We start from the raw sequence: 136028 nt of genomic DNA, 5'->3' as shown, positions 1-136028 counted from the left end.
TCTGCAAACCTACCACTTGGTTATCTATGAACGTGTACAAAACTCCACAGATGTGAACACAACAGTCTCAAGACCCACTCTCCTGGAGCGATGTTAATACATCAGAACCTAAGCTTTCATGAAAAAAGTACGTTTCTAGCCCTCATGGTTGCATGGAAAGTTTGAGATGGTGACTCAAGTGTTACCACAGTGATGTCTGCCTCTGTATGCACACTGCCTGAAACAATAGCTCTGAGACATGTGAACTGCTCCTGCCTCTCAGTGGGGTGTGAACTCTAAGGCCACCCTGAAAGGGGAACTGTGTGTGGCAGGCCCAGCCCACCAAACATTCACCGAAGAAGATACGCCCTGGCTCTTCAGGTAAGTACTTAATGACCCCCTGTTGCCACTCTTGTCCTTTGCAGGATGAAAGAAGCAGATGCCTGTTGGCTTGCAGGGAGAAGGAGCCCCATGCCAAGGCCTCTGCCTCTCTGGAAAGCGAGGGGATCCTTCTGCCACTACCCCTGCTGCTCTTGAAAGGAATGGTGACTCAGCCCCTTCTCCAGGGGGAAGAGTCTCCTCCCAGCTGTTGCCACAGCCTATCCAGGGAGTAGGAAAACCCTAGGCTGCCCATAGAGAAGTGGTATCAGGCCACCTACCAGTCCAGCAGGTAGCTTATGTAGTTGGTCTCTACGATTCCAAGTGGGGGAACGCTACAGCAGCTCCATATGATGGTGCCTCTAGGGCCCTGGATTGCCTTAATCTAGAGACTGGGAGAGAGGTCAGGATCCAGAATGGAAAATGTATTACCTGTAAAGGTGAATAAAGTAGGATTGTTTCTTTTCTGGACTAACCATTTGCTTAGCCTTCGCCACCTAAGACAAGTTCTTCAGGTGTCTGTGAAGTGATCTCTTCAGATTAAAAAGCATTACTACCTAAAATATGACATGTAATCTACCTATAAGAATGGAATGTTTCCTTACAGCTTTGGGAGTACTCATGTGGATTGGAGCACGGCCAATAAACCCCTGGACAAGTCTGAACTGCCTCCAATATTCTAAGAAGAGTGAGACAGCACAACCAAGCTTGGGCTAGGGGTCGGGGTCATTCCCAGAAAAGAAAGTATCAGGTAATAAATTTAGCTGTCCAGAAAGGTTTTATCAATCAGTCTTGCACAGACAAAGCTGAGTAATGAACTAATGTTGCCAGCCATTTTCAGCTGAAAAGAGATCTAGATCAAAGAAAATACATTCCTCCAAAGACCTCATCGAATCCAAACTATATAGAATTCAAGTAGGAGTAATTTGAAGCTGGAAGCACCATTGTTCACTATAATAGCACGGTATCACACATCCTCACTATAATAATGTACAGTGTTTTGTATGCTAGCCGGGCGACCTAAGCCAATTGACATTTTCATACTGTAAACTTTTTACTTTTCCCCAAAAAGATAATTTTTCTTTTCCAATGGTCCACAAATCAGGAAAGCATCCCATTTCAGCAAAGCATTTCTTCCCTGAACAGAGATGGACTTCTGTATAAGCTTTCCTGGATCAGAGGCATATACATTTTTGAAATGGTATTTTGACACGTTTCCATGAAGTACCAGTAATTATACAATTGACAGTATGCCAAACATTGAACTTGAAAACATCCAGAACATACTCTGAGAAAGCACTGAATGTTATTCTCAGAAGCAATCTTACCAGGAACTATCATGACCTCCTTGGCAATGAAAGCTAGTAATAACAGTGCGGTAAATAAAAAGACAACAAATTTACAATCTCTCTCTTGACTGGAAACATATTGTCCATTTGAGAATACTGTATAAAAGATAATAAATGAACCAGTAATTACTCCACCTCCAAGAGGTCATTGTGGCCTGAGTCTTCCCGGAAAATAATGACAAGATGGAGTATTTAAGGTTAACACAATTGATTATTAGCTGCCAAGAAATGCCTGATGAGGCATTGGGGTTTTATTTATTTATTTAATGGGTAAAATGACTTGGACAAGTTCTCCTGTCAGTTACACCAGTATAACTATTTGGGTGTTGCAGCAGAATCACTTAGAGCAGTGCTACTCAAAGTGGTGGTCCGCAGACTGGTGCCGGTCCGCGAGCCATCGGCTGCTAGTCTGCGCACACATTGGGAAAAAAAATTGCCAGTCCCCCACATTAGATAGCTTGAGAAGCACTGACTTAGAGGAGAGTTTGGCCCAGAGCAGGAATCTGGGATTGAATGTATACACATATGGAACACTGTATTTACCAACCAAAATACAATATGGTTGAATGCATTTACATACTGTAACATAGTTTACATTCAGCATATTCTTACACTTACAATCGATTTGTAGAACCAAAGACTGACTCCTCTCAAAAATCATTTTCTTTTGAAAATGAGATGCACTCCAATCTGCCTAAGTATTTCGTCCATTGCCCTCACCCAGTAATATATTTATCCCATATGCAGAGTTCCTCCTTTCCGCTATATTGTGCAAGATGTTTTAGCTGGAGTCATTATTGTTTAAAGTAAAAACAAATGTTCATGTGTAAAATGATGTTTGTACAACTATACTCACATAGGCCAATGTAAAAAAAAAAAATAAAATTCTGGTATTTGGGGGAATGAATGCTCATTCAAAAGTCTTCAGTTATCATAGTAGTGAACATACTATAATACCCAAGAGGTAAGTTAGATTACCTAGAATTTCACTAGGTTGCTCTCTTCTATGGCTGCAGAAATGTGTTTTTAAAATCACATTTCTGCATGGCTGAAATTAGATTGCAGCAAAACCAATTTAGAATATGGTTCTGCCAACCTTCTGTGGACTCGACCCAGACTGTTGTTAGACCAGTTTTGCTGCAACTGCTGTTGAACCACATTTAAAGACAATGTCACAGGATCCTTTATTCATCACAGGGGCACCTCCCTCTGGCCATGTGTAGGGATTAGCTCTGGCACCCCGACATCCTCTTCTCACAGTTCCTCAGCCTGTCATCTCACTCTCTCACTCTATGGCCCCCCGCTTGCTCTTCAGGATCCAAGTCTTCCAGCCAAGTCATAATAGGCCTCCCCTTCCGGGGGATTATCACAGTCTTCCTCGCCATCCCAGGCAGTCCTTAAATCCTCTGCCCTGGCTGAGCCACTCCCTCAGTAACTAGAGCAAACAAATCCAGACAGTCTTCAAGTTCACTGCCCAGATTGTGCCACTCATTCAGTGTCTGGTAGGGGAACCCAGGGGCACCCTCTACTCTGAGTTCCAGTCCAAGGCCCTATCACCAGCAGCTAAGGTCTGTACTACCACAAACCTTCCTAGCACTCCCATGGACTACTTCCTACCTTGTCTATCCCAGGCTCACATTCCCCACTCTTCTAGCTAAACTTTTCCTCATGGTCTAAATCCTTTTCTTTCCTTCATCCCAAGAAGAGTGACTGCAGCCCTCTTTCTACTACTAGTTCCTTGGCTTTATAGAAGCCCTGCCTGTTCCTGCCCAGGTGAGCTTCCCTTGATTAGGGCTTTCCTCTCAGTCTACTACATTAATTGACCCATCTGGCCTACATTAACCCCATTCAGGGCAAGTGTGGAGAGCACACCGCATCACAGATGGTTGAATAGCCAGCAAAGGTGGGAGCCTTAAGAACTACAGACCAATGCCCCTTTTTATTTTGTTTCTTTTCCTTAAGGCTGAACACAGGTCGATAGGGATTTCCCATCTTCCATAGTTTTGGAAGATGTGATGGCTCTGGCGTGATATCTTTGCTCATATGAAAGCTCAACATTGTCTGTAGAAAAAGTCCAAACTAAAGGTTGCAATTTATCAACTATACTTGTTTTTTATTGCTATAGAAGAGTCCTGCAACTCCAACTTACTACTACCACAACACTGGAGCATTCTAATTGTGCCTTCATAGTAGACAAGTCATTTCTGAAATGTTGTAACCTTGATATTGATTGTCTTATGCTTTGTACTAACCTGAATATAGATATGCTCAGAGGAGCAGCAATATGCATTTTGATGGAGTGATTACTCCACACTCACCCTGCAGGGTTTAATACAGATAGGCCAATTAACCCATTAGGCAACTAATTAAGGAGACTCGGCTGGGCAGGAATGGGCACAGCCTATAAAGTCCAGGAACTGAAAGGAGAAGGGGCTGCTGGGAAAAGGAGAAGGAAGGACTGAGTGGAGACTGCAGTCACTCCTTAGGAAGAGGGAGGCGGCTTTAGGGAACTGGTAGGACCAGGAAGAACAGGGGAACCAGTGGTAGGAAGCAGCCGAGGGATAGAGCAGTGAGGTCAGAGAAAGAAGGCCCAGACTGCTGAGCTGAGGGTCCCTGGACTGGAACCTGGAGAGGTTCCCTTACCAGCCCCTGGGCAAATGGTACCGAGGACTGTTGAGGAGCTAAACTTCTCCTGCAAGGAGGAACATGCACAGTGACATGGGCTGAGACACAAAAAGGACACTGTGGTGCCTAAGGCTGCAAGCAGGGCCACAGGTGGATAGCAGTGACAGAGTGATGGTATGCAAATTGCAGACAGGTCATCAGCCTCAAGTAATCCTTGGAGTACCAGGAGGAGGAGCCAGTTGAGTGGCGCACCCCGTGACAGGCATATTGCAATGTACTACAATGGCCCACACTGATCCATTCTCCCCTGCACTAGAAGGATACCCTTTATACTGGACATATAGCCCTTGAACTAAACTTTCTACCGCACCAGGTTTCCTAGATCAGAACAAGATTTAGATCTTAATCTTGAATGGCCCATCCACAAAATCAAACTGCTCTGCCTCTTGCACTTACGAGTAAAAGTAAAGGAAACAGAGTTCTGAGGAAAATAATCAAAAGTGTTCTCAATCCTGAAAGTTCCTCTGACAGGGTAGACCACGGTTAAATATGTTTCAAATGCACTGGGAGCAAAGCTGGTTTATTACATGGCTTGACTTCCCTCCATACAAGGTTGGACAATCATGTTCTAAGTTGGTTTTGTAGAAATCTCATTTCAACCACACTAAAACATACTTTTCAAACAGGCAGTTTGAAGGACCAGGTCCTAAATTAGTCATTCATCCCTTCTGATGCTAGTTCCAGGAGGTGACTTTACAATGCAACACACCTGCTATTGCTGAAGCTTTGGCTCATCTGGAACATAATTTGATTTCTTATATGCTAAAAGCAGCTTTATTTTGGAAGTGTATGTTGAAAGGCATGAAGAGGGAAAATTTTCTGAGTATGTTGAAAGGCATGAAGAGGGAAAACTTTGAGGTACAAGAGGATTTTGCTACAATTGAAAAATTTCAGAGAATTGGATCTGTGTTTTGTAGATGAGCCCCATATAAATAAGGGGAAGACTATTAAAAATATCTTAAAATCACACTAGCAAAATCTTAAAAGTCACACTAAAAATATATACTTCTACAGACAAAGTTTCCCACTGTTAAAATTTCTTCATGGACCCACTTAAGGGCCAGTTCTGCTCTGTCCATGGAACTCTGACAAACATTTATGGTGTTCTGTGTCTGGTGCCCTTACTGGGTAGTAGCTGAACATTTTAAAAGTCCTAGTGTATGATGTATTCATAGTTTGCGGTTTCAGATTCTCTTGAAAAAAGAAAAGTTTCTAACGTCTTTCCACAGTTCTCCAGGTATGTCCTCATTCACAAAGGCTTTTTTCCATCTTCAGTGTCGCTATTTTTCAGTACACATGAGGAATTACATACCACAGTAGCTTAGAAAGCTATATAATCTTTTATCGCTGTCCCTAGGGTCTTTGTCCCAGATATACTTCATTCTTTTGCAAGTGAGAGCACTATTCATTGGAAGTACTAAGATTGTGCTATCTCAGTGGAGAAGTTCAATCAAGCTTACCATTTATGAATCATAGGGCCACACTGCACTCAGCACAAAGCCCTATAAGGTAGCCGAAGGGAAAACATCCCTGGTATTCCCAAGGGCTGACCAATGTAAATCAGAACTACCTCAAGATTCCGATAGCTATGCCAACAACTAATGGCCCTAATAGGCCATTACGTTACTCAAAGAACATAGGAACACTGCTGTATTCCACCCATGCCATCACCTCCTGGGCACACATGTCCACTCTGCCAAAGAAATTGAGAGAGAGTAGAGTAGAGCTGGTTATGTCACCACCCAGGGATTCCCCAACACCACATAAATCCTCGTTTTCAGGATTAAGGCAATTGCATGCCCCCTTTGTGGAGCATTGGGGGGATAGGACCTAGCCCATCTTTCATTTGAGACACACGTGGTTCAACCAAGAAGGCAGTTGATACAGTTTATTACATGTTTGGAATTGTGAGGGGCTCTCAAGACTCTGGAACACAATTAGGGTTTCTTACAGTGGCCCCTTTCCAATTAATAAATCTGCCTCCTTATTTTCTCAAAATACGTTTACTATGGAAAACAAGACCTCACTGACTTCCTAGACTGGTGTTTCTCAACCAGTAGGTCAAGATCTCCTAGGGGGGTTCTAAAAGGTGATCAGAGAGGTCGCAAGATATTGAACATTTTAATACAATCTCAAGCAAAGAAAATCTCACTTCTCCACTGCCCGCACACCTTTATTCTTAAAGACCAAGTATTCTCTGTCAACCACTCGAAACACTCATATATAGGCTTATTGTTATCGTTGCTATAGTCTTGACTTCTACTTTTATAGTAAATGTAAGAGGATCGTGAACATTTTTTACTTCAAATAAGGGGTCACCAACCAGAAGCAGTTGACAGACATTGTTCTAGACCATAAGGTCGGAGTTTGTAACAGCTAGCTCCATTCCCACTTGGTTATTTTCTTTTTTGTTAACCATCATGTGAAGAAGAAGATAAAATGTTTCACCTCCATAAAACAACCAACACGGGAGATAGTTCTCAAAAACCAAGACTGAACTGCCAGTTTCCAAGAAATTCTCCCTGAAGTCTTGCAGGACTGGGAAGGAGTTATGGCTTTAAACCTTGCAAGACATCCATTAAGGGAACTGGCTGTATCATGCAACTCTCTCACAAGACACATGTCTATGCCCTACTGCCACCAGGATGGTTAATGCTGGATATCTGCATGCAAATTTCTACACAGCTATTTTACTGGCTCCCTAGGGGAACATAATATATGGAAGAACTTGTTCCACAGCTTAGCTTCCTCTAGTATATGATCAGATTTGTTACTACTAAAGCAGATGTTACTTTAGTTCCTTTTTTCCAAATTTTAGCCTGTTGCAGGATCAGCTCTTATGCCCAGAGTTGTGGTTATTGTGCAACTCTATCTCACATGCTGGTGTTCTACTACAACTGTTTTAAAGCATAACTCAGGCCTTTCCCGATACTACTCCTGATTCATGGTTTCTAATAATCTGTGTCAAAGAAAGGATGTGAAATAACTAGTGAGTCAAGACTTGCAGCTGCATCTTCTCTGAACCCTTTGGAAGAAACAACCATGGAGAATTCCAGCACCACCTCCTCCATTATCTTTGGGATAATTCCAAGTTCCTCAGTCTCATTGCCTGTGACAAACAGATAAAAACTAAAGCTGGTCAGGAATTTTTGGACAAAACCTTTTCAGCAAAAAATGCCTGTCATGGGGTGGCCCAGCAACCAAAGGGTTAATCCAGGCACTGTCGGCCACAGCTGATTGGCAGCTTCACAGCAGGAGGACAAAAGGCCTCGGAAGCAGAGGGGTGAGGTGGCTACTAGAGGCGTGAGCATGCTTGAGGAAGGAACTCCTGTTGCCAGACCTCTAGGGAGCCGCCCAGGGACAACACCCCAGAAACAGACCAACAAGCTGGAGAGCCTGCAGAGGCCTGGGGGAAGGAGGTCACTGTCAGAGTCAGCAAACCCTGGTCCTTCTTGTCTAGTTTGAGGGCCCTGAGCTGGAATCCAGTGGAGTGGGCGGGCCTGGGTTCCCTTACCAACTCCCTGCCGCATAGGCGCTGACTCCATGGGTGTTCTGGGGCTAAAGCACCCATCTCAGCACCCACCGGCAGCCCCACTGATCAGCTCCTTCCCATCTCCCCCAGCGCCTCCCGCCCGCCCGCCATGATCAGCTGCTTAATGGTGTGCAGGAGGTGATAGGGGAAGAAGCAGGGGCAGGAAGAGGCGCAGAAAGGGTGTGGTGCACTGGGGGGGGGTGGAACAGAGTGGAAAGAGGTGGGGTGGGGGGATGTCAGGGAACAGGTGGAGTGCGGGCAGAGCTTGGGGCAAAGCAGGGGTTGAGCACCCCCAGGTAAATTAGAAAATTGGCACCTCTGCTACTCGATACAATATTTGTGTACAAAGCATATATAAATTGAATGCACTTGAAGATTTTATGGAGAAAATGTCAAACACTTAACCTCACCTGAACCTATCATATAGCAACAACAATAGCTTATGGAGAAAATTAACAAAGGATAAAATCAATATGCAGTGACAGTTAGCCACAAGTCGAAGGCACACATTCAGGAAATGCAACAGCCATTCACCCAGCGAATAATTTTATTTCCCAGTCCTTACACATCTTCACAGCCAGACTTCAATTCTCCAAATCAAATTCAAATTCCAAACTAAAACTCTCTTTTCACACTGCCATCCTGCAGACACCAAATCTGACACGGTTCGTCATCACACTGTATATTTGCCACCTCCAACACACTCTCTTCTTAAGGACATAGGCATATTGTTTTCATTCATACAAGGTGCCAGATGAACAGCACGGGACAAAGAGATATTTTATCTATAGCTCAGGCAACAGTTTAGCAAATTTCCCAGCAATCTGTCTCACCTGACTTGGACTGGATGGACCACCTCTGGGGTAAGATTTTAGTTCAGTTTCCATGTTCTGCTCTTCTGACACTACCAACAGAAAGGGTGCCAACCCTAATTATGCATACAACTGTCCTCTGAGAATTGAATTGAAATCATCAACTCGGTTCATAGAGGTCACCATAGAGTCATCACATGATGATAACTGTTAGTGACTAGTGGCCGGAGCTGGATTTCAATGAGTGACCTCGACTTAAAAGCTTGTTATCCCATTACCAATACTCGTAGCCATCCAGACCCCAGCTAAAGCACCTAATATTTCTATAATACTGTTGTGTATTAACCAGAGTCTTAAAACATCACTTTCAGTTGAGATGCACAAGTAGGGGTTGTTTCCATCTATAAATCAAATTGCCTTTAATAGATATATTTTTAAAAAGTATTGGAGAAAGTCCTTATAGTGCTAACCTCTCGGTTGATATGCAGTTCAAGTCTTTTTTGAATTTCCAATTCCATTAACATAAATCTTAATTTAATTAATTATCTGGGCCCCCTCTTTTTAAGTCTCTAGTTCATCAGTGGCTCCTCTGTCTCAATGTTAGCAGAAGAATTTGCTCTAACTTGTAATGTGTGTGTGACAGATTCCCAATTCCATGCGGCATTTTCTGTTTTCTGCTATATTCTATGTGTAAGCAAGTCATGTTACATTTACAGTATCTCAAGTCAATTTGTATTTCAAATTCTTTTTTCTTTGTTTTATTTTTTTAAAAGGTCACTCTGTAGCTTAACCATATCAGATCTCTGTTCAATTAAGAGCCTTACACAAGGCAGAACTACAGGTGAAAACCCGTTCCTACAAGCTCAGTCACTAACAAAATCAATGCTAGATTCAAGATGAGCAACTTACACTGAAAACTCTTTCGGAAATGTCTTCTGCATAGCAGAAATCAGGCCTTGAAACGGGCTCAAGAAGTCATCTTAGGAAAAACATTACAGTGATATCTTTAGGAGAACACATAATTAGCCTAATAGCCTTATGTACTACTCAGGAAAAATTAGAGTTCAATTTTTTTATGCCATACACTTGAGAAACTTGGAAGCAGTCAGCACTGATCATCCAGCTATTTGAATTTGTGTACTTGGGGGGGAAGAGTGGTGTTAATTCTTTGGTGCTATGAACCAGGAATAACTCATCAGCTGTGTTAATGAAATGTATTGTGAGAACTCACAATCAACCAAACTGCAGCATCAAATAGTTCTAATAATTTAGCACTCGTCAAGTTTTGGAATACTACCTACATCCAAATACATCTATTTGTTCAGGCTGTATTTGTACAAATTAAAACTGTTATGCACCAAAGATACAAAGAAAACAAACAAATGGAGACCGTTTCCCAATCTTACCCTTGGAAATTTGCCAGTGATCTAATGCATCTGATGAAGTGAGCTGTAACTCACGAAAGCTTATGCTCAAATAAATTTGTTAGTCTCTAAGGTGCCACAAGTACTCCTTTTCTTTTTGCGAATACAGACTAACACGGCTGCTACTCTGAAACCTGATCTAAACTTGTTTGTGTGGTTAGCAAGAAAACATTGAACAAGAGCATTTGATGCTTCTTCTTTTTTTTATTGGGAAAAGAACACTAGGTGAGTGTCAAAATGCTCAGAAAACAAAGCCAACTATTACAGAGATGTCAACTCAGTCCAGCTTCAGAAATCTAAAATATTCCTTTCTCTATAAACTCTTTCATTTTCTTTTCACCTATTTGTATTAAGTTCCCAGTGATCTATGAAGTTTTTTTTCTTTATGGGACTTGCTCATCAAAGGCATATGACATTCTCGACATACAGCCAGTAGAGGGGAAACGGAATGTCTCTAGCTCCATAAAGGGAGGTTGTGGGTATGTAGTGGAGGGGAAGATGGCTGTGTGTTAAATTCTTCTCCACCATATAACCATCTCTTTCCCCTCTCACCTGCTATGGAGGCACTCTGCTGAATATGGTCAAGAGGGAGCATGGTCAGGAATAAAGGAATGAGTCAGGGAATAACTGCTATATGTATTAGCATGTTCCAAGAATGGTAGAACTGATTACACAATTTGACCTAAGTGGTTGCCAGCTTGTTTGCATTAAGGGGAGAAATTTATGAAAGGAGTCAGGTTTTTCTTTGGTGCAACTCTGTGTTTACAAACAATGTACACAAAGTCCTGTTTTCCTGAACACAGAAAGAAACAGGAGGTAGGTCCTTGTTCGGAAATCCAAGCCTTGTTTTCCACCCAGTCCTGTGCACTAAAGAGTTGTGTCTCTGCTCCCTCTCATGGTCATAATACCAGTGCTTCTTGGGCCTTCTCCTGGCTTCCTGGTCACTTTCTGCTTGCTTGCTGCTTATGGCACACACACAGACCCACACAGCAACCAATTAGTGCCAGGCATTTACAATCAGTCCCCAGGGAAACCTTTCTTATTCTTTGAGTTAATTCTTGCTCAGGCTTTCCCATGTAGTCTAATGCCTTGGGTGATGGTTTCTATTGTTTCAGCTATCTTAGTCCATAAAGGAGCTTAATTGCTTCTTCCATTTAGCCTGAATGAAAAGAGGCAGGCACAATCAGTGTCTCTAAGGTGCCACAAGAAAAGAATTGATCAGGAATTAATGGACCAAAATTGGTCTGTCAAAAATTAGGCCTAACTGGTGGAAAAAATAATGAGGGGATGGGCTATTCTACCCACCACCAACAACATTTTGGGGTCCTTAGAGAGACTTTGGGTTGGGGACTGAACTCCTGGAGGAGTCCCTGGAAAAAAAACAATAGGCCTCTACTTTGCCCCAAAAACTTTGTCCAATATTGTTGAAACTTGGTCAGTGGGATGTCTAGACCAGCACACTTATGAGGATGCCTGAACATCACTGTTAGACCAGCAAGAACCCTAGTCCAATATATGTGAGAGGCTTCTCTGTCTTCCCTTCCCTCGTGTGTCCCTTTCCATCACCCACTGTTTTCCTCCTGTCCAGCTCTCTTTCTTGTCTTTTCTCCTTATACTGAGACCAACTGCACAACAGGTCACCAACGTAGTGGGATGAGATGGCTATCCATCTCAACCCAGTCTGAGAACAACCAGTGAAGGAGAGGGACCTAACCAGACCAGCCTGATAGTGTCCCAGCCTAGGAAGTGAGCCAGGGTCCAGAACAGCAGCTCTCATGGCCAATCTGCCATCCCACCCCAACCATCCATGATGCACCAGCTGCCCAAGAGCAATGGCAAAATCCATCTTTCCACCATCTTTATTATCATATCTCTTCTCCCTTTTTGCCTCCCTGGTTTGTCAAAAGCTGTGCTGGGGTTTCAAAGGAAAAAAGTAGTAGAATGCAGGGCAGTGAGAGGCTCAGCAAAGGACATGGAGCAAGATCTAGACTCTAGGCCTGCAGCTTCCCTAGGCAGCAACTACTGCCATCTAATAAGGCCTGGTAGCAGAAACACTTGGCAGGTCGTGAGCCTTAAGGACCCCACACATTGCAGGATGTGCCACCCCCCATATGGCCCAAATGATAGGCCATTCCTGATTGGCTCAGACACTATTTAAGCCCATGGAGGCTACAGAAAGCTTGTCTGTGCACCTAGGTGGAACCTCAGCTAGCTGCTGCTACAGATCCTGCTTCCTTGCATTGCTTCTGATGCCTAGTTCCTGACCTTGGTTCTACTTCCTGGTTCGAATACCTACTTTCTGATGCAGTTTGTCTTCTGCTTCCGATCCTTGGTTCCTGACCTTGGCTTTATCTCCTGGTTCCAATGGCTGTTTTCTGACTTGGCTTTGTCCCCTGCTTCTAATTTCTGGCTTCTGACTCTGGTCCTTGTTCGTAACTAGATTGACCCATGATTCCAATTCCTGACATCTGGTTCCAGCCACTAGGCTGGCCACCTACAACCCAGCCTGACACAGAGTCCATCCCATCCCTACCTCCCTATCTGTGCCCAGCTTCTGCGCCCCTGGGGTGGTTCCACTGTCCAGGTGGCGTCACTACCCAGCTCCTGACATTGCCCAGCTCTGCCCCAGGCTCCCAGCAGCTCCAGCCCTCACCTCCCTCTGTTTGGTCCTAGCTGCAGCATCCCCAGCTCCTTCCACACTGACCCCCACTGAGCACTCCTAGTTCAGGGAATGCTCTGCAGCCAGGGAGGGGAAAGGAGCTGCCTGGCCTGGGACAAGCGGAAGTACCCAAAAAGCCATCCAAGCTCCAAAAAACAGTGTTGGAATGGTATTCTGGAGTGTTCCCCCGTGAGTCAAGCGACGGTCAAAAGCAGGAAAAGTAATGCCGTTCACAGTGGTCAACTCAAAATTTAACAAAACTATCCCTTTCTTCCCAGCTAAGAAGGACTATTTGACAGAATAAGAGACTCTAGAATCATAGAATCATAGAATCATAGAATATCAGGGTTGGAAGGGACCCCAGAAGGTCATCTAGTCCAACCCCCTGCTCAAAGCAGGACCAAGTCCCAGTTAAATCATCCTAGCCAGGGCTTTGTCAAGCCTGACCTTAAAAACCTCTAAGGAAGGAGATTCTACCACCTCCCTAGGTAACGCATTCCAGTGTTTCACCACCCTCTTAGTGAAAAAGTTTTTCCTAATATCCAATCTAAACCTCCCCCATTGCAACTTGAGACCATTACTCCTCGTTCTGTCATCTGCTACCATTGAGAACAGTCTAGAGCCATCCTCTTTGAAACCCCCTTTCAGGTAGTTGAAAGCAGCTATCAAATCCCCCCTCATTCTTCTCTTCTGCAGACTAAACAATCCCAGCTCCCTCAGCCTCTCCTCGTAAGTCATGTGCTCTAGACCCCTAATCATTTTTGTTGCCCTTCGCTGTACTCTTTCCAATTTATCCACATCCTTCTTGTAGTGTGGGGCCCAAAACTGGACACAGTACTCCAGATGAGGCCTCACCAGTGTCGAATAGAGGGGAACGATCACGTCCCTCTAACTGATATCCTCCCTCTGAAAAAGGGATGTTGATAAGTTTTGATGGCATTGCATCACCATTCAAAAGCATTTTGAAACTGAAATTGTTTTGTTTTTTATTCTTTTATCCTTGTGTATCTTAATCAATACATTTTCAAACTTTGGCATGAATTTTCTAGTGCATTTGCCATGGGATTAAGCAGGCCAAGGCCTCTGTATTTAAAACCCTGAATCATGTTGAACTGTGTAATGCTGCACAGTGACAAGGTCGTGATAACCTCTTTGACTCTCTGGTCCCACTTATTCCATCAAAATAACACCACAACTCTTATTGGCAGGAGCTCTTCCCTGTATGTAGCAAGGGTCACCAATATATATGTTTATGAGGCTATGGAATGTACAAGAGCAATAGGACACATAGTAGTAAGTTGCACTTGAGTTTACAGAAGATAAACCGTTTAGGGAACAGCTCATGTGACTGGTTTAAACAGTAAAAAAAAATATGCTATAAATTATGCACTATACTTTTCTGTATATTAGTTCCTGTTTCCGGAAATACAGCTTGTGGAAAGAATTGGCATAGCACCAAACTGTACACATGACTTCCCATGCTGCAGACTAATATATAGGCCTGTCTACACTTAAAAATTAGATCACCCTAGCTATGGCACTCAGGTTTGTCAAAAATTTTGTGCCGAGCACTGTAGTTAGGTCAACCTAACCATTGGTGATAACGTGGCTAGGTTGACGGAAGGATTATTCCATTGACCTAACTATCGCCTCTCAAAGAGGTGAATTAACTATGTGGCTGGAAAATCACCTTCCATCAATGTGCATCTATACTATGGGACTATAGCTGCAGCACCATAGCTGCTGTAATCTAGATATACTGGTAACATATTAGTGCTTGTTCAGTTAGATGCTGATTTCACTACTGGCCATATATGTGTATATATATAATGTGAGTGTGTGATACAAAATTATCTATTTATATTACATTAGCACCTGGAAACCCAATTGAGATCAAGACATCATTGAGGCAGGCTCTGTATAAGTATATAATAAGAACATAAGAATGGCCATACTGGGTCAGATCAAAGGTCCATCCAGCCCAGTGGCCAATGCCAGGCGCCCCAGGGGGAGTGAACCTAACAGGTAATGATCAAGTGATCTCTCTCCTGCCATCCATCTCAACCCTCTGACAAACAGAGGCTAGGGACACCATTCCTTACCCATCCTGGCTAATAGCCATTAATGCTATAAGAGATGCTATAATAAAAGACACTCCCTGTTCCAAAAGACTGACAATCAATAGACAAGACAGATAAGAGGTGGGAAAAGAAACCGAGGTGATGTGACTTGTTCAAAGTCACACAGCAGATCAGTGGCAGAGCCAGGACTAGACGTGACTCCTAGTTCTGTAGCCCACATTACTGATTAGCCTTATATAATTAAAAATGTACTGCCTGCTTGTAACTTGGACTGAAAACAGTGGTGTTCCTGTGTGGTAATCCTTTAATGCTGGTCACATTGTGTGGTTATTGAAATAAGTTAGCTGTTCCATTGAGATACCTGTTCTGCTTATTGCCATTACATTTCTTTATTACATCCGTGAAGTGGCTTATTTGGCCTTTTACTTCCTAACACAAATAGTAAATTGATAGATAACATCCTACACTGGGAAGGATTTGTCATTTTTCCCTTTTATTGTAATTTGTACTAGTGTCACTCTCCCCTCTTGCCGGTGATCATATTGGTACTTTCCACTTAACATCTTTATTAGCACTTCTTTGTGATTATCCTACCTGCAGTGTGGCAGCAATGATTGCTAACCAGTGTCTCAGTTGGCTAGGACTAAAAATATTGGATGATGATGTTCCCAGTGATTTCTGGATGTGTTCTAACTGGAGACGAGATTGCCAAAAATTGATACAGAAAAAAAATTGAAAGAGGAAAGAAGATACATAAATGCACTATTTGGCAAAAGGTATGTTTGGTTTTATAACAAGAGTTCTTTGAGTGATTGTTCCTGTCGATTCCAATCAGGTGTGCATGAGCTGCGTACACAGTCATAGGAAAGTTTTCCCTTAACAGCTCCCGTCGGGTCGGCTGTGGAGCCCCCTGGAGTGGTGCCTTTATGGTGCTCCATATATAACTCTGCCGACCCGACCCCCCCATTCAGTTCCTTCTTACTGTCGGTGACAGATGTTGGAACTGCGTTCACTTGCCTTGCAAGTGCTTCCCTTAGTTTTCTTCTTTAGCTTGTAGTTTTCTAGTCTAGATTTCAGTTAGTAGTTAGTTTAGTTTAGCGTATATAGTAGTTTGGGTTAGGATGCGGGTCCCATATCCCTTATCTCCCCTCAGCTCCAGGGCATGCTTCAGGGCCAAGGGTTTAAACCTTGTGGGACCTGTGGTAAGCCCATGCCAATGGGCAATCCCAAGACGTGTGCCTGAAGTGTCTGGGGGAAGAGCACCAAACAGACAGGTGCAAAATCTGCAGGTTTTTCCCCCCTAGGACGAGGAAGAGAGGGATTTCTGTCTGAAACAACTTGTGATGGAGTCCGCTCTCTGTCCACAGCCTGCCACGGAGCGCAGGGTGAGCAACATGGTGCCGAGGAAAGACTCTGATTCAAGAGACCCTCGGCACCAGCACTCCCTGGCACCGCAAGTGGTGCAGTCGATCGGGCACCGCTTTCACTCACTGGTGCTGCACAAGCAGCACAAGAAAACAGACAGCGGTCATTCCGTGGTGCCAAAGGCAGTGCCAAGCGCAACAGCCATGCATCCCACGAAGGAACACTCAGTGCCCAAAGACCAGGTGTCGGTGTCGTTGACTTCGGTTCCCCGGAGGGGACCATTGAGTCCGGTGCCCAGTGACCCCCCGAACAGACAGTGCCAGGTGGAGGAGTGGCAGTCCCCCTCCATCCCGGATACTTTCAAAGCCGCCAGGGACTTGATAGCAATGACAGCCCCTCAACCTCTGGCTATCAGGGACAAGCTCCCAGTACCGCTGTGCCCAGCGCCATCTAGGGGCAAGCCAGCCATGATGTGGCGATCACCTTCCCTGGCACAGCACCATTCACCTCGGCACTGCTCGGGTTTTCCAGTCCCAAGACACCAGACCCCAGCTCAGGACCCCAGTCCCCGGCACCAGCCTCGTGGCACTGGTCCCCGTCAGCAGCTTCGCAGCACTGGTCTCTGGCACCGGTGGAATGGCACCGGTCCCCATTATCAGCCTCTCGGCACCAGTCCCCCGTGTGGGAGCATCAGCACCGGTCCCCAGCTCAATACCGCTCTGCACCGCCATGGTCATCACGATCTAGATCAGTGTCGTCTGACTCAGACCGGGACGCATTTTATTCATGCCAAAGCAGGCGCAGGTCACATCAGTGCAGAGTTGAGACACTGGCAGCATGGCCTCCACATTGGCAGCCAAGGCCTCAATGGCCCTTTTGGACTCCCTGGGCTTATCACCAGGCCCAGGGCTCATTCTCTGGAGCACACGGCCAGTAGCCTCTGAGACCCGAGCACCACGGCCACATAAAGATCGTCCAGCGCCTCGGGGATCAGAATCAACGCCAGCACAGGGCCCGCAGCCTGTCCAGGACACCATCGACACAATCACAACTACAGCCCTGACAGTCATCCAGACTACTGCTGCTGCAACAACGGTCAGCGCAGAGCCCACAGGCACTGACCAGGAGGACACTACAGAGCTGGATGATCAGGAGGACCCGGTACCGCCTCTAGCCTCCTCATCCTCATCCCCAGACAAAGCGGTTACAGAGACTTCGGCCTCGGGATCTCCCCCAATAGACCACCGTGCACACCAGGACCTCTTGCACAGAATCACCCGCAACATAGGATTGCAGGCGGAGGAGGTTATCAAACCAGAGGACCCCCTGGTCGATATCCTGACGCTGGAGTGTCCCTCCAGGGTAGCCCCTGATAAAAACTATACAGAGCAATATCAAAACCCTGTGGCAGATCCTGGCATCGATCCTGCCTACGGCGAGGGGCATGGAGCATAAGTACTTTGTCCCATCCAAGGGATATGAGTATTTGTTCTCACACCCACAGCCCTGCTCCCTAGTAGTGACCATGGTCAAAGGAGTCTAAAAGATGAGACCTTTTTGGCAGAAAGGTCTACTCAACGGGGGGCCTGCAGCTGAGGATAGCTAACCAACAAGCTGTCCCCAGCAGATACAACTTCAACTTGTGGGCCTCCATGTTGAAGTTCAAGGAGCTAATTCCACCAGACTCCCGGGCTGAATCACGGCCATTGTTGACGAAGGGAAGGCGGTGGCATGAACCTCTCTTCAAGCCTGCCTTGATGCAGTAGACTGTGCTGCCTGCACTCTCTCATCGGTTTAGGGACAAGTGACCCCTATACAGCCATATGCAAGAGTGATCCCTGTATAGCCATATGCAAGTATGGGACTTGAATGGGGATAGGCAAAGAGAATCTGGTGATGGGCAGGTCTTCCAGTGCTTCTCCACAACTGAATGGGGGACTAAGGACACAGACTGCTCTAGTTCTTAGAGTGGTGTAGCTTACATAGCACAATCCCATGGCTGTTCTGTAGCCTGAAGATGGAATTCCTGTCAGCTTTCCCCTGCAGACCTTGCCAGCATCTGACCCAGATAATGATCTCTGAGCAGGGGAATGTGGAATTGACCTTTAGCTGTCAGCCTCAAGAGTCTAGGTATAAAATGGATATTAGTGTTTCTTTGGGCCTAACTATGCCTACTAGGCCCTGCCTGACATGGGGCAGGGAGTATAGCTGTACCACCTGCCTCTGATTACCAGCCAATCAAAAAGTATATTCACTGAGAACGTATTGTAGTATTTGCTCATTTCTTCTTAAAACAAATGAGGAATGGAACTCATGGAGTGCAATAGCTTCTCTGGGGCTTTGTTCTCTTTTCTTTGAGCCATGTTCTGAGGTAGCATAAGTAGTAGTTTAAATTATATTTTGGTGAATTAGTGTGAGTGTCAGGGACTTCCTTACTCATTCTTACACCTGCCTGTTACTTGCTTTCCCTGCTCCCTTGGGAAGTCTGATCTGAGTTTTATTTATACTAAAGCTCCTTTACAGTGCTCTGTCAGTACAGGGGGGGGCTTAGTATAAATGAAAATCAAACCTTTAGTGTTTAAGATACACACAAATGTACCCTGACTTACACCACCACTCATTTTACCTCTGGATGTGGTCTTTTATCTCTGCTACCCACACAGTCTTTGCTTGCACCTTGTTATGCATCATACACGTTGCTATGGTGAACAAGGGTGACACCCTACCCAGGGCCATCCCTAGCTATTTTGGTGCCCTACACATCCCCAGGGTTACTGTCCTGGGTAAATGACTCCACTCCCTGCCTTGCTTTGTAGCTAACAATTTTCTAGAGAGTGATTCTATATCCCTTACTCAAGAAAACTCCTTCTGGCTTCAAATGAGTGCAGGACTAAGAGCATGATTCAAAGACTACTGAAGTCACTGAGAGTCTTTCCACTGACTTCAAAGGGCTTTAGAATAGGCCCTAAATGTGTGTGTCTAATTTTCCTTCTTTCATTTTCGAGCTATTTTTCCTTGTTTTACTTCCCTCCTTAAGCTACTCTGAATAATTACTCCCTTATCAGTATTAATTCAAGATGTTACTTTAAAATAATAATAATGAATTCTGTGCCTCAGGTCTATCTCTAGCATTGTTATCTGCTATCAAAAAGATGCTTGTCTGTCTTTATATAGGTTTCAGAGTAGCAGCCGTGTTAGTCTGTATTCTCAAAAAGAAAAGGAGTACTTGTGGCACCTTAGAGACTAATAGTCTCTAAGGTGCCACAAGTACTCCTTTTCTTTTTGAGAATACAGACTAACACGGCTGCTACTCTGAAACCTGTGATTATGCAAGGCACTGAATTTAGCCGTATAGAGTGGAGTAAATTTGTTAGTCTCTAAGGTGCCACAAGTACTCCTTTTCTTTTTGTCTTTATATAATTTAGTTTGTATCTAGTAGTTCTATTGATGGTATTAAATAATCACGAGAAGTGACATCAGTTAGGTTGAATTTAGACTATTATTTATACACACATTTAGCAAAGCACTTACATACATGCTTAACTTCAAGTATGTGACTTAAGTATGTGATTAAATATGTGATTAAGTGCTTTGAAGAACTGGGCAATAGTAGTCATACTTTGTTAGGCACTTTACAGACATCTAAGAAAACAAATTCCTGCCCCAATGTGTTTAAAGTAGAAGGCCCTGACTCTACAATCCATCCATACAAGCAGACTTCTGCAACAGTGCAGCGCTCCACTGACTTCCCTGAAAGAGTCTGCCCATATGGATCAAACTGTAAAATCAAGGCATAAGTAGAGGGGAAAAATAAGGGATTGGGTATGGGATGCAAAGCAACTGAGTGAAGGCTTGGCCTGGGGCTAGTAGGGTCCATGACTTTTGTAGGGTGTTTTGTTTTAATCTCTTCTTTTGCCTCCCTGCCACACCTCTCCTTTTGCCTCTCAAGGAACCTTTTGCTGTCAAAGGGAGCAAAAAAGAAAAACCTTTCCTGTTTCTACATGTTAGATATGCCTGTGGTAACAATTCTGTGAGCCGTTTGCACTGATGAGCAGGGTTACAAGAAACAAAGAGGAAATACTATAAGCAGAACCCACAAACTCTGACATTTCTGACGTAGAAAATTGGAGAGAACAACACCTTGTTCATCAAATAATATTGATTTTTTTTCTTTTTAGGACAAACTCCAATTTGGGCCTCACCCAAATCGCCTGCATAGTTCTATTATCTATATAAAAGATGCTAAGATATAGATTTTATGCACCCTGATACTTCCAGAAATAAGTTTGCCTGTCAAACCATTTGAGGCTTTAAGTCCAACTAGAAAATGTGGCAAGTGTTCAGGAGCAATGTCAAGTGGACTATACACAGAGGGTACTTTCCTGCACAGAGTGAAATTCACTCCTCCAAGTCAGAAAAAAAAAACAAGTTACATGCCAGGAACTAAAAGTGTGTGAAAGAATGGCAGGCAGCCTGAGGAACAGCAACACAGTCCTTCCACACCGACTGCTCCAGAGTGTGGGTTGGAATAGCAGCTGCTTTCCCCCCCATGAAGATTGGAAGCCCTGAAATATTATCACAGTTCCCATGGGCTGTCCCTTGGCTCACTCCCCCCCACCCCCCGAATCTTCATGTTGGCCTATCCCAGGGGTCTCAAACTCAAATGACCACAAAGGCCACATGAGGACTAATACTTTGGCCCCAGGGCTGCACCACTGACCACCTCCCACGCCTCCTGCTGCCCTGGCCCCGCCCCCACTCCACCCCTTCTGTGAGGCCCCGCCCTTGCCCCACCTCTTCCCACCCCTTCCCTGCCCCCATTCCAACCCCTTCCCTGAAATCCCCACCCCAACTCTGCCCCCTCCCTGCCCCCAGGAGGCGCAGGAGGGGTGCAGGGTGCAGCAGGGGGCTCAGGGCAGGGGGTTGGGGTGCATCAGGGGGATGTGGTGCAGGAGGGGTGTGTCGGGGGCTTAGGGCAGGGTGTCAGGGTGCAGGAGGGGTTTGGGGTGCAGCAGGGGACTCAGGGCAGGGGGTTTGGCTGCCTGCCCAGCCCCCACGCCGCTCCAGGAAGCAGCCGGGACCTAGGGTGGCGGTGCACAGCGGTCAGTGTTTTGCCCTGGCCGCTCCTCCAGGTACCTCCCCCAAAGCTCCCATTGGCCGGGAACAGGGCACCGCAGCCACGTGTTTGAGACCCCTGGCCTATCCTGTCTGTCCAGGCCTCCCTTATCTAGAGAGGGTGCAGAAGCCTAATTAGCAGCCATTCTTCCCACAGTCCCTTTTTCTTAGGCTATGTCTACACTACGCAGATTTTAGCAACTTTGCTGAGTTGCTACAGCCATGCTGCTAAAAGTTGTTCAGTGTAGCCACTGTTTGTCGGCTCTCCTGCTGACAAAACACTTCCACCCCCAACGAGTGGCATTTGCATGGTCAGCAGAAGAGCGCTTCTGCAGACAATGTGCTGTTCACACTGCTGCTTGTCACAGCAAAACTTTTGTCTTTCGGGATGTGTGCAGGGTGGTTAACACCTCTGAAAGACAAAGGTTTTGTCGTTCAATTGCCAGTGTAGACATAGCCTTAAATTTGCTATGGGACTTAAGTGTTCCAGAGAGCCCTGTGCCAGCTTTCTAAATGCCAGTGAATTTAACCAGGATGATTAGAACTGCTGACTTTAACGAAATGGCTGATGAAGAGATCTGGGAAAGCAGACTTTTCTGCTACCACAAGAATTTAACTACAAAGATCAGACTAGTGTTACTGCTGTTTTTCTTGCTCATATGCCTTAGGTTCAGCATAGAATTGCTTTAATGTGAATGTACTAACTTGGTTGCTAAGAAAACCCATATCTCTGATCTAATCTCTCTAAGGAAGAGGTTAAATCAGTACTCAAATGCTTATACGGATGCTCCAATTTTTCTTTCCAGCAGCATTGCAAAATAAAGGTGATTTCCTCCCTCCTTTCTCCCCCCCCCAAGTTAAAATGCAGAAGAAGAGTGTTAGATTGTCTCATTGCCAAATTCAAACTTAGCAAGTTACAACCAGCCAAAATTCCTTTGGAGTTTCAATTGGATAGCATACGCTTAAAATGCCTGGTCCGAACAGTTGTGTAGAATTGCTATACAAACTTAAAGAGCTGGTGCTTTTCAATCTTGTGGTGGTGGTGGTGGTGGTGGTTCAGACATTCATACTGTACCCGAGTGTGTGTTGTGGGATTTTCTTAGCTAGTATAGGTAAAGGATTTTGAGATGCTATAGAAGTGCAAAGCATACTATTGGTTTCTAATGTTAAATCACTAGAATCTATAGCAAATAGTCTCAGTCATAATGTGCAATTTGTCTTTCTAATTCATGTCTACACTAGGAAAAAACTTGGTGTTTTTAAAACATTTTAACTAGCACAATGTTGAACATGAATTTGTCCTTTGTGTAGACTGGGACAGCTGTGTTTAAAAAAAACAACAACATGATTTCTGGTCATGGTTAACATGCTTTTTGCTAATGCAGAAATGGCCCTGAGAGGTAGTATAATAGGAACGGGGGTTCTTCTATGCACCAAGTTGCTCCAGGAGGTATTGTGAGTGGCTCTACACCATCTCCAACACATGCCTGTGCCTTAAGAGCACATTCTGGCTCATAAGTGAGCCATAAGAGATGGGTAAGGCAGTAGTTTCTGAACAATAGCATCAAGTCAGAGACACCCACTGGCTCATCAATACGTGGAACCATCAAAGAAAACTGTTATGAAACATTATTCCAGTGGTATCTTACTCTGTTACTGCTAGAAATAGACATCAGCATTCTTTGGAAATGTGCTGAATGTGAGGGAAAGAAACATTGGTACACATTTGCTGGAAATAACAACCTTATTTATTTTGGGGGTAAGTATGGGGAAGACATACTGGAAATATTTTTTTAAATACAACAAGAGACACTCACAGAGGGACCCACAGGGGCATAGCAATTAAAAGAAATTATAGTTTGGTAAACTACACCTACTTATAGCTGCCAGATGGCTAGTCACGATTAGTAGTGAACACAAGCCCCTAGTTTTGTGCTCTGGCTTAGCAAAATAAAAAATGTCCTTAAAATTGAAAATTTAATAGACTCTAAGAGGCCTAGAGCCAATAATTTCTCAATAATTTGGCTTTATACCCTTGATTTAAAAAGAAAAATAAATACTGTTGATTTACAAAATTAGCAAACTCAAATTTTTTATTTAAATGTATTTTGCCTTAGTTTAAAATGTCTGTTCTTCCTTGCTTCTTTTACTCCTCAAGACCTTCATTATCTAAGGAGGGCAGGATAGGATATATTCTGTTACTAATAATAACACTTATAGCTTTCACTGCACAAGCTAAAATAATGAAATTATCAGATCTCATGCTCCATGGCATAATCTGATCACTGTTGTGATCAGGAGGATTTCCCCTATCAGCATTAGGTGATAGAATATTAATACTTTGCATTTGTATCATACTTTCATCTGTAGATCTCAAAGACTTTACAAAGGCAGATATGCATTAATATCCACTTGTTATTTTATTTGTATTACAGTAGCACCAGTGCAAGTGCCCATTGTACTAGGCACTGTACAAACTTCTTATAAAAGATCACCCTGCCTAATCTTAACCCAGGAGAGCACCAGTAGCTCCTTCTCTCCCTGTCTGTTGTGTGGAGTTTTCTATGTTATATTAAAAACCCTATGTCACATATGTTCATGTGTGTCAGGCTGTGTTGTCCACGCTTTGCAATTTAATGATAGGTTGTTATACTAAGGAGTAGTGATAACACCTTTATTTATCTAAGTAGGCTAAGCAGGAGTTACTCCAAGAAGGCATAGGGTCATCTAATAAAAATAACAGATTTCATTAATAACTGGATAAACAAAGTTGTTTTTCACACAAGAGTGAGTTGGGCCCATGTGTGCAGTTACTTTATTACTGTAAATGGAAGCTGACTGAGGCCCCAGGTATTTTAAAAGAAGAAACAGAATGGGCTTCAATCTAAGAAACGTTTAGGAAAATATTCCAGAAAATATACTAGAGTTTTAAAATAAAGTGAACAGTGATTTTTTTTCTATAGAAATGATCTAAAAGTCCTGCTTCATCCAAAGATTGTTAAAACTGCTAAAACAGAAATCACAAAGCTAACTATTGCGAACTATACAGTAATCTGGTTGTTTGAGCCTTGTTTCTTTTTTAAACATGACAAATGTGGCCCCTTGTCAGAAAGTTGCCTTGCTATTATCAACCTATTCTTTTTTTAGCACCAGCGTAGGAAGTGGATCTACTGCAAGTGTTTCCTTTCCATTCAAGCCGCAGGTAAACAAATGAGGTAGGTAGTGGCATCCTGTCGTTGGACCCCTACACTCTTGTTTTGCTTTACATTCCTTTCACAAAGGAATTGGCACTGGCTTATCATCATTGCTGTTCAAAACTCATACTTTTTAATAGCTGCAAAACCTTATTATATTCAATAGATTTTTGGATTTTCAAGGAACCAAAACCAAAAGTCTGTTGTTAAAGTGAAATTTCTTCATCCTACTTTTGTCAGACTGCAACTACACGTAGCCCTATATTAAGATGGGGTCACAATTTCACCATTAGTTTTCCATTAAAGTCAATGGCAAACCAGGATTTACTCTAATTCTCCTTTTAAACACTAGGCCTTTCTGAGCTAAATTGTCGTAAGGCTTCTATTTGTACATAGTCAACTCTGTGTGTACGATTACTTGGGCAAACAATTTTTTTGCACACAAATGATCCATCTACATGCAGAAAATCCTACTTGTATGCAGAAATCAAACTCAAAGTTGTTTTGTGTATATTATTTCTAACATTTGTGTGTACAATTCATAATGTGCAAAAATGGCTCAGGGAAATGATGTGTGTGTGTAAACTGGACGCTGGGTTGTCCCTTTGAAAAATGGGCATGCAGTATCAAAGAGTATCAAATATCATGTTTCATAGCTAAGCTGATCACTGCTGGGGTCAGGAAAGATTTCCCCTACTAGCATTAGACCCTACCTGGCAGAGATCATTTCTCATTTATTACCTTAACACTAATAGCATCAAGAACCACAAGATGCTATAGCAGTTTTGAAAGAACTGTATGTTTGAATGTAGATATTTTAAAAAGTATTTAAATGGCCCAAGACAGTTCGACAATGACCCCTGTAAATCTGCAGATATCTGTAAAGCTACAACAGAGACACAGAAAGATAAGTATTCACACCATATAAAGATGCAGTACTTTATAACACACCAAAGGGCAGCCTGTCTTAATGACACAGCTGCATTCTTGTTTAGATATCTTCATGATGCTAAATTTCATTCTGTCAGTTACTTTGATTAAAACAAATGTTTAAAGTAGCCCATTATGGCAGTGTGATATTCTCTGTTGGCTGAGTTTATAAGCCCTCGTCTCTTCCAGGAAATGCTTATATAGATTCATCAATGCATTTTCCAGCATAGAAAAAACAATCATGTTCAAAATGGTGTGTACATAGAGTACTTACTACATGGAAAAACACTTGCATGTTAAGAAATTAGAGTATGAGACAGATACCAGAAAAGCTTCAGTATAAGGTACACAGTCATTTAACTGACTTTTTGTGCGGAGTTGGAAGTTGCAGCTACAATTGTATCGGATGTCATTTTGATCTCTAACATTCACAGAGTATTTTTATGCTGGTCACATGTCATTATGTGTTAAGGGCCCAATCCTGCCAGGTGCTGAGTGACTGTACAGGATTGTACATTGTTAAACAATTGCCACTTTCAGGCCAGAGATGGTGGAAATCGATGGAGTGCAAAATCATAGAATCAGGCTTAATCTTGCTGTTTTCATGTAAGCAAACCTCCCGTTGTGTAAGGCAGCATTCTCGAAGCAGGGAGAACACTTGACTGGTACAGGAGAGGCATGGGGCACAGGAGAGAACGTGTCAGCATGAGAGGTAAAGAAGTTTCAAGAACCCAGATATCTGTTCCCCCCTCATCTCGTACAAACACTGGAAATGTGATGAAACATCTGCAGATAATAAGGGAAGTGGCTTATCGAAAGCCACTTACCTTTCCCCCTGCTCCTATTCAGGCCCCTAAGATATCTGGCTGCAGTGACACTTATGTACAGGCCTGCAGGCTGAGTCAGCAGCTCACCCATTGACGCACTGCTCCTTAGCATTCAGTTCAGCTTTGGATGGAAACAACTGACACCCAGAGAGTAGAAGAAAAGTCATCAAAAAATGTAAAAGAGCAGAAAGCAAAGAAGAAATATACAAAGAGGGGGAAAAAGACTAAAAATGAGAAATGAGGAAAAAAGGAGAGGTGGCAGCAACTATGTAAGGACATGGAGAGGACATGTGAGGGTAGCCATCTGCCAATCCATCCCAAAGGATAGTGAGGGCTCCAACATAAACAGGTTGGGAACCACTGGGGTATAGACTGTGGGATGAGGGCTATAGAGTAGTTTCTGAACCATTTGGAGAACTTTCTGGGAGAAAAGTATGGTTGGCTAGATTTTCAAAATAAGACAATCTTTCATTTATACAGGGCTGTTGTTCAAAATTAGAGGTGTGCAACTCTGTGCCTAATGTGTGACTCTAGTTACTACTGCTGTATGTGCTAAGTGGGTAATTCCATGAACATATGAGGAGATGCATAATTGACTATTTAGGAGCTCAACTACTCATTTTGCATGCACAATCACAGTAATTGTGTGCACAGATTGTGTGCATAATTGTGCATACCAAATTTTGAAAAGGACCAATGCCAGTATAAAGACATTATCTAATTGTAGATCTAAAAACATTGGTTCAATCTATTCCATTAACAGCAGCTCATAGATAGGATGACCCATGTAGTGATGGACCAATTTTCAGAGATGAGCATTGGTTATTAGTGAAGTAAACAGAACTGTGAGCATCCGACACCTCTGGAGACTGGAAGTAGATTAACATTTTCCAACCACAGTAGTTAAAAGAAGCCATCCAGTATATAATAATTGTGATGGGTTCAGTCACAGAGACTCCCTTGGGACTGTCATCTGATGTGCTGAAATTATCTCTGAGCCTGTTTTCCCTGGCAACTTGGGACTTCAGTACCCTGTCTTGTTGAGCCAGACACACAAGCCTGCTGCAACACAGACCAAGGTCTAGTCAATGCCCCCAAAGCTGCAAACTTTAACTAAAAACTTCTCAGCAGGTCTCCTATCTCCAGCACCCAGACACTCAGCTCCCAATGGGATCCAAATGCCAAATAAATCCATTTTACTCTGTATAAATCTTATACAGGGTAAACTCATAAATTGTCCACCCTCTATAACAACATTGATAGAGAGATATGCACAGTTGTTTGCTCCCCCAGGTATTAATCTTACTCTGGGTTAATAAACAAAAGTGATTTTGTTATAGTAGTATAGAAGTATAAAAAGTAGTATTTAAGTGGTTTCAAGTAATAACAGACAGAACAAAGTAAGTTACCAAGCAAAGTAAAACAAAATACGCGAGTCTAAGCCTAATACATTAAGAAAATGTTTACAGGTAAATCTCAGCCTCAGAGATGTTCCAATAAGCTTCTTTCACAGACTAGACTCCTTCCTAAGGCCTTCCTCCTTCCTCCTTCCTAGGCCCAATCCTTTCCCCTGGTACAGTCCTTGTTAGTTCCAGCAGGCATCTTAGGTGAAAAGCAGGGGCTTTCTCATGACTGGGACCCCCTTTGTTCTCTTCCACCCCCTTTTATAGCTTTGGCACAGGTGGGAATCTTTTGTCTCTCTGGATCCCCACCCCTCCTTCTAAATGGAAAAGCACCAGGTTTAAGATGGATTCCACCATGCTGGCTTACACAAACACAGGAAGGCTTGCAAGTCAACAGAGCCATTTACAAGCAATTGTCCTAGTCAATGGGAGACATCAGGATTCTAAACCACCATCAATGGCCCACACTGCATAATTTCTATAGGACCTCAGAGTTATACTTTTTATTTCTAGCTTCAGATACAAGAATGATACATTCATACAAATAGGATGAACACACTCAGTAGATTGTAAGCTTTGTAATGATACCTTACAAGAGACTTTTTGCACAAGGCATATTCCAGTTACATCATATTTACATGCATAAGCATATTTCCATAAAACATTATGGAGTGCAACGTCACAGTAATTTTATATTTTGAAACACATGCGATATGCAGCATCACCACGCAGTAAACAGGAACTTTATAAGAAATTTTCAGTAAATGCAACATGTTAATCATAAGGTCTAAACTGCTAAATATTTTATGCTTCAATCTTAGTGTATGCAATGCATCAAGCAATTAGGGAGTGACAGTAAATCTTTACATATGTCTATTACTGAAACATTTATTCATCTTGCTGAGGACAGCACATAAAAGAACAGTTTAGAGGAAAACTCATGTTTCTTGTGTACGGACTGGCACTGGTGAATGAATTCCCTTCTAAATTAGTTTAAAAGTCAAATACAGTTGTATAATATAATTATGATTCAAGCAGTATGTTATGTGATCCATTTAGGTCAAATTCTGGCTGTCAGTTACACATTGGTATATGCCAGAAAATGTAAAAACCAAAGGATGGCACAGGGCAGAATTTTCTATCCTGAGTCTCACTGCCTTTCAAAGAGCTAGAAAGGCTACTCCACAGGCTCTTTCTCTTCAAAAACATGGCTAGGACTGCTCCATGTGTTTCAGGACATATCCATCCAGGGAGAAAAAGGCAGCCTGTCTAGCTCTAGCATCACAATACTTGGGGCTACTTTCCCAGAACAGCCTTCATAAGCAGCTAAATTGGAGACTGCAGGGATAACCTGGGACCTTCTGGCCCATTCCCCCTGCCCTCACCCACTAGCCCAAGAAGAAACAACCCAGGCATTAGGCCCAGCAAGCATCCTTCTATCTTCCCTTGTCACCCCATCCACATGAAGAACAACAGTAACAGCCAGGAGGATCTCACAGGGGATGGATTATTGAAATCTCTGAATGCTGAGGGAGTCTTACAGTTAAGGAAAGATGAGGGTCTTCCAGCCCCCTTCCAGAGGACATCCAGAGGACCCTGCCTGATGTATGAGACTCACCAGCTTCTCTCTCCCATCTCCATGAGGGGAGGTGTAGCCAGGGGGAGCTTTCGCGGACCCTTGAAACCAAGATTCATTCAACTCTGAAACTTAGACCCTGGAATTTTTTTCACATCTGTCACACTGCTATTGTTTGGTGTCCATCATCCTCCCCATCTATTACTGAAACAGCCTTTCAGAGGCTTAAACTCACTCTCCCTGTACACGATGCTTCTCCCCACTCTCTTCCTCCTCTCTGTCTTCATCCACCTCAGTTTCTCTCTCACCTCTTTCTCCCCTGCCTCAATCATGAGTGCAAACAAAAACAAAAGTCTCCAATACAAATAAAAAAATATATACATATGAAAAAAAGAAGCGGGGCACTAATATGGAGTGTTCGTCTGTGATCACCTGGGATGGGGTGTTCACCCCACACAAGCTGTGAGCAGGTTAATGTGGGCCAGAAGGGGCCAATTAACCTTACATGGTGCAGCTGGAGGGGAGCCAAAGCTTGACTAATTGCAAATGGGGAGGAGCTGGGATAGGATTATAAAACCAGGAAGTGAGAGCAGGAGGAGGTCAAGTAATGATGAAAATCAAAGTGCAGTTTTCTGCCAGATTAAAAGACAAGTCTCTCAACAGCAACATATACTCTTATGTAGGTGGGGGTAAATATGAAAATACTATACTGAATGAATGGTTTAGTATGCAGGAACTTGAAAAAGCTATTGATAGCAAAAAGAAGACATCCCCAGGTAAAGATAATATATGCAACATAGCCTTTAAATATCTCTCTGAAAACAGTTTGAGGGTTCTTTTGGAATTATATAATACTATATGGGGAAAAGGTAGTGATACTGGAAGTGTCAGACTATGCAGACCCGGAAAAGGACCCACACAAGTGGATGCTTATAGATCTATTGCTCTTTTGTCCTGTCTGGATACAATTATGGGGAAAACGGTGAATGAAAGATTGATTGCCTATTTGGAAAACAATGGCGGTATAGACAAGGTGAAGAGTGATTTTAAGAGAGGAAGATGAACCATTGATCATTGTTAAAATAGACACTGAACTACAAAAAAGTATGATGCACCAAGGTTTCATGATAGCTGTCTTACTAGATATTGAAAAGGCATATGGAATGCTATGGAGGGAAGGCTTGTTTTACAAAGTAGGTGCATTAGGGATAAGGGGAGGAATGTATGCATTTCAGGACTCTGGCCAAAGGTAGGGGGGACTAGTGGCAGGAGCTTGGTAGACAGGAGCAACTGCCAGAGTTCAGTCAGTATCAGGGTCAATAGTCAGGCCAAAGGACAGAGCCAGAGACAGGTCAGGGATCAGAGTGAGATTCAATACCAGATGTCAGGGTCCATGTGAGTGGTCTGGGATTCAAGCAGGGGTCATGGTCAAATCAGATCTGAGGTGAATACCTGGAGTTCAGGGAGAGAGAATGCCAGATGGTCATGGTGACTAGCTAGCAATCCACACTGTTCCCTGGATACTTCCCAGAAAGCCCGTTGGGTTTATATAGGGTGGGGAGCCAATCAGGGGCCATGATGCTGCAGTCTGTCAAACCCCTTGAATCAGGACTACCTGTGGACTTTGCCCCCAGTGGGTCATGTGTAAAAGAGCACAAGCTGCTACTGTGTGGCAGCGTGAATGTGTTTGTTTCGTGGCAACACTGCAGGCCCAGGCTGAGAGCTGCTGAGCCTTACAGTGAGTGGATTAGATACTTTTTGAGTAACAGGACCGTGCACATCAGAATTGGGAAAATTATGTTGGCTGCATATAATATTAACACTTCCCTGTGGTGAACCATTTTTATCAGCCTGGCCTTATTTCATTAATATTATGATAAGTGATCTCCCAAAATGAGTATGTGCTGGAGTAGATGTCACTCAATTCACACATGATTATGTTCTGTGGGTTAGAAGCAGGAATACTAAAATGGCTGAAAACATAACTAATCAAGTATTATGAGAGAGGTCTGATTGGGGAAATGCATGGGGTTTCAAGTTTTCCATTGCCAGAACCAAAGAACTGATCTTGACAAAAAGGGAAGCTATAAAGGAATGCAAACTGTATCTGTAGGGAGAACAAATAGATATAGTTAAAGATTTAAATTCCTAGGGGTAATATTTGATAAATGACTTTGGAAAGATCATATAGACTATGTTAAAGATAAACGTACAGGAAGAATTAATCTGCTTAGAAGTCTTGGTGGGACTAATTAAGGGGTAGATAAGCAAACCTTGCTGAAGGTACACAGAGCCTTAATCAGAACAGATTATGTTTGCCAAGCTTTTGGGTCGTCATCAAAATCAGAACTTAAAAAGTTGTATTTAATACAAACCCAGGCACTATGAATTGCATGCAGTGCATTTATTACAACACCTGTATGTGCACTGATTACAACACGTGCCCCCCGAACCTGCAGATTCCACACCAGCCCCCAGGGCAGGGGCTTTGCACCCTCTTCGCTGAGGGGATGGAGCAGCCCAGTGCTAAGAGGATGCTAAGCCCCTGCCCCTGGAGACTGCTGTGGAGCCTGCAGGTTCGGGGCGTGAACAGGCTGGAAATTGCTTACCCCCACAACTCCAGAGCTTAACTGAGGGGCAGAAAGGCTTCCCTGTGCCAGCGTTGTGCAGAGCTTTGGCACATGCAGGGCTTGGCTCCTGGCCAGCGCCCCCAGCCAGAGCGTCTTGGGCTTTCCAGGGGTGACGGTCCAGCAGAGGCAGTGGGGGCAGGAAGGAGCCTGCCAGCCAGGCTGTTGATGAGCTGAGCATGCTGACCAAGGGCTGGTTCTCTACACAGCACTAGGAGTGGGACTCGCCCTGCTGGGTGGAGAGGGGGGATATGGACGAGCAGTGGGGCTGGGAGGAGATGAAGGGGCAAAGCAGGGAAGCAGGGACAGCAAGAGGGGAAGCACATAAAGGACTCCACCACCAGCCTTGCGCATGCAACCCCATCGTCAGCCATTGGACCACCCCCACTCACATCTGGTGGGCAGGCAGCTGGTGAGCAGGGATCTGGCCAGCTGCAGGACCCACCACTACTGATGAGAGGGAGACAGAAAATACGGGACAATTTGCCTGTTTTTAAGAAGAAGTTGGGACACCTGCAGGAGGGCTTAAATACGGGCCTGTCCCTTTAAAAATGGGACATCTGGTCACCCTACCCTCTATCCACTTCACTCATCTCAGCCTCTTGCCAGACTCCCTAGTCCAGGGCAGGATCCCAAGTCTTAGCCCCCCCACACACACACTCCCCAAAACCAGACTTCTGCCTTGTCCCTGACAACTCTCTTTCCCTCTAGAGAGTGACTGCAGACTCCTTCCCTGCAGCCTCTTCCTCTTTTGTTCCCTTCCTTTTTTTTTAAAGTGGTAAAGCAGACTTAACTAAACGGTCTATAGCCACCACCAAATGTAATTCTTTACTACTTAGCAGTTTATAGTGTCACTCGGCCCTGTGTCCTTCAGGTAATGTAACAATGCCTTTCTAGCACTACCTATTCCCTGATACTTTTACTAAATAACGTGATGTAACTTGTTCCCTTAAGATGTTTCAATTTCTCAGAAAACTTCTCTCTTTATGAAAGCCCTTAAAACCCGTGGAAAGTGACCCATTGTTTCTTTCACCTTCCAGAGTGCACATAGCTGTAGCTCATGAAAGCTTATGCTCAAATAAATTTGTAAGTCTCTAAGGTGCCACAAGTCCTCCTTTTCTTTTTGTGAATACAGACTAACACGGCTGCTACTCTGAAAATAGTCCATCTTTGTGACTATTTATTTGAAAAAGATTTTTGTTTAAGCTGCAATGGCTAGTTAGTACTCTAAACAAAAGCAATTCATTTTTACTATCCAGGTCCTGAAGTATATCATTATCCTCCATTCTAGGGCCCAATTCAAAAAACTCTTCTTCCTCTTTTTTTCCCTAAATCCAAATTTTTTGCCATTCCTCTTTTAAATTTTTCTGCAGTAGACTTTTGAATTCCTCTGAACTCAAGGGTATTTCTATGTCAATCTTTCCATTTCTTAGAGTGTTTTTTGCTGCTTTGTCTTCCATTTCATTCCCTGTTACCCTGATATGCATTGGGATTCAAGTTAATGCTGCAAGAATCCCCATCTGTACTAACTCTCATATTAGAAATATAATTTTATTGATTAAATCACTTCTACATGCTGAGACACCCTTTTTTAAAATTTCCATATGGCCTGAGATTGAATCCAACAAAAGGACCACTGCTGGACACACATCCCAAATTTAATTTAGTGCTAGTGTAGTTATTACTAGTTTGGCTATCACGATAATTACAAAATCGGATATTTTTTAGATGGACTAATTCCAAATTTTGGTATACAATATGTTGTCCCTACTCTTCCTGGTTTTTCTTTTTTGGACCCAACTGTATTATTTGACAAAACCTACTCCATTTTTCATCTATATCTTGGTACACTGCAGTTTTAATACCTACGGTCTCTTTTTATCCTTAAGTTTATAAAATAAATCTAAATCCACATTTAGACATTTGATTTTCCATCCATAACTAATTTTCCCATGACTAAAAGTTTTGACATTGTTCAGTTTTTCCTTGTCTTTTAATTTCTGCCTCTATACTTCAACTCAAATAGTATGTTGAGTTCTAACATCACGTTTTATAGTTTACCTATCAAATTCCCATCAATCCTCATACTTGCTTGGTGCTTTCAGTATTACAATTCCCATTAACTTTGGCCCCAAAAGTTAGGTCCAGTAGTTTCATTCGTAGTGTATCTGTAATGGACATCATCATCACTCCCATAACCGCACTGGGGCACCATCACTGATGAGCAATCAACCTATCGTGTCCACCCCTGACAATTATGTGTCAGTGTTTGAGTCTCCACAAAGTCCATTCCTGTCCACTCTTTTATGTTGTCAATCCATCTCTTTTTCTGTCTACCTCTTCTTCTCTTCCCTCATAATAGGACAGATGATCTTGTTACATGACCGTACCATTTCAGCTTGTCCTTCTTCATGGTCGTCAGGAGGTCTACATATGACCCAGCGCATTGGGTGATGATGTTGCGGACCTCTTCATTAGTGATGTGGTCAAAGTAGGAGATATCCAGGATTTTACAGAAGTATTTCATCTCTACTACCTGTATTTTCCGTTCAAGTTCTGCCATAAGGGTCCATGTCTCACACACATAGAGAAAAATGGAGCTGACTAATGCATGCAGCAGTTTCAGTTTGGATTCCATGCATGTGACCCTGCATGCCCCCACCATGTTGCATCAGGAAGACATGGTGCCAGGTACCAGGAGAGGTAGGGCCATCCCTGGGGGCCAGCCAGGCATGGAGGGTGGAGAGTGCGCCAGGGAGGGAGGGTTGGGTCAGTTGGTCACCCCCTCTGTGTGAGAGATGTACCGGAGTGTGTGTGTCACCCTTCCCTATGTGGACCATAAAGCCTTAAAGTTGAAAAGGTACATAAAAAAAATCCAACTACGCAGTATTTCTTTTTAACAGGGGCACAGTCAAATTTGAACATTTGTACGATTGATTGCCGTTCAACTTGCTTGAATACGAGTAATTTTACCAGGTGTCCTGTATTCAGCATAGGGAAATATGGTGACCCTACTACAGGGAGCAAAAGAAGATCTGGTGATAAACCCAGAGGGGTAGGAAAGAGTCCAGGGAAACAGCAACTGAGACTGAGCAAACCTGGATTGCTAGTCATAGGACCCTCGGACTGGAACTGGGAGTTGCGGGCAAGCCTGATTTCCCTACTAACCATGCAGAAGTTGGAATGGAAGACCATCTGAGGAAGCATCTGGACAGCTTGTCCAGTGAGACTTTGATACCCCAGAAGGTGGGGGACTGTATAGTGACCTGGCCAGAGGGCCTAATCATGAAGAGGGAGCACTTCGAGTCATGAAGAGAGAGAGGGGCCACAATGCAAGCAACCAATGGCAAAGAGCGACATATGGGGCAAAAGCAAATTCCCAGACCTCGCCACAAGGAAGTGCACCTGCTGTGAGTGGAGCCCTTTACATCACCCTAGCCACCTGATTTGTATGTTGTATTCCTGTCTCGTCCCCTCACCCACCCTTTGTCTTTCATCTTTTTAGACTACAAACTCTGGGACAGGGACTGTGTTCCTATATGTTTGTACAGCAGTTAATACAATGGGACCCTGATCCTGACTGAGATAGGCATGCTACAAAAAGACCACCACCACTAGGGATAAGGTTCCCTCAATATACCCAATACAAAACTGAGTCCTTGGGAGATTTTCATTTGATCACACTTATTCATCCAAGAATGAAACTTATCTGCGAGAGTCTTAAACCAACAGTGACAATTTCAGAAGTGGGTTAGTAGGCAGAAAATTGAAACCTCCTTGCACAGTATGATACTAGCATGTCTGAGTCATATCTGTCTACTTTACTGTCAACGTTTTCCCTACCGCTGGCACTGCAGAGCCAATTCAGCCGTGAAAGGGTGGGTTGGATTTTATTCTGCCTTATGCATAATCAACACCAATGTTTGTTTGCTAAATTCTGATTGCAGAATGCTTATTACTGCAAATTATGTAAGAGGGAGAAAGAATTTAGCTTGATTCTCAGATTTCAAATTGAGCTTGCAAAACTGGCTGAAAAAACCTGTTTGGACAAATAAACTGAGTAAACAGGATCTAAAATAAAATGTTAAATATGGAACCCTATAATGTTGTTCTTATTAAGTCACTTTTCTAACTATAACTACACTTTTTAAAAAATGCTACTATTTAGGATTTGATCTGGTCCACCATATGAAAATATCTATATATAAAATATATTAGCATATGAAGGAAATAAAGAGGAGACATAAAAAGGCAAAAAGCAATAGGAGAAGCGGACACAAGAGCCACTAAGGATGAAAAAAAGGAACATAGAGAACCACAGAAGTTGTCTAAATGAACACTTAGTTCATGATAAGCTAGGATATGAATCTGCCCCATGCTAACTTGCCATGCACTTAGCTGAGGTTTCTTTGTGGAGGCTGTTGCCATGCACTAAAAGTTCCCATGTGCCTTTTGAAAAGCAGGGTAGATCAAAGTGCATTAGGGAATTTTTAGTGTGTGTTGGCAGGGTCCTATGGACACTTTAGTGTACAGTAAGCTAATGAGGGGGTACAGTTACACTCCAGCTTGCCAGGAGCTAAGTGTTCATTTAGACAAGCCCACTGAATAAGGGAAAAGCAGCGGTGGAGCAGAGGTTAGGAATATAGACATCAGAGATGGAAAAGACAGATCTCCAAATGTAGTGAGGCTTTTGGAGCAAAGATCATGTCTACATATAGCTTTGTATAGCTCCTGGCACATTAAGGCACCAATCCTGTCTGGAGCTGGTGTACTGTAACAGGATCGGGCCAGATGGCTATAGGAGAGTAATCCTATTGGGATCCGGGAAGTGGGTGGGTGAAACCCATGCACTGATAAAGGATCCCCCCCAGCCTAAAAAGGGGATCCACAGGACCTAGATACCAAAAAAATCCAGGAGACAATTAATGAAATAACAGGGACAGGAGTGTGGTCAAAGGGGCTAACGAAAGGAACCGGACAGGGACACCAAGCAGAGAACCCTGGACAGCGCCCACTGCTCCTCAAAGGCGTCAAGGGAATCAGAGGACACCGCCCAGAGGAACTCTGCCCGGATACGTGAACAGACCGAGGATCAGAAATAGGCCCCACAGTCACAGGAGACTCCATCGGCCAACCTCCTCACTCTGGTTTTATAGATGGCCATTTTAGCTAGGGTCAGGAGGAGGCTGACCAGGAGATCCCGTGACTTTGTGGGGCCACGGATAGGGAGTGCATAAATAAGAAGGTGAGGGAAAAGTGCAAACAAAAACTTAAGAAAATATTAGTGAGGAGCCGGAATAGGGGCTGCAGCCTGGCACATTGCAGGTATGTATGTGCCAGGGTTTCCCTCATGCCGCAAAAGGGGCAGGTTCTGGGATTGAGGTGAACCGCGCCAAGAACACGCTCGTGCTCATGGCTCTGTGAAGGAGCCGCCAACTGACATCCCTGGCGGGCCTTGGGACTAAGGTGGAATATAGGCTGGCCCACCGGGGCTCCTCACCCTACAAAGGTGGCAGGAGGTCCCATCGTTTTGTATCGGGGCAGGACACGAGGGTGAGGGCATGAAGGGTGTGGAACACGAGCGTGTATAGATGTTTTCTTGGCGTGGTTTGAAAGCAGACAGGCTGCGTCCCCTGCAGTCGGCTTACAGTGGGGGGGGGGTCGGTTAGGTCCATGGGGCAGGGGTCCAATTAAAAGGTCCGGCGGGCCTGAGGTAGAGGGTGGGCGGGGTGTGCCCTCGTGCAGGACCCGGTTGAGATAAACCTGAGCAGCGGGCGGCAAAGCGGCCTTCACCTCCTGAAGTATGCACCGGGGAGTACAAGGTCTGGAGAGCCCCATGCGCTGAGCGAGCATCAGGGGATCCAGCCAGTCTCCCCGGTCATAGTCCAGGAGATCTCCGACTCTTGTGACTTCTGCCAGGACCAACCTCTGGCGCATTGAGTGGGACTCTGCCACCTGCACACGGAGCTGGGGGTTGTGTAGCAGGGGCTCCGTGAGGAGATCTGCCCCCTCGGTGGCCGCCACACACCTGGTCGTTGAAAATAGTTCCCAGGTCCAGAGGAGGTCCTGTTAGAAGACCGGCAGCCCGGAGAGGTCTTGCAGAAGACCTCTCGGATGGAGATAAAGGAGCTCTCGGTCGTATCGGAGCTCCCGGAGACGGCGCAGGAAGGCATGCGCCAGTAGGCTCCACACCGGGCTACCTGCACCATAAAGGAGCCTCTGCAGGGCCTGGAGGCGGAAGACATGAACCTGAGTAAGCAGACATTTCAGGCCCTGCCCTCCCTCCTCCAGGGGTAGATGGAGAACCCCTACAGGGACCCAGTGCAATCCTGACCAAAAGAACTCCAGAATCGATGTCCAGAGGTTGGCCAGGAAACCCGGGGCCGGGACCAGGGTGTTGAGCCAGTACCAGAGCATGGACAGGACTAGTTGATTAAGCAACAGCGCTCTCCCTCGAAGGGAGAGGCACCGGAGTAGTTCTGTCCATTTCCAGAGCCGCTCTATCACCCCACCCTCTAAATTCTGCCAGTTCTCCGGCAGAGAGGGATGCGTGGCAGAAAGGTAAACGCCAAGATAGAGCAGCGGACCCGCACTCCACCGGATGGCCTGAAGCGCGGGTGGGAGGGGGCTCGCCTGCCACCAGTCCCCTACCACCAAGCCAGAGCTCTTGACCCAGTTGACCCATGCGGAGGAGGCTGCCAAATAGATGGCCTGGCAAGCCTCCACCCGCGCCAAGTGGCCCGGGTCCTGGACCACAAGGAGCACGTCATCAGCATACGCCGACAGGGCCAGCCGCAGCTCTGGCTCCCGCAGCACGAACCCTGTCAACCTCCTTCGAAGGAGACAGAGGAAGGGCTCGATCACCAGAGCGTACAGCTTGCCCTGCCGTACTCCTCAGTTTGGTCAGGGTCCAGTTGAGCCTGACCAGACACTCTGCAGAGGCGTACAGCGCCCAGAGAACACCCACAAACTGGGGTCCAAAGCCAAACGCCTGCAGAGTGCTCAGGAGATACCCGTGATCCACCCTGTCGAATGCCTTCTCCTGATCTAAGGACAGGAGGGTGAACGACAGACCATCCCTACACCCGAGTTCCAAAAGATCCCGGACCAGATATAGGTTGTCGAAGATGCTGTGGCCCGGGACGGTGTAGGTCTGGTCTAGGTGGACCACGTCCACCAGCACGGACTCTAGCCGCAGCAAGATTGCTTTTGCCATGACTTTGTAGTCCGTGCCGAGGAGCGAGACGGGACGCCAATTCCGTAAATCGTGGAGGTCCCCCTTCTTCGGCAATAAAGCGAGCACAGCTCGTCTGCACGAAAGAGGGAGGACCCCGCTCTGCAAAGACTCGGCCCAGACGGTGACTATGTCTGGGCTGAGGACGTCCCAGAACACGCGGTAGAACTCCACGGTCAGCCCGTCCATGCCCGGAGATCATAGAAACATAGAATCATAGAATATCAGGGTTGGAAGGGACCCCAGAAGGTCATCTAGTCCAACCCCCTGCTCAAAGCAGGACCAAGTCCCAGTTAAATCATCCCAGCCAGGGCTTTGTCAAGCCTGACCTTAAAAACCTCTAAGGAAGGAGATTCTACCACCTCCCTAGGTAACGCATTCCAGTGTTTCACCACCCTCTTAGTGAAAAAGTTTTTCCTAATATCCAATCTAAACCTCCCCCATTGCAACTTGAGACCATTACTCCTCGTTCTGTCATCTGCTACCATTGAGAACAGTCTAGAGCCATCCTCTTTGAAACCCCCTTTCAGGTAGTTGAAAGCAGCTATCAAATCCCCCCTCATTCTTCTCTTCTGCAGACTAAACAATCCCAGCTCCCTCAGCCTCTCCTCATAAGTCATGTGCTCTAGACCCCTAATCATTTTCGTTGCCCTTCGTTGTACTCTTTCCAATTTATCCACATCCTTCCTGTAGTGTGGGGCCCAAAACTGGACACAGTACTCCAGATGAGGCCTCACCAGTGTCGAATAGAGGGGAACGATCACGTCCCTCGATCTGCTCGCTATGCCCCTACTTATACATCCCAAAATGCCATTGGCCTTCTTGGCAACAAGGGCACACTGCTGACTCATATCCAGCTTCTCGTCCACTGTCACCCCTAGGTCCTTTTCCGCAGAACTGCTGCCGAGCCATTCGGTCCCTAGTCTGTAGCGGTGCATTGGATTCTTCCATCCTAAGTGCAGGACCCTGCACTTATCCTTATTGAACCTCATTAGATTTCTTTTGGCCCAATCCTCCAATTTGTCTAGGTCCTTCTGTATCCTATCCCTCCCCTCCAGCGTATCTACCACTCCTCCCAGTTTAGTATCATCCGCAAATTTGCTGAGAGTGCAATCCACACCATCCTCCAGATCATTTATGAAGATATTGAACAAAACGGGCCCCAGGACCGACCCCTGGGGCACTCCACTTGACACCGGCTGCCAACTAGACATGGAGCCATTGATCACTACCCGTTGAGCCCGACAATCTAGCCAGCTTTCTACCCACCTTATAGTGCATTCATCCAGCCCATACTTCCTTAACTTGCTGACAAGAATGCTGTGGGAGACCGTGTCAAAAGCTTTGCTAAAGTCAAGAAACAATACATCCACTGCTTTCCCTTCATCCACAGAACCAGTAATCTCATCATAAAAGGCGATTAGATTAGTCAGGCATGACCTTCCCTTGATGAATCCATGCTGACTGTTCCTGATCACTTTCCTCTCCTCTAAGTGCTTCAGGATTGATTCTTTGAGGACCTGCTCCATGATTTTTCCAGGGACTGAGGTGAGGCTGACCGGCCTGTAGTTCCCAGGATCCTCCTTCTTCCCTTTTTTAAAGATGGGCACTACATTAGCCTTTTTCCAGTCATCCGGGACTTCCCCCGTTCGCCACGAGTTTTCAAATGGCCAAGGGCTCTGCAATCACAGCCGCCAATTCCCTCAGCACTCTCGGATGCAATTCGTCCGGCCCCATGGACTTGTGCACGTCCAGCTTTTCTAAATAGTCCCTAACCACCTCTATCTCTACAGAGGGCTGGCCATCTCTTCCCCATTTTGTGTTGCCCAGCACAGAAGTCTGGGAGCTGACCTTGTTAGTGAAAACAGAGGCAAAAAAAGCATTGAGTACATTAGCTTTTTCCACATCCTCTGTCACTAGCTTGCCTCCCTCATTCAGTAAGGGGCCCACACTTTCCTTGGCTTTCTTCTTGTTGCCAACATACCTGAAGAAACCCTTCTTGTTACTCTTGACATCTCTTGCTAGCTGCAGCTCCAGGTGCGATTTGGCCCTCCTGATATCTTTCCTACATGCCCGAGCAATATTTTTATACTCTTCCCTGGTCATATGTCCAACCTTCCACTTCTTGTAAGCTTCTTTTTTATGTTTAAGATCCGCTAGGATTTCACCATTAAGCCAAGCTGGTCGCCTGCCATATTTACTATTCTTCCGACTCATCGGGATGGTTTGTCCCTGTAACCTCAACAGGGATTCCTTGAAATACAGCCAGCTCTCCTGGACTCCCTTCCCTTTCATGTTAGTCCCCCAGGGGATCCTGGCCATCTGTTCCCTGAGGGAGTCAAAGTCTGCTTTCCTGAAGTCCAGGGTCCGTATCCTGCTGCTTACCTTTCTTCCCTGCGTCAGGATCCTGAACTCAACCAACTCATGGTCACTGCCTCCCAGATTCCCATCCACTTTTGCTTCCCCCACTAATTCTACCCGGTTTGTGAGCAGCAGGTCAAGAAAAGCGCTCCCCCTAGTTGGCTCCCCTAGCACTTGCACCAGGAAATTGTCCCCTACGCTTTCCAAAAACTTCCTGGATTGTCTATGCACCGCTGTATTGCTCTCCCAGCAGATATCAGGAAAATTAAAGTCACCCATGAGAATCAGGGCATGCGATCTAGTAGCTTCCGTGAGTTGCCGGAAGAAAGCCTCATCCACCTCATCCCCCTGGTCCGGTGGTCTATAGCAGACTCCCACCATGACATCACTCTTGTTGCACACACTTCTAAACTTAATCCAGAGACACTCAGGTTTTTCCACAGTTTCGTACCGGAGCTCTGAACAGTCATACTGCTCCCTTACATACAGTGCTACTCCCCCACCTTTTCTGCCCTGCCTGTCCTTCCTGAACAGTTTATAACCATCCATGACTGTACTCCAGTCATGTGAGTTATCCCACCAAGTCTCTGTTATTCCAATCACGTCATAATTCCTTGACATCACCAGGACCTCCAGTTCTCCCTGCTTGTTTCCAAGGCTTTGTGCATTTGTATATAAGCACTTGAGATAACCTGTTGATCGCCCCTCATTCCCAGTATGAGGCAGGAGCCCTCCCCTCACAGACATTCCTGCCTGTGCTTCCTCCCGGTATCCCGCTTTCCCACTTACCTCAGGGCTTTGGTCTCCTTCCCCCGGTGAACCTAGTTTAAAGCCCTCCTCACTAGGTTAGCCAGCCTGCTGGCAAAGATGTTCTTCCCTCTCTTCGTAAGATGGAGCCCGTCTCTGCCCAGCACTCCTCCTTCATGGAACACCATCCCATGGTCAAAGAATCCAAAGCCTTCTCTCCGACACCACCTGCGTAGCCATTCGTTGACCTCCACGATTCGACGGTCCCTACCCAGGCCTTTTCCTTCCACGGGGAGGATGGACGAGAACACCACTTGCGCCTCCAACTCCTTTATCCTTCCTCCCAGAGCCACGTAGTCCGCAGTGATCCGCTCAAGGTCATTCTTGGCAGTATCATTGGTGCCCACGTGGAGAAGCAGGAAGGGGTAGCGATCCGAGGGCTTGATGAGTCTCGGCAGTCTCTCCGTCACATCACGAATCTTAGCCCCGGCAAGCAGCAGACTTCTCGGTTTTCCCGGTCAGGGCGGCAGATAGATGACTCAGTCCCCCGGAGGAGAGAGTCCCCGACCACCACCACCCGCCTTCTCCTCTTGGGAGTGGTGGTCGTGGAACCCCCAACCTCAGGACATCGCATCTCATGCCTCCCAACCAGCGGGGTCTCCTTCTGTTTTCTCCTCCCAGACATATCATCTGGTCCACTCTCCGCATTGGTACCTGTGGAGAGAACATGAAAGCGGTTAGTTACCTGTGTCTGTGTTACTGGAACCCGGACATTCCGCTTACCTCTTCTGGAGGTCACATGTTGCCAAGCTTCTTCACTGGCCTCTTGGCTCCTCTGTGCAACCTGCTCTATATCTTTAGAGCTTTGTGCCCCTAGAAGGCTATCCTGAGTTTGGTCCAGAAAATCCTCAGTCTCTCGTATACAACGCAGGGTCGTTACCTGTTGCTCCAGACCTTCAATCTTCTCTTCCAATATGGAGACCAGCTTGCACTTTGTACAGACAAAGTCGCTTCTGTCCTGTGGAAGAAAGACAAACATGGCACATCCAGTGCAGGTCACAATAGCTGAACCCCCCCCTTCCATATCACCTACCTACTATGAGCTTCCTCAGAGACGTTGGCAAGATGTAAGCCTCACTGGGCTCACTCCAGGCGAACTCCCAGGCAAACTCCTGCTGTGAGCTGCTCTGCTGTCCCCGCTGCTCAGCTGGTTCGCTGCCGCTCCTCAGCTGGTTCGCGAGGCTCTGGCGAATTTATTTATTGGTGGGCATGCGACGAAGGGCTTCTGAGAACTTGGCCAGACTGAGAGGCAGCTCTAGCCGGTCTCGATCGCCCACGCTGACCGTAGGGAGCTCCTCCCAGAGCACTCTGCAAGTGTTAGGATTGGTCAGATCCGCGGAGAAAAGGCTTACGTAGAAGGCTCTCACCCTCCCGCACATCTCCACTGGATCCGTGAGGGGGGTGCCGTCTTCTGCCAGAAGGCAGGTGACATGTTTCTTGGCCCCCCTCTTTTTTCCAGGGCATAGAAGAAGTAGGAGCCACAATCCATCTCCCGAAGGAGACGGATGTGGGATCGAACAAAGGCACCCCGGGCCCGATGGTCCTCGAGGGCCCGGAGCTCCTCCCGCTTCTCCCAGCACGCTCCGCAGAGGGGCGGATCCTTGGGGCTGGCAGCCAGACGCCTCTCCAGCTCTAAGACCTCCCGTTCCAACTGCTCTATCGCCACATCCCTCCATCGGCTGGTGCCCCGGGTGTAGTCACGGCAGAAGAGCCGGGCGTGCGCCTTCCCTAGGCCCACCACCACCACGCCAAAGGAAAGGCACGCCACTGCCCTTGCCAGGCCAGCCAGAACTTCTGGAAGGATGCCACGAAGCCCGCATCCTCCAGCAAGCTGTTGTTGAAATGCCAATAGGCCGGCCCCGGCCTCTGTGCACAGAGGGAGGCCATCACGGTGGCTAAATGATGGTCAGAAAATGGGGCCAGCCGGATGCTGGAGGAGTGGGATCATGAAAGATGGAAGTGTGATAAATAAATGCGGTCCAACTGGGAGTGGCTCGACCGATGGGCCTCCACCCGGACAAAGGTGAACGTGGAAGTGTCATCCGGGTGGTGGTCGCGCCAGACGTCCACCAGGGAGTGGTGTTCGACTATCTCCTGGAGGATGGCAGCGGCGGCCGGGCTCTGCTTAGTCCCCGAGCGGTCCTGCTCCTCGAGGGTGATGTTAAAGTCCCCTCCCAGGACTAGGCACTCCTGAGGATCCAAGGTGCCAAGGAAGGAGGACACCTGCTGATAGAATTGCAGCCGCTCCGGGCTCGCTGCCGGGACATAGATGTTAACGAGGTTGACTACCAAGCCTCTCCATGTGGACCCGGAGGTGCAGCAGGCGGCCCGCCACAGCCTCAGCAACCCCCAGCGCCTCAGGCCGTAGTTCAGGGGAGAACAAGGTCGCCACTCCAGCCGTACGAACTGTGAGATGGCTAAAGTAGACCCTGTCGCCGCAATCCAGCCGCCAGCTGTCTTCAGTGGTCAGATCCATATGGGTCTCCTGCAGGAAAACCACAGAGTACCCCCCTCCTGAAGGAAGGAGAGCACCTGAGACCTGCAGAGACCCATCCTACAGCCGCGGGTGTTCAATGTTGCAATGGTAAGAGGTGCCATGAGGAGGGCTGGGGGGATCCTCACCGGCAGGGACGCTCGCAGCTCCTGACGGGCCATGCAGCCATCCGTGACCTACCCCGTAGGTGAGTAAGGAGTCACGAAAGAGGCAGACCCGCTGGTAGGCCACGGTGCCCTGCTTCCTGGTCCTTTTACCTTCCCCCATGAGGGCCCTTGCAGCCCGGAGGATTTGATGAAAGTCCCCCCATCACTGGAGAGCAAGCTTTACTTTGTTGCGAGAGCCACGGACATCTTCTAAAAACCTCCCACAACTCCTCTTGCAGCGCATGGGGACGGGGGTTACGGTCTCCTGGTTACTCCCCGACAGGGCCCTTGGTACAGCCCCGTGGCCCACCAAGACGGGCAGACAGGGTGCGGACCCCTGACGGAGCTCCTGATGGGTTGGTGCCACTAGGTCCGCCTCGAACCCTGGGGCGATAGGGGGCGGCGGAGAGAGGATAGCAGCCCCTTGTGGGTCGGGATGGGTAAACACAAAGGCCGCTTCCTGGGGGTCATCTATTGGAAAAGGGAAGGAGACAGCTCCAGGAGCGGTAATAACATCTTGGCAGGTGGACAGGATAGGGACGGGGCAAGGTTAGAGGCGAGATTCTGGGTGGGGAGAGGGCTCTCAGCAATGCCGGGCACAGGCTCTATGGTGGATTTGGCAGCCACGGCAACAGGAGGTGGACTCTCTTCTGTAGGGCCCCCTCCCAGGAAGGAGGTCGAATGTGCCTCACCAATGAGGGGTGCCCCTGGTGGCTTGGGTCCTGGTCACGTGGCACTGGACATTGCCTCAACAGGCTCAGTGGCCCTCAGCAGGGTGCCATCTGCAGCCGGGTTGATGGAGGAGTCTAGGGGCTCCTCGGAGGTGGGAGCGGAAGCAACTGTTAGGGGGAAGGAGCATGGGGTAAGAGGGGCTGGAGTGAAGTCACCCAGATAGAGGCCCACTGGCATAGGGTCGTCCTCCCCCTGGATGACCGAGGTCAGACCCAGGGCCTCGATCTCCTCGTATATGGACGGGAAATCATTTTCCGCCACTCCAGGACTCTCCCCGCCGGCACCTGACGCGATGGTTGCCTCGGGGCACAATGAGGTTTCAGATGGCACTGGGGGGGGCTCCCTCGGGGGCCTCGGAGGGGAGGAACTCCCATGGAGGGAAGATACCACCTTCCAGTGCTGCCACATCTTCCCCAGCCGGCACCGGTGGATGGGACACACCCGTGGGTAAAGCAGAAGGCTCGGCATCGGTGCCCCCCTTCCTGGTCTTCCGAGGGGCCTCCGCATCAGATGGGAGGAGCGGAGCTCGAGCCTTCCGCTTGCCCCGCTTCCCCTGGACTAGGGCCCAGCCCTCCATGGCATCATCCGGGGGCTGGCTAGCAGGGGTCATGTCAGGGGGCAGAGGCGATGACTCAGGGACTCGAGGGGATAACGGTGGGGCAGCACAAGGGAGGGAAGATTCCCTCTCCCATGCCCAGCGGTGTCCCTGCTGCACCCTCCTCCACAGGCCCCGCCAGATTGCAAGCAGCAGGGGCGGGGCTCTCCTGCTCATCTGGGCATAGTTGGGGAGGTGCCCCTTGGGCCCGAGCGGGAGCAATGGTGGACTGGGAAGGAGGAGGGGTGGTTTTGGGCACCGGGCAGCCAGCAATGACGGGGCTGGTGCCCTGCCAGGGCTCGGGGGTCCCGGATCCCCTCCTTGCCGGGCCAAGGGGCAGTCCCTCCAGACGTGCCCCATCGCCCGGCAGAGGTAGCATGGAGTAATGCACCTGGTAAAGGGCCCCCTGGTTCATAGATTCATAGATACTAAGGTCAGAAGGGACCACTCTGATCATCTAGTCCGACCTCCTGCACAGCGCAGGCCACAGAATGTCACCCACCACTCCTATGAAAAACCTCACCCATGTCTGAGCTATTGAAGTCCTCAAATCATGGTTCAAAACTTCAAGGAGCAGAGAAGCCTCCCTCCAGTCAACCATGCCCCATGCTACAGAGGAAGGCAAAAAAAACCTCCAGGGCCTCTTCAATCTGCCCTGGAGGAAAACTCCCTCCCGACCCCAAACATGGCAATCAGCCAAACCCTGAGCACATGGGCAAGATTCACCAGCCAGATACCCAGGAAAGAATTTTCTATAGTAAATCAGATCCCATCCATCTAATATCCCATCTCAGGGGATTTGGCCTATTTGGTAGGGGACTAGGAAGGACCCCTGCAGCACCTCTCCGTCACGCGCCGCTAGCGACAGTTGAAGCTGCACTTTCCGGCGGAACGAGAGAACGTGACAGAGGGTGGGGTCTTTGCAGCCCAATGGGAGAGGGCTGATGACAGAGAGGGGTTTCCCCAGGGTAGAGAGGGCGGGTAACAGGGCGGCATTGGGAAGAAAGGGAGGGACGGAAGTCAGGACCAGGCGGACACCCAGGTCCTCTAGCGGCTCTAGGGGGACGAACACGCCCCCTACTGCCAGGCCCTTCTCCACCGCCTCCTGGGCGGCGGCCTTCGATGCTAAGAAGACGACAACCTTGCCATACATTTTGGAGGCCGTCACAATGGCCGTGGGCCCCACCACCCTCACCAGCGCCCACATGTAGGTCTCCATGTGGGACGAGGCGGGCACCAGGAGGCAACGGACACCATGCTTCCTGGTCGTGGTAAGAAAGGGACCCCGGCCGCTATAGATGGTAGCAGAGGCGATGGGCGGGAGAGATGATGTAGTGGCAGGTGGGGGGGCTGCCGCCACCTGGGCGTACACACTGGGGGCGGGACACCTGCAGAGCTGGTGGAAGGAACAGCGGGGAGGGACGCCGCGGCCAGTGGTGGGGTCAGGGTAGTGAGGGCAGCCCCTGCCATGGAGGGCCTGGTTTTTTTAGTGGGGCCCTTCCCCTTCTTCTTACCCTGGCCTTTCCCGCCGGCTGGGGGGGCTCCCCCCAAATCTGAGGGGGTGAGACATGGCAGCAGTGGAGGTCACCCCGGTGCCCGTTGCTGCTGGTGCCCCAGCAGGGGCGGTGGCAGGTGGTTCGGCAGCGGTGGTAGAGGCTTGGGGGGGTGGTGACGGAGGGGTAGGCGGGGGAGGGGTAGCTGGGGCTGCTGAAGGGGCCCCATCCATTTCGTCCCCCACCATCGTGAGCAGGGAGGGAAGGGGAAACACCAGAAGAAGGAGGGGAAGGGGGAAGTAGGTCGACCACTCCTCCCCCCTAGGCTGCAGGCAGGGGAGGAGGGCACCAAAAGGGGTGGGCTGGACGGGGGGGGGGGTAATCAGGGGTTAGGGGTCAGTCGCCAACACGAGGTGGAATTCCGGCTCCTCTAGTGCACTAGGGGAGTTGGGGATACAACAGCATTGGGGGTGCAATGAAGAGGGTTGAAACTAAAATGGGGAGTTGCACAAGCGCATGGGAAGGGCATGGGTACACAGAGCCAGGGGCTAAGTGGACTGGAGTTAGGGCAGGGAAACCAAGGGGCTAGCTTCAGAGGCTGGGGCAAGGCAACAAATGCTGCAGAAGGAAATGGGCAGGGCAGGCAAACAAACTGAAGCTAGTAAGGGGGGGCTGGGGCATAAGGGGGGCAAAAGCTGCAAAGCACAAATGGGGCAGGTTGCAAGGGCAAAGCTGTGAGGTAGGCAGTCGGGGGGGGCGGTACGTGCACTTGCACAAAGTCTGTTTAGGCTGGTTGCTGCTTCTGGGCCCAAGGGTGGAATCAGGTCATGGCAAGCCAAGCAAGCAGCTGAGTCCAGAGGCAGGAGCTGAGGAAGATAGTATACAGCCAGTGGGGGTGATGGAGGGGGCAGCGGTGGTGGTAGTACTGGTGGGGGTTGGGGGGACACAGATGGATTGGGGGGCAGCTCCACACCACACCCTGTGTTCCTACAAACACAGTAAGAACCCCCACCACAAGAGCACAGTTTGAAAGTTACTCAGTCTTAAGGCCCCCTCCACGGTGGTCTACAAAGTCTCTAGGTGCTCCCCCACTGGTAGATGATCCTCTTCTCCTCCTCCTCGGGGCTTCAGCAGCTCCAGGCAGCAGACTCCACAGCAGTAGCAGCTCCAGGAAGTCCAGGTTGTGGTCCAGGCAGGCAGAAAGGATCCCTCTCAAGTGGTGGTGGTGGTGTCCACAGCAGCAACAGCTGGGGCTGGGTTCCCTCACTCCCCCCCCCAGGGAGTAGGCCTGCAGGCCTCCCCCAAGGAACTGCAGTTGGAGCAATAGCAGCACCCAAGGATGGTAGGGTCCAGCAGCTGGCCAGCAACCAGGTATCAGAGAAAGGGGGTGGTGTCTGGCCCAGCCAGGGGAGCAGCAGGGAGAGCCCAGGGCCAAGCAGCAGTCCTCTCCCTCCTTCTCCCTCTAGGCCAGAGGCCTACAAGAGAGTGATTGATGGGAGACCTATTGGTTCCAGGTTAAGCAGATCTCTTTCCCTGGGTAAGGGAACAGAGAAGGTTTCAGAACAATCAGGAACCTTCTGGAGACAATGAAGACAAACAGGCTGATTAGAACACCTGCAGCCAATCAAGCAGCTGCTAGAATCAATTAAGGCAGGCTAATCAGGGCACCTGGGTTTTAAAAAGGAGCTCACTTCAGTTTGTGTGTGTGTGTGAGGAGTTGGGAGCGAGAGGCACTAGGAGCTGAGAGTGAGAATGTGGACTGAGGTGTACAAGTATTATCAGACACCAGGAAGAAGGTCCTATGGTGAGGATAAAGAAGGTGTTGGGAGGAGGCCATGGGGAAGTAGCCCAGGGAGTTGTAGCAATCACACAGCTGTTCCATGTGGTATTCTAGATAGCTGCATTCCACAGGGCCCTGGGCTGGAACTCGGAGTAGAGGGCAGGCCCGGCTTCCCCCCAAATCCTCCCAACTCCTGGTCAGACACAGGAGTCGTCAATCTGGACTGTGGGTTCAGAAAAATGGCCAAGCTGAGGGGTGCCGTGAAGCTCCAAGGTGAGCAAATCCGCCAATAAGCGCAGACCTATCAAGGTAGAGCAGGAACTTTGTCACAGTACATACATACAATAATGTAAATATTAAAAAATCTTCATCAGCTCTTCCATCTCCCAGACAGTACAGAATAATTTCCTGTGTTTGTGAGAATTCTAGATTTCAATGACTCAAGCCCTGAAGTTTCCACCACTTTCCTTTCAGGAAATTCCTCCCAATATACAGCCTGATTTCTCCTTTGCTCAGTTTCATCTGATTTAGCTATGCCATTGTCTATACAATTGCTGTTTGCCATCTGAACAAGTTCTCTCCTGTGTCCTTCAAACACTTGTATGCTGTTGTCAAACTCATTTTGGTCATCATGTTGCCAAAGTATACATATTTAATTATCTTAATCTTTCCTCCTAAGTTATTCTCGCCATCCCTTGTCAAATAATGTTGCTTTTTCTGAATTTACTCCCCTTTGTCAATATCTTTCTGGTACCCAGAAATGAATGCAGACTTTTAAATAGTCTTACCTACTCTGAACAGCATGGATCAATGTAACCAAAAGTTAAGAAGAAAAGGGCAGCAATGGGCTATGTCTGCTTCTCTCCTCCTGCCTATCTGTTGATGGTAATTAACCAGCTGTGTAGGTGCAAGCAACTTGGTTTCAGTTTTAGGGATGAAGATTCCTCTCCCTTGTAAATCCCACAGTCTTTGTTTGTAGTGGCAAGAGTGGACCTTCATTTTTTTAATGGCTCAGATGCAGCAACCTTAGGCACAATGCAGGCGAAACTTCTATTTTAACCTCTCTCAATATGAAGTAGGTAATTTATATAACAATAGGTACATTGTATAGTATCTCTCTTCCTGGAAATCATGTTGGTTTATGTACACCTACAGTTACTACAAAGAAACATATCAGCGGAAGGGTTTGTTGGAAATTTGACGGTAGCAGTTTTTCTCCCCAATATGTTTTTAAACCTGTGAACTATGGACTTCAAAGACAGTGCTTTTTAAGAAGTCTTGACCACACAGTAGGGAGAAGTCACAAGTTATGTTATCTGACAGCCTATCTTTCCTAGTGGAACAAGTTTCTGCTTAATGCAGCCTTGTACAACATAATATGCTGTAGTACAACAAATAGGAAGTGTCAAAACCATGTGTGAATTCAGAGGAAGTGCTATGTGGTGGTGTGACAGAGTGGACTAGGCCCTTGCTGGAGGCCTCAGTATCCTGCCATATCTGTCCCAGGAAAGGAGCAGTAGAGGATTCCTCCAAGCAGCCTACAGTGGCTGCAGGGAGCAACCAGTCAGGGCCCAGGGGGCCCATATAAAAGAAGCTGCAGAGCCAGAGGAATGCAGATGTGCTCTTGGCTGGCCAAAGGGAACTGCAGCACCACGGACAGCTTAGTGCTGGCAGGGACTGAGGTGGCGAGGTAGAGCTCCTGGTTGGCTGCTGGGCCTGAACTTAGATGAGCCCTGAGGTAAGGGTGAAGCTTTGGCGAAGACTGGGCCCATGGGGAAACTGAACTACTTAGTGGCCCAGCTGGGGACAGAAGGAACCAAGAGGGCAAAACCATTGCCTCCAGGAAGGAAGCCCTGGGGGTACAGCCGAATACCAGGGTGCGGACTATTTAGACTGCAGACACATCTAACTAAAAACTACCAGTGAGATGTGGGTGCCATGCTTTTACAGGTTATGAGCAAGTGAGGACTAACTAACATATAATTACAAAAATTAGAGATGGGGAAAAAAACTCTCCATCCTCTCCCCAACCCAGAAACACCAAAAGTTCCTTACAATATGTTTTAAAAAACCCAAGCAATGGGGCTTCCATTATTTCCCTTCAGAGACTATTCCATGGTGAACAAGATCTCATAGGACTGGATCTTCTGCTCAAGTGGAAAACACTCCCTGAGGGAACTCTGTAGGAGAAAAACTCCTCAAGAATCCTGTTGTGGAGTTCTTCTTCTGTCATTCCATTGGGGGCTGGGTTTGCACAACCTGTGCAATAGGCTATGAAGTTCTGGGATCTGCAAGAAGCCAGAGCCATCTTCATGTATGCCCTATGCCTCCAATTGGCTCTGATCTCTCACAGCACCAGCCCTTGCTCTATTTCCTGCCCCACCTCTGGAGGGCGGGGTAGATGGGCATCTATTTGATGTTTGTCTTAAAGCCCCAGCTCTTGCGTTAATTTGATAAGGTGAGGCTCTCCTTTCTTCTTTTTTAAAAGATTTCTGACCTTCCTGGTTGTGGAGAAGACCTATAAAATGTGAGCCAAGTACTCCCTAAAGTAGAGGTGGGCAAACTATGGTTTGCAGGCCACATCCAGCTGGGGAGGCTAGCCCCCAACCCCTTCTCTACTTTCCCCCTCACCCTCAGCTCACTGTGCCGCCAGCGCTCTGGGCGGCAGGGCTGTGAGCTCCTGCCAGGCAGCACAGCAGCGTGGCTGGCTCCAGTTGGGCAGCGCCGGTGCCAGTCCTGCTGCTCTGAGAAGCATGGTAAGGGGGCGGGGAGTGGGGGGTTGGATAAGGGGCAGGAGGTTGCGGGGGGCAATCAGGGAACAGGGAGCAGTTGGATGGGGCAGTCAGGGGATGGGGAACAGGACAGGTTTGTTAGGTGTGGGAGTCCCGGGGAGCTTGTCAGGGGTGAGGGTGTGGATAGAGGTTGGGGCAGTCAGGGGACAGGGAGCAGGGGGGACTGGATAGGGGGCAGGGTCCTGGGGGGCTGATTAGGGGGCAGTTAGGGGACAAGAAGAAGGAGGGGTTGGATGGGTCAGGGGTTCTGAGCGGGGTAGTTGGGGATGGGAAGGGGGAGGGGGCAGTACAGGAGCAAGGGCCAGGCTTTTTGGGGAGGCACAGACTTCCCTACCCAGCTTCCCTCCATACAGTTTCCGAACCCCGATGTGGCCCTCAGGCCAAAAAGTTTGCCCACCCCTACTCTAAAGGCTCAGAAACCAGAAGACAAATAAAATGAGCCCAACATCTATTTTTAAAAACTCATGTATGTTTGTTTTTTTTTAATGCTTGTGGTTGGCAGCACTCCTCCCACACAGAGAGGTCACGGGGCAGAGTGGGAAAGACAATCCCATCCATTCTTAGCAAATTTTTCCCAAGAGTCCACTGAACCTAAATGTTTCCTTTCTTCACCCCCTCCAGTTACTCCAAGTTATATCTGAAAGTTTATATTGGCTTCTATGATCAATTAATGTGAGCTCAGTGTTGGAATTATTAAAAATTATTAATATGGAAGACCAGACATTAAATTTAATCATGAATTGCCTTTATTAAGTTCAAAGACCAATGGTATTTTATACAGTTACTCTAAACATGCCTAATAGCTTCAATAAAAGCAGTCACTACTCCCAATACAGCAACGAACTATTCATAAGCATATGATCAATATAATTACAAATAGGCCACACCTAGGGAGCACTGGCTCATCCCCAGTGCTCCAGCATTATCGCACAGGATCTGACACTTGAGTCTCAAATTCCTAACTCTTTTTATATCCTTCAACAAACAAATGATGTCATAGCTAATTACCTCATTAGCTAACAACTCATTTGAGACAGTTTACCCTAATTTTTAACTTTAATCCAGATAAGATTTACAACCTCCTTTCTTCCAAGGTCTGTTCTCCCTGTCTCTTCCTCTCCTGGCTGACCCACAGCTTTTTCACTGCACCTGAGTTTACATAGGCTTTACTTTTAAAAAATAACACTGGTAGGTGGGGTGAGAATAGTCCATATTTGCATCTTTTCAGACAGATTCTTTTTGTCTTCTTTAAAACCATCTGCATTCACCCCCATCAGTCAGAGGCCTTCTTTTCAGAAACTTTCCCTTATCTTATTACCGTAATTATTTTTGAACCAGACATCCTCCCTATTCCATTCCTTCTGGCCTTATAACTTATTTTCAAAGCCTTCCTTCTACTTGCTAGTCAGGGTCTTCTTTACAACATATATATTTTCTTAACCAAATGGAAACTAACTCTAGTTCTTTAATTTCATATTTATTCTACACTAAGGTATTACACATAGCGTAAGATCTACTAGACAGTGGATGAAAGTACAGATTACAAGAACATTATTGATGGAAATGGTAAGGAACATGGCCAAGTCTGGGCCCTTTCCTTTGAGTAAATCTGAGAATTTAAAAAATGTTGAATTATTAGTTACATCCTGTCAGCACATCAATATTTATGGAGACTATAACAAACAATATGGAAAGGCAATAATGTGTAATGTGTAAGGCAATAATTCAGGAAAGTATCGCTGTTTCAGAAAGGCGTTTTACAATATGCTTAAATGTTTTTTCTAAATTGGGGCCCTATGGGTCTTGACTCTTATGAAATGGAAATCTCAAAATATTTCACCTTGTTTAACCTGTTTGCTTCAGTAAATGGGTTTTGTAATCTTACAAGAACAGACAACTGCTTTGTGTTACAGAAAGTACAGTCTGTATATTTTAAAAGGCCACAATCCAAATAAGTTACTTTTTTATATTCGAACTTGAGACTGTGGTCTAAGATGTTAGTTGAGGCAACTCTACTGAATTGCATCATTTATACCAACAGAGAATTTGGCCCAGAATCTATAACCTTAGGTGTAAGTTTAATTTTCACTAATAAGGTTCAAAATGAAGCAATTAAAACTAGGGAAGATCTGGTACAGGACTGGAACTTATACTAACATTAGCAACTGTCCTGACCTACTAAAAAAACATGTTTCATATGAATAAAAACAAAACTTACTCACATTGTAAAATGCATCATTATTGCACAAAAGTTATTCAATTTACCCGTGAAAGAATGAATCTCTACCACATTGTTGGGTTGATGTTACTCATTTGAGACAAGTAGCCACATCTTATTTCTTTTACTTTCATTTGCAACATGGATTTCAAATTATGTGTTTCTCCTGAGTATTCAGTATATGTAAAATAAAATAGCAGCCCTCACTCAATATTACTGTCTAGATGATCACACAGTGGGATTGTACCCCTGCCCTGAGTAGTGAATCACGAAGACCCTCCATGTGCTGATATCCCTCTTTCTGTATGAAGTGGGGTTCAGCCACTTTCACACCACCACTGCCCACACAGACCCTACAGGTACCTTTCCACACATCCAAGCCCTGCACAATGGTGGGGGATGAGACTGTGTGAACTAGAAAGGACACATCATCTCTACTCCAGCCCCATGGAAAATCTTCAGAAAAGATAATACAGCCAAGGGTCCTGGGAACTACCACAGCCAGTAAGCAGTGCACAGTGATAGGGCAGCTCCGTTACAACCACATTAATGAAAATCCATGTGAAGATGGAAATTAGTCTTAATCATGAAGAAATTGTTCTATTCTTCTGAGTAACTAATACAAGTACATGGTGTGATGGGATGTTCACCCCCAGACTTGCCCTGAAGGGATTAATGTAAACTAAGAAGGGGGCCAATTAACCAGACAGGAAGTCAAGGCACTGTAGTGAGGTACTCTGCAGTCACTCCTTGGAAGAAAGGATGGGGTGGGGGTGTCTGCTTGGTGGCTACAGAACCAAAGTAGCCTATAGTTACTCTCTGGGAGGAAGATGTTTTGGGCAGGGTGGATTTGATTTAAATCACTAGTCAGGAAGACTCGATTTAATCATGGATTTCTACATAAAAAGTGCATTCTTGTTGGTTGTTATAACCTTAATACATAATCTTCACAACTCAGAGATAGATGTAGGTTTCATTTTTAGAAGGTACACACTATACATTTTTAAAGTGATTTATTTTGAAAACTTTTCAGATTAGTTTTACAGCTATATCAGAAAAGGAATGATTATTTGGTTATTTCATTTACCAAAGGTAACTGAAGAAGATATTTATGAAGTCATAATTTATTTATTTAAAAACATTTTTGCTGTTAACCATCATGTTATCTCTGGAGACACAAATCCACAGTTTGACAACTGCAAAACTAAGCATCTCTGATGGTATCTTCCAGACTGAGCATTGAATTCCGTAGTGTAGATAGAAAGATTAACCTAAATAATCTATACAGAAGCCCCTGATACCCCATAAGATTGGGTCTCTAATCCATGAACTACTGGAACTTATTTACAAAGCTTTTGACAAAAGCTTTTTGACAAAGCCCTGGCTAGGATGATTTAACTGGGACTTGGTCCTGCTTTGAGCAGGGGGTTGGACTAGATGACCTTCTGGGGTCCCTTCCAACCCTGATATTCTATGATTCTATGATTCTTTTCTTAAACATTACATGAATATATTGTCTCATACTATAGAATTAGAATTTATAATCCCTATTCCATGATGAGATATCTTTGAGCTATAATGTATCTTTATCTTTAGACAGGTTTTTCCTCAAAAAGCATTTTATCAAAAAAATCAGATTTAAATAAAAAAATCCATTTAATTTATTTATGTATTTAAATAATTGATTTTATCCACCATAGTTTTAGGGCTGGCAAATGCAGAGAAGCAGGGGCCAGGAGATTAGGAAAGGCTCAGGGAGGAAGCAGTAAGGTCCAGAATGGAACAGACTTTGGCTGCTGATTAGAGGGTCCTTGAACTGGAAGCCAGAGTAGAGGGCAAGCCTGGGTTCCCCTACCAGCCACTGGTCAAGTGGCACCATCTGGGCAATGAATGGAAAAACTGCCTGAGCCTGTTTGTAAGAAGGGGCTTTGGTGCCCCAAAAGGGTAGGGCACATGTAACTTGGTCGTAGGGCTAAACCATGAACACAGAGTATCTTGCCAGGCTAAGAGCCAGCAAGAGAAGGCAGGGTGTATAGCGAGAGGCAGAAAGAAGGTGTCAGACCTGCAATCAGCTAATCCCCAGAGCGATCAGGCAAGGCACGCTTACAGTGAGGATACCCAGTGACACATGGAAATAATTTACTGTAGAGTCCTTAAATTGCCTGTAAAGTATAACAATTCTTTATTAGGGGAGCCAGGAGCCACCCATGCAACATGTGACTGCTGTCTGATGTAGTGTTAGGGTGGAGGAGGATTTTTTGTTCCACCCCACTCTGGGAACATACCAGAAATTGCTTCATAGATTCCAAAGCCATAAGGGACCATTGTGATTATCTAGACTGACCTCCTGTATGACACAGGCCAGAGATTCCCCAACATAATTTCTAAAGAATGAATGTTTTTCTAAAAAATCATCTTGATTTTAAAAATTGCCTCTAATGAAGAATCCACCACAGCTGCTAGGGGCTGTCAGGTTACTGAATGAGAGAGTAAGCAGGGGAGGTTCTCTCTTGCTTCTAAGTAGAAAGAGAGTTAAGTATGTGCTATTTAGGATGTCTTCAGTAGAGCAACTCTAACATTCTTTGTTAGCAGGAAGCAAAAAACATGCTGAAGTGGGAAATAAACTAAGCAAATTGTTTTTTCTATACTTCCGCAGGAATCTTGCCAAGGTTGGATGACTTTTATGCAGGATCAAGCAGAGTGTAGAAGAGAAGGACATTGTAAGAATAGATGGATGCTGTGAGGGAGCACAGAGGACCCAGAATTAAGAGATAAGAGCAACAAAGAGGAAAGGGAGAGAGAAGGTGCAAAAGGAAATTAGGGCACCAGCCTAGAACTCAGAAGACCAGCTTTCAATTCCATGTTCCATTATAAAATTTCCTGTGTGACCTTGGGCAAGTCACTCAGCCTTTCTTGGCCTCATTTCCCCATCTGTAGAATGGGGATAATAGTACTTTCCTACATTAGAGAGACTATATTATTGGGCTAACTGCATTAAAGATCGTGAGATGCTTAGATTCAATAGGAATTGGGGGGAGGGGGCACATAATTTATAAGATAGATAGAACACAGACCCACTAGAACAGGGGTCGGCAACCTATGGCACGCGCGCCAATTTTTAATGGCACACTGCTGTCTGCCGGGGACCACACCAGACAGCAGCGTGCCATTAAAAATCCTGCCTGACCCAGCCTGCTCTTCTCCGTGCACCGCTCTCTCCTTGCAGGGCAGGCAAGCTTCCCCCTCCCCCGCCTCTTCCCCCAGCGTGCTGGGTTCCTGCCCCTCCTCCTCTCCCTCCCTGCGGGTGATCAGCTTATGGCCCTTGCTACGGAGAGGGAGAGGGAAAAGCGGAGCCGCAGTGGCCTCTCTGCTCCAGGGATCTTGGGGAAGGGGGTGGAATCGGCATATCCCCTCCAGACCCCTGTCGTGAGCCACTCAGGGCAGGGGGTTGGGAGCACCCCCATGACCCCAGCCCACCCCCAGTCTCTGCCCTGACCCTGAACCCCCCCACGCCCCTCTGCCCTGACCTCTGCACCCCCCTCACACCCGCAGCCCTCTGCCCTAAACCCTCCCCACACACACCCATCCCTCTGCCCTCACCCCTGCACACCCCAGCCCCGTGCCCTGACCTCCCCCACACGACCCCAGCCTTGACTCCAGCCCCCCCACACATACCCAGCTCCCCCAACCTCCTGCCCTGACTCCTGCACCCTCCTCACACACCCCAGCCCCCTGCCCTGACTCCTGCACCCAACACCTACCCAGCCCCCCCATACCCACGACTCTTGCATCCATCACATCCCCACCCCCACCCTGAGCACCAAACGAGAGCTCCTGCACCCCCCCCTCCCACATTCCCACCTGCACCACTCACACCAAATGGGAGCTTCCCAGGTAAGAGCTCCATACCCAAACCTCCTGCTCCAACCCTGAGCCCCCTCCCTCATTCTAGCTCCTGGCCAGACCCTGCACCTCACCCCCCAGCCTGCTCCTTCACCCCAGCCCTGTTCTCAGTGCACTCCCACCCTCATCTCAATGCAGAGAGAGGAAGAGAATGGCTAGAATCAGGGAGAAGGTAGGTACCTACTCTACGTGGCCTGGGCCGGGACCCCAGACCAGCAGCGGGATGAGCGGGGCCGGCAGCCGGGACCCTGGCTGGCAGGAGCCAGCGGACGGAACCCCAGACCGGCAGCAGGCTGAGTGGCAGTGGGCTGAGCCGCTCAGTCCACTGCCAGTCCCGGGTCCCGATCACCAGCCCCGTTCAGCCCACTGCCGGTCTGGGGTTCTGGCTGCCATCCCGGGGTTCTGGCTGCCAGCCCCTTGCCAGCCGGGGTCCCGGCCACAGGCCCCACTCAGCCCACTGCCAGCTAGGTGAATGGAACCCCAGGCCAGCAGCGGGCTGAGCGGGCCGGCGGTGTAAGATCAACATTGTAATTCAATTTTAAATGAAGCTTCTTAAACATTTTGAAAGCATTGTTTACATATGACAATAGTTTAGTTATATAATATATAAATTTATAGAAAGAGACCTTCAAAAAAATGTTAAAATGTATTATTGGCTCGCAAAACCTTAAATTAAAGTGAATAAATGAAGACTCAGCACACCACTTCTCAAAGGTTGCCGACCCCTGCACTAGAAGAAGTGAGAAATGGAGAGAGAAGCAGAAAAAAGATATAATAGAAGAAACACAAAGGAGAACTAGAGAATACAAGAGAACTATATACCAGATCCTTGGTCACCTAGATATTCACAGTTGTCACAATAATTTGCTCTTTCCATCTCACACATCAGTAGTATTAGAGGGCCTACAAGCCAAGTTATAGCCTTAAAAAAAGAAAAAGAGTACTTGTGGCACCTTAGACTAACAAATTTATTTGAGCATAAGCTTTCGTGAGCTACAGCTCACTTCATCGGAATGCATCCGACGAAGTGAGCTGTAGCTCACGAAAGCTTATGCTCAAATAAATTTGTTAGTCTCTAAGGTGCCACAAGTACTCCTTTTCGTTATAGCCTTAGTTACACTTGTGCATACTCCCTGCCTCAGATTATGCTTTAAGTGTCACCTGTGTAAACAAACTCATGGTTAATGGGGTAACACAAGCTATCTCTCAGGGCATAATCCTAAAACAATGTGGTTGACTAGCTATCACTGAAAACATAATGTGAACACCAAATAAAAGGTGGCAAATTCAAGACTGATTAAATACTTTTTTGTACAATCCATAGATTGTGGCACTCATGGCTGCAGGAAATAATTGAAGCTAAGAATTTAGCAAGATTCAAAAAGGGTGTGAAGATATATATGGATAAGATGAATATCCAGAGATATTAGTTGATACTAACAAATTTTGGAAGGGATGTTAAACGTCATGCTTCAGGGTTTAAGCCCATCTTTAACTGTTAGAGATCAGGATGAGACCTAACGTGGAATAATCTGCTCTTCATATCTACCCACTGCAGGATTCTTATACTTTCCTCTGAAGCAGCTGGTGCTGGCCACTGTTGGAGACTGTAATGAAGTATATACCCTATCCTGGTTCTGAAAGGGTTAATGTCAACCTGAGAGGCCAGTTAATCCATGTGGCTACACGTGGAGTGGACCAGCCCCACTAAAGATGAGACCTAGCTGGTAGAGCTTGGTGATGACAATAAAGAAAGGACATCAGTAACAGAAGGTTGGTGACGGCGGGGCTGGAGGTAGTGAAGCCTGGGAGCAGAATGATTGTCCTGAGTCAGGAGGAAGTGAAGCCCAGGAGGTAGTGATGGTAAAGCCTAAGAGGCATTTGGATTGAAGTTTGAGAGGCCGCAGGGAGAGAGAAGAACTCCAACTCTCTGGGAGTAGAGAGTGGAGAGACTGGGAGAGTCAATGAGGAAATCCAGAGGAAGAGCTGGCCCTGGGATCCTCTCCTAGGTAGGTTTCAGAGTAGCAGCCGTGTTAGTCTGTATTCGCAAAAAGAAAAGGAGTACTTGTGGCACCTTAGAGACTAACAAATTTATTAGAGCATAAGCTTTCGTGAGATGAAGTGAGCTGTAGCTCACGAAAGCTTATGCTCTAATAAATGTGTTAGTCTCTAAGGTGCCACAAGTACTCCTTTTCTCCTAGGTAGAGAAGTTAAACAGGAGGCTAGGAGAGACCCAAAGTAGTCACTAGGGGTGTAGCAGACGCTGGTGGTGAGTAGCCCTGATAAAAAGGCAGGATTTGGACTTCCAGGAAGAGAGCCCTGGGAGGCGTTCAGTGGAGGAAGAGAGCAAGGCAAACCTAAAAGGAAAGACAGCTCAAATCTGAGGAGCCTGGAAGTTGGTTTAAGTTTATACCTTCAGTTGGGGATTTGTTGGGGGATTCCAGAGGATAACCTGCCCCTGAAAGAGGGGTGAATTTAGGGAGACTATGGAAGAAGCCTACTGACCAGCTATGGTAGGAAGGAGTCTAGGAGACAGAAGCAAGGAGTCTTAAGGAGCAGACCAGGGGTACTGGCTATAGGGTCCCTAGTCTGGAGCCCAGTGCAATAGGCAGGCCTGGATTCCCTTACCAGTCACAGATAAGATGGCGTGAAGCCACTGAGAAAGGGATATGGACGACTGGCAGCCCTGAGAAAAGGGTGTATGGATCACTGGGCCCAGAATTGTGGGTGGCAGACCAGACAGAGGGATGAGACATTTGTTTTTGTTGGACTTTCTGTTACCACAAAAAGAGCAGTCTAAATATGCCCTGTCAAAGGGCTGAGTGCTGAGAAGCAGTAGACCACCACAGGACTGAAGTAGCCATCACTGGAGGCACTAGAAGAAGAAAGCTCGATATGTCACGCCAAGCTGTGAGGAGACATGCTTCTGTGAGTCAACTCTTCCACAGAGACATATTGGAATAGATAGACCTTAAGTCTGACCCAGTATGGCAATTCTGATGTGGATGCAGAAGTGTAACTGATATAATAATTTGGCCTGCAAACCCTCTGTCACAGTTCAGGGCAACTGCACCTGTATTTCCCCTTCCATGGTCCACCGAGGGCAACCACTCTAGGCTCCCAGCTCCTCAGCTGTCACCTCTTGGGTAGAGAACTGTGCCTCTCTCCCTCCTGACCAGGGTTTTTCCAGGCTGCAGTTTTCTGTGATATTCCCAGTAAGACAGACAGCCTCAGAAAGGGTTGGATGGTTCTTTATAACTGCTGGCAATTAAAGTTGTTCATGTCCACTGGAGAAAAAGCAAAGCATCTTAGGCAATGTCTACGCTACAGTGATAAGTTGACCTACGCCACACAACTCTAGTTACGTACCTTAGGTCGAGTTATCGCAGGGTCTACACCGCAGGGGGTCGACGGGAGAGTTTCTCCCATCGATTTACCTTACTCTTCTCGTTGGGAGTAGAGTACAGGGATCGACTGGACAGCGATCTGTTGTCAAGTTGGCGGGTCTTCGCTAGTCCTGCTAAATCGACCACCGGTAGATTGATCTCAGAGCATCGATCCTGGCTGTAATGTAGATATAACCTAAGCAAACACATTTATTCTTAAGGTGAAAGCTTTACTGAGAAAACATACACCCAAACTCCAGCAAGAGCTCTGGTAGGACTTAGTCCTTTACACCCCACAAAGGGTTTTTTTTTTGTGGTTACACATAGGTGACAGCCGTAGTTCAGAACTGGCACACCCATGAATATTTCCTTTATACAGCTTTGAGCTTGAGACTGCACAAGAGGTAATGAGAAGACAATAGTTCTCTCCTCAGGATGTAGTTTCAAAAAGCTGGGTTTTTGCATAATCAATGTAAGAAGGGCTGGATCCAATGGGTCCATCTAGTCCACTATTCTGACAGTGGCTACTGCCAGATGCTTCAAAGAGAATGAAGAAATAAGACAATTTCAAGTGATCCATCCCCTGTCATCCAATCCCAGCTTCTGGCAGTTAGAGGTTTAGAAACATCTGGATCATAGGGTTGCATCCCTGACCATCCTGGCTAATAGCTATGGTCCTTCCAAATTCACAGTCACAGACCATGAAATCAGACCTTCCCCATAAAATCTAGCTATTGTGGAGGGACAGGGCTAGGGGTCCTCCAGCCGGGGGCTTCTACCATTCACTGGGCTCCAGCTGCTATCCGCCAGGCTGGGGAGGGACAGGACTTCCTCTTCCCCTGCACAGCTGCTCTTGGGGGGAGAAACTGCAGAGCTACAATTCATTGGCAAACTTAACACCATTAATTTGGGCTTGAATAGGGACTGGGAGTGGCTGGCTCACTACAAAAGCAATTTTCCCTCTCTTGGTATTGACAGCTCCTCATGAATTATTGGGAGCGGACCACATCCACCCTGACTGAATTGGCCTTGTCAGCACTGGTTCTCCACTTCTAAGGTAACTCCCTTCTCTTCATGTGCCAGTATATTTACACCTGTATCTGTAATTTTCACTCCATGCATCTGAAGAAGTGAGTTTTTTTTTTTACCTACAAAAGCTTATGCCCAAATAAATCTGTTAATCTTTACGGTGCCACCGGCCTCCTTGTTTTTGTGGATACAGACTAACACCTACCCCTCTGCTAGATAGCAGTATCTTCCTACAGCAGCCTGGATGGTGATAGCATGGCCTAGCAGTTCAGGTATGCACCCAGAGTCCTTCATGGGGTGGCTGGTCCTCAGGAGTTAGCCTGGGCTAGCTAGGTTAAAGCTAGCTTGCTATGGACGCAAGCTCCAGTCTCACCAGCTGATTGCAAAGTAGACCTAGCTGGTGTGACAGGCCATCCCTGATTTCAAGGGGAATGCTCCAAAGACCCTTTTCCCCACCCCCTCCGGTTGAAAGTGGATTACAAAACTATGAACCCCCCTCCTTGGCTACAGGAGGGTTAGCACAGTCCAGCAGCTGCCCTCCTCCCGGACCCAGAGGTCTGCTGGCAGACTCGGAAGAATCCAACCCCCACCCCGTCGGAACCCGCCACAAGCGCCGCTGCCCCCGCGGCTACAGGGTCCTACAGAATGGTCTGACCCGCCCTGGCAAGGCGGAGGGAGACCCCCCCCCCCGAACTGCAGGAGGAACGGCACATTCCACACGCATCCCCGGGGATTAGAAGGTTCTAAACCGCTCCACCACCACCCCCCTCCCCCTCAGGTGCAAGAAGGCATAGAACCTTCCGCTGCCCCCATCGTGCAGGGGGAGCAAAATCCTGCCCTTCCCCTCCACCCGCAGGCGCAATGAAACCGCCCTGCTTCCCTCCGCCGCCGCTAGCAGCGACCCCGCAACCCTAGAGTTCTGGCGTCCAGGAAGCTCGTTACGGGAAGCCCCGCCTCCTTCGTGACGTCATCCCCGGGGGGGGGCCTGGGCCAATGGGTGTCCGAGTTGGGTCTGGGAGGACGACAGTGACCCGTGTTGGCCGTACAGGACGGGATCGGGAATATGGTCCAGGCCTGGGCTGACGCCGCTACTTAGCGAATGGGTGAGCGGGCCCCGTACCGTGGCTGGGCTGTGAGGGAGGCGGCAGGTAGGGTGGGGGCTCCCCAGGAGTGTCAGGGAACTGGGGGAGGGGGGGGGTCGGTCAGGGCCGGACTGGGGCTGCGTGCGGCTCCTTTTGCCCCGGGGCCCCTCCTCGTACGCTCTTCACCCCCCCCCCCCGTCCGATGACAAGCTGGGGCTGCAGGCCCCACGGACTCCCCTCTTCCCGCCCCGGGTGTTTCTGTGCGGGTCCCCGAGCCGGTTCCGCTCGGGGCGGCGCGCGCGTTGGGTGGGGCGAGCGGGCTGGGGAGGAGCCAGGGGAGCAGACCCTCCGCGGCGGCCGTCGAGACGGCCCGTTAACTGGCCCCCGGGACCCCGGCGGCAGCCCCGTGCGGGGGGGGGGAGGGGGAGGAGGAGGAGGAGAGGGGGTGTCTGGCAAGCGCCAGCTCGGCCGCCGCGCTGGTCCGCCCGCTGATCGTGCCCGGAGCTGGAGAGCGCAGCCAGGGCGGGTGGGTGCCCGGTGAGCTGAGCTAACGGCGTTTTTACTAGTGCACCCGGTTGCTCTGCCGAGGTCCTGACTTCTCCAGAGCCTGCAGCCCCGTGGCGCGGGTTGAAAAGGCGACATGACTGCACGCTTGCGAGCCCTTTTTTTCTGTCCCCTTAAACTACTACTTAATTATTCTGGTCCTTCCATCACATTCAGAAAGGCCGACGTGTAATGCCTGGAAAGAGGCGGCCTGTAACGTCCTCTTCTACTCCTATTTATAACCCAATCCCTGACATAAATGAAATGGCAGCCTCGTTTGGCACCAAAATACCATTTAAGATAACTTATGAAAGCAGTATGAATGTTGGCATTAAGTAACAGCCAATAATAAAAAGCTACGAACGACTCGGGCACATTGTATGCAAGGTGTAATTAGGTTAGAGGATTTTTTAATGCTCTGAAAGGGGTGATCCTGTAGAGTGGGAAGCTGACCTGGGAGTTGCAAGGCATTGGTTCTGTTCCCAGTTCTGCTGCTTGCCTGCTGTGTGGCCTTGGGTAAATCAGTTTGCTTCTTTGTACCTGTTTTCCCATATATGAAATGGGATTATCTGTGCTTTGACTTCCTTTATAAAGCTCTCTGACGTTTTCAGAGGAAAAGTGCTAGGATCAGAGACAAGTATGATACTTTTTAATATAGGTAACTTCTGAACTGAAATACACTGTGATGAGGTTGGGGGGAGAGAATGGAAATGTAAATATTTTAAAATCTCTAACCAAATCAAGAGAGCACAGAATCGAAAATGGAGACAGATTCCTGGAAGTAAAGTATTGATAAAAAACAAAGCTTCATTATTTAGCTACAAATCTGAAAATAAGAGCTTTTTCTCTAGGGTGATGAACAGTTTCTCCTTCTGTATACTGTATCTACTTAAAGATAAGATTTGTATGATTCTACTCTGGGTGAAATTGGTACTATTGTAATCAACTAGCCTTCTGCCTACATCTGTTAAGTCCTATGTTTACTTGAATAAATTAAGTTTATACCTTCTCTTTTTAACATTGGAGAGCTAGTACCACCATATGAGAGGTAACTGATTTTTTTTCTGCCCCCCTTCTTATAAATAAAACTGTTGTTTGTTGATGGATGAGTCCAAAATAACAAACTTGACTTTCAAGTACAAGATTGAATATCTAGGGCTGGTAGTTAGAAAACTTTTTTTTATTTGTAAACTGAATAGATTAATCCCTATTGGTGACTTCAAGTGTAAAACGTGTGCTGTTTTTTTACATAGTTTAAAGTCTGAAAAGTGACTGCAGTTTACAGAAAGTTATCTGTATAGTACATATGTTATCTCATAAAAAGTGTTGAGATCTGCAGTATAGGGATATAATAGTAGTTGAATTATGTTTCTTAATTTATTGCAGACAAAGGTTTAGTGTAATTGACTTCAGTTTGACCAATTTTTAAGGTATTGGTAATCACTGGCTTTTTTCATTATGTCACTACTGAGATACTATAGGAAAACTTTAGATGACTACACCATGTTCCCTTTAAAGGAACTGAAGGAGACAAACTAAAGAACAAGAGTACTTGTGGCACCTTAGAGACTAACAAATTTATTTGAGCATAAGCTTTCGTGAGCTACAGCTCACTTCATCGGATGCAGCTCACGAAAGCTTATGCTCGGATAAATTTGTTAGTCTCTACGGTGCCACAAGTACTCCTTTTCTTTTTACAAATACAGACTAACGCGGCTGCTACTCTGAAACTAAAGAACAGTCTCATGTGGTAGAAAAGGCAAAAAACACTGCTTGACACACATTTGCCACATGTTGATTTGATACTTACAATGTGAAATGGATTTAAGATTCCACCATGAGGTGTAAGGCAAGTGTGTGTGTTGTGGGGAAGGGGGGGGGAATGTATTTATCAGTGAACTCAATCTATTTGAATATATATTCTTTATAATAATACCAAGAAAATTTATAGAAAAACAACTTTGCAGTAGCATGTAGGAGATTGTCCAGAAAAGTTGAAATGACACTTATATTCTTATTTGAATTCCTGAAAAGTTGTCAGAACATTTACATTCTTATTTGAGCAAACAAGGAAAATAGACCACTTGGCTAGTTATGGTAACATACCAGTCTTGATCCCTTGCTTGTTAGGTAGACAGAGCTGTGAAAGCAATTTGTGAGGCCCTTGGACTCATCATTTCGTTGATATCTTTTTCCTTTTCCTTCCTTGTCATTTTGTGGCTGACTGAAATAAGTTAGGAAATCTCTGTTTTTTTGCAGCAGTTTGGGACAATCTAGTATGTACTGTGGACAAGCAAAACGTAATTGCTTCTTGTCACACGCTGCTGATCTGCACTTAAGACGTCTGTGTTTCTCTGCTTACAAAGCAGTTCTGCTCAACGCTGAAAATGAAAACTGGCCTTCCCTAGGTTTTGTTCACTGGGCCCTCTATTTGCTAAATTCTCCCTCGAGTTTTCTAGTATCACATTATTTATAGAGTGCACATGTTGGACTTTTGTATGTCCTTGACTTGTGAAGTGCATATTAGGGAGAAGCTGCTGTTCAGTGCCATTTATTGTACATGGGGAAACTAAGATGGAAGGTCAGTCTTTTTCAGATGTACCAGTCAGTCATGACATCCAAAATTTTAAGTAGAAGTCAGATCAGAAGCTTGTTTCTGGGATTGGTGACGAAGAGCAACCACACAACATAGATCAGTGTTTCTTTTTGTCCCAATTGAGTTTCTGGATAAGAGGCAGCAACAGCAGTGTCTCTGTTCTCCTCATCCGCAGCATAAAGCCTTAAAGCCACAGAGCAGGATGGATTGATTTTAATCAGAGCAAATTAAATCACTGATTTTAACCATGATTTCAATCAGCAAGCAGGAAACCTGGATTTAAATTATTTAAACTTTAATCTTGTTTTGCATTTCTGCTTTTTGATTATTCTCTTAGAGAGGTTGACTCTCTGTTTACCATTAAAACACGTTAAACTAATTATAGTCTTTACACTAAATACTTTTTTGTTAACCGGGGATACACTCTATCTATATAGTTATATATCTTAACATACATCTATTCAGATTCTTGTCTTTTCTGTTAGATAATGTTGAATGATGCATTTCCTATTTATTAGATTAATTTTTTTATTCAAGCTCTATTTGTATGGAAATTGGTATTCAATTAAAAATGCGCAAACTTTTTTTAATTAAATAAAGCTTAAAGACGCTGGATACATATTTTTTCTTATTAAACCATGATTTGCATTTACAATTGATTTATTAAACAAAAAATATTATGCATATTGAATTGAGCTGAAGACCATGTCCTTCATGAGTTTAGAGCTAATAGTTTTCTTTTTTCCATTCTATGAATAAAAACTAGGTATAAGAAGATAAAATCTATCTTTCCTACGTTTTCAACTCGCAGTTCGTTTTATTTGAGCAAACTAGTCATTGAGCTGTACTAATGGAATAAGCATTTCTATAGATATGAATAGAATATATTCTTTTTGCACAGGCAGAAGAGGCTATTGCTGTCAAAAGCTGGTTTATCTTTTCAACAGACTCTGGTTCCATGTGCTTAGCCAGTGACTTCCACCAGTTCAGTGCTTTGACTTTCTTTAAAACTTGGCAGCAAACATGTACTATGTAATCTTTTGAAATTATTTTAGTAGTTTGTCATAATTTCAAATTTAATATTAAATAGTTTTATTTTAAATTTTTAACAGAAAAAATCTGATGACTTTATTTTTACCCATCCTGGAGCAGAGAGGCTCTATCACAAACCCATATTCACTTAAGCATCTTCTTCCTTTCCATCCCAGTCTTTTAACAAGAAAGCATAGTTGTCTCTGAATCTGGAGTGGTGTTTGGTTTTTTAAGTGATGAGAAAAGTACGTAACAAGTAATAAGTGAACTGAATGACAAAACATAAGTGCAACCATGCAAGCTACATACAAGTATGTCTAGTGTTCAACACTACTTTATTTTTAAAAGACCTTAATTTTTAATTAAAAAAAAAAGCGACCAAATTTCTTTTTGGGCAAGTAACTTTAACATTCAGAGGACCATTAATAAATCATTTTTAAAAAATTAAATTAAAAAATTCTAACATGGACTACAATAACAGGTTTGCTGATTCAGAAGCTAGTAATTCCAGCCATTCTCAAGAGAGAAGATAGCCTTGACATCTAAGATTGTGGGTAATGAATGGGAGGGAGAATCTTTTTGGGGACATGAAGAAATCCTTGCCAGTTGCCTGGATTCAGGTAAGCACTGAGTCATTATAATTATGAAGCAGTAATCCAGTGGAATCTCAAACTCCTTGTGTCACTACTCATTTGAAACTACTAACTTCTGTCTCCATGTGCCTCAAAAATAGTTTGTCACTATTTATGACTTTCCTTAAGGTTAAATGTACCTGAAAATTTGTGTACTAGATATACTTGAAAAAAATAGGTTGTAATTGAAGCAATGTTACTTATTAATTTTGTTAGCTTTGAGGCCTCATCCTACCCCTTTTGAAATCAATGAGGAGTTTGCTGCTCGCTTAATAGGAACAGCACTGATCATGATAGACCTGTTTCTCTACTGCCTTTCACTTTGTGTACTCATTTTCCACTTATGCAAAACAAGTGGGGGGGGGTGAGGGGGAGAGCCAATACTGTTCTGATTTGGTAGTGTTTTATAGCCCCTTCCAGGGTGGATTTGATTTAAATCACTAGTCAGGAAGACTCGATTTAATCATGGATTTCTACATAAAAGTGCATTCTTGTTGGTTGTTATAACCTTAATACATATTCTTCACAACTCAGAGATGGATGTAAATTTCATTTTTAGAAAAAACCCATTATACATTTTTAAAGTGTTTTATTTTTAAAATTTTTCAGATTAGTTTTACAGCTATATCAGAAAACGAATGATTGTTTGGTTATTTCATTTACCAAAGGTAATTGAAGAATATATTTATGAAGTCATTGGGAGGTGAAATATCTCCAATTCAACAGATTAATCTTTAATAGTTGAAGGATTTTCTTGCCGTGCTGTATTAGGAGGAGAACATCACTAGACAAACATTTAAATTGTTTTATTTAACTAAAACAGCAACAGTATGTATTTTGGATTTTTTCTTCAACAGCAACATATAATATTTTAACAAAACAAGCATACAAATTTTTGGATTTAGTTAAATATTCAAATTTTTTAAAATCAGGTTAGGCTTTGTTAAAATTGTTTTAACTAAAATAGTTAAATGAAATATTAAAAAAAAAAACCAAATTAAATAGACTGTGTCAACATGAGAAACTTAAAATATTGGCTTCTGTAGCTAACTCAGTCGTCTTCACCTTCATTTTCCTGTTTGTTCATAATCTGGAAAAGAAAAACAAGCTTTCCTGCTTTTTCAGGTCCCAAACAGTTTCTCAATTTGGAATGAATTAGTCCAAAGAAAGAAAATATTCTTTCTACACCTGCAGAAGAAGCTACTGCTGTTAAAAGTGAGATTGTCACTTCAACAGTCTGAATCCAAGTGCTTAAGTGACTTCCACCAGTTCACTGGTGTGACTTTCTTTAAAACATCAGCAAACATATTTCTTGAATGGTTCTTATTCCCAAACTGGGTCTCTCTTACCGCCTGCTGCCATTATAGGTTTTCCCTTCTAGTGAGAGAATGGTATGGTAGATCTCAATTCAACAAAGGCTACACTGAGAGAGACTTCTGGAATATGCTGCTCAAACAGTTTAACTTTCGTTTCTACTGCTTGTCCCTCCCTTTTCACATTTATCTCCAGACTTCTCCTTGTCCAGATCTATTCCGCCCCCAACAATCTTCTATTCATTGAATTTTTTGAAACTTTGCACTTTTAGATAGAGGTAAGGGATTGACTCTGTGTACACAGATCTGCAGAGGGACAATACACTTGAGGTCTGTTATTTCTCACCTCTATATATTTTATAATTTATTTATTTAAAACATTTTTGATGTTAACCATCATGTTATCTCTGGAGACACAAATCCACAGTTTGAGAACTGCAAAACTAAGCATCTCTGATGGTATCTTCTAGACTGAGCACTGAATTCCATTGGGTAGATAGAAAGATTAACCTAAACAATCTATACAGAAGCCCCTGGAATCCCATAAAATTGGGTCCCTAATCCATGAACTATTGGAACTCATTTACAAAACTTTTCTTAAACATTACATGAATATATTGTCTCATACTATAGAATTAGAATTTATAATCCCTATTCCATGATGAGATATCTTTGAGCTATCTTAATTAAAACTATCTTTAGGTTTTTTCCTCAAAAAGCATTTTATCAAAAAAATCCAATTTTAAATTTTAAAAAAAATCTGTTGTTTTTATTTTATTTTATTTATTTTAAATCATTGATTTTTTTATCCACCCTGGCCGCTTCACACTCTGCACAGATAAATGCTCCATTTTGTGCAAATGTGGGCCCACTTCTCCACTATATGTACTGGATGGCTATTTGCTCCTTACATTGTAAAGATCTGTCTGTTGCCTGTGACCAGCAAAGAGTTTTAGTAGAGTTCTTTGTCCTTCTCATCTGTAAGACTAGGGTTCTAGTCCCAGCCAGCCTGCTGTCTATTCTGGAGAAGTAGTAGGCTCTCCATAGTTTAAGCCTGTTTTTGAACCCCTTTGTAATTGAAAAAAAGAAGAGAGAAATTCTTATGCTTTCAAATCTTTAGGATTAGATCCCACTTTCAACTAGAATACCTTCTGAAATTTTTGAATATTTATTTAAAAATTGAGATTTTAAAAGTAGCTTTTTCTAATCATGTTTTCAGTCTAATCTTTGTGTCCCTCTATCTGTCCAGCAAAATGAAATGATCTGTTTTAGAGTTGTATACAGGCCCTCACCACTGTAGCATCTGAGTGCCACTTCTCAAGTGTAAAAAATGCATATTTCAGAACACCACAAAATTAACTCTGGTCCAGAATAAATACAGTTCTTTCATCATTAGTCTGAAAATACAAACATGGCCCAAAATCCTTCTAAAAATAAATATAGAAACTGTGGGGACCCACAGTTTCAGATTGCAGATCAAATTGCAGGACTGGGGTCTACCTAAGTTAACATACTGGTCAATGTCAAATGCAGGTGCACATACTTAACTTTATCATAAATTGATAACATTCTGTACTTTCAATATTACAATATTAAATTATACAATACAATATTAATCTCAAGAAACAGCAATCAGTAGTATTTTCTCCCAAAAAATTCTATCTTTGTGGTGCCGTTGTGTTAGGTGCCGTACAGACAAATGACGAAGATAGTCCGTACTCTGGCGCACTCACAATCTACATGACAACCGGTAGCCAAACAGAGTTTGAGCAGGTTGGGATGATGAGAGAACCATATACTGAAGAGAATGTAGCAAAAATGGCAGCTCCACTTAGCGGTTGCCTATCCGGTGTCAGATGGGAGCAATGTACAGGTATTATGACAGAGGCAGGTTTTATGGAGAGGATGTAAAAGAAGACAAGGTGACCAGCTATATGAAGTTTGAGATTTTCCTATGTGTAATTTCTAGGCACAAACTTTCAGTGAAAGCATTCCTATAACCTTTTTATAGTATAGTTCTACCATTTCCGGTCAGTAAGATTTTTTTTATATGAACAGTCCTAACAGAATAAGTTCTGTAAATTCAGGTGACACTTCCTTTCTGATTTATGAAGAATGTGACTATTTATTGTTCTCTGAGTGTGTATAAGAGGTGATATTTTACTAGCTCTTGGAAAACAGTGGCCAAAGTAAAAAGCATTTGAGTGATCAAAACTGAAAATTTAGGAAAAGGAACCAGCTTATTCTTTGAGCATGTGTTTAATATGTATGGGGTAGTAAGATTTTTTTTTTTTATTGATTTTTTTTTTTCCTGGAACATTCTCTATAACTTGTGTAGTTTCTTGTTTCTGCATTGAAAAGATTGCTAACAATACTCAGCAGTTATCTAATGCTTCATCTTCATGGGGTTGTACAAATATTAAGTAAGCCTTCCAAATATTTTACCTTGTGAACTAGCTAAATAAATCCCATTTTTTCCAGGTAGGGAAATTTAGACACATGTCCAGATTTCCAAGTGTACCCAGCATAGGAGTGCTGCTTTAAATTATTCTGAACATTAAAGACTCCCAACGAGCTGTACACCAACTGGGGATTGTTAATATGTAGTTTTGACTATGCTGGGGGACTATAGAGAGTCCTGTAGAACCTGCCTAACATTAGTTCTGTTCCATCTGCCTACTTCTCACACTGGGAAAATCTCCATTGAGGGTGTTTTGCACTGCTAAAGTAGGGCACAGCAGTTGAATGAGCTCATTATCTGGCTCTAGGGTTAAGGGATTTGCTGTGGGCCATGTAGCAAGCAAGTGGCAGAGCCAGACTAGAACTTGTGATGTCTGACTTTTAAACCCACCAATTATTTTCTCACGCAGAATTCTTTGTGCAATTTTGTCCAATAAAATGTGGGAAATGAAGTTGGATCAGGTCTTCCCTGAGTAAAGGGAGTGCACTGGGAAATCCAGAAGAGAGAATGTGAGTGGGTTTTTTGTTTTAATAATTATTGTGGAATTTTCTCTCTGAGTGAAATGTGGGGAGGGTAATAGTGATGTGGTAGTGAAAGTTTATCAATTGTATTGCCAGTCTCCTGAGCTATTCCTTCAATACCATTTTCTAATTTTGAGTTTACTTTTTTAAGGCTAACTTTTCCACTTATTCCAAAAAACACTGAACATGAGGGGAAAAAATAACTGTAAACAGAGGCTCTGTATGTAGTTCATTGGTCCCTTGCAGAAATAAAATGGACTTTTATAGAATAGCTTGTATTTTCAGTCACTGTAACAATCCTAGTTTGTGGTAAACACTACAGTAAATTAATTGCTGTATACTCCCATACTATGATTGTTTGAATATGCTGTCTATTTATAGATTGCAAAGATGAGTGGCCATTGAGTTTAAGCTGCATGAAATTTAAGTACGGCCTGGTTTATAACCAAACAGGACTAAATTCTCCGTTACATTGGTTACTTTCCCATAGGAGAGTAGTTCCCCTTCCTACCCCTCTCCCCCTTCCCAGTGCAATAGTCTAGATCCTATCAGCAGAAGCTTTGTGGCCAAATGTCCCCTGATTGCAGCTGACACTGGAACCGCTCTCAGTAGTGCGCCTCAAACTATGGGGGGAGAAGACTCTCTGTAGTAATTAGGCTGCTTTGCCTTTTGCATTACAGAGTGAGAAATCCAGAATAGGCCTGCTAGCTCCACCCCTTAAGAAGTAGAAGGGTCTGTAACCCATCTATATGAAGGGGAACGCATACTATGGAATGCTTCCAGGTCTCCAAATCTAGATCTGGAGCTGCAGGTTGGAAGCAGGGAAGAGCATGAGAGGTTAGAACTTTCAGATTTGGAGGAATGTAAAACGAGTCTACTCAAAGGCTATAAAATGATTTCTATACTGAGATTATTAAGCAGTTTGTAGTGTGTTTCTCTTTTGTGAACACTTAGCAGTGAAAATTAGCAGACTGTTAGAGAGTCACTAAATATGAGATTTGCCTCCTGAACATGAAAAAGTAAATTTAAATTCTAATCATGAATGGGAAGTGTTTGGTTTTTCAGTGGAGTCTTTAACTCTGAAAAACAGGTTTTAAATGTCAATTACTTTAAAAGTGAAGTAACTTTGGTAACCTTAAGCCTGGTCTACACTACGAGTTTGTCAGATTTAGCAGTGTTAAATCCGAATGAACTCTGTACCCATCCACACAACAAAGCCATTTTTTTGACATAAAAGGCTCTTAAAACCGATTTCTGTTCTCCTCCCCAACAAGAGGATTAGCACTGAAGTCGACATCGCCGTTTCAAATTAGGGTTAGTGTGGACACAATTCAAAGGTATTGGCCTCCGGGAGCTATCCCACAGTGCACCGTTGTGACCGCTCTGGACAGCACTCTGAACTCGAATGCACTGGTCAGGTGTACAGGAAAAGCCCTGGGAACTTTTGAATCTCCTTTCCTGTTTGGCCAGGCGAGCTCATCTGCACAGGTGACCATGCAGAACTCATCAGCACAGATAACCATGCAGTCCCAGAATTGCAAAAGAGCTCCAGCATGGACCGAACGGGAAGTACAGGATCTGATCGCTGTATGGGGAGAGGAATCTGTGCTATCAGAACTACATTCCAAAAGATGGAAATGCCAAAATATTTCAAAAAATCTCAGAGGCCATGAGGGACAGAGGCTACATCAGGGACGCAACACAGTGCCGCGTGAAACTTAAGGAGCTCAGACAAGCGTACCAGAAAACGAAAGAATCAAACGGATGCTCCGGGACAGAGCCCCAGACATGCCTCTTCTACGCTGAGCTGCATGCCATTCTAGGGGGAGCCACCATTACCTTACCCCTGTCCGTGGACTCCGATGATGGGGTACTCTCCACCATGCCTGAGGAATTGGCAGATGGGGAAGAGGAGGAGGAGGACGAGGACGAGCTTGGGGAGAGCACACAGCACACCGTTCTCCCCGACAGCCAGCATCTTTTTATCACCCTGACTGAAATACCCTCCCAACCCAACGAAGCCGGAGAAGGGACCCTGGTGAGTGTACCTTCTTAAATATATGTTATAAAAGCAAGTGTTTTTAATGATTAAGTAGCCCTGAGGACTTGGGATGCATTCGTGGCCAGTACTGCTACTGGAAAAGTCTGTTAACATGTCTGGGGATGGAGCAGAAATCCCTCAGTGACATCTCCAGGAGAGCTTCATGGAGGTACTCTAAAAGCCTTTGCAGAAGGTTTCCTGGGAGAGCAGCCTTATTCTGTCCTCCATGGTAGGACACTTTACCACGCCATTCTAGTAGCAAGTAATCTGGTATCATTGCATGACAAAGCCTGGCAGCGTATGGTCCCGGTGTTTGCTGGCATTCAAGCAACATCCATTCTTTACCTCTCTGCGTTATCCTCAGGAGAGTGATATCGTTCATGGTAACCTGGTTGAAATAGGGGAATTTAATTAAGTGGACATTCAGAGGTAACCGTTCCTACGAGGCTGTTTTTCCTACTTGTGGCTGAAAAGAAATCCCCCCGCAGTAAGCCATGCGGTGGGGTGGGGGCGGCATTGGCGCTGAGCTGTTCGCATTTGGCTAGCAGGGATCTTCCCTGATACCAGCCAGGCGGTGGGGGGAGGGGAAAAGCAATCATCCCAGAGAATTGGATGGGGGGAGGGAGTTAGTTTGGTTTCTGCTGCTGCACATTAACAGGAAAACCGCAGCACTAAATGGCCCACTCAACGGGCTTTGCTTGGTATGGGAAAGGAGGGCGCTGCTGTTACGTTGGTTGCAGAAGCCGAAAGACTATGGCCGCCTGCAAGCCGAATTCTGTTGCCTGGCACTGCGTGTGTGATCTCTAACACCAAAGCCGCAGGCACTCAATATAAGATGCAAAATGCGACCTTGTACCAAAATCACATGTGCTATGTGATGTTCACCATGAAAGAGTATAGCCTTTGTTCTGTAATGTATCTTTTTAAATACTGCACTTCCTTTTTTTCCTCCAGCAGCTGCATATGTTTCAAGCCTCCCTCCTCCGACCCAAAGACTATCTCGGATAAGGCGGCGAAAAAACCACACGCGCGAGGAAATGTTCTCTGAGCTCATGCAGTCGTCTGGCACCGACAGAGCTGTGTGGAGGGACACAATAGCAGAGTACAGGACAGTGGCCGATGAACGTGAGGAGAGGCGGCAAGAAGATCAGAGGAGGCATGAGGCAACGCTGGGGCTACTGCAGGATCAAACGAACATGCTCCGGTGTCTGGTAGAAGTTCATGAACGGCAGCAGGATCACAGACTGCCACTGCAGCCCCTGCTTAACCGCCCTCCCTCCTCCCCAAGTTCCATAGCCTCCTCACCCAGATGCCGAAGAATCCCACGTTGATGTTGGTGAAACGTCCCTTGTGATCCACCAGTGCTTGCAGCACCATTGAAAAGTACCCCTTGCAGTTTACGTACTGGCTGCCCTGGTGGTCCGGTCCCAAGATGGGGATATGCGTTCCGTCTGTAGCCCCACCACAGTTAGGGAATCCCATTGCAGCAAAGCCATCTAGTATGACCTGCACATTTCCCAGAATCATTACCTTTGATAGAAGCAGCTCAATGATTGTGTTGTCTACTTGCATCACAGCAACCCCCACAGTAGATTTGCCCACTCCAAATTGATTTCCGACTGACCGGTAGCTGTCTGGTGTTGCAAGCTTCCACAGGGCTATTGCCACTTGCTTGTGAACTTTGAGGGCTGCTCTCATCTTGGTATTCTTGTGCTTCAGGGCAGGGGGAAGCAAGTCATAAAGTTCCGTGAAAGTGCCCTTATGCATATGAAAGTTTCAGAGCCACTGGGAATCATCCCAGACCCGCAACACTATGCTGTCCCACCAGTCTGTGCTTGTTTCCCAAGCCCAGAATCAGCGTTCCATGACATGAGCCTGCCCCATTAACACCATGATCTCCAAATTGTGGGGGAACGCAGTTTTAGAGAAAAGTGTGTTCATGTCCTCATCACTGCGCTTCCGTCGCCGCCACGCCTGGTTTTTCAGGTGCTGGTTCTGCATAAACTGCACGATAATGCGTGAGGTGTTTACAATGGTCATAACTGCTGCGGTGAGCTGAACGGGCTCCACGCTTGCTGTGCTATGGTGTCTGCTCCTGCTTGGGCAATCCAGGGAAAAGGGCACGAAAGGATTGTTTGCCGTTGCTCTGACAGAGGGAGGGGCGACTGACAACATGGCTTACAGGGTTGGCTTACAGGGAATTAAAATCAACGAAGGGGGTGGCTTTGTGAGAAACAGAATGGCCCCCTCAAGGATAGAACTCAAAACCTCAAGGATAGAACTCAAAAGTGGGTTTAGCAGGCCATTGATTCATGGAGGGAGGGAGGAGAAAATGAATACAAAACAAATCTGGTCTATTTCTTGTTTTGATCCACTTCATCTATCTTTATACATCTTGCTGGCAACAGACTGTGCAGTATGACTGCTGGCCATCGTCATCTCCTGGCTGCACATTAAAAGACAGTGCAGTAGGACTGCTGGTAGGACTGAATCGCCATGAGACTAAACTTAAAAGGGTAATGACCTGGCTGAGTCACTTCTGTGTTTGCCCAGGCACCCCTGACCTCATCAAGGTCGTTAAAAGAGCACCCAGGAATATGTCGACGATGGCTACCAGTCATACTGCATTGTCTGCTGCCAAAAGGCAATAAGCTGCTGCTGTGTAGCAATGCAATACCGCGTCTGCCAGCACCCAGGAGATATACAGTGACAGTTAACTGAGCGGGCTCCATGCTTGCCGTGGTGTGGCATCTGCACAGGTAACCCAGGAAAAAAGGCACGAAACAATTGTCTGCCGTTGCTTTCACGGAGGGAGGGAGGGATGGGGGGCCTGACAATATGTACCCAGAACCACCCGCGACAATGTTTTAGTCCCATCAGGCATTGGGATTTCTACCCAGAATTCAAATGGGCGGTGGAGATTGCGGGAAATGTGGGACAGCTACCCACAGTGCAACGCTTCAGAACGATGGTTGCCTCAGTACTTAGAGCATTTGTGTGGGGGGACACACAATCGACTGTATAAAAATGCTTTCTACAAAACCGACTTCTATAAATTCGACCTGATTTCATAGTGTAGACAAGGCCTTAGTCTAATCCTTAGGGTTTTGTTTTAATGATCCCAGAATTCCAAGCTCAAAAAAGAAAGACCTGGAGACGGACAGAAGTCTAGAAACCCAACAGCTTTCCTAAAGACTGAGTTCAGTGCGAAGATGCACAGTTTTAATTCCATGCCCGTCTATTTATATCACGTAGGCTTGCTGGTTTTCCTGCAGTGATTGGAAAAAAGGTGTGTTCTTTTCCTTCTCCCATCCTGACTTTCTGCAGGGTATCAAGGGTTGCAGCAATAAAGGGAAGCTGGTGGTCACACAAATGCAGTAAATGGAAACTACATAAAATCTTTGTTTTTTACAGGAACTGTATGCAAAATGTCTTCTCGATGGAGCTGGGTGATGAATGCTGTATGTATTTTCCTGAGAATTTGCTCTCTTGGAGGTAAGACTAAATGAAAATGTTGGACAAGTCATGGACTTATTAGAGCAGCTAGCTGTTGCTACTGATGTTTATGTTGCAGTAGTGTCTGGTGGTCCCAATGAGGAATTAGGGCACCATTGTGCTAGCTATTTGTAGAAACAAATAATCCAAAGAGACAGAGTTCTCGCTCGATTATGGCAACTGACATTGTTGTCCTTTTAGCCAGCTGATCTCAAAAAAAACAAAAACAAATTAAAATTAGTTCTGGTTACTGCACCTAAAGCTCTGTGGTCACATTTTCCTATGGTCTCTCCCTTGTTGCTGTGGGAAGAGCAAAGCAAAAGGCAGAAATTGACTATACAGGGGTAGCACTGGAACAAATTGGGCACAGTGCTGTCAAATGCAGAGCTAAACTGGAAAAATAGATGTTTCTTAAAACTGTCAGTTATAGCAGTCTTCTTTAACATGTAACATTCTAGGTAAAACATTCATACATATCGAATTCCTCACCTTAAATTACACATCTAAGAATGAAATAAAGGAGAGATTGAGAATTAGTTTTTGGAGGCACTTCCTTCTTTGAATTATACCTCATAAAAGGTGCAGTCTGAAAGCACTTTAATCCCAAAAGATATGGCTTTCTTCCCCTTTTATAATTTTTATCTTTTTTTTTTCTTGCTCCACCATCTTCTAGCTGGTGGATAGCAGATACTGTTATTGATTAGATTAATTCTTTTATTTTTTGTCTTGCACTGTAATTTTCTGTTTCCCTGTCTGCTTGGTTTTTTTACGTCTTTTTCTATCTTTCCTTTGTCCTCCTGCTTTCACTCTGTCCCTGTTCTCCCACTTTCCTACCTTGGAGACACAAATGTTGTGTTTTCATTATCTCCCTAGAATACAGCCTCTAATGCAGGAATCAGAGTAGCAGCTGTGTTAGTCTGTATTCGCAAAAAGAAAAGGAGTACTTGTGGCACCTTAGAGACTAACAAATTTATTAGAGCATAAGCTTTTGTGAGCTACAGCTCACGTGCATCCGATGAAGTGATCTGTAGCTCATGAAAGCTTATGCTCAAATACATTTTAGTCTCTAAGGTGCCACAAATACTCCTTTTCTTAATGCAGGAATGCTGTCCTGCTTAGTTGGCTGCACTACTGCAGCACCTCTGACTGCTTTGCTCCCTACTTTGCCCATATACTTCCAGCAAAGGAAGGTGAAGCTGCAGACTGGGTCACCAGATGTGACATAGTGGTTCTCATGCAGGCTGGCTCACTCAGAACCGTCGCTTGCTCTTCAGGAAAATTGAGAGCAATATCCTAGTACATCTCTTCAGTGGGATAATTTATCTAGTGTCATTCATGGATACTAAGGGCTAAGTAGCAACTTTAAATCTGTAATTCTTAGACTAGTGATCTATTAATTTATGCTTAATTTGCATACTGAATAACTGTACAGATTTTTTAAAAAGTGAGTTTGTAACTCACTCCCTTTGGTACCTGAGGCCTACGATAGTATATGTAATCAATAAATCCTGTGCCGGTTGTGGTAATTCTTACATTGTTTCTGCATTTCAGTACCCAGACTGTTTGTACTTTTCTCTCTTCAGTAGAGATTTTAGTTATTTTAGGCTCACAATTGTGAGAGTCATGAAGCCTTCCCTTCAAAAGAAAGGAATTAATGTGAGTCAATCGAAAATGCCACACTGAGCGATTGCGTATGTCCATTCCACTGTCGTTGTACGCGTTCCAGTGCAGGGTTGTCAGTTTTTCCCTTTAGCAGTACCCATCGGGGTGACATGACTGTTGTCTGGTGCCTCACGCACTGCATACAGGCGTTAAGGGCAGAGCCACCCACAAGCTCCCATGATGGTTGTTGGAGCTCCCTTTCCTTGAATCTGCAAGTCTTCAGTTGAACTTGTAAATAGTACACATTGTATAATTAGTGTAGTTTTAGTTGTTAGTTGATTAGTGTTTTAAAAAAAAATGTTGTTTTGGGTACCAGCCCTGTTACTAGAGAGATGCCTCACTCTTTGGGTATCAAGCCCTGCCAGTCTTGTGGTAAGGTAATGCCTAATTGCGACCTTCACCCCAACTGTTTTAAGTGCTTGGAGGAGTCTCACATGAGTGACCAGTGTGGCATTTGTAAGGGCTTTAAGCCCCATTACAAAAAAAAAACAGGGCAGTTAGATTGAATTATATGCTTCTAGAATTGACACTACATCGTCTTATCTGAGACAGCTACTTAGGGCTGAGTACCGAGCACCTTGGCTTCAGTCTGTAGCGCACCTCTGGTGTTACTAGTACCACGGGGCAGATTGGCATTGCTGATACCAAAGAAGAGGCATAAGAAACTGGACTCTGTACTGGGATCATTGAAAGAGGTGAAGAGGTCAAGCTGTTCTAAGGAATCATGAGGGCATTCAAAGTGGACACATTTCCCAGAGCACACCTCTAAGCGCTGGAGTTTGATTCTAGAGCCTAATACAGGTCTGCAAGACTGGCTCCCGAAACACCCTCACGCCCTGGTATCACAGACTGTTTTCCCAGTACCATCTGCTCCTGAAGCATTTGAGGCGTCAAGAGAGTTGTTAAAGCTCGTGGTGCCACTGTCACCAGCAGTTCAAAAGACTTGCCTGGCATCCAAGGTACTGACATCAGTGGCTTTACCTCTGCACTGCACAGTTCCAGCTGATTCACCTATCAGGATATCGATTAAAGTGGTACCGTCTAGGGGAAAGCCACAGATAGAATCATAGAATATCAGGGTTGGAAGGGACCCCAGAAGGTCATCTAGTCCAACCCCCTGCTCAAAGCAGGACCAAGTCCCAGTTAAATCATCCCAGCCAGGGCTTTGTCAAGCCTGACCTTAAAAACCTCTAAGGAAGGAGATTCTACCACCTCCCTAGGTAACGCATTCCAGTGTTTCACCACCCTCTTAGTGAAAAAGTTTTTCCTAATATCCAATCTAAACCTCCCCCATTGCAACTTGAGACCATTACTCCTCGTTCTGTCATCTGCTACCATTGAGAACAGTCTTGAGCCATCCTCTTTGAAACCCCCTTTCAGGTAGTTGAAAGCAGCTATCAAATCCCCCCTCATTCTTCTCTTCTGCAGACTAAACAATCCCAGCTCCCTCAGCCTCTCCTCATAAGTCATGTGCTCTAGACCCCTAATCATTTTTGTTGCCCTTCGTTGTACTCTTTCCAATTTATCCACATCCTTCCTGTAGTGTGGGGCCCAAAACTGGACACAGTACTCCAGATGAGGCCTCACCAGTGTCGAATAGAGGGGAACGATCACGTCCCTCGATCTGCTCGCTATGCCCCTACTTATACATCCCAAAATGCCATTGGCCTTCTTGGCAACAAGGGCACACTGCTGACTCATATCCAGCTTCTCGTCCACTGTCACCCCTAGTTCCTTTTCCGCAGAACTGCTGCCGAGCCATTCGGTCCCTAGTCTGTAGCGGTGCATTGGATTCTTCCATCCTAAGTGCAGGACCCTGCACTTATCCTTATTGAACCTCATTAGATTTCTTTTGGCCCAATCCTCCAATTTGTCTAGGTCCTTCTGTATCCTATCCCTCCCCTCCAGCGTATCTACCACTCCTCCCAGTTTAGTATCATCCACAAATTTGCTGAGAGTGCAATCCACACCATCCTCCAGATCATTTATGAAGATATTGAACAAAACGGGCCCCAGGACCGACCCCTGGGGCACTCCACTTGACACCGGCTGCCAACTAGACATGGAGCCATTGATCACTACCCGTTGAGCCCGACAATCTAGCCAGCTTTCTACCCACCTTATAGTGCATTCATCCAGCCCATACTTCCTTAACTTGCTGACAAGAATGCTGTGGGAGACCGTGTCAAAAGCTTTGCTAAAGTCAAGAAACAATACATCCACTGCTTTCCCTTCATCCACAGAACCAGTAATCTCATCATAAAAGGCGATTAGATTAGTCAGGCATGACCTTCCCTTGGTGAATCCATGCTGACTGTTCCTGATCACTTTCCTCTCCTCTAAGTGCTTCAGGATTGATTCTTTGAGGACCTGCTCCATGATTTTTCCAGGGACTGAGGTGAGGCTGACTGGCCTGTAGTTCCCAGGATCCTCCTTCTTCCCTTTTTTAAAGATGGGCACTACATTAGCCTTTTTCCAGTCATCCGGGACTTCCCCCGTTCGCCACGAGTTTTCAAAGATAATGGCCAAGGGCTCTGCAATCACAGCCGCCAATTCCTTCAGCACTCTCGGATGCAATTCGTCCGGCCCCATGGACTTGTGCACGTCCAGCTTTTCTAAATAGTCCCTAACCACCTCTATCTCTACAGAGGGCTGGCCATCTTTTCCCCATTTTGTGATGCCCAGCACAGCAATCTGGGAGCTGACCTTGTTAGTGAAAACAGAGGCAAAAAAAGCATTGAGTACATTAGCTTTTTCCACATCCTCTGTCACTAGCTTGCCTCCCTCATTCAGTAAGGGGCCCACACTTTCCTTGGCTTTCTTCTTGTTGCCAACATACCTGAAGAAACCCTTCTTGTTACTCTTGACATCTCTTGCTAGCTGCAGCTCCAGGTGCGATTTGGCCCTCCTGATATCTTTCCTACATGCCCGAGCAATATTTTTATACTCTTCCCTGGTCATATGTCCAACCTTCCACTTCTTGTAAGCTTCTTTTTTATGTTTAAGATCCGCTAGGATTTCACCATTAAGCCAAGCTGGTCGCCTGCCATATTTACTATTCTTTCGACTCATCGGGATGGTTTGTCCCTGTAACCTCAACAGGGATTCCTTGAAATACAGCCAGCTCTCCTGGACTCCCTTCCCTTTCATGTTAGTCCCCCAGGGGATCCTGGCCATCTGTTCCCTGAGGGAGTCAAAGTCTGCTTTCCTGAAGTCCAGGGTCCGTATCCTGCTGCTTACCTTTCTTCCCTGCGTCAGGATCCTGAACTCAACCAACTCATGGTCACTGCCTCCCAGATTCCCATCCACTTTTGCTTCCCCCACTAATTCTACCCGGTTTGTGAGCAGCAGGTCAAGAAAAGCGCTCCCCCTAGTTGGCTCCCCTAGCACTTGCACCAGGAAATTGTCCCCTACGCTTTCCAAAAACTTCCTGGATTGTCTATGCACTGCTGTATTGCTCTCCCAGCAGATATCAGGAAAATTAAAGTCACCCATGAGAATCAGGGCATGCGATCTAGTAGCTTCCGTGAGTTGCTGGAAGAAAGCCTCATCCACCTCATCCCCCTGGTCCGGTGGTCTATAGCAGACTCCCACCATGACATCACTCTTGTTACACACACTTCTAAACTTAATCCAGAGACACTCAGGTTTTTCCACAGTTTCGTACCGGAGCTCTGAGCAGTCATACTGCTCCCTTACATACAGTGCTACTCCCCCACCTTTTCTGCCCTGCCTGTCCTTCCTGAACAGTTTATAACCATCCATGACTGTACTCCAGTCATGTGAGTTATCCCACCAAGTCTCTGTTATTCCAATCACGTCATAATTCCTTGACATCACCAGGGCCTCCAGTTCTCCCTGCTTGTTTCCAAGGCTTTGTGCATTTGTATATAAGCACTTGAGATAACCTGTTGATCGCCCCTCATTCCCAGTATGAGGCAGGAGCCCTCTCCTCTCAGACATTCCTGCCTGTGCTTCCTCCCGGTATCCCGCTTTCCCACTTACCTCAGGGCTTTGGTCTCCTTCCCCCGGTGAACCTAGTTTAAAGCCCTCATCACTAGGTTAGCCAGTCTGCTGGCAAAGATGTTCTTCCCTCTCTTCGTAAGATGGAGCCCGTCTCTGCCCAGCACTCCTCCTTCATGGAGCACCATCCCATGGTCAAAGAATCCAAAGCCTTCTCTCCGACACCACCTGCGTAGCCATTCGTTGACCTCCACGATTCGACGGTCCCTACCCAGGCCTTTTCCTTCCACGGGGAGGATGGACGAGAACACCACTTGCGCCTCCAACTCCTTTATCCTTCTTCCCAGAGCCACGTAGTCCGCAGTGATCCGCTCAAGGTCATTCTTGGCAGTATCATTGGTGCCCACGTGGAGAAGCAGGAAGGGGTAGCGATCCGAGGGCTTGATGAGTCTCGGCAGTCTCTCCGTCACATCACGAATCTTAGCCCCTGGCAAGCAGCAGACTTCTCGGTTTTCCCAGTCAGGGCGGCAGATAGATGACTCAGTCCCCCGGAGGAGAGAGTCCCCGACCACCACCACCCGCCTTCTCCTCTTGGGAGTGGTGGTCGTGGAACCCCCAACCTCAGGACATCGCATCTCATGCCTCCCAACCAGCGGAGTCTCCTTCTGCTTTCTCCCCCCAGACATATCATCTGGTCCACTCTCCGCAATGGTACCTGTGGAGAGAACATGAAAGCGGTTAGTTACCTGTGTCTGTGTTACTGGAACCCGGACATTCCGCTTACCTCTTCTGGAGGTCACATGTTGCCAAGCTTCTTCACTGGCCTCTTGGCTCCTCTGTGCAACCTGCTCTATATCTTTAGAGCTTTGTGCCCCTAGAAGGCTATCCTGAGTTTGGTCCAGAAAATCCTCAGTCTCTCGTATACAACGCAGGGTCGTTACCTGTTGCTCCAGACCTTCAATCTTCTCTTCCAATATGGAGACCAGCTTGCACTTTGTACAGACAAAGTCGCTTCTGTCCTGTGGAAGAAAGACAAACATGGCACATCCAGTGCAGGTCACAACAGCTGAATCCCCCCCTTCCATATCACCTACCTACTATGAGCTTCCTCAGAGACGTTGGCAAGATGTAAGCCTCACTGGGCTCACTCCAGGCGAACTCCCAGGCAAACTCCTGCTGTGAGCTGCTCTGCTGTCCCCGCTGCTCAGCTGGTTCGCTGCCGCTCCTCAGCTGGTTCGCGAGGCTCTGACTATTTTCAAACAGCCAGGCTTCCCTGACGCAAACACACAGACACCCTAATGCCCGCCCCCTGCAGGCTAGCAGCCAATCAGACACTCACTCAGGCTCTCTCCCTGCCCTCCCAGCAAACACACGCTCGGATACTTCCTCAGCAAGCAAACACACACACTCGGATACTTACCAGTCCCAGGCAAACTCCTGCTGTGAGCTGCTCTGCTGTCCCCGCTGCTCCGCTGGTTCGCTGCCGCTGGGGAGATGATCTCCCCAGTTTCCCTTCAGAGTCTGAACCTTCTTTACCGGTATTGACGGGTACGGCACCATCTTGGTTGCAGGAAGTCATTATCTTTACTGGACTCTGCGGAAGTATGTGTCCCAACCTAGCTGGCTCCACTGTTGGAGTATACCACCTGCCCGTCCTGATTTTAGCATCAGTACTAGCAAGGGGGTTATTGAAAGGACCTTGGGACCAGGCACCTTTGGGAACCAAGGCCATAACAGTGACCTTTTTGGAACTGGTGGGAGTTCCCCCCACAAACAAGAGCATCCCTACAGCTACCTCAGCTGGGTCTGTCTACTGGCTTTCTAGCATCGATGCTGCAAGCATCCTAGCGTCAGTGCCAAGCCTGGCACCGAACAGATTTGGGATCCCTCTCGAGGAGCAGAAACTGGACCAGCCCTCAGTAACATAGGTATCCTCTTCATCATCCCCTGATGAAGCAGTTGTAGTGGAACCTATTTCTCGGCCTCCTGACTTATTTTAAGACTCATCAGGAGTTGTAGAGGAGGATGGCTATGGCCCTAAACATTCACCCGAAGGATGTCTGGGAAAAATCCCACAGGCTGGTGGACATCTTGGCATCTGTGGCCCCAGCTAAAATAGCTCTTCCTGTTTGATATTTTAAAAGTACCGAGGTCTTTAAGCAGACCCCAGCTTCCCTGCCCTGACTGCAAAAAGGGTGGGGAGGAGGTTTGAGCACCTATATAATCATTCCCCTCTGGGCTCCCTTGTATTGGCGGCAACCAGTGAGAGGACAGGAGCACCAGGCATTAACCCCCTAAAAATAGAGGGCAAGAAGCTAGACTTATTTGGGAGGAAGTCCTGAAAGTAGCCCCCAGTCTGTGTCCCTGCCCCACTAGGGCATGCATCCCAGGGCAAGTCGAGGGTCCAGGGCTCCCCACAGCAGCCCAGCTTCCGGCCAGGTCAGGAGGTGAGGCTTGGCAGGAAGGGAGAAGAAGGGGATGGGTTGCTGTGGTAGGGGGTGGGCAGCTCAAATGTTTTTTGTGCCCACGTCCCCAATAAATCTTAATCCGTCTTTGCATGGGGAGAAAAATTTATAGAAGCTTATCCTTGGAAATGTGCAGTACAGATCCGCAGGCTGCTGTTGAAATATGATTTTGTGTATTGGGGAGTCTGTAGCAAAATTCAAGGACAAGTTACTGCATTCTCTAGGCCCCGGAGGGACCATGAGCAGGTTTCACGGGGTCTGCTAAGCATAGCTGGCGTTAGACTTGCTAAGGCCCAGAGCAGAATTCCAAAGCCCCACCATGCAGGACTACAGCCCAGGGCCCCATCACCCAGGACTGAAGCCAAAGCCTGAGCAACATAGCTTTTCAGTGCCCCCTGGGGCATGGGGCCCTGGACAGTTGGCCTGCTTGCTACCCTTTAATGCTGGCCCTGGCTTTTATATTCAGAAAAACAGTTGGAGCACAGCTAGGCCATGGAGTTTTTATAGCATGTTGGGGGGCTCAGAAAGAAAAAATCACTGCTCTAGAGAAGAGTTCAAGGCATTCATTGCAGAAGACTGTCTGGTTGCCAAGATGGCTTTGCAATAGGTGCTAGACATAACGGACACTGCTTCCAGAGTTAAGGCATCAGTGTTTGATGATCAGGGCCTTGTGGTTGCAGAACTGCAGCTTAGTTCTGGAGATCCAGCAGAGCACACAAGACCTACCTTTTGATGGTCGATTTTTGTTCTCTGACAAAATGGATGAGACTTTACTTTTATTTTAAAGACTCGTGAGCATCTCCATTTAATTGGGTTTTATACCCCTGCCGCAGCAGCAGCAATATCAGCCCCAGCAGTATTTCTGGCAGGAGCCATATTAGGCAAGACAGTGAGACTACTCCAAGAAGCAGAATAAATAACACAGGAGAAGACCATCTGGGTCTCTAACTTTAATCATTGAGCCCATCCTCCCTCAGCTTCAGACAAGCAGCAGTTTTGATTGTCAGAGTAGCATTCCAGTTGTAAACCTTCTGCCCATTTGCAGACAGATTTTCTCACTTCCACAGTGCTTGGGAAGCTATAACCTTAAACAAATGGGTCCTAAGAACTGTGGGATTAGGTTATGTCGTTCAGTCCTCTCCATTCTCCCACCCCATCCCTTTTGAGGGACCCCTCTGAGTCACTGCTCCTTCAGCAGGTTTGAACTATGAGAGCCATAGAGGAAATCCCTCTGTAGCACTGGGGGAAAGGATTCTACTCGCAGTATTTCCTGATTGCCAGATTCAAGGTAGAAATGAGACCTATCTTCATTCTTGGGGGTCTTAACAGGCACATCAGGTACATGAGATTCTGCATGGTTACCCTAGCTATTGTACTCCCACTTTGAATCACAACTGGTTTGCTGCCCTCAGTGTTCATGATGCCTGTTTCCATGTGGCAATTTACCTAAGCCACAGGAAGTTGCTGAAGTTTTGTGGTCGTAGGTCAGCATTATTAATATACAGTGCTCCCCTTTGGCTTCTCCTCTGCTCCTTTAAATGCATAGCAGTAATAGCTGCACTTTTCAGGGGAAGAAGAATACAATGTATTTTCCTGCCTGGATGATTGACTGGTGAAGAGCAAGTCCAGAGACCAACTCCTCCACCGTGTCCAGTTCTCAGTGCATCTTTCCAGTCATTTAGATCTGATCATAAACAAAGCAAAATCAACTTTAGTACCAACAAAAAAAAATGAGTTATTTGGGGCTCTACTACTTGTATGAGTGTGAGGGCATTTCTGCCAAGGAAGCAATTTCAGACAAGTCATCATCTGTCTGTCCCTCCAAGCTCACCCTTTCACCACAATTGGAATATGCCTGAAATTGCTAGGTCATGTGGCTGTACTTATGCAGTCCAGAATGCGAGACTGCATCTTTGTCCTCTTCAGGCCTGGCTCAAGCTGTATCATCCAAACTGGGTGTATTGCCCAAATTGTCAGACATTGGACTCCCTAGTGCAAGTGTGGTCACTCTTTCTGCAGTTCCTTGAGTGGTAGACAGACCATATCAATCTTTGCAGGGGTGTTCCCTTCAGCCATTCTCCACCAGTCGTAACAGGAGTGATTGGTGCCCCCACAATAGGTTAGGAAGTACATCTGGGGACTTCGAAAGTTCAGGGACTGTGGCCAGATCTGGAAGCTGCCCTTCATATCAGTGTCCTGCAGCTATGAACCATTTACAGTGCGTGCTGGCTCTTTCAGTTACACGTAGAAGAGACAGCAGTTCTCACCAAAAATACTACTGTGGTATACTGTGTGAACGAACAGTAGAGAGCTCACACCAGCCAGCTTTGTCAGGAGGCAGTGACGTTTTGGCAGTTCTGTGTCAAGGAAAATATCATTCCACAGCAGCTTATCTACCAAGGGTGCGGAATTGCTTAGCTGATCACCTTGGCAGAGTCTTTTCTCAGGATCACAAGTGGTCTCTGAACAGTGTGTTAAGGTCCATCTTTGGGAAAGGGGCATTCTGGCTATAGACCTGTTTGCAACAAAAGATAGGGGGCCATCTGTTTTGCTCCCAAGCAGGCCTGAGTCCAGGCTCCTTGACAGATGCCTTCCACCTGAATTGGGGATCAGTGCTCATGTATGCCTTCTCCCCCTCCCCCCCAAACCTCCCAGATTCCAGTCATCCCAAAGGCCATTCTCAGACTGAAGTTTGAGATTGATTCTCAGTGCACCAGCTTGGCCGAGGCCATGTTGGTTCTCAGTCTATTGATTTGTCTGCCCATATGTCTAACTCTTTATCCTGACCTACTGACCCACCACCACAGTCAGATTTGGCTTCCAGCACTGAACAGCCTTCACCTCATGGCGTGGATGTGGCATGGCTAGATGAAGAGAAGAAACGACATTCAGAAGCTGTTTGACAAGTGTTGCTTAATAGTAGGAAGCCCTCTACTAGGGCTATGTATTTGGCTAAGTGGAAGTGAATTTCAGTTCGGTCACTAGCTCGGGGTACTCAGCCAATGCTGGCCTGTATTCAGGACATTTTGGAATATCTGTTATGTCTTCAATCTTCTGGTCTCTTGATCAGTTCATTGAGGGTTCACTTGCAGTGATCTGTGTTTCATCTGCCCATCCAAGGGAAGTCAATTTTCTCAATCTCCATAGTAGTGAGATTTTTGAAAGGAGTCATTCATCTCCACATTCCTGGGAAAGATGGGTTCAGTTTGTGAGACCTTAATACAGTCTTATTTGCCCTGATGAGGCCTCCATTCAAGCCTCTGGCAACATACTTTCTGTCACTCTGTGCTAGAAGACACCCTTTCTTATTGCAGTAATATCTACAAGGAGAATAAGCGAGCTTCAGGCTTTTATGTTGGAGCCCCTTGTACTCAGTTTTTCAAAGACAAAGTGGCCCTATGGTGACATCCAAAACTTTTCTCAAAAGTTGTTTTGCAGTTTCACTTTAACCAAGTGATTTACTTGCCAGCATTCTTCCCTAAACTGTATTTGAATTCACATGAACAACGACTTCAGATGTTGGAGGTGAGACGATGTCTGGGATCTTTCTTAGAGGGGACTAATCCTTTTTCAGGCCTCTCCTCAACTTTTCATCTCCTGTGAAGGGTCAGGCAGTCTCTTTGCAGACTGCTTTCAAGTGGGTATTACCATGGCATATGAAGTATCTTATTCTTTGCCCCCACAGACGTTACAGTGTCATTTGAGATCCCAAGAAACATTGAATGCATTACTTACCAATATTTCAAGACTGGACATTTGCAGGTCTGCAATATGGTCTTCAGTACATGCTTTTACCAAACATTATGCTGTTTCCGCAGTATCTCTGTCAGATGCAAACTTTGGCAAGACAGTTCTAAAGTCATTGTTGAACTGGACTCTGAGTCCCACCTTCTACAGTTACTGTTTTGTGAGTCCCTTGAATGGAATACACATCTGCAATCACTCAAAGAAGGCAAGACGGTTCTGTAACTGTTCTTCAAGATGTGGGTGCAGACATGTATTCCCCAACCCATCCTCCCCACCCCCCTTCGCATCAGAGTCTTTGCCCTTTATGTTCAGTGCAAAGGAACCAAGAAGAGTGCTGCTCTTAAATAGCTTGGGGAGGGGCTAATGTCCACAGGACACAAGCACTGACCCTATGGATATGGCTAGGCAAAGTTCTTTGGCTTCAGTGCACTGGGTATGCTCATTCCTGAGTGGAATACGTGTCTGCATCCACATCTCAAAGACCAACAATTACAGAATAGGCAAGGTAACTTTTTTTTTTTTTCTTTTTTTTTTTTTTTTTTTGTGATTAGTTGTATGAAATCCACTGCCTTCCTAGTGAGAAATATGATGACTTGTATATTCCCCATGATTGGGCTTTGCTAGCTGGTCACCAGTTGACTGACTCAGAAAAACAAAAGTTCTTTTGATTGGTTCATTACATGTCCAGGGGAATTTAGTAGGGAAAATAACTGCTGAGTGGGAATCTAAGCAGATATGGATTGTATTCATTATTGTGATGAATATATATTCCATTCGTTTCAATATACTAGATCGTGGTGGGCAATAATTTTCACAGGGGGGCCACTCCGTGAATTTTGGCAAGCTGTCACAGGCCGCACATTTCTACTGTATTAATGGAGGGGGTGCGGGGTCTGGGAGGGAGTTTGGGTGCAGGAGGGTGCTCCAAACTGGGGCAGGAGATTGGAGATCAGGAGCAGGTACAGGATCTGGGAGAGAGTTTGGGTGCAGGAGGGAGTTTTGACCTGGGGCAGGCGGTTGGGGTGCAGGAGGGGTGCGAGGTGCAGACTCTGGCTGGGAGGCGCTTTCCACAGGTGGCTCCTGGCTGGGAGCGCAGCTGGGCTCAGGCAGGCTGCTTGATTTCCATAGCCCCATGCTGCTCCCAGAAGTGGCTGTGACCGGCTGCTGCTGGCACGTCTCTGCACATCCCCTGGGGGAGAGGGGCAGAGGGTCTCCGTGTGCTGCCCATGCCCTTGAGCACTGCCCGCAAGGAAACTGGCCAATGGGAGCTGTGAGGCTGGTGCTGGGGGTGGGGGCAGCATATGGAGCCGCCTCCCATCGCCCCACCAGGGGCACACAGAGATGTGCAGCAGCCAGCCACTTCCGGGAGCGACCTGGGGCCACGGCAGGCAGGCAGCCTACCTGAGCACCCTGCTGCGCCATAGGACTTGTAGCGGCCCGGACTCGGAGATCGCGACGGGGCAGAGGAGGCCAGACAGAAATGTTAGTCATGGCCGTATTTTGCCCACCCCGTGCTAGATAGAGATTCTTTAAACAAAAAATTTACTGAATTTCCTAAAAATACAATTGTTGTGATAATTGCTGCTCAAGCAACTTTTTTGGAAAACGGTACTGAATCATTTCTTGTTTTTGAAGTCTTTAGAAGTCTTGTTTTTGATAGAGCATCTTTTAAAATAGCATGTACAGAATTTTTATAATGGGTATTTTTGTTGTTGTTTACAAAGGTCTTTCCAGCAGTGGGGAGAGGATGAGTGTAGGAGAAAAACCAAAGATACTTAAGCTTCCCATCTTTAACCACATTTTCACTGTCTCTGTCATTTCAGTTCAGTTCTTCTGTTGTTACTGGTAATATTCTCTTGCAATACCTGAGGAAGAGTATGCACATGGACTTCCCCTAAATCAGTGCAAGAATGATTTGCTCGTGCTAGTGCATTAGACAAGAAATACACTGTATTGTGCACTATACGCACATACAGCCAGATGCACAAAATAGTCTTCAAAAATATTTTTGCTAATCTTTTAATAGCAAGAGTGTTGGAATATTTGTAGCAATAGTAATACAAAGATTTCATATGGAAATGTGATATTTCAAATTGATTTTATCCCTTTTAGTTTCAGGTGGACTTGTGCAGTCATGTGGTTACATCATCCCAGAGTCTCCACTGTTGACCCTTGGCTCCAATTTTACAGCACTGTGCATTCTCAATGAAAGTTGTCTTGACTTTGGCAATATACATGCCAATCAGATTATTTGGAAAATCAAAAGTTCTGTAGTGCCTAAAGAACAATACCGTGTAATAAACAGAACTATTTCCAGCGTCACATTTAGAGACACCTCTACTTTAGCTACTCCTCTGACATGCAATGTTTTAGCAGATGGACAGATTGAGCAGAATATCTATGGAATTGCAGTTACACTGGGCTGTAAGTAGCTTTTTATTCCTTTCTCTATCTTCTTTGGATATTATAAATTTTCCATTCAATGTTTACGTACACAGAGGTACTGTATAAAGTTGTCAAGAATGTTCCATTTTCTTCTCTGCCGTGTAGAAAATGTTTTTCAAGGATATTTTGGCATATCCTCTTAACCCTTCTTCCTCGCGAACAATTGTACAAAAAAATCCCCCGAATCTAAACACACAGAACAAGTGAAAGTACTTTGAAAAAGATGATCCACAAAGCAGAAAATACATTTTTAAGTATTTCATATACATAAAAGGGTACCAAGAGAACTGCACATGCATGAAGCTCTGTGAAGAAAATGCGAACATGTCACAATTAAAATGGTACCTCTTAGAAATCATTGGGCTAATGAAGGGCTTGATAGAAAGAATATGGTTCTTGAACAGTCTGACAATCATTTTTAATGATTGTCCCTCATTCTCACAATATCTGTTTTGGTTTTTAACTTAGTTTGTTTTTCCTTTTTAGTGAAGTTCATAAACTTCATGTTCAGTTTCTGATGGGGTTATCAGCTGACCTGCTCTTCATCAGGTTCACGGCTGTCAAAATTGCATATTACCATTGGAATGCAGTAGTTGAAGAAAGGAAGTATTCTTGGGACATGATATTGTAACACCACAAAAATAGCAATCCTCTGGAAGTTAGTGGTAGGAGACTAGAATATTTCTAACATATAGAAATGAGAAATCTAACTCCAAGATTAATTAGTTCAGCCATGCCTGGAGTATCATGTTGTCTGTTAGTACTTGCAAAACGATGAAGAACAAAATGTAGTGCAGAAAACCCATGCTTAGGCCCCAAACAATAAAAATATCTGGGGATTAGGTGCAGGCTCTCTAAATTGGGATGAATTTTACCCATTCTGCACACATGGTATCTTATGTATGTGAGAGAACCTATCTATAGTAATAAGCCATTATGATCTGTTAACATCTTCATAGCTAAAACTCCTGAAATATTATCAATACAACAGCAATATGTGGTCTCTTATTTCTTCCTTTTCCTTCACAAACAGATCTGCTGCCATCACTGCTGCCTTCCTTTCCAGTGCATTCTGTGCTAGCCTTCTAGGCCTTACCCTGTCCCAAATTTCTTTCCATCCCCAGATCATATGTTTTCTGTACCGTGATGACTCCTACCACTACACGCTTTTTTTTCTCAAGACATCTATGCATTACACTTCACTAGATGTTCTCTATCTCATAATATTTAGCATTTACTAAATGCAACAGTAAATAAATTTTACCATTTTAACTAAATTACTCTTGCAATAGTGTATTCATCACTGCTTTCATTGGAATCAAGTGTATGTGCACATAAATTACAGACAGTAACTTTTTTCATACAGTGCCCCCAGAGAAGCCTGAAAATTTGAGTTGCATTGTGCATCAGATGTCAAAAAATAAATTTATTATGACTTGTACCTGGAATCCTGGAAGGGATACATTCCTAGCCACTGATTTCTGTTTAAAATCTCAATGGTAAGTATCTTGTTTAAGCTTTATAAAAGGCAGATATATCACATCTTTATCGTTTTTAGGGTTTTGCATGTAGGCTAAATAAAACTGTTCCAATATTTTAACATTGGTAAAAAAAATTTTTGAAAGAATATATTTTGAGTTAGACTGTAAATTTAAACTTCTGAAGCTGCTGTAGCCTGTTTGTCAGGGTAAAACATTTGACAATTCAAGTTTGTCCTACAGTTTAAGATTTTAAACTTAAGCAAATAAAATGATTTTTTCCAAGACAGAAAAAGTGCAGGGAAGAGAGTCCTGTACAGATCTCGTTGGTATTAAGCTACTGTACAGCTTGAACCAGATTCTGTATCAGTTATGGGTATTTCTGTGGCAAGCATCACTGTAACTGATGCTGAACAGGTAAATAAATCTGAATAGTGATAGTCCAGTGGGTTATGTTCTTTACCCTTGAAGACAGCTCTTTTTGTTTGGGTATCTGTCTTGTTTGTTTGTTTTAACCTTGATTCTGGTTATGGTGAGAAAGCTATGAGCTGCTCAGATTGCTTCTACTCTCCCACTGGTGTCATTTCAGTCTTGCTTAGGTTCAGTTTGAACCAGCCAACCGCTTTGCATCCAAAAGTTGATGTCTCTTTTAATCGTAACTAAACTTCACAAGAAAGGCACTGGTAATATCTGTTCAAAATGAGGTGAAAGCTGGGTGGTATGGGTGTCGTCAATGAATTGTTCGCTACAGGGTCCATTACATGTCTCAACCTCTTCAGGAGGTCTCATGTAGATTACTGGGGTGGAGATGGACAGGATGCAAGATTCCCCAGATGATCAGTTTTAGGAAGAGGAATAGATCCCCATCCCAATTCTGGGTAACTTTTGAAAAGAATTGAAGCCATTGTGGTGATGCGTTGTCTATTGCAGCTATAAGCAAGTCAGCAGCACCTTGTGGCTGTGTTGAAAGCTGCAGAGAAGTAAAGCAGTGCCATAAAACTTCAGTGCTTGCAATGAATATACACCATAGGTCATCCATTAGAGCTGTTAATATTGTCTCCATATCGTGTCCCAGTCTGAAGCTTGGGTCCCTTTCATGTTATACCTATCACTTCACCTGAAGGAAGAGGTCTTTGTAGCTCAAAAGTTTTTCTTTTGCCAACAGAAATTGGTTCAGTAAAAGATATCTCACCCACCTTATCACTTTACCAAAAAGTTATGTATTTTAATTCCATAACTAAGGATGGTTGGGCTTCTTTTTAAGGCATGGGACTTGGATTTAAGAGACCAGGGTTCTGGTACCAGCTTTGCTGCAGATTTACTGTATGACTAGGGCTAGATTCATTCCTTTTTAAAGCACTTTGAGATCTTTGGATAGAAAGTGCTTTGTATAAATGCAAATTACTGCTTTATTTTAACCTTGCTTTTTCTTTAACTCTCAATTTAGGCCACTAGAAACCTTGCCTGACTGCAAACCAAAAGGTGTAAATAACTCTTGTGAGATTTCCAATGTTCAGTTTTTTGTCAACCTGGAGGTCTGGGTGGAAGCTAAGAATGCCCTTGGGAAGGCTGAATCTGAGCACATTAATTTTGATCCTGTGGACATTGGTAACTATATGCTTTAATTAAGATCCTGAAGTACTGGAAAATTGCAATAGAACTAATTGTTACCTCTCTGAATATTGTTGAACTAGGGTGTAGATGCTGTTTCTATATTGTAAAACACTTTAAGCTATTGACAACAGTAGTTCTGTGCTCCGAAAAGTAATATACTATGGACTAGATCCTGAGCAGTGCTGGGCAGAAGTCTTGATATGAAAGGTGATTCTGATTTTTCTCTCTCCACCTCACTCTAGATCTTGGGGGGGGAAGCAGCCTGCTACCCAGCCAATTTCTAATGTAAAGTGTAGCAACCTATTGGACCTACCAATTCTCACCCCAAAAAAGCCTTTCTGACAGCCAGTTATCACCAGAGTAGAGTCGCATCTACACTGGGACTGGAGGGGTGCCATAGGAACCACAATAGTATAGTCCTCTAGTCAGGGATAGTACTACTCCAGCCAGGTTTATGCAGCTGTAAGCAAGACTAGAATCTGGCCTTTCATTTCTGAAAGGTGGAAAATTACAGACCTCATTGTTCAGCTTTTCTACAATACATCATCTCCTCCAAAGAAAGTGCACTGTCAGTGAGAAGTCTAGAGAATATAAAAGAGAAATGAACTTGTAAACCAATAAAAATATGCCAGGTGCATTAAATACCATACTTCATGCTATACATATGAATTAAACAGTACAGCACTTGGATAATTCCGTACTTTCTCATTCTCTTCTAGTGAAACCTCTACCTCCACGCAACTTAACAGTCAGTTCAGGAGAACTACCCACTGTCTTGAAACTGTCATGGGAGAACCAAATCATAGTTGTTGAGATGGAGCTGAAATTTAATATTCGATACAGGATCAGTGACAGCCCAGACTGGATGAAGGTAACTTTATTTTAAATGTTTTAGTGATTTCTTGTGCACTCTGCCACACTAATCCAGAGTCTCCATTCACCATCATGAGCAACAGAAGCTCATCTGTTGCTTCAATGCCCTTCCTTGGTACTATATAAGCCATACCTTCCTCAGTGTATTGCCACCTCCAGAAGTACTGCTTTACTGCACTACATAACTTATTTCTCTTCAATGACGGTTTCTTTGGGGGTGTGGGGGGTGTTCCGTCCCATTATGTATTGATACCTGTGACTGCTGGTACCCTTTCTCTCATTTAGTTCGCCGCTTTACTGCTCTTGGGAAGGGTGTCTCGGCTCTGAGCCTGAGCAGACATTTGAGGAGCAAGAGGCAAGGGTGGACAAGGAGGTGACCCGCCTTTTACAAACATTTGATCATTACCTGACAAGGCAGTAATGCCACCACTGCTATCATTGGCTGATGACTTTAGGCTATTCCAGTAACTGATGAAGCAGGTCACTGGCACCTTGCAGATTTCCGTGGAAAAAGTCCAGGATTCCCCTTGCAAGCTCCTAGACATATTGCACGCCTCTGCCTCAGCATGGTGGTACTGCCAATTAATAAAGCCTTCCTAGAGTCAGCCAAGAACAGCTGGCAAACTCCAGCAGCAGCCTACCACTACTACCCCCACTACATGAAAGCAGGTTAATAGAAGCCCTGGTTGGGACATAGTATTTTTTGAGTTTTTATTCTCTCACGTAGCACCAAATTCTCTGGTTATGGATGCAATCAATGAAAGGGGCAAGCAACATATTCAGAAACCTCCCCTTATAAGAAGGACCAGAAACGTCTGGACCTTTTTGGTCGTAGGTTCTACTTGTCAGCAACATTACAGTTTACAGTTCAGGATAGCTAATCACCAAGCGCTGATGTCGAAATATGACTACCTGAACTATGAGTAGTTCAATGCTTTTATTGACCATTTGCCAACGGAACATCGAGAACAGTACATCACCATAATAATGGAAGGTCAGTTCTCGGCAAAAACACTGCAGTTTTCACTCAATGCAGCAAAGACACTGAAGCCTGGTTTGTTTCCACCACAGTAGTGATGAGGTGAACTTCCTGGCTTCGGTTGTCTGGGTTTCCACAAGAAGCACAATCCCCAGTGGAATATTTACCTTTCGATGGCAGAAGCTTTTTGCAGATTCCACAGACTACTCGCTTCATACCTTGAAGGACTCTGTGACAACACTTCAGTCTTTAGGGTTATACACACCCTACAAAAAAGAGGATGTTTAGCAGGTCTCAGTCGGCACAAAGATTCTGCTCTGCTCAATTATCTACCTACCATACGCCACCAGAAAAAACAGCTAAGAGGTCAAGATTTTCAAAGAAAAAACCTGAAGCTGCTTGGACTGCTTCATCCTGGTCTCCAGCATTGTCCAAACACCAGTTTTGTTGTTTGGACAACAAGAGTCCAAGCCACCTAATGACCAGGTTTTCACAGCTGCATGACACAACTACCCTTCCTCATTTTGAGCACCTCCTCTCTCTCTTTCATCAAGCATGGGAGACTATAACACTGGACAAATAGATATTGTTGGCTATTACTTGGGGTTATGTTATCCAATTTACCTTCATCCTGCCCTTCCAACCTCCTTCCCTGTCCCTCTTCAGGAACCCTTTATATATTTTCTCCTTTATTGTAAATGTTTTTTATTTCTCACAACAATAGGGAATGAACAACATTTTTAAAGAACAAAATAAAAACTGGCTGGGAGATTTGGAAACTGATATAGCATCTGAAACTATTTAACTCACTTTTTAGATATTGACTAGAGTTCAGGTTATGCAATCCCTTAGGCTATATCTATACTACCACTTTTGTCGATATAACTTAAGTTGCTCAGGGGTGTGAAAAAAACGCACCCCTGAACAACATAAGTTACACTGACAGATGCACTAGTGTGGTCAGTGCTGTGTCAGTGGGAGATCTTCTCCCGCCGACATAGCTACCACTGCTTGTGCAGGTGTTTTTTTTATGTTGACAGGAGAGCTCTCATGAGCGATCTTACAGGAGCGCAGCTGCATCGCTACAGCTGTGCCACTGTAAGATCACTAGTGTAGACATGGCCTCAGATAATGTGAATGAAACAGTCTGTCATCATTTTCACTTTCAGGTATTCACAGTGCTAGTCTACCTTGCAATATTGTTTCAAATGCTTTCTTTCAGAACTTCTATCTTCATTAGAAATCTTTCCACAGCACTTCTGCGGAGTTTTTGTGTGTGTGTGTGAGAGAGAGAGAATTTGGTTTGACAGTCTCTAACCATACGTTTCTGCTAATTGCTTCCATCTTGTTGGATGATATCCAGTGACAATAGGAAAATCTAAAATAGAGTGGTTCTTACTTTGCTTTTTTTTAGTTTAACGTCGGAGAAGGACAATAACAATTTTTACTATAAAGTTCTTGTTCACAAACATTAAGGACTGATGGAATTTGATTCAGGCTAATTACTTACGGTGCTCTGAATGTAAACCTCGTTATTCATCTTCAGTGTGGAATGTGTCACTAGAGCACCCATCAAAGATGCATACATTGTACACAGGATTAATTTGTGATTTTGGTCCTGGTAATGTATGCGTTGTGCTTGATTTTCCAGTATGTCTCATTAGACATGTATGAACTGGTGCTCTTTAAATGTACTTTTGTCTGGAGAATGTTTGACTTTTAGATTTAGTTTAGTTTGCAGTTTTATTTCATAATTAAATATTCTGACAATAGATCCTTTGTCCTGTCATCCGCCCCAAGGGTGTTCTCAAAAATCACGGCAGTCATAGCTGCCTACCTCTGTCGTCTAGGACCATGTGCCTTTCCCTACCTTAATGACTGGCTTTTCTAGGGTCAGTCATTTCAGAAGATGTGGTTGGCAGTTCAAACAACAACTTTGTACTGAAGTCTAGGCCTGCAGATAAATGTAGAAATAGATCTTAACCCCCACACAACACATTCGCTTTAGAGGAGCATTTCTGGATTTGATAATGGAGGTATTTGATCCCTCTCGACAGGTTCCTTGCTCTAAAGGCCCTTATCCAAAGAGTGCAGCTCAGCACTCAAGTTCCAACAAGGATGCATCTGCAACAGCTGGGACACGTGACATCTTGCATTTTTTATTACACAAAACACCAGATTGCACCTTTGATGTCTCCAGGGGTAGCTCAGAACAGTTTCTGTACCCAGCAAACTCAGTCTGAACATGCGGGTATCTGTAGCCAGTCAAGTCCTACAGTCACTCACCTAGTGGAATAATCTATCCAAGATTTGTGCAGGAATCCCATTCAGCCAGAATCCCTCTATGCTCATGTTAACATTAGACACTTCCCTCTTGGGATGGGGAGTACATTTGTGTCCTCTTACAATCCAGGACAGATGATCCCAAGAAGAACAGCACTTGCACATAAATCTGTTGGAGTTAAGAGTGGTCAGAAATGCTTGCCTTCATTTTCTTCCGTTACTCAAAAACAAGCCCATCAGGATCATGACAGACAATGTAGATTGCATGTATTATCAGTCATCGGGGTAGAGCATATTGCCCCTCACTCTGCGCCAAACCGATAAATCTTTTGAAACTGGTACAATAGTCATCTTAGCTTCTTACCTCCTGGATATACAACACACTCAGCAGACATTTCTCCTTAAATTATGAATGGGAGTTGGACTCTCAGATCCTAAATAAAATATTCATAGCTTGGAGATTTCCAGAGGTTAGCCTTCTTTTAGCCATGGTTCCCAACACAAAGTGTAGGAAATTCTGTTCCAGAGAGTGACTGAATTCCCAGTCTCTAGGATATGCTTTTCTCATTAAATGGACAAAAGGTTTTTTTTCTTGTCCTCCAACTCCATTATTCTTAAAGGGCTTTATGAATATCAGACCAAGCCAAGATCATTTTGATTGCGCCAACATGGCCAAGACAAGTTTGGTTTCCTTACCTCATCAAACTTGACTCTTGTCCATGGCAGCTCCTGATTAAACCTTGACTGTTGTATCAGGATGCAGGTCATGTGCTTCACATCAGTCTGAACATTCTGCAACAGCAAGCATGGTTCATCAGTGGTTCTTGGGACTAAAAGCTGCCTGTTCATTGGAAGTACAAAATAGCAGAAAAGAATCTACAAGACATACTTCAGAAATGATGAAGATATAATCTTTGGTGTAACCAGCACCATCTTTCTCATATCCAGTTGTCTCTTTCCACAATCTTGGATTACCCATTGGAACTGAAAACTTCAGGCCTTTGTATGAGTTCCATCAAGGTTCATTGAGCAGCAGTAACAGCATTCCATATGCCAGAAGAAAGTTTCTCGATTTTCACTCCTCTGACCACAATGCAATTCCTAACAAGCCTTATGAATCTTTCTCTACAGATTAGGGCCCATACATTGCTTTGGGATCTCAACCTGGTTCTTAACAATCTCATGAAACAGCCCTTTGAGCCACTTGCTACGTGCTCGCTGCTACATCTGACTATGAACAAAGCCTTTTTGGTGGCCATCACTTCTGCTCGAAGGGTTGGGAAGGATGAGGGTTCCTGTGTTCTCATTACAATCCCACCCAAAGATTTTACCTAAGGTTTCTTCTGAGTTTCACATTAACCAAACGACAGGTTTCAGAGTAGCAGCCATGTTACTCTGTATTCACAAAAAGAAAAGGAGTACTTGTGGCACCTTAGAGACTAACAAATTTATTAGAGCATAAGCTTTCGTGAGCTACAGCTCACTTCATCGGATGCATTTGGTGGAAAAAACAGAGGAGAGATATACTCTGTGTGTGTGTGTGTGTGTGTGTGTATAAATCTCTCCTCTGTTTTTTCCACCAAATGCATCCGATGAAGTGAGCTGTAGCTCACGAAAGCTTATGCTCTAATAAATTTGTTAGTCTCTAAGGTGCCACAAGTACTCCTTTTCTATTAACCAAACTGTTCACTTTCCAGGTTTTTTTTTTTTTTTTTTTTTTTCTTCAGCCACATCAATTTACGTAGGAGTCTGTCTTTCATACACTAACTGTTAAGGGGGCATTAGTCTTTTACTTGGACAGAACTAGGCCATTCAGGAAGACCCATAGACTTTCTGTTGCAGAGAGGTCTAAGGGAGCATCTGTCTCCACTCAGAAATTTCTAAATGGATCATTTAGGGAGTCACCTAAAGTGGAGCATCCACAGGGACACTTTACTCAAAGAAGGAGAGGTTATGCCTTTTGCAGCAACTGGAATTCTTTGAGATGTATGTCCATGTTGGAGCTCCACAACCTACCCTCCTCCCTTCTTCTCTGGAGCTGCCTCTGTGGGGCTTTGCAGTAGAGAAAGTGCTGAGGATGGTTCACCCGCGCAGCCCTATATAGCCTCAGTATGGGGCACAAAGTTGGGTAGGGCACATGCAGAAGCTGAATGGGCACTGCTACCAAAAATCTCCAATCAAAGGTGCAGGAGGTTATGCACACCTAAAGTGGGACACACATCTCAAAGAACTACAGTTAGTGCACAGGGTGATTTATTTCATCATACTCAGGCAAAGAGATTAATTTCTTTTCTCTGAGGAATTTCAGCCAGAAGACTAAACCACTGATGAGCACTTTGAGAGATCTTCTGTCAGGTGTTCTAATTGTCTTACTCTGAACTCTCAGGGTGTTAATTCTATGTGCTTGACAAACTGTTAGCCACTTTTGTTGCCATGTGAGGGATTTGCTATGACAAATGCGACTGAAAGTTATAATAGCAGGATATTATAGTCATAGGGTAGATGTGGCTTTTATTTATCTGGAGGTTCTGGGCCTGTTATCTGATAATTCTTAGGATTGTATTTCCAGGATGAAATACAAACTTGTTTAATTTTGTTTGCCACTGCTACAGTATGAATATTAAAATGTGTGTATGACAATTGAGGCGCTTTTATAGAAAGGTCTTTACCTACTACAACGTTTCTAAATCTTAACTAAAACACATACACAATATGTAGTGTAAAGTTTGGATTAGTATGAGTTTAGAATGGCCACATTAATCACAGTGGCAAAGCTTATGAGTGAGTTATGAAGAGCCATCTTAAACAGGCATGAATAAAACCTTTATAGCTCTTCACATTGATCTTTCTCTGCATGTATATGACATAAATCTTGTTTGCTGGTAATTTTTTAATATCTCTGCTTCTAACAACTTCTATACTACCATGAGTCTCTTGTGCAGACTTTAGAGGGAGAAAATGTTTAGATTTTTTTGCCAATTTCTGTGTAAAATTCTAAAAATAGCTTTTATGGAAAAATGTGGTGTCATGATTTAAGGTCAAATATATCTTAAATCAACATGACTAAACCCTAAATGCTTTACATCATTGGGAACAGGGTGATTCCTAGCTCTTAAACCGGATGAATTAGGGGTTCATAACATGGATGGCTTGCAGTATATTGGACAGTAAGGTTGTGAATGGGCAGAGCAAATATTCCTACCTCTGAACCTGGGACCAGAATAATCTTAACCAGTGGGAGGGGGAACTGCATGTATGAGAAAGCAGGGGTGGGATTTCTGCAGTAGGTGTTTTTAGAATATTACAATGAAAGATGTGAATTACTTAAAAACTACTCAGAAATTTTGGAATAATAAAAATAATTCGGCATGAGATGGATTATAATACAAGTGAAGTGCAAAATACATATACCTGTTCATATGGACATCGTGACCCTGTATGTATATATTCTGCACCAAAAAAAAATATTAATTACACTCTGAGAAATGAAGCTCCTGGAAGTCAAAGAATGCAGAGTTATGACTGAAGTTTCAGGGCTTGATTCAGTGCTGTGCTAAATCAATAATCCAAGGCACAGGGCTCCTAGTGTTAGAAAGTCTACTCAAAAGAGGATTGTAGTAGTACAAGGGTTTAACTGATCTTGCTGGATGGCTGGTAATATTTTTAAAGACCTCTTTTTACCTTTGCAGGTTCCTCCTGAAGATACAGCTTCACACAGAACTTCATTCACAGTTCAGTCTCTGAAGCCTTATACAAAGTATGTGTTTTCACTTCGTTGTATGAAGAAAGATGGATTGGGCTACTGGAGTGACTGGAGTAAAGAAAAGAGTGGGGTCACATCTGAAGCTGGTAAGTAGTATTTGATATTAATGTTTGTTTTTCTACGGAGTTAACTATTGTGATACTCCAAAATACATACAGATGTCTGCCTGTGGTTGCCTGAAATGTTACCCCTTTTAGCAGGTGTTGATCTTGTTGGGAAAGATTTAAGTGTGTTCTGCTGACTTGGGTGGCCAGTGACTCTCAAGAATGGTGGGAATACCTTTATTGAAGGACAGGTTTCAGAGTAGCAGCCGTGTTAGTCTGTATTCGCAAAAAGAAAAGGAGTACTTGTGGCACCTTAGAGACTAATAAGGTAATTTATAAATTTGTTAGTTTTTAAGGTGCCACAAGTACTCCTTTTCTTTTTATTGAAGGAATCTAGGATGTGGGCTGAGTAGTAGGCATAAGGTGGTAACCCTAGAGGGAGCCAAGCCAGGGGAAAAGGCTCGAGTTGAACTCTATCTTTGTTCCCTTGTTAATAAAGCCAAACCCTAAGAACAGGGTCAGGTTGGGTTTTTTAATAATACAGTGTTAAATGCAGTGCAGTGCAATACAATGCAGTATAAAGGTGCAGTCTAAGCAGCACTTTGGTGCTATCCTTTTTGTGTTAATAGTCTGGAAGTACCTTAGTTTTGGTAGATGTTACAGCTTGACTTGCGTAGAATTTTTAGCAGAAGGTAATTATCCATGAGCAATCTTCTCTTTGAGAGGGAGTGTAGTGGATGTAAGTTTATTATGCTTAAAGTGCATTCCACCTTCAAGCTAGTTACACTTACCTGATTTTTAAGGGTTAAAAGAAAGCAAATGTGTATAATTTGACATACTATTGTCCAGGAATACTGGTAGCAGTCTTGCTAGTTGATGGGAAATGATAGGCTCCTTTTCCACATTCGCTGCCGTAATGGTACAGTAGGGATTGAAAAACTCTTGCTCACTTCATTCACTTGTCGCTCCTCTGTGCTAATTGGTCTGATACTAACAGTGACATGAATGCAATATGTGTTGGTGGTTCCCAATGGAACCAAATCTCTGCTTCTCCCATAAAAAGTTTGAATGATCATGGTGGTCCCTTCTGACCTTAAAGTCTATGAATGGCAATATTTGTGTGGTATTTTTTAATGATCAAATGATCTATACTCCATTTTTTCCAGAAACTTTCCAAATTACTAACAGTTGCCCAAATGTTCACTTACCACATAATGTAAGGCACAGAAGGGGAAAAATCTCCTCCTGCCACCCACAAATTGTTTCCTCTTGGTTTTGGTTCCACTCCACAAGAGCGGCAGAAAGTGGCCATTGTTGAGCCTCTACCTTGATGTTCTTGGAACCTTGGATAAAACCATAAAATGCAGCAGGGCTGCCAAAAGTTGTAAATCATGACTGGTCTGTGGGTATTTTTATTAATCATTTTGGTTTTTATTTTAAAACATTTGTAAGTGAGATTTCAGATTCCAAGGAATACAACTGCCAGGAGAAATAGTAAACAATCTAATAGCAAGATTCAAAATATCCATTCAAAGATAAAGTCATATTTCTGTAGTGATAGTAACCCCTGTGTGGAAGGTCTTCTAAAAGATTGAGCACATTCTCCTGGCTTACACACCAGGAGGACACTGGCTCTACTCTAAGAAACCTCATGGTATTATTCCAGTTAACAATCTTTCTTTTTTTTTTTTTTGAGGGGAGGGGTAAGATGAGTGAGCTAATATCTTTTATTAAACCAACTTCTGTTTGCCAGAACTTGGGAATGGGTGACGGGGGGGGGGGGGGGAAATCCATTTGATGATTACCTGTTCTGTTCATTCCCTCTGAAACACCTGGCATTGGCCACTGTCAGAACATACTGAGCTACATGGACCATTGGTCTGACCCAGTATGGCCTTTATGTTCTGCGGGTGAGAAAGACAAGCTTTCAAGTTTACACAGAACTCTTCTTCAGGTCACCCACCTTGTGTGTGTCTCGTATCCTGGGACCAACATGGCTATAACAACGCTGCATACAATCTTTTATTTTTAAAGTATTTTTTTTGTATCTGTATGGAAGGGTTCCCAAGGAAATACTGAAACACAGCATCATCCAGCTTGGATACACTTTTTTTAAAGAGATGCAGGAGACTAATGATATGCTAAAGTATTATGAGTTAAAACCAATGAAGAAAATATCTGCATCCCTCTTAAATTTTTTTTTTCATATCAGAACCATCTAAGGGACCACCTCTGTGGAGGAAGATTGGCATATCTCACTCTCCAAACTCCTGGACTGTGCATCTGATATGGAAGGTAAGTGGTAGTATAAATGATTACCTGATTGTACAAGTCTTTAAGGCACAATAGAAAAAGTTTATAGGCACACTTTAAAATCAGATTTATTTTTTTTTGTGTGGAAGTGAGTTTCTTCATCTCTAACAAAACTTGAATATGTAATCAAAATAGTCCATGTTTTATGATGATCTATTGCATTCTCTACACTTACGTTGTATATCAAAAATAGTTTTTTCATTAATATTTACATGTGCATTGGAGTGATAAAAAGTAGATGTGGATAAAAAAAATAGCTATCATCTGTCTTACTGTATTGGAACTAAGTTAAATGATGTAAATATTAGGTATAACCAGTGAACAGAGTATTCTTTCTAGTTCAGGCATATTCTGACTCCCCGCCCACAGACCATAATTTGCCTGCTTACTGGAGTCAGTTTCTGTAAAATACAAACTTTCATTAAAAAAGAAAAGTATCACCTTCCTAGTGTTACCCATGTCATAGCCTGAAACAACTGTGAGAGGTGTGATTTGACCTTCTGAATGTAACTGGTGCATAAAGTAAAGACCATGGTGTTTCCTACAATATTCTCATCTGCAAGAGATTATCTTTCTTATTTGGACTAATCAGTCCAACATCTACTTAACATCTGCAAAGGGGGTGTGTTAACTAGTCTCAACAAGAGGATTTAGAACTGAAATTTGCTGATTTCTTATCTCTATTTAGAGAACATATGTGGTGATGAAGGAGAAGTGGGAGGATTGCTTAGGGTTCTCTGATAGCTGAGAAGAGGGAATATTACAAATAACGTAGAGACAGAAGTGTCTTTTTTCTCACTAATAATAATACCTAGCTCATATATAGTACATTTAATGAAAACCTATTTAATGTCATTTTGTATTCCAGTTAAAGCCTGAGGCCCAATCATGCAAGCCTTTTTCACATGAGTAAGGATTTTTGGTGAGAGTGAGCTTTATGGGATTGGACTCTTGGTTTCTGTTGTCCCACTTTTTTCATAATTGAGTAGAAATATCACATGCACAGAGCAGAGGAAATCAAAATTTTTAAGACTAAGTAAAGAAATTAATCTTTATTTTTGAAAGGCACAGGTGATAGAGGTCAACATCAATAAAACATGAAATAAAACTAAACCACTTTTTAACAGGAATTGGATCGTTCTGAAGCCAATGGAATAATCTTGAGATACGAAGTGACTGTCAGAGCAAGACCATCTCTGTCACGTCCACCTGAAAAATACAGTGTTAATAGCACAAACCTGACTTTAAATTTAACAAATGGAACATATGATGTGACAGTAACTGCTCATAACAGGATTGGTGGATCTCCCCCATCGGTTTTGCTTATTCCAGCAAGTAACTCAAAAGGTTAGTTTCTTTCTTGATTTTTAAGAAATCAAATGTATTTGTAATTATACAATCAGGAAAGTCTGCCAAATAAGAATTCTCAAAAAAAATCTTAACTCTTTTGAGATGTTATCTTTAATAAGTTCACTTAAGTCTCATAATTGCAATATAATACTGGAAGACCCTCAGTTTTCTTTCTTTGTATTTAAACTACCACTGTATTTATAAACTGTGAGAATAAATGTGAGCACTCCTTGTTATAGGTCTCTTCCAATTGGGGATTCTCTGTCTCTTTCACAGTGTGGCCACATCTTGACTGACCACAAATCAGTCTCCCTTCCCCATAGTGATTGTGCAGGCTACTTCCTGCATAACATCCCCTGTGCTAATCGTCATAATATTAAATTATTTGTGTATTTTTAGCCATATGTAATGTGATAAGCTTTTTGTTTTTAGTGGAAAAGTTTAACCCAAGGGTCGGCAACCTTTCAGAAGTGGTGTGCTGCCTCTTCATTTATTTACTCTAATTTAAGGTTTCGTGTGCCAGTAATACATTTTAATGTTTTTAGAAGGTCTCTATAAGTCTACAATATATAACTAAACTATTGTTGTATGTAAAGTAAATAAGGTTTTTCAAATGCTTAAGAAACTTCATTTAAAATTAAATTAAAATGCAGAGCCCCCTGGACCGGTGGCCAGGACCCGGGCAGTGTGAGTGCCACTGAAAATCAGCTCACGTGCCACAGGTTGCCTACCCCTGGTTTAACCCTTCCATTTCATCCTTCACTCCTATCCATGCTGTTCCTCTTTCTCTGATCGCCTTTCCACGTCATTCTGTGCTACCTGATCACCTTTTCTCTGTGTATGCTGCCCAGCCATTTTGTAATCTAATCTCTCTGAGCTTCCCTTATTTCCTTCCATTTACTGGTCACTCCAGTACCTGTTCCCGCTCCTCTTAATGTATCCAAATGCCCCCTAATAAAGGTAGCAAGGCTGGTTTCTCCTTGTTTCCAACCGCTGAGATCTCCAGACTCTTCTTTCTATAGAAGAGCCTGGATGTCATCTGTACAAGCAGCTAGAAATGTGGAGCCAGCATCATGTTACCTGCCAGTTCTCTCCACACCATCAGTAAGGTAAGGTGCAGTCTCTAGACCACTGTTTGAAAACCACTTCTTTAAATGAAAGGTAATGGTTTGAGTAAAATGAAAGGTAATGGTTTGAGGAAAACATCTGCTTTTTTTATTCTTCTGCTGCTGTTTTACAGCATTAGGGAAAAGATCTGATTCTCTTCCTCTGAAAGTTACAAGAATATTAGCTCGGGTTCTTAGTGGAGGAGGGGCATAAGGAAGAAAAATAATTTTCCCAACCTTGTGATCCTAGCTTTTTAGGAAAAAGGCACTGCTGTCTCTACATTATTTGTAATATTCCCTCTTCTCAACTACCTTATAACATGGGGTTACTTACTAGTTGATATATGAAAAGTGCTTGTGAATATGGGGAAGTGTAGAATGCTAAATTGTGTTCTTATCCTACCAAGAAATTGCAGATTAATTTAGGTCTCTAATGAATGTTCAGAAAAACATTGATTTCTCAGTGTCTTCTCTCATACGCCCATAGAATCGTAGAAATGTAGGACTGGAAGGGATCTCGATAGGTCATCTAGTCCAGTCCCCTGCACTGATGCAGGGCTAAGTATTATCTAGATGAGTGGTTCTCAAATTTACTTGATTGGTTCTTTTTTTGTGTATGTAGTTGTTTAACCTCCCCCCCACACACACACACACACACACACACAAGTACTTATACTGCCACCCAGCTCTGAAGGCAGAATGCAGAGCAGCAGCTGCTGGCCAGGCGCCCAGCTCAGAAGGCAGCGCTGCATCAGCAGCAGCACAAAAGTAAGGGTGGCAGTGTGAAAAGTGATATCACTTTTCACAGCAGACTTAGCACCCCGTTGTCACCTTTACTTCTATGCTGCTGCTGCCCTGGGGCTGACAGCCAGAGCCCCGCCACCTCCAGCTTGAGGGATTGGGCGGGAGAAGGAAGGAGATCCCGAGCCTGGGTTGCCTCCTGTGAGGGAATGGGGGTGGGGGAGAAGGAGAGCCAGGGCAGCAGGAGTCCAGGTGTGCACAGCCCTTCTGTAGGAGCCCCAGCCACTCAGGGCTGATGGCCAGAGCTCTTTTTTAAAAAAAAGTCACACACACCTTACACCTCTCTTGACACATTCCCACACCTCCCTTTGGAGGCCTGCCCCATTGTTTGAGAACCTCTGATCTCGATCATCTCAGGCAGCTGTTTGTCTAACCTGTTCTTTAAAACCTCTAATGACAGAGATTCCACAATCTCAGTAGGGAATTTGTTCCAGTGCTTAACTACCCTTATAGATAGGCAGTTTTTCTTAATGTTTAATCTAAATCTCCCTTGCTGCAATTTAAGCCCATTACTGCTTGTTCTGGCCTCATTGGATAAGGAAAACAATTTACCACCCTCCTCTTTTCAAATAAGTAAAAGGTTGTTATAGACTGTTATCATGTCCACCTCACTGACTAAAGAAACAGTTTTCAATGTTTCCTCAAAGATCATGTTTTCTAGACCTTTAATCTCCAATTAGTCTACATTTTTCCCAAAGTGTGGTGTCCAGAATTGCACACAGTACTCCAGTTGAGGGTGTATCTGTGCAGAGCTGAGTGGAAGAACTTCTCAAGTTTTGCTTACAACACCCCAGCTAATACATCCCAGAATGATGTTTGCTTTTATTGCAACAGTATTACATTGTTGACTCATATTTAGTTTGTGATCCACTATAACCCTCAGATCCTTTTCTGCAGTACTGATTCCATATGCAGGCATTTCCCATTTTCTATCTGTACAATTGATTATGCCTTCTTAAATGTAGTACTTTACCTTTGTCCTTATTGTATTTCATCTTATTTATTTAGACCATTTCTCCAGTTTGTCAAGATCGTTTTGAATTCTAATCTTCTCCTCCAGAGCTCTTGCTACCCATATCTTGGTATCATCTGCAAACTTTATAACTGTACTCTTTATGGCCATTATCCAAATCATTTATGAAGATATTGAACAGAACTAGACCTAGGAAGATCCCTGTGGGGCCCCATTTGATATGCCCTTCCAGCTTGACTGTGAACCATTGATACTATTCTGAGAATGCTTCTCTAACCAGTTTTGCACTCATCTTATAGAAGGTTCATCTAGACTATATTTCCCTAGTTTGCTCATGAGAAGGTCTTGTGAGGCGGTATCAAAAGCCTTATCCAAAGTCAAGATGTATCACATCTATTGCTTCCCCATATCCACAAGGCTTGTTACCCTGTCAAAGAAAACTATTTGCTTGATTTGACACAATTTGGTCTTGACAAATCCATGTTGACTGATACTTATCGTGTTATCTTCTAGGTGCTTACAAATTGCTCCATTATCTTTCTGAGTACTAAAGTTAAGCGGATAGGTCCATAATTTCCTAGGTTGTCCTTATTCCCCTTTTTATAGATGGGTACTGTATTTGTCCTTTTCTAGTCCTTTGGGATCTCTCCACTCCACGAGTTGTCAAAGATAATTACTAGTGTCTAAGGCATCTCTTCAGCCAGTTCCTTAAGTATTCTAAGATGTATTTAGTCCAGACCTGCGAACTTCGACATGTAACTTTTCTAAGTAATTCTTAACTTGTTCTTTCCCTGTTTTTTAAGCCTCCGTTCCTACCCTATTTACACTGATATTCACTGTGTTAGTCATCTGATCATTTCTGACCTATGTGGTGAAAACTGAAGCAAAAAAGGCATGTAACATTTTGACCATTGCTGCGTTTTCTGTTATTATCTTCTCCTCCTCATTGAGTAATTTACCTAGTGTCCTGCATCTTCCTCCTGCTTCTAATGTATTTGTAAAATGTTTTCTTGTTACCATTTTTGTCCCTAGCTAGTTTAATCTCTTTTTTTTTTTGTCTTGGCCTTTCTAATTTTGTTCGTACATACTTGTTTTTTAAAATATTCATCCTTTGTGATTTGATCTAGTTTCCACTTTTTGCAGGACTTCTTTGAGTTTCAGGTCATTGAAAATATCCTGGTTAAACCAGGGTGGTTTCTTACCATACTTCCTCTCCTTCCTAAGCATCAGGATAGCTTGCTTTTGTGCCCTTAATAAAGTTTCTCTCAAAAACTACCCACTCTCCTGAACCTATTTTTCCCCCCCGTTAGAGTTGCTTCCTATGGGATCTTATCTCTCAGTTCTGAGTTCTGCTAAAGTCTGCCTTCTTGAAGTACCATTATCTTTATTTCTGCTGTTTTCCCTCCTATCATTCCTTAGAATAACATATTCTTTCATTTCATGATCAATTTCACTCAAGCTGCCCTCTGCCTTCAAATTCTCAACCAGTTCCTCCCTATTTATCAGAATCAAATCTAGAACAGTCTCTCCTCTAGTTACTTTCTCCACCTTCTTTAATAAAAAGTTGTCTCCAGTGTATTCCAAGAACTTGATAATCTGTGCCCTACTGTATTATTTTCCTAATAGATGTCTGGGTAGTTGAGGTTCCCCCATCACCACCAAGTCCTGTGCTTTGAATGGTTTTGTTAGTTTAAAAACCACCTCTTCTTCCTGGTTAAGTGCTCTATAGTAGACCTCTTCTATGACATCAGCCTTGTTTTTTACCCCTTTTATTCTTAGGTGGAGACTTTCAACAGGTCTGACTCCCACTTCTATCTCAATCTTAGTGCAAGTGTATACATCTTTGATATACAAGGCAACACCTCCTCCCTTTATTCCCTGCCTGTCCTTCCTGAACAAGCTAAACCTTTTTATACCAATATTCCAGTCATATAAATTGACCCACCAAGTCTCTGTGATGCCACTTATGTCATAATGGTGATTATTCACTAGTATTTCTAGTTCTTCCTGCTGATTCCCCATACTACTTGCATACTACAGACATCTAAGATGTTAATTAGATTTCCTCTTGTCTCTCCCTTGTCCCTGCTGTGATTGCCCATGTTCCCGCCAGATTCCAACCCTACCCCTAAGTGTCCATGTTCTGGACTTACCTGTTGGCTTTTGTCTCCTGCCCCCGTCAAACCTAGTTTAAAGCCCACCTTATTAGGTTAGCCAGTCTGTATCCAAAGATAATCTTCCCTTTCCTTAGCAGGTGGAACCCCATCTCTGCTCAGCAGTCCTTCTCGGAACAGCATCCCACAGCCAATGAAGCTGAAGTCCTCCTGGCAATATCATCCACACAGCCATGCATTCAACTCCAGGATGTCTTTGCCTGGGTCCCTACCTTTGGCTGGAAGGATCAATGAGAACACCACCTGCACCCCCCAGCTCCCTCACCCTCACTCCCAGAACCCTGTAGTTGTTTCTGATCTGATCATACCTTGCAGTATCATTAGTGCCCACTTGGATGAGCAGGTCAGGGTAACAGAGGGCCACATGATCCTCTGCAGTCCTTCTGTAATGTTTCAGATTTGGGCCCCTGACAAAACATCTCCTGGGATGCCAGGTCAGATGGCTGATGAATGCCTCCCTCCCCCTTAGACATAGAATCATAGACCACCACCACCCTTCATTTCCTCTGGGGAGTGATGGCCACAATCCTTCCAGCTTTGTTGGTACATAGCTTCTCCTCCTTCACCTTTTGGGGGAGACTTTGTTGCCAGGGCACCATACCAATTTTTCACTCTATGGATGGTGGGCTGGGAGCAGGAGTGGAGCGCTGCCTGCTGTTAAAAGTAGCCAATAGCCAGGTTCCTCCCTGTGAAGGAGCTGTTTCCTCCTCCCTTGGTGATGATACTGCAGTCCTATCCAGCTGGATTGCTTTCTCAACCATGGAGGTCTCCATATGCATATTTTCAATGAATTCCTCATAGATTCATAGATACTAAGGTCAGAAGGGACCATTCTGATCATCTAGTCCGACCTCCTGCACAGCGCAGGCCACAGAATCTCACCCACCCACTCCTATGAAAAACCTCACCCATGTCTGAGCTATTGAAGTCCTTAAATCATGGTTCAAAGACTTCAAGGAGCAGAGAAGCCTCCCTCAAGTCAACCATGCCCCATGCTACAGAGGAAGGCGAAAAACCTCCAAGGCCTCTCCAATCTGCCCTGGAGGAAAATTCCTTCCCGACCCCAAATATGGCAATCAGCTAAACCCTGAGCATATGGGCAAGATTCACCAGCCAGATACCCAGGAAAGAATTTTCTATAGTAACTCAGATCCCATCCATCTAATATCCCATCTCAGGGGATTTGGCCTATTTACCCTGAATATTTAAAGATCAATTACTTACCAAAATCCCATTATCCCATCATACCATCTCCTCCATAAACTTATCGAGTAGAATCTTAAAACCAGATAGATCTTTTGCCCCCACTGCTTCCCTTGGAAGGCTATTCCAAAACTTCACTCCTCTGATGGTTAAAAACCTTCGTCTGATTTCAAGTCTAAACTTCCTGGTGGCCAGTTTATACCCATTTGTTCTTGTGTCCACATTAGTGCTGAGCTTAAATAATTCCTCTCCCTCTCCTGTATTTATCCCTCTGATATATTTATAGAGAGCAATCATATCTCCCCTCAACCTTCTTTTAGTTAGGCTAAACAAGCCAAGCTCCTTAAGTCTCCTTTCATAAGACAAGTTTTCCATTCCTCGGATCATCCTAGTAGCCCTTCTCTGGACCTGCTCCAGTTTGAATTCATCCTTTTTAAACATGGGAGACCAGAACTGCACACAGTATTCTAGGTGAGGTCTCACCAGTGCCTTGTATAACGGTACTAAAACCTCCTTATCCCTACTGGAAATGCCTCTCCTGATGCATCCCAAAACCGCATTAGCTTTTTTCACAGCCATATCACATTGGCAGCTCATAGTCATCCTATGATCAACCAATACTCCAAGGTCCTTCTCCTCTACCGTTACTTCTAATTGATGCGTCCCCAACTTATAACTAAAATTCTTATTAATCCCTAAATGCATAACCTTACACTTCTCACTATTAAATTTCATCCTATTACTATTACTCCAGTTTACAAGGTAATCCAGATCCTTCTGTATAATATCCCGATCCTTCTCCGAATTGGCAATACCTCCCAGCTTTGTATCATCTGCAAACTTTATTAGCACACTCCCACTTTTTGTGCCAAGGTCAGTAATAAAAAGACTAAATAAGATTGGTCCCAAAACCGATCCCTGAGGAACTCCACTGGTAACCTCCCTCCAACCTGACAGTTCGCCTTTCAGTAGGACCCGTTGCAGTCTCCCCTTTAACCAATTCCTTATCCACCTTTTGATGTTCATATTGATCCCCATCTTCTCCAATTTAACTAATAATTCCCCATGTGGCACGGTATCAAATGCCTTACTGAAATCTAGGTAAATTAGATCCACTGCATTTCCTTTATCTAAAAAATCTGTTACCTTTTCAAAAAAGGAGATTAGGTTGGTTTGGCACGATCTATCTTTTGTAAAACCATGTTGTATTTTGTCCCATTTACCATTGACTTCAATGTCCTTAACTAATTTCTCCTTCAAAATTTTTTCCAGGACCTTGCATACTACAGATGTCAAACTAACTGGCCTGTAGTTACCTGGATCACTTTTTTTTCCTTTCTTAAAAATAGGAACTATATTAGCAATTCTACAATCATTCGGTACTACTCCTGAGTTTACAGATTCATTAAAAATTCTTGCTAATGGGCTTGCAATTTCAGGTGCCAATTCCTTTAATATTCTTGGATGAAGATTATCTGGGCCCCCCGATTTAGTCCCATTAAGCTGTTTCAGTTTCGCTTCTACCTCTGATATGGTAATATCTACCTCTATATCCTCCTTCCCATTTGTCATGCTACCATTATCCCCAAGATCCTCTTTAGCCTTATTAAAGACATAGGCAAAGTATTTGTTTAGATATTGGGCCATGCCTAGATTATCTTTAACCTCCACTCCATCCTCAGTGTTAAGCAGCCCCACTTCTTCCTTCTTAGTTTTCTTCTTATTTATATGGCTATAGAACCTTTTACTATTGGTTTTAATTCCCTTTGCAAGGTCCAACTCTACTCGACTTTTAGCCTGTCTCACTTGATCCCGACATGTTCTGACCTCAATTAGGTAGCTTTCCTTGCTGATCCTTCCCATCTTCCACTCCCTGTATGCTTTCTGCTTCTTCTTAACCTCCTCTCTAAGATGCTTGCTCATCCAGCTTGGTTTACAACTCCTTCCTATGAATTTTTTCCCCTTTCTTGGGATACAGGCTTCCGATAGCTTCTGCAGTTTTGATTTAAAGTAATCCCAGGCCTCCTCTACCTTTAGATCCATAAGTTCTTCAGTCCAATCCACTTCCCTAACTAATTTCCTTAATTTTTGAAAGTCAGCCCTTTTGAAATCAAAAACCCTAGTTGCAGATTTATTTTTGTTAATCCTTCCATTTAGTTTGAACTGAATGAGCTCATGATCACTTGAGCCAAGATTGTCCCCTACAACCATTTCTTCTATGAGGTCCTCGCTACTCACCAAAATTAAATCTAAAATGGCATCCCCTCTAGTCGGTTCAGCAACTACTTGATGAAGGAATCCATCAGCTATCGCATCTAGGAAAATCTGAGCCCTATTATTATTACTAGCACTGGTCCTCCAGTCTATATCTGGGAAGTTAGTCTCCCATGATCACGCAGTTTCCATTAGTATTTACTTTATTAAAGACATTAAAAAGGGCTCTATCCATATCCAAATTAGATCCCAGAGGTCTATAGCACACCCCAATCACTATCGTAGGAGAGGCTTTACTAGTTTTCTTCCCCAATGTAATTTTTGCCCAGACGGACTCTGTCTTATCCATTGCATCGCTTTTTATTTCTTTACATTCTACCTCATCATTGATATACAATGCTACTCCACCCCCTTTACCTTTGTTTCTGTCTTTCCTAAAGAGCACATACCCTTCAATATCTGTAGTCCAGTCATGACTACTATTCCACCATGTTTCTGTTATCCCTATAATATCTGGTTTCACTTCCTGCACCAGTAGCTCTAGTTCCTCCATTTTGTTACCTAGACTCCTCGCATTGGTGTACAAACATCTTAATTTTTGCTGTTTGGACTCACTCACATTTTGTACCCTATTAGGCATAGTCATTCTACAGCCAGTATAACCTATTAGACTAGTATCCACACTGCCCTCGCTCCTTGTATACGTTCTCCTACCCACGGCTGTATCCTTTCTTACTTCATCTTCTTCCCTCTCAATGCTAAAATCTCATGTGCACAGATGCTCCTCAGCCTAGCCACCATTTCCTGTAGCTCTCCTATCTGCCTCCTAAGAGAGTCTACCAGTAGGCACGTCTCTCACTAGATGGTCTCCTCAGCCTGTGAGGAGACCAGGAAATGCAAGCCACAGTCTCTGCAAATCCACATCAGGACCTGGGTAGAGGAATCCATTGTTGGATTCTCTGTCTGGACAGAGGTGCAGGTGGAGGAGCCAGGCACAGTGTTGGTATTAGCAATGTGTACCTTTTCAAACCATGGTGATTTTATTCTTTCTTCCTCTCAAACTCCCTTGTCTGCACCCCCCTGTTCACTAGCTCCCCTTGGTTGCTTAGCATCTGGCTTTTAAGCCCATCTCTCCTAGGTCAACCCTGCCCCTCTCATTAACACACAAGAGAAGGGTGATCAGGGAGAATCAAGGATCAAAGGACAGGAGGCTAGAGCCTTAATAGTGAACAGTCAGCTAGCAGCTTAGTAGGCCTCTCGCTCCTACTCCCACATAGTCTTTCCAAATACAAAATCACCAACAGACTACACTGTAAGCTTTACGCAAGCCAAAAGAAAAACCAAACAGACAGACAAGGTCACTCACCCCCAAGAGTTAGTGCTTGCTGCTTCTTCAGGAGGGGCTTTCCCTTTCTCCCTCTCCCCTGTTTGCTGCTCCCTGTTCATGTGTTACAGAATTGCATCAAAATGGCTTTCTATACCCACTAAACTTTACTCATGTTGAAAGTTTGATGGTTTAATTTACTGTAGAGCAAGAGTAACTATGATTCCACAGAATAGCAAGTGCAGGTGCCTTTGTGCTAGGAGAGAGCTATCTAATGAAGATGTTCTATATTAATGGAATCTCATTCCTTTTTTCTCATTCTAGATTCTGTGAAAGATATTAAAGCATTTCCTAAAGATAGCAAGCTTTGGGTAGAGTGGACGGCTCCTGACAATAGTGTTGTTAAATATGTGATTGAATGGTGCATGGTGTCTGACAGCTCGGACTGCACCACAGAATGGCAGCAGGAACCTGGTACTTCTCAAGGCACATTTTTAAAAGGTATATTTAGCAAACAATATCATATTTAAAAATATTGTACCTATTATAGACCTTAAGAATAGTCAAGACCTTTTATCCCAATAAGGTTTCTAGAATAGTCAAAACCTTTCATCCTTCATACATTTTGGATGTTTTCGATGGCTCTTTTGCAACAGACTCACTTTGTGAATAAAGAGGATCTGGAAGAAATGCATACTCTTATAAAACAGAGAAGGTAACCAATAAGAAATAGAAAATGTGCCGAATTGTAAACGGCATGCTGCCGCTGGTGGCTAATGCTCAGTGGGTGTCTGCTGCAGGACATAAGTACCAGGTGGATCTTTTGCAGGCATTTAAAACTGCTGAAAAACCTCAATTTTTTTTTAAACAAGTTAAAAATTACCACATGATAATATGAATGTTGGTATAATCTTGTGTACTGGCAACTCAGAATAAAACTGCGTGTAAATCGTAGGGTTTGCTGTAGCTCATGAAAGCTTATGCTCAAATAAATTGGTTAGTCTCTAAGGTGCCACAAGTACTTCTTTTCTTTTTAAGAAGGGAACTGTAGCTTTGAAAGGCACACCGTCAGGTTAAGACTTCACAAAAAAAACATGTTATATTATCTGGTATTATTAAATAATGAAAGAACTTTAAAATCTAACTTGTCTACTGCCTGTTCTCATTGTTTTACTCTGGCAATTCAGTTGGCTTGGACAGTGAAACTAGACTTGGTATCCAGTTTCACGTCCAGGTTTTCAGCGGTAGCACAATCGTTGTTCAGTAGCACAATCCTGTATACAACAGTTGCAGGGAAATAGCTTGTGCTTCTTTTTATAAATTCATTGACATACATTTTGTTTAATTAATTTTTTAAATTTTTGGACCTGAACTATCTAATTGACCCTCTAACTAGTCTCTTTTTGAATGATTGATTGGCAATACTTTAGAAAAAAGAAAAGAAGTACTTGTGGCACCTTAGAGACTAACAAATTTATTTGAGCATAAGCTTTCGTGAGCTACAGCTCACTTCATCGGGAAGCTCACGAAAGCTTATGCTCAAATAAATTTGTTAGTCTCTAAGATGCCACAAGTACTCCTTTTCTTTTTGTGAATACAGACTAACACGGCTGCTACTCTGAAACCTGTCACTTTAGAAAAAGAAATTCAACTGTGTTTCCAGGTGTAAGGTACATTGATAAACTGTTTACCAAAACTGAAGTAAAAGAACTAAATATTTCATTTTAACTGAAATCTTCACTAAAACAATGTTTTTCTTACAATTCTTGTATTAGGAGATATAAAGCCATTCAAGTGTTATTTGATAACTGTTTATCCATTGTATACTAATGGTCAAGGAAATGGACAATCTACAAAGGCATATCTTCAGCAAAGCAGTAAGTACAAAATACACATCTTATTTCAACTGATCTTTCTTGCTAACATAACATAGTCATAGAAGTGGGAGAGAGACCTACTTGGTCATGTCGCCCATCTCCATGCACATGCAGGACTTTCCCCTATTGTACACTTCTTATATTAATGGCTTTCTCCTGTCTGTAGTTTTCAAATGACTTTACTGCTTTCCTTGGGAAACAGTTCCCCGTCTTAATATCAGGAGGTATTTCTTGATATTCAGCTTAAACTTTCCCTTTCTAACTTCATTCCAGTGTTTCTTGTAATACCCACATTGCCCTAAAAGGTTTTCCTCAGCATTTCCACTCTTCATGTTGTACTCCCATTATTCCTTAGGCAAGTTGCATTGTCTCATTCATTATACATCATTCTCTCCAGGTTCCTAATAATTTATGGTGATCTGAATCTGAGCTCCCTTCAATTTATCGATATCTTTCTAGTAATAAGGTGTCCAGAACGAAAAGCAGTATTCCCAATAGAGCTGTATAGAGGGGGGCTTTCACATGCTTGCTGCATGACATGCCTTTGCATATACAACTCACAATTGCATTGATCTTCTTGGTTGGCACATCAGTGGTAAATTCATGTCCAAACTTGTCTATTATTGGTCCTAAACCTATCAGCTTCCCATATTTTTCTTTCCCATTAAATATGTATGGATTTTTGAATCACTCTTTCACAGATACTAGTTTGCAGTTGTCCACAGTGAATGCTTTCTACCCACGTTTCTATTCTTATCTCTAGATCCTTTTGGTTTCTTTCACCATTTCTCTTTACTTGCAGCTAATAGCAATAGTCTTCAAATTTCATTAAAGCATTTACCACCTCCTAGATCTTTAAAAATGATAAATAAAATCTTTAAAGTTGATAAATAGCAGATCCTTTTGATACTTCACACATCCGTGCACCACATGAACTCAGATTTGTCTGAAGTGTGGTTAAACAGAAGACATTATACTTTTTCCATGCTTATTTGAATTGAGTGTAAGACTTCATGAGACATTATCAACAAATGTTTTATTACTGAAGTACAAATATCAGCCATTTTCCTTTTACCCATTCCATAACAAAAAAGGTACTAAGTTTCTTTGGCAAGATCTACTTGTGTTAACTTCTGAGACAATTTAAAGTGAGACAATTCCCATTCTCCCCTCTTCTCCCCCCCCCCATATTTTTAGAGTGTTATTTTTGCAAAGGATAAAAGTTAAAAATTATTATGCTGCTATTGCCAAGATCTTTCCTCTTTAATTTTGTTTTAAGATTAGTACTATCCTTGCATCTATCAAACATCCGGTACTTCCCCGGTCTTCTAAAGTTCATCAGTTGAACAAAGTTTATATACGAATCCACTTTGTCTGGATCCACTGATTTGTTTGTGTTTTACATTTTCCAAGTAATTCCTTACTTCTTTTTATAAGAATTATGTTAAGGTATTACTCGTATCCTAATTGTTCAAAATGTGTTGCTTTATTTTTCATGTAGAAGTCAGATTTTTAGAGAAATTTGCTGTACAAATATTTTTGTATTTTCTGGAAGTGAAATAAGTGACTTTGCGGATAACATCTTCAAGATATTATTCTACTAAAATGTTTGAGCATGGTTTTATGTAGAGTTAAAATATGTTGTCCATTAACATACTGCTTTTCCTAACAGGACTATAATGTACTCTTAATTGTGGTCTTCTTTTATAGTGCCTGCAAAAGGACCCACTGTTCAGACAAAAAAAGTAGGAAAAGCTGAAGCCGTTTTAGTATGGAAACCTCTTGCAGTGGATGAGCAAAATGGGTTTATCAGATATTACACTATATTATACAGAACTATTGGTGGCAATGAAACAGGTAACAAAGGCCAGATAATACCAGTTGTTAGTATTAAAATGTATTTCTTTGAATATTAACTTTCTGAAATATTGAGTTACTGACTACTGCACAAGGCAAGATAGAGAATTATGTGCACCTAGGAGCAGTCTCACCAGATCGAACTGTAAGTGCTTATGTTGGGGATTTTTTTTTTTAAGTGAGAAACCTTTTACAGAGAGAAAGTAAATTTGGTTCTGCATTGGATCCCCTGTAGCTTAGTTACATTTGAGACCAGAAGTGTCCCTGATAAGAGTACCAAGTGTCTGGTTCAGAACATGTCATACAATGAGATTTAAGGAGCTCAATTTATTTAGTTTATCAAAGAAAATTGAGAGGTGACTTGATCCTAGTCTTTATTGTCTACATGTGGAAAAGACCTTTGGTACTAGAGAACTATTTTATCCAGCAGACAAAGGTACAACAAGATGAAACTAAACACATTCAAAGTGAAAATAAGGTGCACACATAACAGTAAGGATAATTAACCCTTGGAACAAAAGTGGTTTCTCCATTGCCTTGGAGTCTTTAAATCGTAACTGTATGCATTTCTAAAAGAAATGCTCTTGTTCAATCACAAATTATTGGGCTTTATACAGGAATTGCTAGGTAAGATTCGGTGGCATGTGTTAAGCAGGAGGTCCCACTAAATGATCAGATTGACCCCTCTCCATTTAATAGATTTTAAGGCTGTCACTATAGACCTACACTTGTTTAAATGTCTATTGAACCTTATGGCATATGGGTAATTAGAAGAGTTGTTATCCACAACATCATTACTAACCTCTAAAATTCTGTCTCATGATCTCTTTTATAGCTACTTATTATTAAGGCTGTGATTTAGTCACAGCAGTCACGGATTCCGTGACTTCTTCCGCTTCAGCTGTCAGGGCTAGAGGCGGGACTGTGCACCCGTGCCCTGTAATTGGGGCTGGATGGCTGGAACCAAGACCCTGCAGGGTTGTGTGCCCCTGTCCAGCAGCTGCAGTCAGCTGCGGAGAGGGAGCTGTGCACTCCCTGGGGCTGCGCCCGTGGCTTCTGCCAGGAGCTGCAGCTGGGACCATGTGTCCCTGTCCTGCAGCTGCAACAGGGGCCGTGTATCCCCCTCGCGGCTTCCAAGGGCCATGCACTCCTCCCACCCCTGTCCCGCAGCTGCGGCCGGCTCTGGAGCGAGGGCTGTGCAGCCCCTGTGGCTGTGTCCCCTGCTGCGACTGCTGTATCTGGGACTGTCAGTTTCCCCTCCCCCCCATGAAACCCCATTCCTCCCCCCTACTTAGCCCTGCGCCTGGTTATTTTTAGTAAAGTCACAGACAAGTTACGGGCTCCATGAATTTTTGTTTATTGCCCGTGACTTGTCCATGACTTTTACTAAAAATAACTGTGACAAAATCTTAGCCTTACTTATTACATATTTTAATTTCTTTTCAATGCCTTTATGGAAGATAAGATTTAATGATGGGAGTTAGGCATTTAGATACACACTTTTGCATGTGGAATATAGAAAAAGATTTCAGTAATTTTTGTCGTACAAAATCTAGCCTTTGAGTCCATTTTCAATACTATGGAAGTGTGTAACTTCCCATTTAATTATATCTTGGATACTTTGTTCCCATACGTGTATATGTAGTAGTGTTTTAGTATAACATGTTTGTGGATATTAAACAGGTTGTACCAGATAACTATATAAACCTTTCTCTTCTAGCTGTGAATGTGGACCCTTCCAAAACAGAATATACCCTCTCCTCCTTATCCAGTGACACTTTATACATGGTGAAGATGGAGGCACATACAGACGAAGGAGGGACAAGTGGTCCTGTATTTACATTTACTACACAAAAGTTTGGTAAGAAGTGATCACATAAAATGTATAGGGACTCATTTTAAAACAGATTAGTCATGCAATTGCTCTCTTATTTTATGCACACAATTTCTTTCTTTCTTCTAGTAATGCCTAAGGCCCCAAACCTATACAGCTTCTTTGTACAATGAGTTCTACAGACATACAGTAAAGGGCATTCTTCCCTAAATGTTCTGTGTTCATAATTTAAAATAATATGTAACAAATGGGGCGCTGAGAAGAGGAGAGGATCACATAAGAGTAATGCAAGTTTTTTGTTGTTTTTTTTTTTTCATAGACTAGCTGTGTGTACAGTTTTGTAGGTATAGTGTCCTTTTCTGTTGAAGGCAGATGGTTGGATCTGTGACTTAAAAGTCAAGTACTGCTTTCTTAGGTGCTTTTAAATATGTTATGAACTCTTCTAAACTGCAACTGAAGATTCTCCCCAAATGTCAGACTCACTTCACTGCTATATTGCTCTATGTTCCTGTAATGAGAAGGTGCTGAAAGTGGGATTTCTTTGTTACCCCTACTCATGTAAGTTCATAGTTCTTGTAATGTATGCAGGGATGATACAATAAGCAAAATTAGCTAAGAATGTTGGCTATAAAAAGACTCACTGAGACTTTAAAGAACAAAATAGATCATATTTCAGTTCAATTCTACTAGGGTATAATCTTGTAAGCTTTATGGCTCATGACAAGGCAACACTGTTTGTACTAGTCTGTTTTTTCCTTTTGGAATGATTGTCAGAGAAAGTTCTGCTGAGCACCTTTTCAAAAAACTAAAATTGCTTTTTTTCCCTTTTTTAGGAAAAGGAGAAATAGAAGCCATAGTTGTACCTGTGTGTCTGGCATTCCTGTTGTCCATCCTTCTGGGAGTATTGTTCTGCTTTAACAAACGGGACTTGTAAGTACATATAGCATGTATTTCTATCACATGTTACTATATCTAAGCATGACAGTGTAATTTACATATCATGGGCCTGAGTCTCATCTCTCACTGATTTGTCTGTGAGAAACTCCTTTGAAGTAAGTAAAGCTGCACCATATTAAAACAGGTTTGGGAGGAGGGCAGGAATTGGTTCCGTGTTCCTCTTAAAGATATGGAGACTTTTGCTATAACAATGCTGTAATAATACTTCAAAGAGCTCTTTTGAAAAGATTGTTCAAGCCTATTAACTGAACGTGATAGGGAATTCTTGCTTTGCCTTGCTAGTTCTTGATTTTCAGTATAAACTGAAATTTTTGATCGCCTGAGTTTCATATGGTTAATACACCATTAAGGAATTCTTTACATCCCACCAAAAAAACCCTATATTTCACAGTCTGTGTAATAAAATGAGTTAAGTAACGTAAGCCAGCTTTTTTTGAATGGGGAGGCAAAGGCACCACACCACTGGAAGATGTCTCCCTCTCTCTTCCTTGCAGCTTTTTCTGTCTTGTCTTTTATCTCTTTCAGAAACTCTGCTCCAAGTAGTAGCTGCTGGGATAGACACTGACTTTCTGAGTTCCCTGGGGGTGCTAGACTCCCTGCTCAATTCCAGGCCCTGTCCCTCCCCCACCCCACCTCTTCATGCCCTGTTCTGCCCCCTCTCCCAAGCACACCCCGCCCTCGTTTCGCCTCTTTCTGCCCCCATTCCTCCTTCTCCCCCCCCCAGTGCCTCCTGCCAGCTGCTGAAAAGCTGATCCTTGGTGGGCAGGAGGCGCTGCGGGTAAGGGAGAGGAGCTGATCGGCAGAGCCTGCCAGTGGGTGCTGAGCACCCACTTTTTTTTTTTTTTTCCTGTGGGTGCTCCAGCCCCAGAGCACCTGCGGAGTCAGCACCTATGGCTGCTGGCACGTTGCCTTTGGCTGGGGAAATATATAAACTGTCTCTATGCCTGGTCACTTGGCTAAAGAGTACCCTTCAAATATCCCCAACAAAATTAATTTTTTTCATAATGGGGCTCTACCAATCTACCTTTACTTGTCCCTCCTAGAGCTGCCTCTTAATGGGTCTTAGCTGAAAGACTATCTGGCAATGCCTGTTAACTAAAGCTATTTTCTTGTCAGGGCATATTTTCCTCCCTTTCTTTAGCAAAGAGGTTTAAACAGCTAGGAACAGCCATCACATTGTATTATATAACTGTTTTAATAATTGATGGTCTTTACAAATTACTGGGTTTTGATAGCTGGTTATGTTTAAGGAGCTTGTCGCAATTTCATCAGGAAAAATGTCATGAACCAGTTTCAGTTGGATTGTCTTTAAATGTGTGTGCATTTTTTCTATATTTTTTTCAATTTATTTATATTTTTAATTGCAAAGTCTGTCTAGACATTTGTGACACTCCTCACCATGGCACCAGAGTACCTCTGTCAGCATGGTCCATATATGTGTTTAAAAAAAAAAAAAAACACAGAGCCAAATATGTATACTTTTTCCAGTATATTGAGTACTCATCCAGTGAGATTTAACTGTCACTTTGTGCCTTCAAAAGTGCTATAGATTTATTTTATGGCTTCTCCCAAACCCCCACTGTTCTGTTTTTTGCTTTTGTTCATCTTCTTTTATGTGGGTTGGGGAGCCCCAAATAGAAATGTCACAAAACTAGGCTATAAAGCAAATCTTCTCAAGTTCCAGTGAAATGAAGTGGCAGTGAGCATGAAGTGTTCTAGGTACGACTTTGCAAATGAGCACACCAGACGTCAAATGTGACAGGACAAAATCGGCATCTGTAACACTTCTGTCAAATATTTTAAAAGACCAGTAATTGTACATTAAGAAAATAAAGCACAACTGTAACCATGTTTGCAAATGTTGAGGGTTCAAGAAATGTATTTTCCTTTTTTTTTTTTTTTTTTTTTTTTTAAATCCTCTTGTAGAATTAAAAAGCATATCTGGCCTAATGTTCCTGATCCTTCCAAAAGTAACATTGCTCAGTGGTCCCCTCAAACTCCAACTAAGGTAAGAGTGAATCCTTATGATAGTACATAAAATACCTTAAGAATAAACTGACCAGTAGGAGCCCTCTAAATGGATATCCAAAGAGAACTTGGATGTTCAACCTGTTAATCCTGAGATATAGGAGGAAAATTTTATTTGAGTACCATCAATGTGTTCAGCATTAGGCTGATACAGTCCCTGTCACAAGGAGCTCATAACCTAAATTGGATTCTGTTAATATGGGGCTAATTTTAAGTTTCGTAGGTTTAAGGTTCAGGGCTTGATTCTTCTCTCACTTCCCCAAATGTGTAAATCATGAGCAACTACGTGGAAATCAATAGAATTATTAGGGAGTTGAGAATTGGAAATATAATGAAATATAAATACAGAGAGAGGGGTACAGCAGATATTCGCATCTGTGTGTGGAGTGGCAACAAGCTGGCATGCTGCATAGTAGTGGAGGAGGGGAAATTCTGATCAAGAAACCAGGACAAATTTTCTAATGAAAATTGCTATTAGATATTTAATATGCAGGTAGAGGAGCTAGCATTTCTGTTGTAAGGCCTTAATCTGAAATATTTCTGCAGGATGCAATGCATGGTGCTCAATTTATTCTCAGTATCACAGAAAAGTAAGGGTTTGGGTAGACCCTTCATGAAACTCTGGCTTCAGGGAGTCTGTGTACTTAAGACTTTTTGATACTTGGAAATGTAAACCACATTTTCCATCTTACGGCAAATACTCAAGAGGAACTGCCAAATTCTGCAGTGAGCAGAACCTGTGGGAGTCTCAAAGAGCATAAAGAATAGAAAGTGAGACGCCGTGACTCTTTTTCCCTCGTAGGCAACACCTAATTTCTTTTTTTTTCTTTTCTTTCAGCATAATTTTAGTTCCAAAGATCAGATGTATCCAGAAGGCAACTTTACTGATGTAAGCGTGGTTGAAATAGAAGCAGATGACAAGAAATCTTTTTCAGAGCAGGATCTAAAACCCTTCAACTTGCTTAAAAAGGAAAAAAGTACTTCAGAGGGGCATAGCAGTGGTATTGGAGGATCCTCATGCATGTCTTCTCCTAGGCAAAGTGTTTCCGACAGTGATGAGAGTGAATCTGCACAAAACACTTCAAGCACTGTACAGTATTCAACTGTAGTACTCAATGGCTACAGAGACCAAATTCCTTCTGTTCAAGTCTTTTCAAGGTCTGAATCCACCCAGCCGCTGCTAGATTCAGAAGAGAAACCAGAAGATAATCCCGGAGGAGGTGAAAGTGCAACTCTAAGGCAGCAGTATTTCAAACAAAATAGTAGTCAGGATGAAACCAATACAGATGGGTCACATTTTGAAAGAGCAAAGCAAGTTACTCCTCCAATAAACGAGGAGGATCTTGTTGGACTTGCACAACTACAGATATCAGGTCACAGTTCACAGCTGTGTGGCTCTGGGCAAGAGAAAAATAAACCTGAATCTGCTTTGGCAGATGTGTTAAGCCCAAGTACCGAGGGACAGATTCTGAGACTGGAAACGATGGGGATAAACACAGCAACAGTTGATGAGATACCAAAAAGTTACATGCCACAAACTGTAAGGCAAGGGGGTTATATGCCCCAGTGAAAGGAGAGAGACTGGCTCTGTTAGGCCTTCACTAGTGCCTGATCCATTTCTTTTTCCCCTGTGTATCTGATGAGTTAAGCTAAGTATTTTTATCTGATTTCAGATAAAAATATTCAAATTCATTTAGTGAAGAGAATTTGATGGAGGGTACACGAGTACTATATTTCATTGGGATATTTCCAGTCCAGAATTACTGGAGGTCCTCCTCCTATAAGCACTACATAGATTCTCTTATTTGTCTGAATAATTGAACAGGCCTTTGTGCTGCCTTGCAGTTTTGTTTGTCTTTATAATGTCACATTTAAACTTGATGGATTGAAAGTAGCAAGTTTTATTTTGTTACATAGGCCAAGGGGCATCTAAGAGAAAAATACGAGGAGCCTTCTGGCTGTGCATGATATTAAGATGCCTACTTTGGATAAGCTTGATTTAGACCAGAATTGTTCCTCCAAAGGGAAAAAATGAAAGTACAGTATTCTATATTTTTAAAAAGTTATCCAGTGACCAAACAATTTCGGCCCACCTTCATCCCTTACTAACTCTGTTGACTTCAGCGGAGATACAGAAGGGATGAATTTGGCCAATATTTCTAATGTAATCGCATCAGACTAATGTCTCAAAGTATTTTAGGCCTCATATAAAGAACTGTAAAACAAAGGACTGAAGTACTTGTCACAAATTGCAATCAAAATGCCATCACTGCTTAACTCCCTATGAATGCTAGTGTAGTCATCAGTATTCTGCGCCTCTCTCTATATATATATACACACACACACATTTATATAAACTCACCCATATATAGAAACTAGACATTAAAACTGCCGACCTTGTAATCTGGCCAAATGCATGGCAATTAAAGTTTCATATTTAGCATTAAAAACTTTGAAGGAAAATGTAGGTAAGAAAAACTCCCCTGTAGGCGAATTGAAGTGTTTATTTAAAAATGAATATCTTTTTATCTCAAATCACTGACTAACCATACCATATATCTTTGTTTTAGAATTCGCCCATTTACCATACAAGGTTTGGGCAGGGAAAGGCAAGAAGTAATAAAATGTAATATTCTAAAATGAATTAGCATGTGTAGGTTTAGCTTTTACAAATGTTTTAGAAAAAAAAGTACTACTTCCTTTTTGCTGTGCTGCCAATACTGGGATTCTATGATGTCCTTGCTACAGTGTAATGAGCTCACTGAAACCAAAAGTGGCATAAGGAAAACCATACCTTGCTGTAGTAAGGCACTGATATTGCTGATACTTCGAGAAAAATCTAGAACCCTGAACTTGGAAGTTGACAGGTAAAACATCCTTCCATTTTTCATTATGAGCCTGTAAGCAAAATATTTAGATCCTGCTGCTACAATTCTTGACACCTACCTCTTTTCTATTCTTCTCCTTTACAATTCTCTCATCCTAGAGAGGATACAGTTCCTGAAGACAACAATCCTTGATATCCTTTCTTACAGATCTTGTTACTCAGATAAAGATTTTTTTTTTTAAGTTTTCCCAGATGCCATCCGATCAGCTTTACAACGTTATCTTCTTGTAACTATATCTGAACCTAGTCCATTTAGTTTTTCAGTCTGGTATTAATAAGTCATGCTCGTCTCTAATCTTTGATTCTCAGGTAATTCAGAAACACTAAAGGCTGTGTTTGGAAAAATAAAACCTCATTTCATATTTAACAAAATAGTTATTTTTTCACAAGATCTCTGTACATAAAGATTCATCTTCCTGTAGGTCCTCAAATGCAGTGGTTCCCAACTGTGGCCCATATACCACTGGTCTGCAGAGTACTTGCTGGTGGGATGTGGAGGGCTATAGTTCTAACTTTGCTCTTCTCCATCTGCTAACTCATGTTGAAGGGCAAGTTTAAATTACCTAACTCTCCATGTAAGTAGTTGCTGTCATTGACACAGGCGGGAAAGTTACACAGTAATGTTAATGAGAGTGTTGACATGGTCCATGAGAGTCTCTTGAAGATGCATTCCACACTGTGGAAACTTTAAAACATCTGTACTAGGATATCTGGAAAACCTTTTGTTTTATTCATTTAGTGCTGCAAAATTCCTTGTCCTACTGACATGTTTTTCTCAGTAATAATGTATCATATCTTTGGTACCCAGAAATTTAAGGGTTGCTGTATTGCTGTTGCAACACACTTTCTGATTTTGTTTTTCAGAAACTCCTCCATAACATTTCAATTGGTTGGTCTGCCCATCTTGAATTTTTTTTTTCTGGGGACAAGGACCCAACAGCATCCAACAAGCCTTTAGAGCTCCCCAGATGATGTAAATCTGCAATATGAATCATAGTACTCCAAAGGCCAAACTGTACCCCTTTACTAGAATACATCTTTGTAGCACATAAATTAGAATTTAGGAATTAATTTCTTCATCTGATATGTGTAGAAGAATGGCCATTTCAAAGGGTCCTGTGAAGCTTGCAATTGAAGCTGTATATTCTGTTTTGAGGGTTTCCCTAGATAAAGTTCATGTAGGCCAAAAAAATGGATCAGACAAACCCTTAAAGTGTGTGTGTGTGTTAAGAGCCTCAGCATCCACATTCTTAATGCTGCAGCCTTTGTGCTCTTACCCCATTAACTTCTACTGAGACTTAACCAATTAGGTTGCTGGTTTCTGATTTTCACAAACATTAGTGTTTAGGTTTCAGAGTAGCAGCCGTGTTAGTCTGCAGCCACAGAAAGAAAAGGAGGACTTTTGGCACCTTAGAGACTAACAAGCTTTAAGATTATGCTCAAATAAATTTGTTATTCTCTAAGGTGCCACAAGACCTCCTTTTCTTTTTACTAGTGTTTAGAGATCTGAGTGTTTTCAGATACAGTTTTAGGAGCTCTTTCCTCAAGCCAGTGATACAGGCTCTTTATTTCATAGCACATAAAGTATTTTTGAAGGATGAGAGTGGACGACCATTTACTCTTAACATTTCAATCATGCTCTGATTTATGTAAATGGAAGCCATTTCACACTCATTGTTTTAAATCCCAGATCACCTCCCGCCAAAATTAAATGTAATCTCAGAAGAAAAGAGAATCCCATTTTTAAGAGGAGCACCCAGCAATGATAGTTCTGAACCTAGTACTAGTGGTATCTTATATTCAGCATTACTACAGATTAATAGTAGTTGTCTGCTATTGTGCGAAAGACACACACACCCCTGCCCCCAGGAACAAATAGTTCTCATTACTATTTAAATTTTAGTATTTAGACTGATGCAGAAGATAGAAATAAAAGGAAAAGGTAGTAAATCCACATTTATGTAGATGAACTCATTATAAAATTAACAGGTAAAAGCAATGAGCAGTTACAGCCTGTCCATGACATTTTTGTCTGTGCCAAAATTGTACACTGTGCAGTGTTCAGCTTTTGACCTGAAATAGTTAACTTTAATTTTGTACTTCTAAGTCTGGAAAATACCCTTACACTTAATTTTATATCGGACACTGTATCTTGCAAGCAGTTTTTAAATGTGGATGTGAATTAACAGTCTACCTAGTCTTCTGACTATTACTATACACACAAAGGCAGACTTTTTTTTTATTATTGTGCACTTTAAGAAAAAATAAAGGCATTATTAAAATAAAACTACACTTAACAATGACATTGCTGTGTGCCCATTTTGATTAATTGCCTAGACTGGCATGCCTCAGATGGGAAAGTAGACTGGCATGCCTCAGATGGGAAAGTAGAAACTTTGTAAAGTATGTTATTTGTTCAAAGCAGGGAACATGGAGAGTTAAGAATAAGCATCTTTTGTGCACAAGCACACTTCAAATGTCTGTGTGATGCAAATTAGCTAGTTGCTTGTCTCTTTATTCCTACAACTATAAATGTTTTTTTAATACCATACTATAATTAACCATGGCTTGGTAATATTCTGTCCGGCTGCAGCTGGGATCTGTTGGAGATCCTTTATGTCTAAATAGTCAACCCAGACAAAGCCCCAATCCTTGGCAGTGGCCAAGGATTGCAAGGCACAGCCTGGGGGCAGCAAAGCAGAAGTGACTTTAAGCCACCTTTTTGTTCCTCAGAATTGGGCTGACTGTGCACCATGCTAGGTGCCTGGCTTAGATTACAGCAGCCTGAGGATCACACTAAGGTTATTGTCAAGGGTGGCTGGGGATTCCTTATTTTGGCATTTGGGAGAGGGTTGGCACAAGGTTGATTATATGAGTAATTCAGCACCAGGGAACCCCACTGCAGTTTGCGTGGAAGTGAGTCTCCTATGGCTGGGTTTAGAATCCTTCTGCACCAGCAGCGCAGCTGAGGATTGAAACCTAAATCAGCTTTTGGTGTGTGAATATCATGTGCCTGCTGCTGAAAGCCCTCTTGTTGACTTCAGTAATAGCTGTCATGCAGCTCTTTGGGGGTACAAAGCCCAAATCATTGTCTATGTTCTTATATCATTCACATCATTGCAGTGCTTGAACCCTATTGACTCAACCGAAAATAGTTTCCCAAGCTCTTTATGGTCCATTGAGACCTGACAGAACATGTGATGCTCTCCCTCGTTTCTAGTTATTTAATTGCATTAAAAAAGGCTAAAGTAAATTTTCTGATATTATTTTTCCATATAATCAGTTGCTACCATTGGGACTGTCTGCCATGTGAACCCTGTTCCTCCCAATCTCTTTGCTAAAATGTGCTCCTTCCTAACGGGCAAACATTTTGACAAACTTGTCTTAACCATTTATGTCTAACTTTACTACTGCACCAAAAGTAAATTTGACACTAAAAATGCTGCTATTTCAGTTTTCATTGGCTATAACAGGGATCGGCAACCTTTGGCACGCACCCATGCCGCTTCCCGCAGTCCCCATTGGCCTTGAACAGTGAACGCGGCCAGTGGGAGCCGTGATCAGCTGAACCTGCGGACGCTGCAGGTAAACAAACCGTCCCAGCCCACCAGCGGATTTCCCTGACGGGCCGCGTACCAAAGGTTGCCGATCCCTGGGCTATAATAGACTTGCAATTCATTTTAAATATAGCAAAATGCATTGCTGAAGTTTCTATTGTAGGCATCATCCCATTTCAATTAAGGGCCAAACAGAAACTTAACATTTTCTCATAAACTTGGTTCATGAAACAGAAAACTGCACTTTGTGGAGTGTGGGGGAGGGGTGAGAAGAGTTTTTGAAGCCAGGGACTCCTGAGACTCTTGATTCATAAATCTTGACTATGCGCTCAAAAAAATAAAATAAGTAGAAAAGGTGAAGCTATTGTTCTACAAGCCTATTCTCAATATTTGCTTCCTCATTTATCATTGCTTTTGCACACTAAACCATTCTTTAAGGGAAAGCAAGGATTCTACATTTTCATTATATTGAATCTAATCTAAAAATAATTTAAACATGTCTGTTCTTGAGAAGCTGATACTATGTGAGGGCCCAATCCCAAAGGGTGCTGAGCCTCGTCTCCTGTTGACTTTAGCGTCCGCTGTTACCAACACAGCAGAGAGCTCCTCAACGTGGAGCCCTTAGCAATTTCACATTTGCTTTAAAGAGATCTTTGCAAGTAAGGAATGCAATAAAAGCCTCAATACTTTAGAAACACATTTCTTCTGCAATGGATTGAAAACAAGTAGATAACACTAGAGCTGTGATAATGATAATGAGTAGAACAATTTGACTTCCATCTTGTTTTATGGACTTAGATGTCTTCCAGGCAGTGCATTACTTGTAATGGTTACATTTTTTTGTTGACCATTACAAACTTATTGGCTTTTAAAGCAGTAAATGAGGAGCCTTTGCTATTTGGTTTCAGATCACACCTCTTTTTTTGTCTTTTCGGTGTCAAAACTTATTCCTTAAGGGGACACTATCAAAGTGCAACTTAGTGGGGTTTTTTTGTTTTTGTTTTAAGTAGTAGTATAAATAGTAACAGGTGCTACACCTACCCGTCAAAACTTTGCAGTTACATTTTCCTATTTATAAAATATTTTCCTGAATGTGTGAAAAAATGCAATAAAAGGGGAAACTGTGAACCTGAGCATGAAAAGTATTATTTTTTCCACTCTTGTGCTCTTCATTGTTCAAAATCAAATGATTTTTTAAAGGTTATTCCTTTTAGCATGTTGTCTGCCCTCTGACAGGTAGATAGGAAGGGAGTGCTTTTCAAATCTAGGTGTGAAAGCACACACAGTACTTTTGCTTCTCTATACTCAGTGCAGTAAAAATTTAGCATAAAATATTGATATAGCAATGAGTTACTAAGTAACAAACTGGCTGTAATATTTTCTTATTGGGTTCCAGAGGCAAGACTACTAAATATTAAATACTGTTGGGTGATTATATGGGCATCTAGACAACCTCAGGCATAGGTCACAGACACTTTCTTGTTAATGAAAATGTCCAGTACAATTTCAAGACATCTGTAACATTTGACGGTGAATGTAAATACCAAATGGAATTTAATACTGTTTATATATTCAGAGTAATTATGGCTTGCAAAACTAATATTGATTTGTATGCCAGCTCTCAATAATTCACATTTAACCAGAATTTAAACTCATAAGAGCTGCTTAAGCCTCCTCTGTATAGCAACATGCTGAAATCACATTCCAGTATTAATCCCTTTGCAAGCTACTGCATGTTTATTGTTATATAAGTGTTGTGAATTGTGCTGTCAACAATTTTTATTGTAACTTTGAATGTCTGTCTCCTCTTTTCTGTATTGTACCTGAACGTTGCTTTTCTATAACTAATATTTTATAAAGTAAAAAAAAAAAAATCCCAAACCTGCCATTACTCTGTGTTTGCATTTGTCAGTGTTGTCCTAAGATTAACTTTATGTATTGACATTGAAGACAAAGCAGTTTGAACTTTTTTTTTGGCTTTCTACAGTTGTTATGCAACTATTGCATCTTGGCCACTGTATCCATAGGCTAAAATCAAAAGAACTTTCCAGAGGTGAAGATGTCTTTTTAACATGAGATTGAGCAAAAGCATGCGAGTATATATTGGAGCACTGGCTATACTGGTGGGTACTGAATTCTTTTCTAGTTGCTTATGTCATGCCTTTTACCACTCTGGTACTATGTGACGATGGCAACTGGTCTGTGAGACAGTGTAGCATAGTGGAAAGAGTCATGGGCTGGGAGTCAGAAAACCTGTGTTGTATTTGTGGATTTGCTGTTGACTAGATGTGACACTGTGGGGGCAAGTCGCATAATAAACTAGGTATGGTCAGGAAAGAATATGCCATTGTCTGATAGTTAGCAGAGAATTTGTTGAAAGTTTGAGGATAGAGTTCCGGGCAGCGTCGTTTGTGACTAAGTTTAGTGGGAGTAAAGATGTCAAAATCAGGCCTTTACTGGAAGGCTACAACCCTGATTGAGTAATACAGACAGATATGCTTATTTTCCAGCATGTTGGGCTTCCCCATGGAGGAATTATAATAGTCCATGTAAAATCTAACTTGTTCTGATCTACATGCAATGCATCCTCAGCCAAATTGTGTTCTGACACTTGACTTCGTGTATGACCAACGATGTGGTGGGGTGCAAATGGCTGTCATTTAGGACAGTGTGTGGCCTATTGAGAGAGTGCAATAAAGTGGAGCAGGAAAAAAAATGAAAAGCTGAAATTGTACTTCTAACAGCGTTGAGGATGTATGTAAAATACCTGGAATGGGAGTGAGTATAAAGAGCTGAGGAGTGTAGCTCTTTATACAGATACAGAGGAGAATATATTGAACACTACTAACGAGGAAATAACTTATTCATAAAATTCTGCTCTTAAAAAGTTAGACCCAGTGTTCATGTGCTAAAACTTTTACCCATTTGTTCTGCATTTACTGTACCCTCCCTGCAAATGAAGTGATGGGGACACAGAAAGCAGACTAAAAAGCCATTTGCTGTGCAATCACAGTTACAGCACTTGGAACTGTAAAATTTATGCATGGAATATCACAGGCTTAAGACTTCCTTAAATTACCTGCCCACTAAGAATTTGGGACTAAATAGATAATTCTTTGTGGCTGCAATTCTGTTGACTTTTCAAGACTGATCAAATCTCAGCATACCAGGGCTTGCCTTCCTTAGACATCTTTTTCTGCTTCAGGGGGGAACCCTCTTACGTTAAGATAAAACCTAAAATAATGTATTTTACTATGGTAGTGTCTATTGCCATGGCAGGTAGACATTTTGCTTTATATATCATGCGAATGGAAACTAGGGGCAGACGAAAAAGCAATGGATCAAATTAGAGGCAAAATAAATATATCTTAAGACTTAGTTAACATGGGGAATGTAATCTAAAGAGTCTATATGAAGAGAGATTGTAGCTAACATATGTGACTGGGACAAAGGGAGTCTGGGTGCTCCTAGCTATGCCATCAACTTGATGTGTGACTTTCTGTAAATCACTTAAACTTTCTACACCCCAGTTCCTTCATCTGTAAAAGGGGATGTCCCTTACTTTCTATGTTGAGATTAAAATCATTGTTTGCAAAGCATTTGGTGATCCTCAGACAAAAGGTGCTGTCAGTGGC

General features: G+C 43.9%; 1 protein-coding gene across 1 annotated transcript; it reads left to right on the top strand.

The window, feature by feature from the left end:
- The first annotated feature begins 63866 nt into the window (after positions 1 to 63866).
- Positions 63867 to 134274, top strand: IL6ST (interleukin 6 cytokine family signal transducer). Its single transcript, XM_038402465.2, has 16 exons — positions 63867 to 64009; positions 78542 to 78622; positions 92572 to 92883; positions 94271 to 94403; positions 95830 to 95990; positions 96716 to 96867; positions 103821 to 103980; positions 106151 to 106233; positions 107379 to 107598; positions 117721 to 117897; positions 119172 to 119273; positions 120984 to 121130; positions 122851 to 122991; positions 123798 to 123894; positions 125848 to 125929; positions 126788 to 134274. Exons 1-16 carry the CDS (start codon positions 64006 to 64008, stop codon positions 127517 to 127519), a joined length of 2784 nt encoding a protein of 927 aa, XP_038258393.1. The 5' UTR covers positions 63867 to 64005; the 3' UTR covers positions 127520 to 134274.
- The last annotated feature ends 1754 nt before the right edge of the window (positions 134275 to 136028 follow it).

Source organism: Dermochelys coriacea, chromosome 5 (assembly GCF_009764565.3).
Source record: "Dermochelys coriacea isolate rDerCor1 chromosome 5, rDerCor1.pri.v4, whole genome shotgun sequence".
NCBI classification, from domain to species: Eukaryota; Metazoa; Chordata; order Testudines; family Dermochelyidae; genus Dermochelys; species Dermochelys coriacea.
Note: the sequence above shows the minus strand (reverse complement) of the source record. Positions and strands in the feature narration are given on the sequence as shown.

What these genes read in the sequence shown, in the direction of transcription:
- IL6ST (XM_038402465.2), top strand. An exon ending in GAGAATTTGCTCTCTTGGAG is followed by an intron (nt 78,623 to 92,571) that starts GTAAGACTAAAT and finishes TATCCCTTTTAG; the next exon opens with TTTCAGGTGGACTTGTGCAG. An exon ending in ACAGCCCAGACTGGATGAAG is followed by an intron (nt 96,868 to 103,820) that starts GTAACTTTATTT and finishes TTACCTTTGCAG; the next exon opens with GTTCCTCCTGAAGATACAGC.